Source organism: Atractosteus spatula, chromosome 5 (assembly GCF_055471065.1).
Source record: "Atractosteus spatula isolate fAtrSpa1 chromosome 5, fAtrSpa1.hap1, whole genome shotgun sequence".
NCBI lineage: Eukaryota > Metazoa > Chordata > Actinopteri > Semionotiformes > Lepisosteidae > Atractosteus > Atractosteus spatula.
In genome coordinates, this window is record NC_142710.1 from 19,227,926 (window position 1) to 19,367,841 (window position 139,916).

The 139,916-nt window shown below is 37.0% G+C and overlaps 4 protein-coding genes across 9 annotated transcripts; 2 read left to right on the plus strand and 2 right to left on the minus strand.

Annotated features, from left to right (window-relative positions):
- Nucleotides 1-1,392: 1,392 nt before the first annotated feature.
- On the minus strand, nt 1,393-11,917 carry stambpl1 (STAM binding protein-like 1). The gene is made up of 10 exons (XM_088916386.1): nt 11,814-11,917; nt 10,983-11,200; nt 10,312-10,387; nt 9,041-9,133; nt 7,748-8,063; nt 7,290-7,414; nt 5,444-5,581; nt 4,374-4,486; nt 3,365-3,464; nt 1,393-3,203 (listed from the first exon to the last, which is right to left on the minus strand). The coding sequence occupies exons 1-10, from the start codon at nt 11,892-11,894 to the stop codon at nt 3,147-3,149; spliced, it is 1,317 nt and encodes a 438-aa protein (XP_088772512.1). The 5' UTR covers nt 11,895-11,917; the 3' UTR covers nt 1,393-3,146.
- Nucleotides 11,918-19,136: 7,219 nt separating this feature from the next.
- On the plus strand, nt 19,137-25,582 carry ankrd22 (ankyrin repeat domain 22). Its single transcript, XM_088917104.1, has 6 exons — nt 19,137-19,409; nt 21,129-21,320; nt 22,557-22,664; nt 23,645-23,722; nt 24,225-24,323; nt 25,194-25,582. Exons 1-6 carry the CDS (start codon nt 19,389-19,391, stop codon nt 25,266-25,268), a joined length of 573 nt encoding a protein of 190 aa, XP_088773230.1. The 5' UTR covers nt 19,137-19,388; the 3' UTR covers nt 25,269-25,582.
- A 952-nt stretch (nt 25,583-26,534) lies between these two features.
- Nucleotides 26,535-52,183, minus strand: lipf (lipase F, gastric type). 5 transcript variants are annotated; one of them, XM_088916391.1, is made up of 11 exons: nt 49,737-49,867; nt 49,587-49,618; nt 43,928-44,045; nt 39,734-39,848; nt 34,683-34,881; nt 33,277-33,386; nt 32,785-32,921; nt 32,296-32,442; nt 31,999-32,070; nt 29,717-29,785; nt 26,535-28,051 (listed from the first exon to the last, which is right to left on the minus strand). In XM_088916391.1, exons 3-11 carry the CDS (start codon nt 44,036-44,038, stop codon nt 27,818-27,820), a joined length of 1,194 nt encoding a protein of 397 aa, XP_088772517.1. In that variant the 5' UTR covers nt 44,039-44,045; nt 49,587-49,618; nt 49,737-49,867; the 3' UTR covers nt 26,535-27,817. The 5 variants fall into 5 exon arrangements, with proteins under 5 accessions (XP_088772517.1, XP_088772518.1, XP_088772516.1 ...); XM_088916392.1 differs by lacking the exons at nt 49,587-49,618; nt 49,737-49,867 and adding an exon at nt 51,642-52,183; XM_088916390.1 differs by having other exon boundaries at nt 49,587-49,837.
- On the plus strand, nt 50,691-99,841 carry rnls (renalase, FAD-dependent amine oxidase). Of its 2 annotated transcripts, none has more exons than XM_088916395.1 (7): nt 50,691-50,915; nt 53,533-53,638; nt 56,717-56,862; nt 58,389-58,550; nt 88,362-88,535; nt 91,654-91,829; nt 98,325-99,841. In XM_088916395.1, the coding sequence occupies exons 1-7, from the start codon at nt 50,798-50,800 to the stop codon at nt 98,475-98,477; spliced, it is 1,035 nt and encodes a 344-aa protein (XP_088772521.1). In that variant the 5' UTR covers nt 50,691-50,797; the 3' UTR covers nt 98,478-99,841. The 2 variants fall into 2 exon arrangements, with proteins under 2 accessions (XP_088772521.1, XP_088772522.1); XM_088916396.1 differs by having other exon boundaries at nt 58,392-58,550.
- The last annotated feature ends 40,075 nt before the right edge of the window (nt 99,842-139,916 follow it).

The following is a 139,916-nucleotide window of genomic DNA, read 5'->3' on the forward strand; positions in this document are numbered from 1 at the left end:
TTTTTAGTGCTCTTTTAGAAAAGTAATTTACAGTGTGGTGTTCAAACTGGGGCTCACGAGAATAAAGAAATTTGCACAAACAGTTTCTCAAACTCTTTAACAGCAGAGAACAGAAGGTCCTTTATTAAAGATTTTTCACATGATTATTTATCCAAGTTCACTAGAAAAGAAGCACTCCTGCAGTGTTCTCACACTCGACTTCCTGGCCGCTGTTGCAGTGCAAAATATGCAATATAAGGCCTAATGAAAAATGAATGTCAGGGTCTGTGTGTATACAAATTCTTGACAGTTGCTCTGGTACTTTGAACAGTTCATACGAATAACAGCTTTTAGCACTACTCTTGTTTTTCGTGCTTTTACTACGAAATGAAATACACTACTTTTCTGATTTGTTTTTTTGTGCTTGGATTTTTAGCTCCGGTATTCATAACTGGCTCCTTGCTCATACCAGTCCTCAACTGTGCATGTTACTGGGCACGTTAGTTGTAGCCAACACGGGGGATAACATGGGTAAATTAAGTCACCAACTGGTTTAAATAAGTAACTAGGAACTCACCTGGAGAAATAAAAAAAGAAAAAACAAAACATACTAGTACTAGTAGTACACCTCAAGCATCATGGTGGACAACTACTATCACATACTCCCCTCAAATTCAATACTCCTTATTCCTCTTGAAGATGGTGGTATTTAATAGAAACTGTTTATATTTCTCCTGCTAGACTATGACTTTTGTTCTACCCCCACTGCGTCCCTCCCTGTGAGCATTTTCTAAAAAAAAACATCTTCATAATACATCGGTCTGTTTACAAGAAACTTAAAACCCATGTGCAAAAACCTCGCCCTGCAAATGACCTGAAATACTTTCTTGTGCCTTAGACTTGCCCAAGGCATTGCAGCTTCATTGCAAAATGTACTGTATTGCTGAATTCCAAACTCTCAGTCTGAATGAATATTGAATGAATGAGTAATGCATACACATTTTAGTAAATCAGGTGGGTAGCTGCGTCAGCATGGTTAGGCTGCAAAGGAACAAGTAATAGGTTTATTCCAGGCTGAAAAGAGAAGAAAGAAAACACAACATTTAGGCTATTTCGGCATCTTCACACCCGAAGAATGCTCCACAGACGAAACGTTGTGTTTTCTGTCTTCTCTTTTCAGCATGGAATAAACCTATTACTTGTTCCAGTGTAGTAAATATTTACTGTACTGTATAAGAACTAGAGCCACTGTGGTTTGGTAGTATGTGTCCCAGAATACTTTATTTCTTTTATTCTGTTTAACCACAGATTCTTCTTAGTACACAGTCAGGTACTGTACGTGGCAAACTGCTATGCAATAAAAGAGTATGAAGTCCCATTTTACTACACACATAAAAACGCAATGAGACAAAGTGTAAGTTCTTTTTTTATTATTAAAACGGCAGTAGAAGAGGATACTGTGGTTGGTATGTATGGATACTTGTGTACTTTAATACCATCTCTGTCTTTAACTTTTGCTGTCACACTAATCCACAGCTATGCATTTAGAAACTGTGCCACTGGACAAGATTCACTGTCACTGTACTTGCAGCTTTAGTCCAACAACACATTTTACAATAAAAAGGAATAAAACGGAGAAGCAAGAGCACTTGTGTTAATTGTAAAGAGCTCTGAGCAGCAAAGACAGCACATTTTTCATAATGACAGTAGATCCCAACATCACATTTCTGCAATGCCTCAAAAATTACAGAGGAGGTTAAAAATCAAAGCACTGGGAAGAAAGCTGTAACAAGAGTGTCAAGGAGGAAAGAACCACATTTCTCACAATGTGAAATGATGTTTGTGATACCTGAGTCTTGTGCTGTCATCATCATAGAACTCTGCCCTGACACAATGTCAACAGCAACAACTCCCTCCTAATATAAGGCTTTGCGTGTTCATTGTTTTGCTTGTTACATTCTATACAATTTGGTTTTGAAATAAAAAAGGCAATTTAATACACTATTTGACACCTTGTTTTCCAGTATCTCACTATCAGGAAAATGCCCATGCTTATTATTATCCTCAAGCATTGCTTTCTTAGGCTAGTCTTTCATGCTTTCTTATTACAGTGCATTCAAAACACAAGAATGTAACCTGCTTTTTGGTCAGTTAAAAATTTACTTACACCTTTAAGAAAAAATATATAATTGAAGAAAATATTAAAAGCATCAAGTTCCCAAAATACACAAAAAAATCTTAAAATAAATTTAATATGTTAATAAGCATTTAATATTCTTGATTGTTAGCTCCTAAAGACCACATCTAGATTATTTTAGGGAACAAATAAAATTTCCTAAATGGAATTACAGATAGAACTCTACTTCTGAATTTAAATTCTACTTTGCTATAAGAATGTAGTTGGCTAAAACAGATTCTAATACCTTGTACATGCAGGAAGTATAGTTATCTTTGTAACTGAACAAGAAAGCACTGTATATGCTGTCTGCAAAATAGTATGTCCCTTAATCCTGTCTACAATCTTTGTATTTTACCCTTTGCTCGTAAAATATTTTTTCAAGCATTACAACCTAGTATTGTATCACCATACTAGCAAAACTATAATAGGTCTAATTTTCCCTAAGTACAAACTTACCCCCATGGTAAGTTAATTAGACAGGAAATTAGTTCATGGTTTGCATGTAGGGCAAACTGAGCCCACTGGCAATTAATTAATCTTAAAGAATGCAAAAGTAGCCCAGGTACACAACACACATTCTATGTCCACTGCCTTTTCATTTTGTTTATAACACGTACCTCGGGGTAATTCAAGTTGAAGATTTTAGAGTTTAAAGTTTTGGAAATGAGGCATATGGCTTTATAAGTCTAATAGTCTCAGACAGTTATCATTTCAAACCTGGCTCTGCAGCGATGTGAATTCAGAGTGCAAGCCACTGAAACAATAGCAAAATAAAATAAACTCACCAGCATTTGTCATAGCTTCACAATGAATGTTCACACCAGTCTGCAAAACGATATCAATTCACAGTACCTTTAAAAAAAATAAATAAATACAAAAGCCTTCATGTAAACAAAGATATAAATATAAAACTTTAAACTCCAGCTTTCTGAATTGCCAAAATGGTTGCCACATAGAGAATGGCTCCTGGTGAGGTTCGTCCTCATTGTCACCTCAGGTCCAGCACAGTTGTTTTCATGTCTTTCACAACAACATGGTTACAGACCTGGAAATAATGACAGGAAGTGTCAGTCCTCACAGAAACAGATGACCGGTGCTTCCTGATATCTGATTAACCCCTGTAGATGCCATATAAAATCACAACTAAATTCAGAAGATTCTGCATTCCATTACACCTTCACTGAAGAAGCTATGTTGGACACTTACATTAAACAATGGGGGATCCTTGGAGTGTGGGTGGAATCCTTTCATTTTACATCCTGCTACCTCCCCCATTCCTGTGCTTGTCAGTCTGAACACCCCAGTGCTAAATGCAACAAAAAATAAGACACAAATTCACAAGAAGGTTGAAAGTGAAAATAAAAATTCCTTTTGAATGCATTTATACCTGGTGATTATGCACTTCTATGTGGTTGGCATATAACATAAAATATCCAGACCCTTGCTTTCATAGACACTTGAAATAGCTGCTACAGAATTCAGGCTCACACAGTTCAGCAGCACATTACACCCACTGAGCCAGTTCCTGGCGTTGTGCTAATGCTTTATAAATGTAGCGCAACATTATTTTACATCATAATGCTCCTCTGATTTTTGCAAAATGGTATATTAACAAGAATACAGTAATGGCCATGGAGTAGTATCAAATATTAAAAGTTTTAATGTGTATGAACTCATTTATGCATTTTATGATTGTGTGAGATATTTGTGACTTCCTGCATGTGTCCACCATGAGAATAGATTTGAGAAAAAAAAAGAAAAAAGGAGCAGCAGCTCTTATTTCTAGGCACAAATGAAGTCTGTCCTGTGCTGAGAAAACACAATCAAGTGCCAATGATTACACCATGAAAAGGTGGCAGTGTCACTGTGTTGACAATTCTGCACATATGACCATAACTTAAATGTTGTCTTAAAGTATTTACAGAACATAGACCTGGCATTTTAGAATTATGGGAAGCTTTATCTGTAACTATATATTATACTTAAGTTAATAACTGCAGTAAAAAGTTTTTTTTTGTTAATATTACAGATTTTAATGCACAGTTTAAAAACTTCTGTATTAATTCTGTAGAAAAATAATATTAGATGTTTCCATTTCTGTGATATACTGTATTGTTTTGGTACATCGTCAGAAATTATAGTAAAACCCCCACACCAAAACTGAAAATGGCAAAGAAACCCATATCCAGTATATGGATTTAACATTCCGACTTACTCGTTGTGCTTTGGAGAGCACACTATTGCAATCGCTTCTGGTAGCATTAGCTGATACGAGCAGTGGGTATGAAGATCCACACTGGACAGGAAAGCCGTCTGAGTTGGGTGTGTCTATGACCAGAGAAGAGGTTTTGAAACAGGCAAGCAACATGCAGAGGCATCATTCATCATTTTTGAAAGATTTCCATCTTGGGCCACTGAAGTAAAAATTTCTACAGTACATCCCCTTTATAGAATTGGAAGCCCCTGATAAACTGCTTCAGACACCTAACCTCTTTGTACATTCAATTTATAGTGTGAAACACAGATTTCAATATGAAAGACACAGCTCTTCAGCAGGGGCCGCATACAGAGAGGCAGAAATCCATAAATAGCATTTCAGTGATTGGCCACTACACTCAGCCTCTCAGGGACATGTTCAAGAACAGTGATTAACAGCAGACATCAGCGCTTACAATCCTTCCACAAAGCCCGATGCTCAGAAGGCTCAAGGGCAAATGAAACAAATTCTGCTTCACTGGGGCTCAAATATAAAATCCCATTCAAAATACAGTTAGGTATACAATGCACTGAAATGCTCTTTTCTCACTATACAGCCTGCTTAGCCTGTGCAGGTAAATCATTTTTCTGCTTGAACAGTATATGATCATATTTATCTTCACATCCATAAAAAAAACATTGTTAAGAGGCGTATCACAACAGCAGGATTAAGAGTCATTTATTGTTATTCAGTAGACATTATCCATCACCTGGTATTAGTTTGTTCAAAGAAAAATGTAAAACTCTCAGCTATGAATGATTTTTGCATGTTAGGCTACATGGTCATAGTCTAACATGTCAAACCTCACAGAAGGGCGCAGTAAAATGCAGCATTTTTGGTTATTACTAGGAACTAGGAGCCATTTGTGTAAATCACAATGATTTAAATTGAGCAATTTTTCTTCATGAAGGTTTTTCATATCACTAGTTTAGCTCTTAAAACCTGTGCTTCCAAGCTTTCAGATGATGTAGCAGAAACACAGCAGAGATAACCGTGCTGTTTACGGGCACAAGTGGAAGAGGACTCACGTGAATCCAGCCCAGTGTGAGCAGGTCAAGCTGGTCCTGGAAGCTGAAGAGCTCCTCAACGTTCTCCATGTCACAGTAGTCTGGGCCCGCAGACTGCTTGGGAACTATCACATGAGTTATCATAAACTCATTATGAGTCTGCCAGACCAAAACAACATTTGAGAGGTTACAGGTGCAGAAGTGAGAATAACATGCTAGTAGCTTCTTTAAAGGGCTAGAGTTTATACAATAAACAATTCTGCTTTCTGTGGCTGTGTATTCCAGCACTGGGGGAGGTGTATGTAGTATAAATATGATACAAATGTGATTTGTTATTAAACACATTTTTCATTACATTTTTAATTGGAAAAAAAGGTTGTTGTTTTGGCTGCCAAATCAATAATTATTTTGATAAGAGTGATTAATCTTTATCTTTATTAACTGTTGTATTTTGTTTCTTTTTTCTTTTTTCAACCTGCTTTACAGAGAAAATTAACACACAAATTAACAAGACACATTTGGGGACTGCAGAAGCGTAAAACTACAATGTAAATGTCTTTCTAAGCATTTCAAACCAGCTTATAGCTAGGATACATATTGATTGACCCATTGGTGAACATTAACCATTTCAACCATTAAATACTGTGACCTCTTTGGTATGTCCATCTAGTTGTCCTGGTGGCCTTTGACCTTTAACTTCCCCAGTCACAGTCTAAGAATATGGACTTTCGTCAAGACAATCAGACTAAACTTGGTGGGTATTTGATCAGCCATACCTACTGCCATACAGACCTCTGGCAATTCTGTGTATATATGTAAAAAGCAGTGGGCTGCATACTTACAGTATGCCACAAACCCAAAAGAGTGCTACACATATTTTTGCCTATGACCATGATGAAAATATGTAACATAATTCTGAATTATTCACTATAACAGCATTCATACAAAATACACTTTTTCAACCAGATTTTCAAAAGGGGCAATATAAGAATATGCATATGATGTATCCTAATATTATAGTGAATAATATAATACAATGTAGAATATAATATTTCAACATATTATCAAAATACATTCTAAAAAAATCAAAGTCCATTTGGCTCTGTGGCTGGAAGGTTGCCAGTTCAAATCCTGCGGCTGGCAGAGGAATCCTACTCCATTGGGCCCCTGAGTAAAGCCCTTAACCCAGCTGCTCCGGGGGTGCTGTACAATGGCTGATCCTGTGCTCTGACCCCAAGCTTTCCTCCCTGCCTGTGTGTCTCATGGAGAGCAAGCTGGGGTATGCGAAAAGACAAATTCCTAATACAAGAAATTGTATGTGGCTAATAAAGTGATCTTATAAATAAGAACGCTAGGGTTGAGTCTCTGGCTTCTTTCAACACATGGCTGAATGTGATCCTTAGATCCTTTTGTTACAAACTACTAAACGGGCTGGATGAGCCAAATCACCTCCACTCATTTATAATCTTCTTATGTTCATATTTTTTTGTGATTTTTAAGTTTCCATTAAGTATCTCAAACATTTCTTACTTCATTTAAAAAGATTTGATTATTTTAAAATCTATAAAGGTGAAGACAGTGCTTTTTCTTTCTAAATTCATACTTTTTGCAATACATAAATTCAATTTGAAGTCAAAAACAAGCACATTAAAAATGAACAATTAAAATGTATTAAATAAATAAAAAATGTGTAAGACCATTCTAATTTCAATCTAAGTTACAATTAGAATTCAAAATAATTAACTAAATAATTAACTAAGTTTTTAGATATAACTTCTAGATCCAGTTCTTATTTTGCCCTTTTTGAAAGCCAGGCTGTTTGTGTCTGATTAACCTTCACGAAAAGGGGAATTTTATGTGACCTTACTAGTTTTCCACAAAGAATCCCACAGGTTTCAATCCCTCTGGCTGTATTACTGTCAGCAAGAAGCAGAAACTTGTAAGATAGGTCTCTAGGAACGACAACACTCCTTAGCCCTTCCACCTTCTGATCTGTAATATAAGAGCACAATATGAAATGCATCCTCTTACACAGTTAGAATTCAAAAGATAAACAGTTCTTTGATGACAGCCTGTATCTAAATACACACCAAATTGTGATTTTCACAATTAATTAAAGCTGTGGTGCAACGTTATAACAAGAGACCATACTTATATCACAGTTATTTTCATCCTATATTTAAATGCAGATGCTGCAATTACAATTAGAAATGAATCACAGATAATAGTGTGTTTTATGAACATTATGGATGCAAATACAAAGTCTGTATGGACGTTTCCTCTTACCTTGCCTCTCTGAGCCCTAGTATCTAAGGAGGAACTCACCTTGTACGGCACCTAGCGTGGCACTAGATTTGAGGGCCCTGTTGACAGGGGGAGACTGGCTGTTTTTGTGGCTGGGGTCCAGCCGGGAGCTGTTTTTGGGGGGACGAGCCAGGCAGGACCCGTCGGTTTGCTCAGGCACTTTTTGGACAGCTTCGTCTTTCTTGTTGGCCTGCTCCTGCCTGCGCAGCTGGTCCTCGAAGTAGCGGAACTGCTCTGATTCGATCTGCATCTTGCGCAGCTGGGCCACTCGCTGCTTCTCCTCCTCTAGCAAAGACAGCTTCTGCATCTGCAGGCTGGAGTGCTCCACAGCTTTGCTCTGTTGGGCAAGCAAAACTGAGACTTCAGCTTCATCTTTCATTTACTCATCTTTTTATCCTGGTGATCCAGCTCTGCCATATGCTTTTCCTTTTCTTAAAGATGCTGGCCTACTGTCACATAGGTGACTATCTCCCCGAGGCCATAACAAGAAAAAACACATCAATCCATAAAATTAAGTTGTCTTATCCCGATTCTCTTTACTGAACAATACTGCTGATATACCACAAAAGTTACGGTTTGCAAATAAGAATGACAATGATTAATATGGTGGAAGATTCCCAGTTTTTTATTATTTTTTACAATTTGAAGTCACCAATGATTTAATTCACTTATACTGAATCTTGATTAAGTTGGTTTATTGCTTCACCCATCATACCAGGGTACACAGGAGGACTATGCATGCTTTCCTCTGAAAGACAGTTTATCAGAACCATCTACCATTTTTTACAATGGAAGTCTCACAACGCCTACATGAGAGTGAGCACTGATTGAAGAGGTGAAATGTCTCTCACTAACAAACTTAATTTTAATTTTCAATTAACATCGTGTTTTCGGGTCGGTAATGTTCTATTTTAATTGCCCTGCACAAGAAAATATAAACCTTTATCATTTTTAAAGTAGGTTCAGATACTAAAATGGGTCAAGATCTTTAATTTCAAAACTAATTTGCCTAATCAGAGAAAGAAATGAGGGCAGTAAAATGTACTTCATATTTTTAATAATATTGGAACTCCTTTGAACTACGAAATCTACAGTAACTCAGATAAATACAGAGGTCAAGATTCATTCTTAAAATTACATAAAGGGGATTTTCTGTGTCAAACAATTCAATTAAAAATTAATTTATAATGATGATTTCTGTATTTAGTAAATTATATTGTTTCAGCTCGATCACTGACAATGGGAATATTGCTGCAAACAGCTACAAAACACACTACTTTCACAACAACATTTAATGGCTCATGAAATACTTACTTGATTCTTCACATGCTGCATGTATTCTTTATTATACTTCTCTTGAAGGAGCTTTTTCAATTTTTCTGTTCTTGGAAAAGCTTCTTGTAATTTCTGAAAATATAAAAGATGCAATCCAAGTGTGGTTAATCTGTAAGGTCCATTCTTACTACAACAATGTCATCATGTCATTAGGCTGTACAGGCAGTACAGAGGATTATCCGCTTATTTGTGATGTACTGTAAAAAGAAATGAGCATTGACCAAAAATGAAGATTGCTTTAAAAAATATGAACAGTTATTAGTGTAATTTACTGATAAACACTTCAGCTTTGGTGTTTCTAAGATTGCCTTGATAAGTCTTTTGAATGGAAAAAAAACTTTTAAAATAATCTGAATTTCTTAATTGTCAAACACTCAAAATAGACTGAGAAGCCTTTCAAAGGGTTTTAAAAGAGAACCAGACTAAACTGCCTCAGTATGAACAACTTCAAGGAAACACACGAACACTTGTTTGTTCTGTTCATGATCAAAAATCTAAAAAGCCATTACGATTTTTTTGAAACCTAAAGAAATCCCAAGAAAAGTGCCAGTGTAAACCATCCTTTGCCAACAAAGTGGGAGCATGAGTCATCTCGCACAGGGCATGCACACATTTCCAATGAGCCTGGAGCTCTTCTGTAGTTTGAGGGGGAAATGTATGCAATATCTCACTTTTCTTGAGCTGGGCTTATACGCAAGCATGAACATTGATTTGCATATCTTTTACTAAACATTAAGTGTGCAGACCTGTTGTTTTTAAGCTCAAAATATCTTTTGTCATGCTGTTACTCTTGCGTTCATTCTGCTGCAGTCTCTCAACTGACATTAAGTCTGACTCAGAATTATAAAGTAGCTGCAATTATTAATGTTTTTTCAGCAAAAGGTGTGTGGGGTAGAATGTAGTCAAAACCATACACAGAGCACGATTGCTAGTGTATTCAAATGTTGTACCACATAATATTCCTGATTAACACTATAAAAATATCTCCTTTCTTATTTCAGTTAAGTATTAATAATAATAAAAATAATAATAATAATAATAATAATAATAATATTACACCTTGAAATCGCAACTTGCAATCCAGTATATACAAAGTTTACACTATGTACAGGAAAAACAATCATGCAAGTACGATAATGGAGGTAATGCAAGGACAATAAGGCTAGAACAAGCTGGAAGAGTACTGCAAATGCTTCTGGATAATAACCTATACCAAGGAATTGTGGTGGCATGTCCATGTGTTGGCTTACCTTCATAATGACCTGTTTCTCAGGAACAGTACACTGCTGGTAGTCTCGATGGCTGGGAAGTTTCTCTACAAATAGACTGAAAAATGAAAAGTTTTATGTAACTAAAATGTACATGAGAGCCACTCTCTATTTAGCATCTTAATACCAGTATGTAATTCCTTACCTAACATCTGTGTTGATTTGAATTATTTGTTAAAATAAATTTTACACTGATCTAATGGGAATATACTGTATGTCTTAGGCTCCAATTGACTCGAAACCATAAGCGACCTAAGACTAAAAGTATGCAAACCCCAGACGTTTGTCTGGTCAGGACTGCTTGCCTCTGGAAATCCTAATCCTAATCCTAAATCTCCATCATGTATTGGGTACTTTGGCCGGTGGCTATACTTTTTGATCTAATCCACGCATTCATTTGAAAACAATTTAGAAAACTAAGACTTTCTGTGGGCTTCGGTTAAAAACAGCTTTCTTTTGACGACCTCACAATCACCAATTCCAACACCAGTTGAATCTCAGGAGCAGTGGCAATGGGAGCTAGTGCGTGTTTTACACACAGAAAAAAAAACAACTTCGGTTGCTGACAATGACAAATCACTGGCGAAAATGAAAAATAAGACAGAGTACTGCCTGCAGAAGCAAAAAGGCCGGCAGACACAGCAGCTCCTTACGTGATGAATTTGTTGTAGAGGACAAAGGCGTTCTCCAGGTTGCCCTCCTCATGGTACACAGCTGCCATGCGCTCCATCTCCACCCCGGAGCGGAAGTAGCGCCTGGGGGTGATGTCTTCATTGATCTCAATGTTGCAGCCCATCTTGCTCAGAGCTCGAACGCGCTCCACGGCAGGCAGGCTGACATCAGTGTGGTCTGGCTCTGCTGCCAGCTTCTTCTGCAAGGAAATCGCAGCCAGTGACAACATCTGGCTATCAGATGACGTCCCCGGAACACGATCCTACCCAGCCTTTACAGTGGGGGCTGGCCACTGAGAGACAAGGGAACACTGAACTTGTCGCTGTCTACACAACCCATAGTAATGTATGAAGAAAATGTGACAAATCATGAATCGCCTGTCGATGGGCTCATGTGGGAAACTTGCAATGAAAACATGTGTTAAGTGCTATAGGAAGTAAACAGATTAAGGCTTAAATATAACAAAAGTCAGCTGTATACATAAATGCATTAAAAAGGATTTGTTCGCCTTGAAAAATCTTTTAAAAATGAGGAATCTCGATTCCTCTTAGCTTTACTAGTAGGAATTTTCCTGCAGTTTGGACACTTGACTGATGGTAGGAACATCACACACTCTTTTATATGCGGTCAAGAAAAAAAAGCCCTCTCAAGAGCTGTACAAATGTAACTGCTACCAAGCACCCTCCACAGCATGGATAAAACCTACGTTGCAGACCTGCTTTGCAGCGAGTGCTAATTATTCTGACTCACAAGCAGACACTTTGTTAATTTTACTTTGTTCTATGCCAAAAATGCTAACGAGGAATGCACACCAGTGTGCTGAAGCTAAACGTCTGGTCCATGTTGCCAGTGGGCTGCAGATTGGGAGGATCTGTTCTTCTTAATGCATCCATCTGTCATTTCCAGAGGCCTTGCAATGCTGAAGAGAATGAAGACAAATCAATTTAAACTAATGACACTACACGGTCAGTCGCAGTAAAAGGAGTTGCAATCGCGGTTTACTAAAGAGTGTTACCTATTAGGAACAGCTAGTTTAAGACTTACTGTACATGTCAAAAAAGAAAACTCTGATCCTTGAACTGCAACCATTAAAGGACTTAAAAATAGACTATAAAAAGAATTAATGTTATTATTTATTACATTTAAAAATAAAACTTATGATACACAAGTTTTAAATACACTGTACAGAAATGAGAAAAGACCTTGCTTCAGCATTTAATTTGTAACTATAGAGCCAAACAGAAATTCTACTGTAGTTGCTATGGTAGCCTGTAACTATGGAGTAAAATCTGATGACTAATGTGTTTCTTTTATTTATTTGTTTAGATGGAAGCTCTACTGATGCATCGGTTGTTTTTAAAGTACATCATTGAGTCGGAAGAGACAGGTTCAAATGGTTCTGACACTTTAAAAGCAAAATTTCATTGCAGTTCCTTAATATTACGTGTGAATGACTTCACAGTACATATTCAACACAAATTGCACTATCACTGGCAGGAGTCAGGTAATGTCACCATAGCAACAAAGAGCAAACAATAATGTAGGTATAATACCAAGAAACGTAAGATAAGATACAGTATAAGACAAACTCTCCACCCTTTGTGCCACATTAGAGCAGTATATTTAGCAGCATTTGTTAGACTGTGGCCAGCTCTGGAGCGTTGGACCAGCTCTGGAACCACACTGGGTTCATTTCTCAATACAGAGTGTATCAGAGTATAAGACACGGGTATGTTTTACCCAGGCTTGTTAGAAAGTCATCGGAGAAATGCACTGCACATCATCATAGGCCACAGTCTGTTTATTAAAAAAGGAACTCATATGTGTGCCATGAAAATCTAGCTGATTAAATATAGTATGAGTTTTATTTGTTAGACTCTACATTTGTGTTGTTTTCAGCTCTATGATTAAAGATTTCAGAATTACAACCTTAGGGTGCTATGTCATTTAAAAACAAAACTATGTCCAAGATGTGTGCTAAAACATTTTAAAAAAATCTTTAAAAAAATGTTTCTTTACCTCTAAAGGATCACGGAGCTGTTCATGTATCCAGTGTTAAATTACAAAAAGCGTCTGAAAGAATGGGGTAAGGGTTCCTTCCTCATCTGAAACACAGCACAAGTCTTTTTTAGCGAAACTGGAGGACGGGGGGGAAAGGCCACCCTTCACAGTGCAATTCAATCACCACGCCCATGGCACGCTAGCAGGGGAGAGACGGGGCAATTCTGACACCATCTGTTACTCTGAACTATCTGTCACTGCAGGAGAGTAACAAGCCCGGCATGCGAGACTAAAACAAAGACACTCTGCTTCCTTTTACGCTAAACATAAGAAGGAGTTACAATCTAAACAGAAAAAGATTGGAACTCTCATTAAAAAAATGTAATTTATAAATGACAATCTTTAAAATGCCATGAGAGTGGTTGTCTTTAGCCAGTTTTTTAGTAGCATGCCCGACTTATCCAATCAAAGCAATCATCACAGCCTTCCTTGGTTTGTCATTTCGCTGGGCATAAAAAGCAGTGTGGGTTTGCCAGCTGAAGCCTTCTGCCAGAAGCCACACACTTCTCCGGTACAGCTACTTCCTCTCTGTTTCCAAACTTCAGGGCAGAACTACTGGGCAAGAGCAAAGCTATGCTGCACACATGGACACAAAGAAAGGCTTGTGTGCTAGTACAATGATAAGAGCTGAAATCTGTGGTTTTTGTTTTAGGGATTTTACTATGGATGTTGCTGTTTATAGGTTTCTTGTGTGGCAAAACCAAGAGATTGTCTGGCAGGATTATTCACCAGAATTCAGTCACCTCACAAATCAGGATCATCAGTATGATAACAAACAAATACACATGCATTACATGTACTTGAGGCACTGAATACACTCCATATACAACCTATGGAATAAAACAGTAAACAAAACATGACACCCTAGGTCAAGAGCAGACTCAAGTTGTTACTGACTGCATTTCGCACTATTACTCAACTTAAATCAAGCTTGGACTCACCTGTAAATCACAAACTTTAAACGCTAAACTTGAAGGCAGGTCTCCTTTCTATAGAATGAAAAAGCCTTTGGAGATCAAAAACGTTTTAAAAAGTCCAGGATTTGGGTAGTAATTTGTGATTGACAACTGATTGAAGTTTCGATTCGAGCTAGGACTATGTGCAAGAGGCAAGCCCGAATTATTCAAATGATTTTTTTCTCAATGTTTCAGTTGAGAGGCTTGCCACCTAGAACTCCAAACTCGAAGAGCGACGGAGCTTTTTCTTCACACCTCATCTCCTCTTCTACAGCAGCCAGTTTTGAAAAGCAAGCTATCAGGTTCGCTATCGATTTGTCACAGCACCCTTATTCATGTTAGCTCTCGATCCGAGAGCTGTGTGGGACAGCTGTTCCGGATATTTGACATTGCAATTTGTTACTCACTGTTGCTTTCAAAAAGAGCATTACCGTTTCTTTCAAGCCAGTTCTGCTCAAGGCCCATTGTGTTAAGAAAAATCGCCATGGCCTTTATGGTTAGGGATGTACACATTAATGCTTGCAAATATGTTTTGTACCACAAAAATATCTGGTGAATAGCCTGAATGAAGAGGATTTTAGTGACAAATTTAAAGCATAGTTTACAGGAAACCAAAATCACGTGAATATCAGGCAGCACCGCATATAATTATGGCAATGTTTTATTGATGATGTTCCGTCTGTTTCTTTGATATACGCCACTGTCCTGCACGTACCATCCTTAACCTACCATTAGTCCACTGTAACTCTGCAAATTGCCTTCTAATAAAGCCATTATTTTCTCTGAGTTCTAATTAAATGTGTTTTTTTTCCGCACTGAAGCAATAAATGTTAAGGAATGTGTGAGAAAAAGACAGTGTTATTGTAAAAATACAGTGAAAAAGTCAATGTATGTATAAAAAGCCCAAGCCACTTTTCCTTCAACAAAGAAAATAAGAAAGTTAACAAGGATGGACTTTCAGCCCATCTAAAGTAGCTATTCTCAGTAGTAGCTAATTGATCCAAGAATCTAATCCAGTCATTTCTTGATGGAAGTCAGAGTACTAGCTTCAACATTGTGGCTGGGTAACCTGTTACAAACTTCCACAGTCCTTTATTCTCTGTTATTGTCCCACATTTAGCTATTTTTAAATGCAGACACATTTTATAGTGGCTTGGATTAATACTAAAACAATGTTTCTACTGCTAAGTCTTCAAATTTTCCTCTTGTGCTACAGGTAAGTGTGAGAAGTTCTTTATTACCTCCTGTTTTCAGTTCAATTTCTGCACCTCTCCTTCCTCTATAGACACCTCTATAACACACTGTTTCCAGGTTTCAGATAAAAAATGGCCCAGTTTCCTAGATATGATTAAATTCCTGTCACCAAGATGATTGTACAGGATGTTCAATAGTTTCTCCTTGTGCTGCACTATCACTCCTCTTTTATAAGGTCAACTTAATCATTAATGCAAATATGACTGCAGACACCTCCATTAGACTGGCTCAGGGGACAATTATACTTTCAGACTTAACCAGTAGATAGCTGAGACTCTAATGTGGAAAACACATGAGTAAAAAGAATTGCCAAAATAGTAACACTAGACATTTTGCCTTAGGGGTCGATCCATACCAATCATTAAGAAAGACGAAAGACGACAAGAAAGGGGGAATAAAGACCTGGGATAAGACATGAATTAATACTCCATTTCAGAAAAGGCTCCATCAGCTAATTAAAGGAACATTTGTGTCAAGCTGTTCTGCATTTGTCCGCAAAGCACATCCTATTAAAGTAAGATTCTATTAGACCCTTGTTATCCTAATTTATATAATATAGAATGATCGGCTCACACAGAACAAGCTGAATCTCTATAAACATTTAATTTAGCAGTCCGCTAAAAACAGGATATTACTGTATATTTATTACAGCTACCATTAAGGCATGTGCCTAAATTATTATGTTCAGTTACTGTAGATCATTTACTAATTTAAAAAAAAACACATTCGCCTACACCGTAAAGTCACTGATGACTAGGAATAAAAAATTACACGTAACAAGCAATTGCGATTAAAATATAACTAGTTAATCTATGTACAAAAATTCGATCAATAAATTAAACATGGGAAGAACGTGTCGAAACTCGTAATTGTCCGAAACACAGTGAAATGCGGGAAAAAATATGCACATCTCTACACATACACAGATATACATACGCAGATGTAGTTAAGCATGATTCTCGGGCAGGAAAACATTTGAATTTTGGTGCGTAAAAGTTTCACTTCCCCCTGCCTGACACAGAACAGCACAGCTGCCGCGGACTCATTTAGAATACGCTGCGGTCATGAATAGCACCTGGACAGGGGCACATCCGTCGCCTGTACCTCAGTTAAGATATCAGGATATTTTGACTGGATTTACATTTCTGTTAGTTAATGCACTTCCCAGCAATATTTCAGAATGTGCGCAACTCATGATCAACAGAAAGGGACCTAAATTAAAGTATGTTCATTGAAAACGTTTCGTAGAGCATAGTGTCTGTGTGTGCAATGATGAGAACTAAATGCAAATTAATAGAACCACCATAAAACATATACTAAAATACAGGCGTTGATACATTTCAGTGGTCTCAGGGTTATGATTGGTAGATCGTCCTAAATCTTTCCACAGAAAATGGGAACAAAGTACTATTCTTCAAGTCTCCTCGTATTATTTGTATATAAACATGACTCCCGCAAAAGATTATACATGTTTTTAATCAGAAAAACAACCGCACTGATACAACTTTGACATGGAATCAAAAGCTACACTATGATTTTTAAAAATATATATATGTTTCGTCATAAAAATCCATTAAAACGCTTACCAGTTATTTACCTGCGTCTGTTCGTCCACTCTCCCGCATCCCCTATCGTCACATGTAGAGCATGCTAGAATTCACTGTAAAAAGAGCGACTCGTGTCAATAAAAGCCAATAGCAGTTGCTGTATGGATTTCCGAAGCTCTTGTTTTTGGCTTTTGTGTGTTAAAAAGCATTGTTCCAAATGAAAACAGAACCAGGCACTGAAACTTTACCGGTGCTAAAATGGCTGAAAGCGCTCTCGCAAGCTAAGTATCCTATAAGGAAGGGGACATTGTTACACAAGCCTCCTAATGTAATCCCCTCCGCAGTGTTTTCGATACAAAGATGTCTTTTTTTAGTGGGAGAGAGAACACGGAAAAATAAGTAAAAAAAAGGGGGCTGGTTACTCAAACACAGCGTTAGCAGAACATGTTAGTTGCAATCCGAAGCGCTTCATTCCTTGAATTTTTCAAATCAATAACCTGACAGTATTACGAGCACTGTCACACTGCTGAGTACACCCAGTTTTAAATCTGTGTCCTGAGCATACATGATGCAATGCTGCAACTGAAACACCGTCTACTGACAGCACGAAAAGAAAAAAGGAGAAACACAGCGGTACTATTTATGCATTGGAGGCATATTTTGTAGAACATGAACATTCAAAATTAAAAACTAGAAACCATCAGAGCCGCCTTTAAGAGGAAGTATTTCAATTATTTATGCTAAGAGCGCAGGCGCTGAAGATGTCTGGTCTCACGTACACGAGTTGAAATACTGTTTGCTTCCATGCAAATCAGAGTACATGCAACAGTTGCTAAACAGTTTATGCTTTCTATTCATCATAGTATACAAAACTAATAAAATACTGCTGTACCACAGCAGTCTCCACAGATAAAGCAGATATGCTTAATTCTCTACAGTACCAACAGATTTATGGGACTGATCGTTTTATGTTTTATGTTAACGTTTTATGTTTTATGATCTTCAAAAATATGTGTACACGTAGATTGAAAATGTGTCCTTAATTCAACCTTGCTTTATATGTAGAGTTTTTTTCTCCATTATAAAAAGCGATTTCAACCTTTTTGCCCAGTCAGAGCATCTGGTCAGGATTGTTCTAATCCCAAGTATTACGACCCTGTAAGACAACAACTAATGACTGAACTGTTGTTGATATGATCAGAAAGGAATTGCATTTTACAGCAGCATAAGAGATGGATCACAAAGGGACAGAATTAGGTCTTCTAGTTGGGTAAACCATAGTCTTACAGATATTTTTTATACTATAATTTATTTAGTCTTTTCCACAGCGGTAATACTGAGTACTTACTGCATGGACGCTTATGTTACTTCTTTGGTACTGATTTCGTGTTTTATAAATTAACCCGCCTCAGTACACAGAATGCGGAAGAATTCAAGTGTTGTAGGTTTTCACTAGAGGGCGCTCGATTCGTGTGCTTTGTCCTTGTTTCCTAGCAACCTTATTGCCTGAATATAGGCTACAAAATAAGTGGCATTCAAGTCACATATTACAGTAATTCTTTCACGTAAAAAAAAATAATTATTTCACGTCTCATCACCATCACAGAATCTTTGTGAAAAAATCTTTAGATTTCATGGCATCAAAAATATGGCCCGTTCATTAGTTTATTTTTTTAAAATACGTATTATTATGAAAAACAAAGAGTTTATTGTCTATCCAGGCGAAGCAATAAACTTATGTAGTTTCTATTTAGCCAGTGGTATTAAATTAGAACAGATAGACATTACGTTAGAATATCAATTTATTGACATCCCTTTATAATTTTTACACCGGCTCCAGGGTGAATATCCTCGACTAAATTCAAATCGTTGTTTTGAATGTGCTATTGTGTATCAATCGATCATCCTCCGAAGCTAATATCAGACTATTAACAGCCTAAAAAGTAAAATATCTCCATTCTGTTACAGACGGTAGCTGATTCCCCGATGCATTCAATTAAACCTCAAGCTTCGAGTTTTTTTTCTCAATACGCCAACAGGATGTCCATACGGGTCTGTCACTTTCGTAAGAGCAAATGCTGTGATGTGGGACAGGTTGATACAACTGCACTACCTAGTGACGTCACGTTCCTCCCAAATACCTATGCGGTCTCCACCCCATTCCTTAGGTGTGGCGAAGCGGTTCCCAAAACTTCTCCGTGTTTTCCAGTTTCGTCATTTAATGACGAAAACAACGACAACAGCAGTGCATGTTCTCTTCCCTTTCTACTTTGATATCCCCTTTGTTTCAACATACCTGATGCGACAAGAGGAAGATGTCTCAGTCACCTTTATGACTAGGCGCGTTAAAAAACCTTTAACCACACCCTCTCAAGGCGGACTTTTTTTTTACGATGACACACGCTGAAGCATCAGGTTTTTGAAAGACTTAACACGAGAGAAGTTCAAGAAAGTCCTTCCAGTGGCCAAGTAAAATCACACTGCAAGTCCGACTTTCGTGCGACAGAGGTTGAAAATCACCAGGTGCGACACGCGTGTGATTAAGTCACGCAGGAAGGCTGGAGAGGAGATGGGGTTGATATACTCCGAGGTACTGTTCCAAAGAGCTACCTGAATGTTACAATGGTATCTTTAAAACGGAGTAAAACGTTTTTAATATCGCAGACGGTTTGCGCAGAAATGCAGATTGCTGTGATTGTCTTTTTTACAACGTATTATGTTTCTCAGATATTTTAGCTGTTTGAACTTCGTAACATTCTTAGTATCTTTCAAAACACTTCATTTGACATTTATTAGGCCTACTGTATGTCAAAATCTGTTATACGAAATTGAACCTTTTGTTTTTCAGGCCGGCCCAAAATTTAAAGTTATACCTAGACAGAAACATGAAATACAGAAAGCGTGATTTGGGGTTCTGTTTAAAAGACTGGATAGTTAGTATTAAAGGGTACATGTACAATATTTGATTGCTTTGCAATCTTTTTAATTATCATATTTATTGTTTTTTACATGGTTTAGGGATTATTTAAACTATTAATGTATTAATGGGTTGATTTAAGCTATTAGCTGTTAATGTATAACAGCGGATGGTTTTTAAAAAATAGTATATTGGTAAATTGATTTTTAACGACAGTGCTTATACCACAGTGTACAGCGGTCTGTAGTTTTAGAAATGTCAGTCTAAGTGTAGTGTTGAATAAACTGTCTGTTTATACAATTTTCAGGCAACGTAATAGCTTCGTTTTTTATCCATTTAGACTGCTTTCAGATGTTTCTCAGCACGAAAGTTACTGTAAAAGATATATCATGCTCAATATATGTGTGTTATAAAATACATGGTGTATTCTTTCAAAATGATCAGTTTACAAAATGTTCTTCGTTCGAAAATGCCCATTGTTTAAGGAAGTGACTGGTACCCTTTTGTTTCAGGAATTTGTAGCAACATGTCTTGAAATACTTTCAGGCAATGTCGATTGTAATATGTCATTGGCGATAACGGTAAGGTTTTCTGTCCATTCAGTTACAGGAGTGATGTCATGAAAGCAGCTTCAGTTACCCGTTCTGCCTTAGGTAACTGTTGGGATGTTTGGTCCTAAGTTAGCAGATGGCTGAAGTATGGGGAAATGCAGCCAGTTTCATTCAGTAGACTTCAGCTGTGTTAACTGAAACTGCTACTGAAAAGATTCGAAACGGAGGCCTTTCTGCTGTTGGAACGTTAATGTACTTAAAGAATCGTTTAATAGAGAAAATGAACTATTATTTATCAGGTCGTTAGAAATTAATTTTTAGATTGACTGACGGCGCTTGTTTCCTTGCCCTTGGGGACAAAAGAAATCCTTATTTTTCAAAATATTTTGTGAGCTATTCAGATCTTTCATACAAAACTGTGTCTCTCCATTCTCAGTTGTCAGATAAATTTGTGTTACAGTCTTATGTTTTCAATGTTGGAGGTGTATTTTTTGGATGGTAGGTGCAACATAGCAGGTGTCATGTGCTTTTTGCAGAAAATGATGTCATTGGGCCGAGTAGGGCCTGTCATACTTGGTACCTTTAATTTGGCAAGATAGGTCACTTAACCTGTTTTTTATTTTAGTTCTAATCTCTCTCGCTGCCATGTTTATCAGTAAAAACTCTTTTGGAGGAACACTCCATTATTCAGACTATATCGCAAGGACAATTCATATAAGTCACACTTTAGGGGAGACGGTGTTCCACAAAATTAACTGGACCCAAGTTGACTATAAACATGGAGTATTGTTTGAACAAAGAATATTTTAGTTAGCATTTGAATGTGATTGTCTTTCTGTAGCCCATTTGTCAAGCTGCATATGACAATGACCTACGGGAGGTGGTTAGGCTGCTGAAGAAAGACCCCAAGAATTTAAATGCCCAAGATGTCATCTCTGGAGACACCCCACTGATAGCTGCCTGCCGACAGGGTCACATTAGGATCGTGATGTACCTGCTGGAAAAAAAGGCAGACGTGTCACTCCGAAACAAGGTAAGAGTTAAACGTGATCGATGTGGAGAAACGTGTAAATTCCATTGCCTTCTCAATTAAATCTAATAAATAACTGCTATTGTTTGAGTGAACAAATGACTAGACGGGGCGTGAACTGGCTATCCTTCTCTAATGTTCATTTGTTTGCTGTTTATTTAAATAGCTATTTATGTGGTATAAGTTTCAAAAATAACATTAATAAGAAATCAGTTCACCTGAGAACATTTGGCCTAACAAAAAACAAATGACATAATTTCCTTGTTGCAATATCAGTTTTAAAATTATTCACGATTTTAAATTCAGTGAAAACAAAAAAATGCCTACTTAAAACATAGCATAAACAGAGGAAAACAAAACTTAACTTTGAAGATGGCTAAGGGCTCAATTTCCCTGGGCCCACTTAATTTACTTACTGTAGAGTGTGCAGTTTTCCCATGTAGTTCCCAAGGGAAAATAAAAACCTCAGTATTTGTAGTTCCAAGCTTTCAGGAAATGCAGAACTGCAGTGAGATCAGATCCTGTAGTCTGACCTTGTCAGATCTTGGAAACCGAGCAAAGCCGGGCCTGGGCAGTGCTGGGATGAGTAACTTGTAAGCTAAACTAGGTTGGTGCTGGGGGACCAGTAGGTGGTGGTCCTCCCTCTTGAGCACAATTTCTAAACCAATGCTACTGTTTGGTGACAGGGGACACTGTGCTGCAGGAAGTTCCATCTTTTAAATGAGGTGTTAAACCAAGGTCCTGACTATTTAGTCATTAAAGATCCTTTGACACTATTTATAAGACCAGAGGTCTGCTAGGAGTGTCCCATTCCAGTCTTGACATCCCTAAATTTTCCCTTAATTCAACAGGAGAAGAAGTTTCCTCATTTGTTATGTTATCAGCAGTATAGTGGTGCTACTGGTACATAATAAAAACATCGTTCGGTAACGAATCTTTTCTATACTTTAAAGTACAATTTACGTATAGGACATAATACATGAAAAGTATAGTAATGAGATACTATCAAATCTCAGGAGGATTGTTTCTCCAGAAAGATATTCCATTTTAATTCAGTAACTGCTCTTCTCTTGATCCAATGAACTGGAATTCTGAAGATGTTTGAAAAATAAACGAATTGCTAATTGAATGAAACAGTATGCAATAGATTTACAGTATGCAGAACATGAAAAACTGCAGTGCTTTTAGGATTGAATGGTTATTATTTTGCTCTAACCAACCTTATTTCTTTGCCAACAGAAAAAGAGGACATCCTTGCATTATGCTGCAAAGAGAACATTTACTTTCCTGGATTATCTGATGATTATAATTTTGATGCCTGTTTTATTAATTGGATTGCTTATAATGGTATGTTATTTTACTGTGGAATTATTAAACCACTGTCTGCCATGTCACAGTTTGTGGAGAATAAATCTAATAATCTTAAATGAGACCTTTATTATATAAAAAAATATATTTTAATATATAAAAAAATAAGTTTGAACATATCGATAAAACTAAAGTAAATGTCTTAAATGTAACTGGGTTTAAACCTCAAAGCCTTGATCTAGGTAATAGATGCTTTTAGAGATCCAACAAGGCCATTCCAGTTAGAATGATAAATACACTAGCTAGAAGAACAGTTCTTGGCCGTAGGAAGTCTACAGAAAGCCTAGCCTTAAACAGGAGACTCAAGTGAACTTCAAAACAGAGTCCCAAGAGATTTTCAACTTATCCTACCTTCCCCCATTTGTCCACTGTCCACTGTGCTGCCCTGCTTCTAGTAATACCAGATATCCTCAAGATAGCAGGCAGCGGTCCAGCACAGGAGCTCTCACTGAACCCTGTGAAACCTGCTCTGCTGGTCATAGCTGACGGCAGGTGCAGGAAACATGCCTAATGCCTGTCCAGTCAAAATTCTCCCTCAAAGGCTTGAGCCTGTCCATTCTGTCCTAGAGGGGCAGTGGTTAGAAGGAAGATGCTGTCTCCACTTGTATTACCCAGACAACAGACTTTTGATAAAGAAAATCTGGGTTTCAGGGCTCTGCCATGGCTTGGCCAGTAACTGAAGAGAAATCCCAGGAATGAATGTAGGTCCTTAATAAACCCCTGTCAGAAGCACAAATCGACTGGTGGTCTTGGTCATTTCTGGCTTTCAGGGACTGCAGAACATCAGCCATCCCTCCATCACCGTTCATACAGTATGTTGCTAGCAGTGTGGAGTTTTTATAAACCTGGATATCTGCCTGTGCCAAGTCTGTATACAAACTGTATATAGTATGCACATGTATAGGAAATGGAACAACAGCTGTGCTTTCTTGTTAAACTTAATCTTGTTCTTTAAACAGGAGGAAAAATTGAGGAAGAATGTGACATTAATGCAGCTGCTATTAAGCACCACAGTCGACATTAATGCTACAGATAATGTAAGAAGATGTCTTCTTCATTAAGAAATGCAAATTCAGAATTACTCTTCAGTGCTTTATAAAGTAATTACAAAAGTCATGTACATGTCGGGGTATTGAAATTGCTCCACCCGAAGTGATTCATCATCCTCAAAATGGAATCATTTCCAAGCTAGTTATCTAGCTTCTTGGTAACTATCAGTGCAATTCTATGTGATTAAATACTACAGGTATTATTTATATTAAATTCAATACATGAAGGTTAAGAAAAAAAGGCTTGACAGCCTTTTAACACTGAATATTTTTTAGTGCAGCTAAAACCAATGCAAAGCAGCACTAAGTCTAGAAAAGCTGGTTCAGACTTGGGCTAATTTGTAATTTGGCATTCACCCAAAAGCTGTTTTACTCTATTGGAGAAATTGCATTTACAAAGTGTTGAATATTTTATCTTCTAGTGTGTTAGGTAAGAAAAAAAAGTTCTATAGACAGTGAAAATAACCTGTTATTTTACCCTTTGTTGCAGAAAAGAAATACAGCACTTCATTATGCTTGTCAAGGAAAAAGTTCCAGAGTAATCCCTCTTCTCTTGGAAAAACAGGCAGATCCTTCGATAAAGAATAATGTGAGATTTTTTTCCCTGTATTGTAATACTCTTCCACTTGTAGTTGACATGCATCCTTTGTTTCGCACAGCTTAACGTGGGGTCTGCTTGTTGGCTTATAATACAGTAACTTTAGTATTCCCCACTTTGCTTTTCAAAAAAACAGACAAAGATGTAAAGTCTCAGTAAACATAACCCAGACGCCATGGAACGCAATGGTCAACCCAGATGCCTAATTATATTTCAAGAATTTATGGTTTACATATCAGTGTATCGTGACAAGTGTAACAGTAGTTCAGGTGGGTAGCTGCGTCAGCATGCGTAGGCTGCAAAGGAACAAGTAATAGCTTTATTCCATGCTGAAAAAAAGAAGAGAGAAAACACAACGTTTCGGCTGTGGAGCCTTCTTCAGGTGTGAGCTAAGTGTAACAGTTGTTTGTATCATTGTCTATGCATGGCTCAGCAACACTGTACTTACAGTAAGTGACTGCAACAATTAGGAGGCACGGTTGAAATCTCTTAGCTTTACTAAATATAAACTAAGACTACAGCACATAAATAGAAACACTGCTGTGTTGTTCACAGAATCAACTCAAATAGAATAACAAAGATTTATACTATCATGTCACCAGTCATCATACATGAATCTTACTTAAAACTGAAAGAGTATATTATAGGTGTTATGCGCACATAATGTTTTCTTAAAAAGGCAACATTAGGATTAAGTGAATAGTGGTGAAGTAGAATTAATGTACTGTAAATCAGTTTAATGACTGAAAAATGACTTTAATCCACTCTAAGATTTGTTATTTGTAATAACAAGCAGACCTTTATCAAATTAAGTTTTCTTTCAGCTTGATGACACTAATTGTTAATTATTTTGTCTTTCAGGATGGTGATACCCCATTAGATATTGCAAAGAGGTTAAAATTTAAAAAAATTGTGCAGATGCTGAAGAAGGTCTAAATGCTAGTTGGAATTGTGAGAATCAACAAATTTCAGTGGCTCTTGTCTCATTGTTGTCATAAGTTTGTTATTGCTGTTTTTTTATAGTAGTGTGCACAGGGCTACATGCTTCACTTGGTACATTATTCTTGCATTCGTTCACTCATTATAATGTTGGTGGAAAGTTGCAGTAATTGTGTATGACTGAAAGACTTTCTTTTGAAATTATTCAGTTTTACAGTTAAATAAACTGAAATTAAAAATTAAAAAGCAGAGTCAGCCTAACAGTAAGTTCTATTCAAATACAATTAAAGAAGTAATCCACCTTGACTGTAAATGAGTGTGTTCAATAATAATAAATATGTTTCATAAAAAAACTATGGTAAAATTCAGTATTTAATCCTCTACTATTTATGTTAGTATTTTACAGCTGTATGTTTTCTGGTGAGAAGTTTTGCTCAGGAGCTGGATAAAATCAGAGCTTCATTGGCAGTGATACTGAATAGTCTTAAAACTTTTCATTATATGCAAGCTCACAGTTTTTTATTTTGCAAACAATATTTAAATGTTTGCATGTTTTGTCAAATTTAGATAAAGTACAAATCTATCAAGTCAGACAGAGCTGCCTGTTAATCCAATTTATAGATGATAAAGAGGAGGCAAAACTGCTTCATGACACAGCAAACCTCCTAACTGACCTCCTGTTTCATGGCATGGTTCATCAAATCCAGCTACACACTCAGGTTTTCTCAATTTCCTTTAAAACAAAAAAACACACTGAGGAGCATCTCTGTGTAAAAATGGGATGAGATGTGCTCAGTCCCTGTGTTGACATCGGTACTCTTCTGTTCAGAGAATGCACAGTAGAACATGGCCACACTGGCATTCTACCATCAGAATCCCTGATTTGTATTTTTAGAGGCACGTAACAAGGGTAGTATGCATCTATTTGCATACAAAGCTATGGTTAACTGAAAAGTTTAACTGAGACTATATTGTGAAAAGGACAATGCTATGCTCATTCCCTAAGAATCAGGTACTCGTACACATGCTTTTGTCTCTGAATACTCTCCCAGTGCTTCCTTGCTGCTAGGATTATCATATACTTAATGGGTTGGAGTTACAAAGCTCAACATATGTATGTTTTGCAACTCGGCAATATTAAAGAGATTAGATCAACCCCCTATTCAAATGAGTGAACAGGTGTTACTGTACACAGAACACAACCTGTTATTCAAGTTGCTACGAATGTAGATTTTTTAAGGAAAAAAATAAGTTGAACACCAATTCTTTGAAGGCAATTTTATTTTAACGAACAACTCAGTGCATGTGTTTGACAGAACAGCTCAAAAACACCTTTTTTTACCCCAAAAAAAGTTTAATACATTCTTTGATCAGAGGTATTGTTAAAAAACAGGAGGGGGGGGGGGGCAAAAAGGAGAACATTTTTACATTTGTTAAGTGCAAATTAACCCACTCATTCACTTTACCTGAACAACACTTTTGAATGTAACTGAATCATTAAGTGCTTCATCTCATTTAAATTCGGCAGTGCTAAAAAAAAACAAAATTCAGACACAATCACATTGACTAAAATGCAAGTTTTTCATTTGTTTGGGATTGGAGATGCTTGCATTCAATCTCCCTGATCTCCCTACATCCAAGTGATTCTACTGCATTATGTCAAATTAAAAATTTGTGGTATTCCCTTAAGAGTGCAACTGAGACATAAAATTGTATTGCTCACCTTTAAAGGGTAATATAAAAAATTCTTAAAATGTAACTTTGAGATAAAATTGCCTAATAAGTAAGGTTAGGACTCCCTAGACAGCTGTGGAAAAGTATTGGGGAGGGGGTTACACCAAATAAAATTATTAGTGGTTTGTGATATGGATATGAAAACTATTGATATTTAAACAGTCAAGTATTCAGAATCCCTAAGAGGAAAAGGTGAATTTTAATCATTTAAAAATCAAAAGTGAACTTAATCATTTTAATAATAACCTCAACCTATTTATACACTTATAAAGTTAGAAGGATGTTCTATTCATACAGTTTGAACTGTGGAGCAGATTCATATTCTATATTGTGTTGATGTTTTCTGTAAAAGGAGACCATTCAGATTTATACATATTTTAGGAAATATGAAAAAAAATCAGTTTGCGTGGTTTTCTCCCAGTAAAAAGGGTAGCAGCAAACATTGCAAGGAAAAACCCTCCAATAAAGTCTTTACAATAATCAGTTCTAAAATCTGGAATGCCGGCTAAAATCCTCTAGACTAGGAATTCCACAGCACAAGCTACTAAATAAAGTAATGAGATAAAGCTTTATGATCAAGGTACAATTTAAGTGAAAAGGGGTTCAGTAGTATGATACTGAAGAGACAAGGATTCAAAAACACAATAACAAACACGCGTCAGCAAAGTTCAGGCTGAGGCACCTTTAGTTAATAATTTGTATCACTGTAACACGACCTTTTAATAACAATAGGGTTTTTTTATAGAGGGACATTTTGAGCAAAACTTCTAAAACTGCTTCAGGGCAGTGTGGCCAGTGAGAATGTGAACACCTCAAGCGTTCTGGTTCATGAGCTTCACCATCTCACTGTACATCAGCTGATTGGCATCCAGCCCCCAGATGAAGTCCAGGTGCTCCCAGTGGGAGATTTCTTTGTGGTACACCAGGTTGGAGATCTGGGTGAGGAGCAAAGCCACATCTTTGGGATCTGCCAGCCAGTCATGCCCTCCTGACCACAGGGCAGTGGGCACCTTCATGTCTCTGATGTGGTACTGCGGAGGAGTGGGCTGACAAATGGGAGACAAGTGAGGAGATGGTTCAGTTGCTTTGCAAGCAAGTACTGACATAAGAAAAAAATCTGTGGACCCTGTCTTAACACCTTTAAAACAAATAAAGTTATTTAATTAAGACCATTTCTGAAACTGACATTAATACCAAAGATGCACATTCTGATTCCGCAAGTTTTTTAATCTTCTTTCTCTACCAAAGGTAAGATGTGACAGTTCATTCAGAAGTATAACCATTATAAACATTCCTCATGCTGATAGCTGTTCGGAGCTGTAAATGAAGCACTCTCTGGTGACAGACTTGAGGACAAATCCTGAATGAACACTGTGATTATATACAATTTCCTTAGCTATGTGACTGAGGTACAAACTCTATTGGAACCGGATATTGGAGATCTCATATTTAATATTGTTATTCTAGAATAGAGCATCTCAGCAATAATTGAAGTGATTCTCCTTTAAGAATCAACAGGTTGGGCTTCTCACTGATTAAATTCACTCACAGTCCCAGGCAAAGTTAAATGAGTTACATCTCCAATAATCGTTCTTCTTTCTGGTCGCATTTAACTTTGTTTGGGATTTACACAGATTACAAGGATGTTCTGAGATGATTTGTCTGTATAGAATAACGTGATAAAATAGGAGTGAACTGAACTTGAGCAAGAAACCTTTAGGATTCTTACTCAACCTTCAGGGGATCAACCTTCAGTGTTCAACAGCAACTTGTCAATTATACTGTACCTGGGTAAGACCGTTGCCTCTGGAGATATAGTTTACTGACCTGCAAGGCTCATCTTTATTCCAAAATACTACAGACATACAGTGTGTGTTCTATAGTTTCTTAATTTATGGGAGTGAAATAGCATTTTTGTCAATCATTATAATGGTCACAGGTTAGAGATTAAGCTTCCAGTGACAAGTAACCCTAAGTACTTTGTCAGCGCTGTTTGCACTTTGAAGTGTGATCACTACAATTATAATCCCTTCAAGCGCTTCACATGACATTCTGAAAATACTGATACTGTGACATGTTCAGTGTGGAAATGGAGTCTTGGATTAAGGGCAGCACGTTGCCTTTTTTCAGCCACAGCAGCCCTGGCTGATTTAGAGATGAGCCGCAGCTGTGGGGGCTCTTTAAGACACACTGAGCACCTCCTCGGAGGGAAGAGCAGACCCCCATGGGGAGAACCTTCCAGTGACAGTCCCGGAGGGGACTGTGATGTGTTTTTCTTTCATTTTCTTTTCTTTTCTCCTGTCCCACCATGTACCCTCACCGGGGCAGGCTGAACCTCTTCTCCCCTGTCCTGCTGTCTATCCTCACTAGGACAGGTTGAGTTCTTTTTTTTTTGCCTTGCTCTCCTTTTCTTCAAGTTTGGCCATAAGTAAATAGGAATAGCTGCTAAATAGGATAAGGCTGTTCCAAGTGGTGCATTTTTCTCCCAGACTGGATCCTGTTAAATAGGGACAGTCCAGTCTGGATGCCGCTGTGCAGAGCAGTGTGCTTTTTCTTTTTTCCTTTTAGTTTTTTTCTTTTTGGATTTTGCTAGCCTCCCCTCCCCTTAAACGGGGCGTTGACTTTTACTGGTGTTGTCCGCGGCTCCTTCCATTCCCACACTGTTACAACACCCTCAACTTTCCAGACACTGACCCCATTTAAAGACCTACCTGGTTGTAATGTGCCATGTTTCCAGATGTGCCATAGTCAAAAGCCATCAGTTTCCTTGTCTTTATGAGCTATAAATACAAAAAGAACTGTCAGTTGTCTACATTTGTGTTCAGTTTAAACAGATGTCTCCTACTACAACTCATCACAGTAGCCTATGTGAGTGAAAGGAATAAATGTTTATTTATCATAGCTAAGGTGCAACCAAACTCATTCATAATCACAAAGTAAATTGTACTGTACTTGCAATTTCATCCAAGTCTTTGGACTTTGGACTGTGGACCTTCATACCTGTAACTGTGATTATATTAGGTAATTAAAACAGTTGAAGCTGTATTTATTTGACACGCCAATGATTAAGGAACGTTTACTAAACATGTATGATCTACTGCATATCTGGACAATCCTGCTGATTGGTAAATATAATATCACTTCAGTGCCAAGGTAAGTATCAGGGTTTGAATTACATTTATGTTTAAAGCTGTGTTTAATAATAGGGTTATCAACAAATTTCAGGCAGGTATCTCCCAAGCTCAACAGTCCAGGAGAGTTTGGAGGTCTGTTTAAATCAGAAAAACACAAGACCTGAGGAGAGGGTTAAACTGGCTCAATTATGAGTTAATCACACCATTTAACCCCTCCAGCACTTGCCAGAATCAGCTGATGATTTAAGGAGCCCTGCAAATGTTACTCTGAAGAACAGATGTGTGAGCCCTGGGTATAGCACGTTGCACTCCTGCTGAAGTTTCAGGTTGCTTGTTTCTCTGTTTATAATGATCTGTGGATTTATTTTTTATCTTAGAAAAAAATTGCCAACCACAGTTCATTAGCTCCCTAAAATAAAAAAAGGCATTCACAAATCTGATAATCATCTTAAAATCTGGAACACATTAAAGCAATAAAACATACATATCTAATAACACACTAAATATCTCCATGTGTGTACTGTAGGTTATAAAGACATAAATGCTGCGCTCCATTTAGAGTACACATTATCCTGCTGTATAAACAGTTAAAAAATTAACACTTTACCAACATTTTATGGTCATGTTCATATTACCAACCAAACTTTTGTTGTATGGTAGTTATGTGCTTTATATATATCCTTTCTTGTGAACAGTCTGCTTTGTTTTAGCAGAAAAAAAAAACACTGACCTGATTATAAAAATCTGTGCAACTGTCAAAGGTGAACTGTTCAGGAAGGAGCTCAGAACACAGTCTCGTAATTAGGGTCTTACACATGAAACTATGTTTAGTAAAATGTGCAGTTCAAAGTGTTCATTACTATGTTTCCAGCATCCATTACTTGGGACCACTCAGTCACCCCCAGCTGGGATTTGGTCTCTGTCTTTCTGAATTCAACATTGCTGAAATCCACTAAACTAAAAGATTAACTCACTCAGTAGGAGACTTCAACACCACTGGGAGTCCCAGAGGAGTGATGTCACCATAATAAAGTCATCTTACATTACAAGTCCTTTCTTTTTCAAGAGAACTGAATTCCCTTTGTTTCAATCGTTATATTTATTGTAAAACCTAAGTGACATAAACCATTTACTGCGTCAAGAGCGAAAAAAGTAACCAGTAGGCACAGAGATCTAAGGCAATATCACTGTCTTTTCTTTTCCCAGAGCCCAGGCATTCAGTAGGGGAGGTGAAAGTACAAAGTAAACTCCATCCTGAAGCCTGATTGATAAATATGACAGCGATCGGCATAACAAACATTTTCTTAATGGGTGGACAAAGCTCAAATCTGTGATGACAAACATTTAAAATCACTGAAAAGGTATTTTCATTAGAGAAGCATATTCAGAGGATGGAACAACAGTCTGTTCGGTTAACACTGCTACCTCATAGTTCTTGGGCCCTGGGCTTTATTCCGGAACAGGGTACCCTCTATGTGGAGTTTGCATGCTTTCTCAAAGTGCTGGGGTAGTTTGTGTCTCTAAATTGTCTGTGTGTGTGTCCTGCAAGGAACTAGTATCCCGTCCAGTGCCATGTGCTCCCACGACAGACTCTCGATTTCTGCATCCCTTACCAAGAATAAATGGCTTTCTGATGACAGATGTAAAAGTATGTATGTTTGTCTGTTTAAAATTGCTTTCAATATTTTTTCTTTACAAAACTGAAATATTTCTTCTAGGCAATTTTACTAAATTACCCCAAGGGTGGTTGAATACAAAACATGCCACTCCCATTTTAATTCTTAAAAATGCACAGCCAGTTCTAAAACACAAAGCCTGCAAGCTAGATTTGAGTGACTCATGATGGCAAGGTGCCTTACCTGTCTCCAGTGAAGCATGTTCTGTACGGAGGTCCCAGCAGGGCAGTGCGTGGTGTACACAGGAGTTCGAGACTAGAAACAATAGCAGGGCACTTTCTGACACTGAACTTTTTCAGAAATGTTTACAAAGCAAAAAAACAAGAATTGCTTAAACAAATAGTTTCTGAGTAAATGAAGAATAATGGCTCCATTTTAGATAAAAATGTCCAAAATCAATTAATATCCAGAGGTAGTAAAAACAGTTTACTGAAGAGATTGTTTTTGTACATTACGCCTCTGATGTTAGGCTAAACTTACCATGTTCAGGTTTTTCTCATCAAAACCACAGAGGACGAAGAAAATATTGCCACACAGTTCATCCAGTGGGACCTCGCTACAAAATTCAGTTGCAAACCATTTAATCAGAGAGCTCTGGGGGAAGAAATCCTTCCTTCCGAAGAGTTTCTGTGGATTTGAATTGGAGGTCTTGTTAAAGAGAATTCATAATGGACCGATTCAGGGGAAACTGCATCTTAATCATTTCTTGGCATGAGCCATATGCAGATAAATGCCACGCACGTTATTCAAATTCGCAAAGACTTCAAGCAGCTATCATGAAGCCAAAGAAAATGCCCTGCTTTTTAAATCTTCAAATGCCATTTTGTTTCTTGGGATTTCTTTTTGTATTACACATGCAATAAATTATGCATTTTAACAGCAAAACTTCCAAAAAATTAATTGTCACAAATTAAAATCTAAAATTTAATCTAAACCCATGCAATGCTGCTTCCTGCACGGCTTGCTTACCCAGATAAGGAATTCGGGAAATATGGAGATTTTGGTCAGGGGGCTGGTGGCAAAATCAACTGTACCCACTGGGGCCAGTGCAAAGAACGTCTTGATTTTGCTAGCCAGCTCAGGCATGGTGGAGAAAGCTATAAAACCTAAGACACATACAAAAACACACCAGTCACACTGCTGTTTCCCTCCTTCAGATGACATTTGCATTAAGCAGATACATATAATATACAGTGTATTACCTACATTTGTATACGTACCTAACTATAGAAAATGTACACATATATACATTAAATATTGTTCCTCAACGTGACTTCAGTTTAAATGTTAAGAAATATACAACACACAACTATATATAAAATATGTACTATCTCCTTCACTTTATTGTAAAAGTGACTTTTTAAATGAATGTAGTGATCCTGACTCTGAGATCTCTCTGGGATATTTAAAATAAAATGTGTCCAATGTAGTGTTTTGTTAAGACGTTCCAGTCACTCTTACCTATGGTAGTTCCCTGAGAATGGCCCACGTAGTAAATCTGTTCTTGGCCTGTGCTTTTTGTGATGAAATTAATCACTGCTGGAAGGTCTTTTTTTGCCATTTCATCAAAACTGCATTAAAAAAAGAAAAAAAAATTAAAGAGAAAGATTTGGAATAGCTTTTGCCACAGTGTTTCAAGACAAACACAGCAAAGAAAATGCACAACTTACAAGTATTTGTCATTGTTAGACTAGGGAGTGCAAAAGAGGAAATGATAACGAAAAATGCAAAATCCTTTTTTCATAAAGAGGCGGCCCACACAATGCTTTTTTTAACCACTGAGGGAAAGTATTTCTTCATTGCTTTTCTCAGCAGGCACTACAGTGTTCTGCTACAGGCTATGTTGTTATGGGCACTATCGTTGCTCTTTAGTGCAACACTTTATCCAGAAGCCATGTCACTCTGCAACTCACAACTGGCAACCCACTGAAGCTAAGCCTGGTCAGTACCTGGATGGGAGATCTCCTGGGAAAAACTAAGGTTGCTGCTGGAAAAGGTGTTAGTGGGGCCAGCAGGGGGCGCTCACCCTGCGGCCCATGTGGGTCCTAATGTCCCAGTATAGTGACGGGGACACTATACTGTAAACTGGTGCCGTCCTTCGGATGAGATGTAAAACTGAGGTCCTGACTCTCTGTGGTTATTAAAAATCCCAGGGTGTTTCTTGAAAAGAGTAGGGGTGTAACCCCGGCGTCCTGGCCAAATTTCCCATTGGCCCTTACCAATCATAGCCTCCTAATAATCCCCATCTATGAACTGGCTTCATTACTCTGTTCTCCTCCCCACTGATGGCTGATAAGTGGTGAGTGTTCTGGCGCACTATGGTGGATGCTGCACATTGGTGGTGGTGGAGGGGAGTCCCCTATTACCCGTAAAGCGCTTTGAGTGGAGTGTCCAGAAAAGCGCTATATAAGTGTATTACTACTTTACGGTCTGGACATGACAATGAGATGAACTGTACAGATCTAGACTAACATACTGACTTACATTTTACAGGTTTAATTTTAATAATGGCACGTCTCATTGCAAAGCTAACAAAGATCCTTCTTATATTTAACTAGACAGATATTTATTACACATGACATGTAACATAAGAGACGTTCTGTATTAAATATATACATGAGGTATTATCCGGGTTCACAGGGTACACCCTTACCAACAAGAATTTAATACAGTAAAAAAATCCAGCATTCAGGCCTGAAAGTGCAGATTGCACATATGATACAGAAATTGAATCTGCTGCTGGACCATTGCATTTGCCCATTCATTAGTCAAAGTGACTAAGCCTGAATTCATTCAGAAATGGACTCTGTGTGACAGATGGGCAAGTGTAACAACCACGAACAAGCAATGCCGGTTTGCCTCGATACCTAAATGCCCAAAAGGCATCCTGGTCCGGGCTGAGCGTCACATGTTTCCGGGACCAGGTGTTCCCCCGGCTGTTTCCAAGCCACACGTCATAGCCAGCGTCTGCCAGGATTAAGGCCAGGCTGCTGTTGGGCAGATTGGTGACCCAGTTGCTCCCAGCGGCCAGCAGGCCATGTTGAAGAAAGGCCACTTGCCTTGGTCCTGCAAGGAGACACAGGCTCTGATATGAAACATCACATAGTGGATGCATACCCACAGAACAGCAAATGAGGATTTCTTTTCGGGTGTCTTTACAAAAAATGTGTAGTAACCGTGACATCAACAAAAGGGATCCCACAGTATTTTTCTTGGACTATTTCTTTTAGGAGCTGGTTGTAAGGAGCACAAGAATGTAAGAACATTATAACACAAGAACGGTTACCGTTTAGCCTGTTTATTAGAACTACGGTTTATGAACCACAATATATAAATTAGAACGATGGACCATTAAAGTTCATAAAACATTCTGTTCCTAGATTTCTGTACAGGCACATGATGTTGACCCATTAGATTTAATTTCAGCCCTGGGCAAAGGACAACTGGAACAGAACTTATTAGTGATCTAGAAATGAGCCAAGCATTGACAATACACACATGCAATCTGTTTTTTTTTAGAAGGAAGAGACTTGAAAACATGTTCTCATCGCACTAAACCACATTTCATGCTCTCCTTTCTAGTTTTATGATTAACATACTGTATCACGTTTTAAGCTGAGAAGCCATGATGCTTCTTGTATCTGTTCACAGCTCCATGAAATATTAATCTATGTACTGTGCAAGGTCAGGTTCTTCTGACAGGCAATAATCAATAACAACAGCAGGCTTCAGAACACAGCACAAAATATCAATGAAACAGTTTCTATGGATTTAAACCTGTAAATTTACCCAGTCCTGTAGAAAAATAAGTAAACACAATTTTTCTTGGTACATTACATGTAATCTATATAACAGAACTGTTGCTCACAAGAACTGAAGAGAAGATTGCCTGAGGTTTCGTAGACCACTTCTGAGTGTACACACTACAGTATATTGCTTTCCTGGTATTTGTTCTCCAAGAGTTTAACTATTCACCACCAGAGGGAGTCGGCTGACCATGTAATTTTGACTATAATGTTTTAGGCCCGAGGAGTTCACAAATGTGCATTTCACAAAAGACCTCTCTTTCGTTTTCTTTTTTGGGATCTTTATCGCTGAGATCCGCCAGAAACAGGATATGCTCTCCACTTTTCAGCAACACAAACAGTACTGTAGCTGATATGATTGTTTAACTTCAAATCAACAATTCTCCTTACCAGCTTCCCCCACCTCGGTTTGTATCATTTGATGTAGTAAAATACACGGGTAAGGTTTTTGTGTAATTTACAAAACCCTTTCGTTGTCTATTAAATTAACAGGGTCTGTTATTCTGTTGTCCAGACATTTTGTGCACAGCTGACTTCTCTGGAGTTGCTGGAGACATGGGTGAGGCCACAGCAAGAATCGAATATTTTTTAAACCTTCATCTGCTGAAATCTGAGCCCCTTCTAATTGCAGCTCAAGGGAGTTCTGTAGAATGCATCTCATAAATTGTGACATGACAAAGGAGAAAAGCCCAGTGCTTGTGTACTACTGGAAACGAATACTGGAAGTATTTTCTCAGTGAACTCAAATATCACATCAAGAGATTGAAATGTGTTTAAAAACAGACAACTTGGTTTTTTCCCTACAAATCTCATTCACATGCATGACAACATGGATACAAATCAGGACATAAAAAACGGTGGATGCATGATATGGAAGTTTTTTTCTCACTACCTTGACATCAGGAATAACAAAGCATAACAAATCATAACAAAGCAGAAGTGTTATCTTAATTCTATCTTAACACTGTAAGATGTATTTGTAGTGGTAACGTCTTCAGCAATTTTAGTAAAAATCCGAAATAAACCCCCTGGAAAACATTTTTGATATTTTAAGATCTGAATCAGCGAAGTGTAATGAGAAATTGAAAACACAGTATGTGCTCTGATTAATTATCAGCACAAGCTATAAATTGCTGCCGCTCCTCCCAAAACAATTCGTTTGAACCCTGGGGAGGGGGCTGACACCTCTTGTATCTAATTAATGAATCTGATTAATGTAATTGTTATTTCCAGCTAAATGCATGTAGTGATAGACTTGTTGGTGCACAATTAAAATGAATATTCGTCACACTACCAGCACACTTCTAACCTATACAGTAGAAAGTGAAGCATAGAGAATCACCGGCAGCTCATTTCACACTCATTCAAATGCCCTGATGAAAGACTGGCATAGAGGGAAACAGTCTGATGGTTGTTTAGAATAACATTTTAGAATACATTTATGATCAATCTATCAACTTGTTTTCCAGATTAGAAGAATTAAGAAACTCCATAGATGTAGAGAAAAAAAAGAGAAAAACAAAATCCATCAGCCTTCTCTTGCATTTGTAAGGAAAACACTGACCATTATAATAAATCATGATTTTCTTAGTTAAACCCAAAAGATGATTTATTGCACCCTGTGTAAATAACTCCAGCTTCCCTTAACTTCATGAGAGGACACTTGAAAGAAGGAAAAGAGCTACATAAATACACCTACAGGAGAATTTATGCTAAGGCAACATACTCATACTTATCATTCGAGTTGGTTCTGTATAGTGTCTATACAACAGAGAGAGCTGGATGCAGGCAAGAGGCTTTGGAATATGCTTTTCATCATTTAGTTTCCCCAAATTAGATTAAAACCACTGTTTAATTACCACTTTACTCATTAAAGAAATATCAGAAGCAAAGAACAGGAAATTGGAAAAAACACATTAATGCTGATTTCTAGTAGCCTATGTAGGAGTGGATCCCCGTTTACCATTTGATATCTAAATCCGTGAATCAATGCTCGGGATTACTACCTGCGAGAGTCACAGATTACATTTCCTATTTGCTCTATCTTTTTAAATTCGCCCAGACAATGGGATTCAAAACCACTTGGATGGTTTCATCATAAGAAAAGCAGTTCTCATGCACCCTACAGGCAAGATCAGTCAGGACTGGTTGCTGTCATTGCTTATTTTAGGCGGCTATCCTGCTGCGCATTAGTGCTGCCATGTGGAGTGCTGGCAAGGGGCTTAAACTGGTGACATACATGTGGCAGACATCCAGATCCCCGTCATAATGTGGCTGGGGTGGTTACACTACATGAACAGGATGCTGGTTTACGCACAGTAAATCTGTATGGCTCCACACACGAGTTAAGAATGTGCCTGGCCACAGCTTCTCGCACTCCTACTCCTTGTGTTAGGTCTCCTTGCTTGTAAAATTCATGATAAAGGGAACAAGTCGCAAAGTGACCAAAAATAAATGGGTTATGAAACCGAAGACAAGTGTGCCGTTCATAGTTTTGCAGATAGATTTCTAGGAATGTAACAGGCTTGTGTGTCGTGTCGCATATTTCTCACTGGAGCTCACAACGGCCCTTAAAACTAAATCCAACTGGGTTTGGAGACTTTTTTTGCAGATTTTGATTTTACTCCCTTCGTGTGAGCATTGGTTAACAATTTGAAGAACTTGTGACAGAAAATGGGTTGTTATATTTGTGAGAGACCACATACTGTAAGTACACAACTGCAACTAAATACAGAATCAGTAATGCCGAATATAGTGACCTGTTAAGATTCACCCTACAATTCCAAAGACAAGGCGGAATTTTGATTGTGGTGCTTTATCATTACTGTGCTCTGTCAAGCAAGGCCTTTGTTGTAAGACCATATACAGTAGTTATCATCTCAAAGGACTGACAGTACTTGAATTTCAAGTGTAATTCATCAAGGTTTAAGAGAGGATTGTCTTTTTGCCAGCAGCCATATCACCCTGCAACTCACAACTGGCAACCCACTGAAGCTAAGCAGGTGTGAGCCTGGTCAGTACCTGGATGGGAGACCTCCTGGGAAAAACTAAGGTTGCTGCTGGAAGAGGTGTTAGTGGGGCCAGCAGGGGGCGCTCACCCTGCGGTCCATGTGGGTCCTAATGCCCCAGTATAGTGACGGGGACACTGTACTGTAAACAGGTGCCGTCCTTCGGATGAGACGTAAAACCGAGGTCCTGACTCTCTGTGGTCATTAAAAATCCCAGGGCATTTCTCGAAAAGAGTAGGGGTGTAGCCCCGGCATCCTGGCCAAATTTCCCATTGGCTCTTACCAATCATGGCCTCCTAATAATCCCCATCTATGAGTTGGCTTCATTACTCTGCTCTCCTCCCCACTGAGAGCTGATGTGTGGTGAGCGTTCTGGCGCACTATGGCTGCCGTCGCATCATCCAGGTGGATGCTGCACATTGGTGGTGGTGGAGAGGAGTCCCCATTACCTGTAAAGCGCTTTGAGTGGAGTGTCCAGAAAAGCGCTATATAAGTGTAAGCAATTATTAATTATTATTATTTTTAGTACTAGGGCTACAAGCAACTCACTTAAGAACCTACTTAACATCTCATTGTTTACTGTGTTCATACTTTTTGAACAAGCACGTATCGATACCTCACAGTAACAGAGATACTGTATGGCTTCCTTCCCTCTGTTGAGCTCACTAATGGTAAGAAGTCAGACATATATTTCTACCTCTCATCATCGGGTTTGTAGAGATTTAAATTTAGCTTAGAGTTTTGGTATTTTACAGTGTGAAGCATACTATGAGGAGCTGTAAAGCGCACATTCAGCATCTAATTTTAAAATGTTAGGAGTAATGAATACTCTCAGATGCTCCTACGCCAGAAGATGTTTCTCCAGCTACAGTATGACAGGAAATGCAAGTTTTCATTAAGGACTGAGTTATATTTATTTGGCCATGTTACTGTATGTTATCATTACAAACTGCTAAGGCAAGGCATGGTGCTTTAGAGTGAGTTTTGTCAAATTGAATACACTTCAATACTTCCAATTTTTTTTCAGAACCCAATACAAATTGCCAGTGTCATCACAAATTCAGCAACTTCAATTGCTTCCGATATATCTTAAACGTACAGTACCTGCTGCATTCTTCTTAATCCCATGTGGGATTCTGTTTACACTCAGGATATAGCCATCTTCAGTAATGACTTCGTACTCCTCCGCAGGATAACCCCAGTACGAAATGATCTGGCTCTACAGGAGAGAAAGAAACCAAGATAAATTATCTGTCCATGGCCCCTATCAGACTGTGGTGATGCAAACCGTAATGAAGATAAGCATAGTATTGGATACAGTATTTTTACATTTCTTAGGAAGACATTTTGTTTGATGTTGATGTAGGAAGTGTTCATTTATTTAATAAAAAAAATCAAGAATCTTTTAGCATCACTATAAAAACCAGAGCACATTTTATTAATTAAAATGGTATGTTGTCACACAGGGCTATTTTAAGGGATTTAAAGTCATAGTTTTTCAACAAGTAAGCAATGCAGAATCCATTAGAGAAAAAAAAAGAAGCCTCCCCAAATTCAGCTTGTCATTTCAAGCATCTCAGGGTTTTTTTTTTAAAACACAGAACTTGAAAGTTTTATCCCCCTTCCAGATATGCTATAAATCCTAATCAGAAACTTCAAAGAAAATGCGTGAGTGTGCTGGCTTCAGCCTTGACATGCAATCTGTCCATGAATTATTAAACACACGGTAGTTTCCCACTCCCTCTGGGCCTGCAGTCTGGATATTCTACTTTGGGCCACTTAAGGATAAACCCTGCTGTCGGTTCAACAAACATTAAGGAGAAAGAGAGAGAAAAAAACATCTTATTTCCATCCAGCTCTAATGTGACTCATTTGGTACAAAAATAGATAAAAAGTGTCACATAGAATAAATGTACCTTTGTGTGGCCATTTTACAGAAGGCCCAATTTACATATTTTGTTCACCTTGATGTGTTTTAGTTATTCTTATAACTTATTCTAATAAAATTATATTAATGCTAGTATAGCGCTATTAGAAGTTGCAGGAATAATATTAACAGGAAGCATAGTAGCGGTATTCGGTGGAATTCAAATAGTTTATGTCCGAGATTTTGATCACTGGGCTGAGTATTAATGTGACATGCGATGACTTAGGGTCTGATTTTTAAGACGAAACTTAGGACAAAAGGTTATTTGTGATACTTTGACTACAGTTTCAGCACCAGTGCTAGCAGCAACTGCACCACTCTTTAGGTGGGGACTTATTTATGTTTACATTTTAAAAGGGTAATCTCTGGAAGGCCTTCTCACAACTCAATGCTATATACAGCATATATATATTAATCTACATTGTAGATGAGCTTACTTCTGAGCAGGTACTGGAGCCTGCATTTTATGTAAACAGAAAACACATATAAAACACATTCAAGTCTGGTTAGAAGTCTTAACACTTAAGCTATTATTTAATGATTAGACCAGCAATGCAACTGAGAGCACAGACGGAACAAGAACCAGACGATACCAGGTTCTCCAAGAATTCAATTTTAACGTACCTGCAGCACTCATGGCACTCCATCACTGCTGCAGGCTTCGGAAGGCATTGTGTTGACAGTGTTGCACACAAGTCAATGTGCCCTTAATACTGGCATTTTCCTTCCCTAAACACTTTAGAGTGTCAATATCTCATGGCTGGCCAGTGAATTTCACCACTCACTCTGTAGCGAGATGTTCAACCACTCTTTAAACTGCATTCACACTGGGCTCTACTTTACAATGTGCGTGATGTTTTTGTCGACAGCCTGTTGCACCCAGGTTATCAAAACAAGGCCCCAGCCATCCAGGCACGCACTGTGAATGAACATGAAAACTTTGAAAAAAAAAATTCAGCTTTATTAAAGAAAGAGGAAGGAATTTGATAAACACAGTAGATCAGCGTTACGGCCTCTCCTGTAGACTTCTTCTTAGCTCTCTAGATCATTCATTTCCAACTACCTTCCATTTTTGACTACAAAATATAGAGAAGACTTTTCAAAAGCTCTGTTAATGCTGTCACATAGAACACAAATTAGACATGCATGCAAGAAGTAAGAAATTGAACAACAGGATATTGCTGATTATACACAGTACTCTTTTTAATATTTCACTTATGGACTGAAATGAGTGAAGTGTCAAACCCACATTGTTACAACACGGTAACCCAAGAGAAAATGTTCTTTTTATAATACAATTACTTCCTCTTCTTTTTTCAGCCCCCTCACCACGGGCTGATTTGTCTCATTGGAATGTCACAGCCTGCAAAAGAGCAAGATGTGGGCTAAAAAAGCAGAACTCCCCACGGTGTAGTTCCTGCCTTCAGCTTTCTTTCTAAAAGCTGCTATTTGCAGATGAAGGCCAAGGAAACAATGGCTCTTAAAAGCTGTTGCTAACATCAGAACAAACCGCTTATTTCTGGCCAGAGTGAAGAAACAGTTTATAAAGATATAAATTTATAAAGGAGTAGAAAGACTCCAAGTTTTGTTATGGGACCATACAGTAGGACTGGTACAGTATGACAGGGGTTAAAGCTTTGTGGCAGAACTCTTCCGCCTTGTGCAAAGCAGAAACATGTTTACCCACTGTGTAGGCGAGATCAGGATGACTGGCCTGTGGGACTGTAGCCTGCTCCTGGCACAGAATGACAGAAGCCCCAGATGAGATTTACTTGGAAGCTTTTGCATGGATCTGTAAAGAGGCATCCATACTGATCCATGCGTTAGTGGGCTTGGGGGGTCATAAGTCGCAAGGTCCTAACTTTTTGCACAGACAATATAAGTCTTCCACAGTACATGCAAGAAGTACTGTCTCCCACTCAAAGACAGAGATCCTTCTCTCAGAATCAAGATGCCCGTTACAGTTGATCCTCCCTCATCCAAATCGACCTCCTGGTACAATCCAGCTGTACAAATAATATACCACATTAAAGAGCACCAGGGTATCATAGCAATTCCATGATCTTCTCAGCCTCTCTGAGAAACAGAAACTACAGAGCACACTTACCTTACAGGACACCTATTTCCAGGGACAAACTACAGTCCCTACTTCCTGGATCACTTGCTTAAGCTGGACCTACTAGTAGGGATGTCATCTTCACGAACATAAAATTATGTATAGCATTTAATAAAAATTATCGAAAGTCATTTCCATTTGAATTTAATGCACATGGCTTCCACCTCAATGTGTCCCTTGCAATCTAAAGCACCACGCTATTTCACTTCCTGTAGCATCTGTGCCTCTCAAAATTAGTCTACTATACCACTACCGCCACAATGTTCACCCAGAAAATCAAACTTAAATAGAGATATTTCAACAGCCCTTTTAACCATTAATATGGAAGTCTATTGTCTGAGGTTCACACTGATTAAACCAAAACCAACTGAATATGTTCTTCATGGAGATGCAGATAACAGACAGTATAGTATATACAGTATATAATTACTATATATACACTGTAACTCTTCAAGATGTAATTTCAGAAAAACAAACATTCTTTTCTTTTTACATTGTAACTTTGGGTTCAAATCTGGTCTCAAAACAAACCAATAATAACAGTAATGCAGAATCCATCCTCTCTTATAATGGCACTTATGACACAACAGTAATATCCTTCTCTAAGAGTGAATAAAGTGTATTGACCTAAAGCAAATCTTGTCTTATTCCTACAGTATATTTAGGGCATTTGAATGCTTTACATACTAATAATAAAAAATGTACTCTAACCCATGTGTAATTAATGTAAACATTAATCTATTGTGTGTTTTTTATATAAAAGCTAAAGCTGTCCACTGAACCCTAAATGACACATATGTTGATAAATTACAAAGTTTAAACCGCAAGATTATCTTTTTAATATTTCAACTCTTAGCCAGATAGGACAACATTACATGAGAGACGGATTTATTTAGGCATTAAACCACAGAAATCTTAATCACAGCCTTGGTATTAAGGCAATACAACTTTAATAGTTAGCTACCTATTTGGCCACAATCATACAAAACCCCTCATATAAGACTTACAATAAAACAAGACGATTACTAGAATTACTGGGTAAATGCAAAGGGATCTAAACTGCAAAACTTTTTCAGAACATGCACAGTATGCCACACACAGCGGTTACATGAAATCACCACATCTAATCTTTTGTTCTTTCCCAATGTACATATTTTTAGATTTTACAAGGAAAAAGGCCGCTTTCACAATTCCTTCTCAAGCCCTGATGAGTACTCGAGGATGACAGGGCTCACGGATGTGCGGGGCCACTTACAATGTTCATGTTCACTTCGGGATCCAGTCCCCTTTGGCTCCTGCTGAAGACGTCCTCGCCTTGGACAGCCCCCAGAATGAAGAGGGCCACACTGAACAGCAACCACGCCATCTCCGGTCTGCAAAAGAGAGAGAAAGCCAGTTCATGAGCCAAGGCTTTTTTTTTTACTCTTGTTGTTACGATTGTTACGATTCTACACAGCAACAAAATGGCTCTTTAGAGACAATCCTCTCTCAGAACTTACCAAGTTAGGATAAATCTTGTCTGAAACCAGAATGCCACAAGGCTCCCATCTTAAAATGTTTACTGTTGCCCAAATTCAGGGCTGGTCTGGATTAATATACTGCAATGGGAACAGGTTCTGTGCCAGATTTGGAGACACCTCCTTCAAACAAAACAGAACAATTTCTTGATTTATTGTGCTCTTCTATTATGGCAGCTTAAGAAACAAAAAGGGGTGCCGTTTTCTGTCAACAATCTTATCATATAAGCAAATTAAAAAATACTTTTTTTCAGTATGTCTTGGCCAACATACATAATCACTGTTTAGAAAATGGGTTTTTAATTGAGAAATAAATAACAGCCCATATGAGAAATCCTTATCACAAATTAAATATGTATTGTAGTAAATTTCCATTTCACCCATTTCAAACTTTAATGTCCAACAATATTCCAAGATTTTCTGTATTACCATTAGGAGAAGTTAACTTTTTATTATTTTAACATACATGGACTGCTCCCCCACAATTAACACTGTGTATTTATGAAGGCAATGCATTGTATGTTATCACTACTTTTAAATTTGTAAGTTATATAAAGTTAGTAACCATCACCATGTACAGGCCTTGATACAATAAAAAACGAGACAAATCAAGTACGTTTTCTCATTTATGTTATTATTATGATTCACAATGTTTTATTCTTTTGATCTAATAACAACATACAGCCTAGATGCTCTTTATTAAACACGTTTATACTAAGTGATTTTCTACCTAACATTAAAACGGCTAGTTAAATAAGGCCCTGCGTAAATTTGCAAATGTCTTTAGCCGCAACTATCTATTAAATATTAGATATTAAATAGAAATATCTAAATTAATTCAACTATAGTAGTCGATTTGATCTAGAAAATGAGACCAGTCTATTTAATCCAGGTTTTAGCAAAATTGTAAAAGAGGTTATAACATTTGCAATCAGTGGAATAAACTAGTTACTCCCCAAAATATGTTTTATGTACATTAGCCAGCTAATGTTATATAAAAAAAAATCAACATTAATTTCATGTTAAACATACTTTATGGCTTTTAGAATTTAGGCTATAAAACACAATGAATAAGTTATTTTAAACAAATATTTGAGCTGCTGCAAAACCAGGAATTGGATACATACCTTATAAAAGGTTCAGTGATTAAATACTTTTAAAGCCTATGATCAACAGACTGAATCATCCAAAAAAAAGCTTAGAAATACATTTTCTTCGCCTACATGCTGTGGAAACACATGACCAGTTGCAGCACTGCAAGTCTTTCTTCTAAGGGTTTAGAAAAAATGCCCCTTTGTACATTTTAAAACTACCACCCTTCAGTTCTTTAGTTAATTTTGGCATTCAGACTCTCTCACATCAAAACACTGATGAGAGGAATTCACAAACAGAGGATATAGAAAGTATTGACTCCCATTTTATTTTGCCACATGTTGTTATGTTGTAACTAGAAATCTTGATAGACATATCCTTTCCCTTTGATCCTTACAACATCCAGTACAATTTTGATTTGTTTAAAAGTTTTGAGCTAAAAAAAAATTAGTTGAAAATAAAAACCCTAAAAATCATCATTAGAAAAGTCTTCACTTATTAAGCATTAAGACTCCTTAATAAGCTTGCCCCAACTAGATCCCCTCAGAATTTAAACAATATGTTGATTGGAACCCACCTGCAATTAAAGTACAGTAGTTAACAATTCAGATTGAATACACCTGTTTTGTAAGGTTAAATACACGTGTCTGTGTGATTTCACCCCATTGGATGTTGTATACAAAACAACAGAAGACAAAGGATCTTCCACAACAAATTAAGGAACAGGAATGTGGACAGACAAGTCAGGTGAGGGATATAAAGATGTCAAAGGAGTACTCCACGGTCCACTGTTTCTTCAATTGTCTCGGAGTGAAGGACGGACAAACCTTATCAGGATCTTTAACGGCAAAGCCGTCCTGCAAAATTCAGCAGCTGGGCAAGGGCCTTGATCAGAGAAGCTGTTAAGAGGCTGAAAACAACCCTCAGAGACTTACTGGGTCAATCGCAAACATTTTTCTAATTAGCAAGAACTACAGGGGCCTCTGAATCGGAACATTTCAATTAATCTTATTTGTAAGATAATACGTAATGTTAATATGTACAATTATTCCTTTGTCTCGTGCTTATATATAAACTGAATGTCACCGACAACTTCGTTACTTCTTTAAGAACGGCATACAGTATATGCTAAAACAGACATACGTAATATAATTGCTCACACCTGAAGAAGGCTCCACAGCCGAAACTTTGTGTTTCTTTCTTCTCTTTTCACCATGGAATGAACGTATTACTTGTTCCTTTGCGGCCTACGCATGCTGACGGAGCTCCCCACCCGAACTACGTAATAAAATAGTACGTAATAAAAGTGATAGTAATGCGTACAGTAGGTATGTTAGTTACAGGTATGTTGACTGACAAAGGCATGTACTTTACCACCCTTACATGAAGGAATAGAAATTACTTGGACATACAGTACTTATTCTCTTAACCCACAACTCCTGAATATCCCTACTTAAATTAACCATAAATGTTGAGTTGTATCGCAATAAAAATACAACAACTATTCCACTGACACCCAGATGTGACAGATTACATTTAAAGGCTTACCCCCAGGATATCTGAAGATTCACTAGTGCGTACTAAAGGATCCACATACAGCTACGAAATGATATATACATTAAAGTTCGTTATTAATAAATATGGGTTGACTGGAAACCAACTGTAGTTAAATATTACCATTTTCTACGCAACGGATGCTAAAGTCATTATGTAGTAATGATCTTATTTCCACGGGAAGGTTCTAATGTGATTCAGTGTTCCGCTTAGTGCCGTATTAGTACGGTCCTAAATTGCTGAAACCATGTGCTCTGGTGGTTTAAGCTAATCCCCTACTTCAGTAACCTCTAGGGGGCAGCAGATGTTACTATGGACTTGTTGCAATTGAGAACAGTTTCAGTACGGAGCTGGGGACTGAGACCGAGTTCGTTGCAATTGGTCTTAACCTTGCAAACCACGGGCTGAACACTAGTACGCTCCTTTCAGTTCACTGCAATTCACCCACAATGTCTCATAATGGAAACGGTGAATGAATCAACAATATATAGCTCAGGTACTCCATAAATCTGAGCTGCATGGTAGAGTGTGAGGAGGAAGCCATATTTGAAAAAAGCTCGCATGAAGTCCCGTCTTGAATACGCAAAAAGGTGTGTAGCAGCCTCTGAAACAATGTGGGGGGGGGAACCTTGTGGTCTGATCTGACAAAAATGGAATTATTTGGCCTTAATGCCAAGCATTAAGTCTGGTGAAAGAAGAACACTGCTCATCATTCACAAAACATCACTCCCACATTGAAACAGGGTGGCGGCAGCACTAATGTTGTGGGGCTGCTTTTTATTGGCAGGGACTGTTTACTTGTCACAAGCCAGGGCAGAATGGATGGAGCAGGATATAGGCAAGCGCAGTCTACAAAAGATGTCAGACTGGGACAGAGATTCATATTACAGCAGGACAATGACCCCAAATGCAAAGCAACTCAGTGACCCAGTCCAAGTCCAGACTTGATTCCCCTAGAACACCCGTGGCAGGCACTGAGGAATGCTGTACACCCCTGCTCCCTCAGTAACCCGCACCAGCTGGAGCAATTTTGCAAGGAAGAGTGGGTGAAAACTAAACCGGTAAGATGTGAAGAGCTGGTTTAAAACATACTGTTAAAGACTTGAGGCTGTAATTGCTGCAAAGGGGGAAGCAACTACATGTAAGTATTAAATGTCTAAAGTCTCAGGGGGCTGGCTACTTGCCCAAGCTGGATTTTTCAGTTTTCTATCTTTCAGATTTTTTAAAAATAAAACAATCATGCTCTGTTAAAATGTTAAGTATGTTTTTGTTAATTATAGAAAAAATACTATTCAAATGTGTTGCAATATGAGGTACAGAACCAAGGGGTTTCAACATAATGTACTGTATATATACCCAAAATGGGTGTAGAAATTATGACTTCTGCAATATTATTGTAAATTGTTATGATGCCATTTCTCACAATTACCCCTGATCTGCCATGTATTGGGGCTGCTGGTGCTTGATGGCTGCTGTCCGTCACCCAGCAGTGTGCTGGGCTTCAGTAGTGGATACATCCTGACCACTCCCAGACAAAGGGTTTTCAGGTGCCTTGGGATGAACAGCACTCTACAACTGCAAGAAATTACTTCATATTCTTCAACAGCTGTCTGTTTCTAAACTACTGCAATTTGATTATATACTGTGCTATACCAGGAATTATCAGTGCAGTGTGCAGGATTGTAATAAAATGATATGGTTATGAGTTTCACTGTTATATCATTTGTATTGTAAAGTATAGCTTAGTTCAAGTGCCAGTGTAAATAACATAATACAGATAGAACACACCTGATGTACAGATACATCAGGTGTGTTCTAGAAAAAATGATTTAAAACATGCAAATAAAAAACTAATTTCACATAAGACTAAGTTAACGGGGGGGTTCAGGTCCATAAGGGTTAAAATCCCACATAAAATCAATTACACTGATTAATGTGAGATGTTTATATAGTTGTGCTAAAAGCCTTTTTTACACTAAACGTTTGTTAATGTTGATCAATTTAATGTAAAATGTGGAGGGAAGACTTGTTAGTGGCGGGTGGCGATCAGGGTGGAAAATAAAGCATGAAAATACAGTCCTGCACATAAACACGTCAGGATACAAGCATCTTCATATTCTCATTCTACTAATTTAGGGTTTCAGACAGTTATTAACTGTAGACTGTTTTAAATTATAAAGTTTTGTGATTGTTTTTCAGGAATGACTTAGTTTAACTGACAGATTCTTCTAATCAAATTTTGATTCTACAATGATTTTATACAGTAGCTTACTTGACGCGTTTTATTGACTTTACAGTATAAAACAAGGTACAGACCTCGACAAAGCCATTTTATAAATTCATTTCCTAAGTGTGCGAAGAGATGAATGTTGGCCGGAAACATACTTAGAGATCACACACCTACAGTACCTGTGCGTCATTTAAGGGGCACAATTAATGCCAGTACATAAGATTCAGCTTATCCGTCCGTCAGTTCGTCAAGTTGTCTGTTACTGGCCATTGTCGAAGTGTGTTAAAGTGAGAAGTAATTCGTCTTAAATTAAGAAATGGTACAAAAATACTCAAATTGCGATTAAAGTGAAACCCGTTTTTACTGTAAGTTTCTTCTGTTGGGTTGGTGGTTTTGTCAAATTTTGCGTTCATTAGCTAATGTGGCTTATAAAAACAATGACAAAGCCTGCACTATCTTAAAATTGAGCTTTGACAAGGTTGTTTATAACCAACAATAGTAAAGTTATTTTCTGTACTCACCAAAATTATGCAGCAAGTTTCGGTTATGCAAGCTGGAATGGATACATTTAAATTAAAACAGTAAAACAGGAAGTATTTGAAAAAACTATTAAAAACTTTGTATATACAATAAAAAAGTGTAGTACACGACGGAAATACGTGCCAACCTACTTTATTTAGTAGACGTTATTTAACACAACTTCCACAAAACTCACTACAGCCTTAAATTCTGAAGCAGATGGGCATCAACTGACTGATGCGTAACATCATGTGAGCGAAGTCCTCGCCCACCAATCTTACATGCGCCTGCTTATTTTAAAGAGCTAGGGTAGGGGTTTTGTTTAGCTGTTCAGTTTGCACACTGGCTCCACATTAAAAACAATTTCAACAGCTCCACTGGTGTCACTGCCTCTTTACTCGGATGTTTAAACGAGACACGTGATACTAACAACTACACAATCCATATCTTGTGGTTTAAGTCCTGGCTTAGCCGATTGAGAAATTCACGTAGGTACAGTAGCTACATCAGCATGCGGGACTGCAAAGGAACAGGTAAAGGTGTATTCCATGCTGAAAAGAAAAGAAACAGTGTCTCGGCTGTGGTACCTTGTTCTACACCTGACGAAGGCTCCACCGCATTGTCACATTGTCTGTTGCCTTTTCAGCATGAAATAAACCTTTACCTGCTCCTTAGCTGATTAAGTATAACGTACAAGTGTTTACAGTACTTACATAAGAAGTGATTAAGTTTTGATTCTCGTGTACAAGCCCATACATCATTCATTTATTCAAAGAAAAATATTCTGTATACTATATGCCCAATAGGTATATAAAATATATAACCAGATTGGGTACGCAGTAAATTAAACATAAACAAAATTGACGTAGTGTTTTTTTTTCTTAAATCTAGCAAGTACTGAAACAATCTGCAATGTTAACTTTCTTGCAACACTTGTTTTATATGTTTTGTTTACTTTCACGCACTTCTTTAATTCCCTAGAAAATAATTTAAGACCGAAATCGTGAATTGTGTTCGGGAGTGGTGGGGTAATTGCTGCGATTCCTGCAGCAGACATTTCAATCCTGGGAACGTTTTGGTGGGCCAGCATTTGAATCGTTAGTAAGGTGGGAGTGTAGCTGTGACGCTGTACCCGGTGTTATGCCGAGTAGGCCTGGGAACTGAAAATCAGTTACAATATATCATTGAAATACTTATTTTTTTCTAATATACAATGTCGCGAGTGTTAATAGTCGGAGCAGGGCTGACGGGCAGTTTGTGTGCTTGCCTGTTGCGAAGAGAAATGGCCAATAGAGTTCACATTGTTGTCTGGGACAAAGCGAGAGGTGCAGGTTAGTTTTCTCATCGACTGAATCGATGTGTTCATGTTCAAGAGCAATACGAGGGTTGACCCGTTTTTACAATTTTGTAGTACACATTGTTACAATCAATCCACACTGTCTGCGTTTTCAGTTTTAGCATTTTTTTAAACAAAGGACTTTTGTCGATTACGTGCAGTGGCTTTTAAACATCTGTGTTTAATATATTTTCAGGCGAGTCTACTGCCGTTCCTTTCTATATATACACCACTCTGTTCACTGTATAGTGCCCGTAACAAACATGATTGGAATTTACTTTAACATGGAAAGTTAATGAAAGCTGATATCTGATAACAACGGGTCCACATTAAAATTATGAACAGGCCCCTTCCTAAGAGTACACTTTGCAATTTAATTTTTAATACTGGTTTAGACTAGTGTGGTGCTTAAAAAGACGTCTTCACGCGTGAAGGGATAATTCGTGACAATGTGAACGAGTATTCACACACCTTGCTTTGAGAAATACATGCTTTTAGCTAAAATTGAACTTTTTCGATTTGAAAGGAACTGACCTCTCATGATATATATATATAAAGTTAACACTTTTAACATCCAATACACTTCATGACGGTGGAGGATGCATGGACAAGTAATAAAAAATGCACTAATGAGATTTAAAACTTTAAATTTTCAATGGGAATTATGCAATCCTATGTAATTATGATGAAATCATAATGTAATAGGAGAAATCATACTTACGTCAAATTAGAACTGACACAAGCTGCAGTTGCGAAGCGCCTTGTGTTTATTTAAGGCGCGTCATTAAAATAATTAAGAATATTTTCGAATGAATAGAAAAGATCATTTGCAGAACACCGGTAAGAGCTTTTGGTGGTAATCTTCTGAAAGCATGTCCTCTTGGGCCAGCCTGTCCAGCGGGCTGTGTCGACTAGGAATACACAGGCAGGCCTGTGTGTTTATTTGCAGCCTTCTTGATGGACGGCAAGGTGGCACAGTGAAAAGTAGCTTCACAGCCTCGTAGTCTTGGATTCAATCCTGGCACCGTCTGCTTGGAATTTAGGTCTTCTGCCTGTACTTGACGTGGGTTTTCTCCTGGATCTCTGATTTCCTCTCACAGTACAGACGTGTACTGTGTTGTCCAGATTATTGGTACTGTTTATGTAATTAACCCCATGAGTGCAAGGAGCTGCACTTTGTGCTCTTTGCCTGCTGGATTAAGTTTTTCATCACCGAGACCACTCCTCTCGCATCGCTCTGCTCTGTGGATGCGTTTTAGCCCAAAGCTGAAGTTCAGGACTTCAGCTGGTTCACTTTGTCCTAATGTGTTGAAATGGCTAGAATGTTTACATTAATGATGTGCTGATCATTATTCTTAAAGTGAAGTTGATGCAATTAGAGGTAGATGAGTTTTAACTTAAGAATCTGAAGCATTAGGACATTTTTGTAGGTGTGTGCTAAATATGCTTAAGGTAAAAGTTTAGTGATGGTGAAAGTTTTTCGGTATTTCATTATTTTTGTTGTGTGATTTTAGTTATAGTGTATATTTGCAACCCTTCAACCTAAAAAAAACATGAGAAGTAACTTTTTGCACTAGGCTGGTGTTTAATTATTTGCTTGCAGAACAGATTTATTTATTTAGCTGCATTGTTCTGCTTTGATGTAAGAAGGTTGCTACCCTTGGGAACAGGCTTAAACCTTCAGAACATATTTCAGAACAGCTCTCTTTACTCGGCCTTAAGTGCTAGAAACTTAGTCTCTCAGTGTATGTCTGAATTTGTGTATTGAAGCATTAAGTTACATTCTTGCCTCTAGTTTGTTTGAAGTGTTTTGATCTTTTTAACTATTTCCTAAAACCAAACAGTTGATCTTTGAGAATGAAATGATGTGTTTTTGTAAAGCACAATAATAAATCCTTGTTGCACAATACAATGTGCAAAACAATCTTACAAAACTAAACAATTTTGCTTTACAAATAGTTGTGGTGTTTATTGTTGAATTATAATTCAGAAGCTTTATTCGTGTAGTGTATTTTTTACAAACATGAAGCATTATGTGTTATAGGTGAACTATAACTGGTTGAGATTTAAACATAACAGTGCCAAAATTACTTGTGACAGAAGTAATACGATTTTTATTCAGATTTACATTTTGCTTCAAGTTGAATTGATATTAAAGCTGAAGAAGTTCTGGAGGGGTTAGGGCTGTGGTCCCATAATAAGAGGTTATTTTGTTTTTCAGTACAAGCACTTCTATTGAATCCTTGAGCAAACACTGGTTTCTTCACTGATGACAGTTCTATATAGTTAGGTACAGTACTGGCATTTCCATGGAGTGGTTATCCTGTGAGGAACTAGCATCCCATCAACAGGAAAAGAATCTTACACGCACTGCTCGGTGGAACAGGAGCTGGGATGAGCCTCACTCCAATGAACCATTCCATCTTGAAAAATGCATTTTGCCTTTTCTCACTGCTGCTTAGCTTGTGATGGAACGTGTCTTCTCTTGTAAGGGTCAATTTATCGCTGTAAGGATTTGTTTTAAAGGGTGCTGTTCCCACATCCCACTCATGATCAAAACTGTTGCTTACCTGTTAGGGCAGATGAGAAGAGACTTTGTCACTATGTTTCAGGTGGAAGAATGTCAACGAGTAGAATCACTAATGATGGCACATGCACAGCTGACCTGGGAGCACAGTATATAACTGCAACAACATACTACGCTCAGAAGCATCAAAGGTAATTATTTAACATGAAGGTTTTATGAAACAGTCCAAAAGACTGCTTTTATTTGTGACTTTTAATCTTTTTATTGCATTTAATTTATATGTTATGCTGTCACTTGGTTCAGTCCATCATCTGGCTTATAGCTGTAGAAAATAAATTGCTTTGAATTCCATTTAGCTGACAGTCTGGTGGCTAAAGAGATTCCATTGTTATTCTGGAACTCAAAGACTCACTTGGAGCAAATAATCACAACAGAAAATGAGTTACAGCTATTAAAGTAAACTTTTAAAAATCAAGTCAAAACTTATTTTAAATCGTCTATCTGGTTAAAATCAGGATGCAGTTTCAATGGCATCATCCTGGCATTTAATTAATTCAAATCAGTCACATTTTGCCCTCACTCTTCAAATGCTTCATAACCTTCAGCTGTGATATTAATCCTGCAAAAGCTATATAAACGTTTATTAGTCTGATCAAATCTGAAGACTGATAAACAAGTACTCCAGTTATCAGACATCAGGGGTTTGTATACTTTAGAACCATCTGAAGCAAATTACATTGAAGCATGTTTTTTTTTAAAAAACTAAAAAAAAACCTCTTTACATAAATACGGTTTAGCTCTATATTTATTTATAATTTGTTTTGCCCATGAAGAACCTCTTAGCTATTTTGTTAAACGCTCTTTAATTAATTTCACTCTCTTGTCTACCCAGTCTGTGAAGAATTCAAGTCATATGGATTGTGTTTGAGCAAAAGGGTCTTTCATAAAAACTCCACGAGCTTCTTTAAACAAAAGCTTACTATTTCACTAATGGAATAAAGTTGAAAATGTAAGGGTTGTAATGACAGTCTGTCTTTCTTTTGATTATGTTTTTTAACTAGATTAGCATGTTGTCTATTAAGGAGCAATCCCCATGTTGGAGTTTTTCTCATTTCAGGTTTAGAAAATGTACTCTGTGTGAACACTGCCAAGTACTGCATGATTTCTATTCTGAAAGATTCTGTTATGTGCAATTCATTTCCACAAAAACAGAAATAACTTGGCAAGAATACCTGCTCACAGTGAATTACCAAAGATAGTTTATGCTGATATCTATGGTAATAAAGGATCCAATGAATTACTCATTTTACAAGTACCCATATTGCGCATAAGATTTTAATATCGTTAAGTCACATGCATATGATCTCATTCTTCAAAAAGACTTAAAAAACTATTCTTTTTAATAAAGTGGTCCAAGGTGCACTTTAATGCTTTGTATTTTTCCTGAACACAGGGAATTCAGAAGTTATACTGTTTTTATAACACTCTCCTAAATTGCTTAGCAAATGAGTATATGTCACTTTATATCAAACCATACAAGGTATTCTAATTTAAAATGTATTCAATGTGCCGTCCATGTCACAAGTATGTTGCTGGAAAGTCATGGGCACAGTCAACTGGAAAATCAGTTTTGGAAGTTCTTTCTCTGAACTTGGAGCTTGGTCCAAGTCTGAGTTCATAATCACCTCTGCCAGCCATACAGAGCTAAACACACCCTGAAATGTAGTTAATTTTAACAAGCCTTCAAGCTTCAGGTTTGCAATAGGTTATATTATTCTGTATTTTGGAATTTGCAGATTTGCATTCCATGAGGTAATAGTTTTTCCATACATTTTTAAGTTGAATTTAATAAATTCAGATCTGTTCTTTCTGGATTACTGTTTTTTTTGTTTTGCACAGGTAAATTTGTGGCGATTTAAATTAACAGGATTAAGAACATAGAAGATATGAAAGGTTTTTCCATCTAGCCCAATAGGTTGCTAGTAGGTAAATGATTTGAGGATCTCAGCTGATTTTTGTTTAGGAGCCATACAACCAATTGTCTTAGTCTTAAGGGGACTACCCTTTTGTTTCCACTTTCATCTTCTGGTTCTTGTTTTTCACTATTGATTTTAAAGAGGTCCACCAGGTTGACTTTGTCAGGCCTTTCAGAGTTTTGAACACTTTAATCAACCCTCATCATCATCCTTATTCAAGAGTGAAAAGATTAAGATCTTTTACCCTATCAGAGCAAATATTCCTTTAAGCCCTGGAAAGTCTTGTTGCTCTTTTCAGATTGTGACCACAGAAACAATTTCTTTATATTTACTTTATTTTAAAAGTGCCACATGCCATTTATAAATGTTTTAGGGGTAATCAACCTCAACTCTTTCATTCCCTCTTTCATTTTCATGCAAGCCTGTTGCAGCTAATCCTTAATTATCAAAGTGATCTTTATCACCTATGCCAATTAAGTAATTAGGGATTGATTCAGTAATAATTTTATCTGAAGGTTCAAAGTGATGTAATAGTCTGGAATGGAAGTATCAAGGCCGACTTCACCTTCCCAAAGCTTAGGAGTAGGAGCATCTAATGTTTTATAACTGTTATTTACAGTTTTACACCATCAATAACATTAATAGGTTGTTCATACACAACTAATACATGGTTGAAATCATTGTCACCTTTTTTATTAAATGTGAATGACTCTTTGTTACCAATATTCTAAATGAGAAACTATAGGAGGTACTTTTATCTTTTTTTTAAAGATACTAATGGGAATACAGTAAGTTACCAGAATTACAGTTCTTATAAAAGTAATCCATTATGTTTTAAGCATGATTTTTTTGTTATTGTTTCTCTCATGATGATTTTTTATTCTGCTTTCTATTTCTGATTAAAAATTTATGAAATCTCAAACAGCAGACCATAATTTATGCACTTTTGTGATTATTAGTGATTATCTGCTCATGAGCAAAATCCAAGCCAGCTCACAACGCAGCTGTGTGAACCCGTCTCTTTGTTCACAACTCCAAGAGTGTTTTTTTTCTTTTGCGGACACTTTATGCTTTCTGAAATTCAAAGAGAAAAGAGCACTTTGAAAAATACATTACACTCTGTAAAACAAGAAAAACAGTGATCCAAGGCACACCAAGACTTCAGTAACAGCTCAGTTTTCTTTTAGGAGAGCTGAGTGCTTTTCAAAGTGGCAAGCTTTACAAGTGCTTTATTCTAAAGGTTAAGAAACCATCGACAAGTTTTTTTATATAAAAATTCCCTTTGATTTCCAGCTTCTATGAAGAGCTGCTGGCATGCTGCATTTTAAAGCCTCTCACTGCCCCAGTGGAAGGGATGTCAATTAAGGAGGAAGGAATACGCAATTTCGTGACCCCACAGGGAGTCTCATCCATTGTCAAGCATTACCTCAGAGAGTCAGGTAGCCTGAATGCTGCTCTATTTGATGTGCTTCTGACTGAAATAAGCTGAAGTTCTTCCCGTTTCGTTTTCTCAGCTAATAGCTGTTTGTTGCATTGCAAAGGGACCAGATTGAGATTAATTCATGCATGCTTCCTCTTTCATGTCACTAATAAACACACTTTCCCACTCACATATACTGCATTTTTAAATGGCAGGATGTGTGTGGTGGTCCACTTCGTTGCACAGGCATTTAAAGTGTCATCCACACCAAAGAATTAATCGTATTTTCCATGCTTTTTAAAGGGAGTGGGAGGTGTAATGGAAAACATGGTGTACCAGGCCTCATCAAACTAAAGATTGACTGGTGACCTGTTATGTTCAATTGAAATATCATTTAAATATGTACTATTTTTTCTGTTGGCTACCCAAAACAGTTAAGAGGCACTATACTGAACTCCCTTCTGTTCTTGAACCTATTGGAAAGTGTGATTAACTTCAGATTTTGTTTCAGTGCACCATTGATACTGAATATACTGAAGAAGCAGCAACAGTTGCCATCTTATTTCCTGAAAGTTAAATAACATGTGGCTGCAAAACTGTTAAGTGCAACTCATCTAAAATATATAATTGTATGTTTCCTCATCCAAGATTCCTGTCTTTGGTATTTTACTTCTGATTTCCTCGAGAGAGAGTAATTTGACAGAAGGAGGTCACAGACGGTTTATGTAATGCCAAGAGTTTTTGTAGAGATCACAAAGACGTTATGAAAACCCCAATTTTGAAAGCATAATTAAAACTCAAGATATACTGAGCTAGGCTGTATCATTTAAATAAAAATGAAACCCTGTGGCGTGTCTTATAAATGAAGCAGAATGAGAAAAGAGACTAATTCCCTTACAGCCCCCTCTAGATTTAATCTAACTCGTGATGAAATGGGAGCAAAGAATAGAATTTAACAGAAAGATTTACAAGTTGGTTAATGTGCTTTGCTTAAAAAATATACTCCTAATAGCATGGCACAAGACAAAGTCAGAATTGTCAGAAGTAAAGTCCAGAATTTACAAGGGTCACATATATTCATACCCCTAAGTATTCCTTTAAATAAAATCCAAGAACATATTTTCCTTACCATTCCTCTCTATAGAAGTTCCATGGAAGCCTTTGGGCCTAAGTAATGCTAATTTATAAAGGGGTCCCCTTTATGTTTATGTAAAGATTGACTTGTTTCCGTTTGCAGCTCACATTAAATGGCAATGTAGTATATAAAAAGTAAACTTTAATACGTGTTCGCAGTTTCCTAATTCTATTCAGCCGTTATGTCATGTCTTTATGTTAACAGGCAAACCCAGCTTCCTAAAAATACAATTTTCCCATACCTCCCTTGTTGCATTACTGAAGAAAAGGGTGAAGGGTGTCTGGGTTGCATACACAGTAATCCCACTCTTGACTTGATGCCTGGCAGTGCACAATAAAATTCTGTTGACCCTCCCTTGCCTTCTCTCTTTGTCTTTCTTCCAATGCCAACCGTGCTGTTCTGAACCTAAGCAGGAGCTGAGGTGTTTTTCAACCACCATGTTACCCAGATCCTTCTGAAAGGAGGAAAGTGGGAGGTGTGGAGGAAAGCCGGGGGGGCGGAGCAGTTTGACGCCGTAGTCCTGACCATGCCTGTGCCCCAGATCCTTCAGCTGCAGGGCGACATCGACTCATGTGAGTACCTCTCCGGTACACGATCTGGAGCAAGAGCACGGCCCTTACTGCAGGGCCCAGTAAGAACTGGTGCTTTTTCAGCGCTCTGTTTTCCAGTTCGTAGCCTTTCAGTAAAGTGTCTGTAAACTGTTAGCCCATGCTGTTGTGGATAAGGTCACCTACAGTAGATTTTAGGAATTAGATATGATTTTTGCAAAAAAGCAAAAAGTTATTTTAGGTTATAATTTACATAGTTAATGTAACTTCCCAGGAGTCTTTATTAAAGAATACATTTTTCCTCGTAATTGAATCTCCCCGCTTATCAGGCCGTCAGGAGCATTTAGCCATTTTACTTTACATTACTCTTACATATTTTTCAGAAAAAGATTGATGAGATGCCGGTAAATCCTTTCTTATGTGGATTTCATTTCACTCTGTGTGTCCATGCAGCACGGTATGGTACATTGCTGAGTTTTTATGCTATAGCCAAAGGGAATGCTATGATGTCCGGAGAGGGAATGAGCTAGAAGTTCAATTGGTCCCCGGCCGTCTAGTTAATTCCAGCATCCTGTTCTGAGCACCCTGTTGGTATTCTCTTAGTGAAATATGAGACTTCACTTTTTTCATGGTAAAATGCTAGTACTAAAGATCAAGTCTAGAAATCTAAGTGTAATGACCGAAACCCCTAGGGTGTACAGAATTTGTGTAGAAATTAGCATATTGAAAATTCTGTCTCTGTAATACTTCACTTTTTAAACCTGGTACTGATGGACAGGGAATTAAGCTTTTTGTGGACTTTTTGTTCTGTGAATGATGCTCAGAACTTAGAACAGGACTGCTTAGAAATATGCCATTGTAATGTGGGCTTCAACATTTACAGCGTAAGAATATTTAAGCAGCAGCCCAGGATGTGTTTCTCAATTTGCAACAGCACACATTTGCCGTGTGTCAGAAATCCTTAATAATGTAGCTCACTACACCTAGGGCTCCTAGAGGCACAGGTTTATGAATAAATCAGAGATGAACTGATGTGCCACTGTTGTACATGATGGACTGCATTTTAAAAGTAACACAAAAAGAGTTTTTTAAAACATTTGACCATCAATAAGATTAAACTATTTTGATGCTAAACTGGCATCTTTATTGTGACCACAAATGTGGGCGGCTGTTTTATTATTTTCTTATTTCTTTCTGAATATACCTTTGCTTTTGTGAGTAATACTACTGTACAAATCACTTACTAAGGACTGGTAATGTTTTTCCAATTAAAAATAGTATATATGTTGTAATATAAGATCTAAGAAGATCTTAATACCAAAAATGCTACCTTTGGCAATGCTTTGTTATATGAAGGCAGATTTTTTTGTTTTTTAATTTGTCTTTTATGTTGCCACCCTCATGTCCTTTGTCAATTTTCAACCTGCATGGTCATTTTGCGATTGATCTATTTTTTAACCTAACTGATTTTATTATGGTTCATTTAAGCTGTGCCAATACTTACCAGTTCCATGCTAAAATTATTTTTTATTTTACAGTATAACGTATTTGCTGATGTAGTGTTCAAGGTGTGTTGCCTTTGCTGTGCGCTGTGTAAACCTGCTGGAGACTGCCAGTTGGACTGGTTTTCAGTTTTTTATTACACAATGTCAGGTGTCAGCCAGAGGGCAGACACACGCCTTGCAGGTGACCAGTAAGTCACTTTCATGGTGAGTCAGGGACCTTATGACCTGCTGCACCACAGCCTGGCCACTAGAAACTCCTGACCAAAGTGGATGTGTGCCACAGACTTGGACACCGTCCAGTGACCTCCAGTTATCCAGCATTTATGCTTTTTTCCAAAAAAGTTAGAATTCCATAATAGGCAAGGGTTATTTTCCAGTAGTTTTTCTTCAACCTTTATGGCAGTGGTCTCAGATCTGCAGTTTCTGAAAGGCCTAGTGTCTTAGTGTCTTCTAGTTTAACTTACATTGTAGACCTGATTATTGACCTAAATATGCCTCTACTTCTAACCAAACTCTGGGGTGTTTATAGATAACTCTATCTGCCATTAGATTAATGTTTTGAGAAATTATCATAAATCCTATATATGTCTAAATAAGAAACTTTCCATGTTAATTGATTGACTACTCAGGATCCAACAAAAGAGAGAAGAAATTTGCCCCTCAGGCAACTGAGATTAAAACCCCCGCCTTAGAGCTTTCTTTATTGTTTCTGTGTTGGATTATGGGACACAGTCTGAAGCCTGTACTTCATTACTTTGGCTACATCGTAAGATGTGTTAATCACATGATGCGCCTGAAGAATAAAGGATATGCTTACTCGTTTTTAATTGAAACTTGCTTAAAGCCACAGGAGTGGTGGTAAGCAAGCTCAGCAATGTCCTGTAGCTACACATGCAGCACTTGACAAACAATAAAGCATATAGCGTTAATGTTTGTCTGCAGATTAGGGTCATGTTATCTGTAGAAACAGGTGAAATATACATTTTCAGTGTTTCAAAGTCGCCCTTTAAAGTATTGGGGAGGGCTGTGCAAGCAAAGGTTTTAGTTTAGGCATGGCTCCATATTTGTGTTGGCTCAAACTAGGGTTCCAGTGTATACCTGAGGCCAACTATACTGTGCTCTTCTACTGAATATACACTAAATTGTATTCATCTCAGGAATACAGAACAAACAGCTGAGATGGTGACAAAATAAGACACATGGTTGGATTATTTTAGGATCAGTTCTGAATTTTAACCAACTTGATGTAGACTTAATCCTTAAAAAACATGAAACATGGGCTTTGTTTCGTATAGCTCCAGTTTCCTGATTTTGTTGTTTTCACAAGACACTTGGAGTGGCCAAAACAAACGGAGGAGTGCTTAATGTTTTCATTTCCTTTAATTTTAGAAAAATCAATTTAGAAATATTCAGTTGTTCTGATGAATGTGAGTTTTCTAGTGTTCATTTAAAAAGTGTTGTCTAAAAGCAATGTGGCTTAGAAAGAGTTATGCAGCCTGTGGCTCTGGAAGTGTCAGAGATCAAAGGAAGTGTTCTTGGGCCAAGAAGGAAGCGCTGACATAGGTGTGCAGTACAGTTGTACCAGCAGTAGGTGGCAGCAGTCAGGCATTACATTGTGCAAAGTGTACATGCAAGAGGCTGCAATCTGGAAATAATTTCAGAATCAAGCTGCACAAAAATTGCATGCTTCACACTTCCTCTTTTATCAGAGTTCTTCAAAATTCAGGAAAGGGCACAATGAACCTTGTCTGTACATTTTTTTTCCACACTGATTTATAAGATAAGCTGTATATAGTATTCATGACATGCCAAGACAAGACTAGTACACAGATGGGTGATTACACAATGAAAGTGTGATCTTTTATTTTTTTTCTTAGGTTGTATTATTTTAATATATTTTATGTTTTTTCAGCCAAATTAGGAGTTCAGCTGTTAATATAAGGGTACATTAGTCATTTCCAGCAGTTCTTAAAAATAACATTACACTGGTGATCAACTCTATCTACACAAAACTTAAAGAATATAGGGAATAGTGTAAGTACGCATATCATGTTTCTAAGTCATTTTTTAATTAAAAAAAAAAGTTTGGTACCTTATGTTATGGCAGTTATGGTTGGACTCCTGCAATGTGTTTATATATTTTGTTGAAGGATTAACTCTTTTCTAAAAACACAGGAGGGAGTAATTCCAATTGCAGACTTTTCTATTGGTTTAAAATAACATTCAACAGGTTCTAGTTTTGTTATTAAATAGTCATCACATGCAAATGCTTATTGAAAAGTAAATTCTATTCTTTGAAACAAAACATTTGCTGGCTAATATCTGTATTTGCTCTTCAAAATAAGTTTTTCTGCAACTTCATGCAATTTCTATTATAATTTTCTACACTATGATCGGTTTTGGTTTTTTTCTGTTCTTTCTGCTTGCCTTGATTGTGATTAAAAAACACTTCAGCATTTCTTTGGAGAGTGCATTTGCAGTGCTCTTTTCCAGAATAGAATTATTGGATTTGTGGTGCTTTAATATTGTTGGGCCTCTGTAATAAGGAAAAGGTTTTCCAGCTTGATTGTTGGCTAATGTTTCAAGACTAGAGATGACTTAGCTTCTTGCTCCACCATGTTCCAACCTCATGTCATGTCTTTTTAATACTTTATGCCCAGTATTGTTGAGTGTGGAGACTAATCAACTTTTCTGGATCCGGAAATCCTTAATTTCTTTGACAGTGGGATTGGTGATGACAGGCCTTGGGGAATTGGACCTCTTTAGAATGGACCTTTGAAATGCAGACTTACTATTGGAAAAGAAAATGTGGATTTCAAGAGAGAGGTCTTTTACAATTACTGGTTGTTTGTTTCAAAATAAAATTACCCTCCTTTTTATCCAGTGACATTTTGTTTTAAGCCATATCGATAATGTGTCAGTGTGGGTGTAGCTAAATTCAGCTGACAGCATTCCTGCAACTTCTGGATCTGTCAGCTACCGAGGATTCTGTGTCCTTTCACAGTTATGCATTTGTGTATTACTTTGTAGGGAAAAGCTCAGATGATGCCAGGAAAAATGCAATAATATCAATATTGCTTGAGAATAGATATGAATGATGTTCTTTTTGTTTTACTTTATGGAAAGTGATGTGTATTTCTATACAGTAACTACTTATTTATTGTAATGCATTTAATTAGGTAAAAACCATAGTTTTATATGTGTTGTTCTATCAGACAGTGTACGAATTGTTTTAACCTTTCTTATATCTCTTTGTTTGCCTAATCATGCCAAATGGAATGAATGTGGATTTTATCAGCCCTCTGAAGATTTTTTATAATATGTTTTTGGCCAAACTTTCAGAACTTCCTTGAAAGAATCTCCATGGGGATTAGAATGTTTTTCCAAGCATCTTAAATTTCCCATTCTTTGTAGTACAGTGATTCTTAGAAGAGTAGGCTATGTCTGTTCTCATAACTTCCACAGGAGGATAACTCAGATATACTTATATACAGCAGTGTTAGATTTTGCTTAAAGATAGTCCTGGTTGTGTGATTAATTAGTAGGGTTAACTTATTTCAACCTTAATGTACTTATTTAACACTTGATTGCATGGCAGTTTATGGTTTCTGATGTATTGTAGTAAAAAAGCAAACCAGAAGAAACTCAATTAACTACTAACTACCAAACAGGCTGGATGAGCCGAATGGTCACCTCTCATTTGTAATCTTTGTCATGATGAAAAATATTGCTGGTTTTAAAGGAAAACTAGACGTGAATACTAGAATGAGAGGAAGCTATCTAAGGCATTTTTCTCTTGAGAAAATGAAATGATAATACTGTGTGCAGAACAGATATCCCCTCATTTGAAAAATAAGGAATTAGATGGTTGTTGCGTACATACTGGAAGCTCCCTGCGCTATAGAAGCATCTTTTAAAAACCTGTGCAGTATCTTCTTAGTTATGGGAGTATGGAACAAACTACCCAGTCATGTTGATGAAGCTGAAACCCTGGCGTCTTTAAAGAAATGGCTGGATGAGGTACTTGGATTAATTCACCTCTTAGTACAGTACATCGTCACTTACTCTTGGTGCGCCGAATCGTCTCTTCTTATGGGTAACCCTTCTCAGGTTATTAAGCTTGTTGACGGCTCTACCTCCATTTTAACTTCCTTAGCTGTGTCATGACTGGGTGGCGTGGTGGCCCAGCACGTAGCATTGCAATCTTGGAGCTCTGGGGCCCTGGATTCAATCCCGTGATCTGGATCTGGGGCACTATCTGTGTGGTGTTTGAATGTACCTGCGTGTTTGTGTGGGTTTCCTCTTGGTGCTCTGCTTTCCTTCTGTAGTACAAATTCCTACTTTTAGGTTGTTATTATTATTGGCTTCTGGGAAAATTGTCCCTGGTATGATTGTGTGCATGGTTGTGTCTGTGTGCGCCCAGCGATGGGCTGGCATCACGACCAGTGCCTGTCCTGCTTTGCACCCATTGCTTGTCGGGACCGGCCCTGGCTCCCACACAACCTTGTATTTGATAAAGCAGTTAGAAGCTGGATGGATGTTTCATGAGTGACTGAATGCTCTAAAATGAGGCTCCAGCAGCTTTGTAGCATCAGTCTTCAGTGATATTTATTTTAAACATTAATAGTTATCACTGCAGGAATTAATCAGTACATAATTGACTGTATTAGCAGTCACCCGTTGGCTTGTAGACTTATGAAAAAGAAAAGGCAGATAAGGATATTGTCATAGCTGCCAAAGGCAAATGCAAAATATTTTAATTTCATTACAATCTGGGAGATATTCTCTATAAAATTAACTTGCTATGATGTTTTCATTTTACCTGTAGTAAGGTTTGAAATTAAATTTAATATTTTAATAATCTTAAGTAAAAGAAAAAACATCAAAATGTGTTTGAAATTCCCACAGTTGTATCATGTGTCTAAGGTAACTTTAAGATTTGTGTTGTTTTGTGTAACTTTTCTTTAAAGTTATGGAATAATGCCTTTTGATTGTGTAAGATTTAAATTCAAACTAGGTTTTGTCAAATTTTGAGTGTCTGAAGTTGTAAAGTTAAACATACTCCTCCCAGACCTAGGAGTTTCAGCATTTTTTATGGAATATGTGTTTCTGGTTGATGTAATTATGAATTCTCAGAAGTGTGCAGCAGGTGCTGTAACTGTTTCATAATGCAGAATGAAAAAGCAGTTTTTCCTAGTTTTCAATGACTTCGTTAAATTGTAATATTACCAAAATTCATATTCTGTTTTTAGTCTATATCCGTGATTAGACCCAGCTAGAGCTGAAGAAATGGAGTGTAGTCACAGAGGCTGCTAACTTTCCTATTTCAAATCTAATTATAGAGTTATTTAATTGTATTGGATAAGTTCAGGATTATTCAGTCCAAGATTGTGGATCCAGTGAGCATTAAAAAAATTAACTTGAAAGCGGATCTGTTTTCTTGATATATCATTAGTTAAATTTAAGTTTGCTTCTGCCAAAATCAACACAAAAAGAAGATGGAGCTTCTTAATTTATATGGATACCACATGTTTAGAAAAATGAACATTTTGCTAAGAGCACTGTACCTCTTTCTGATTTTTCTGAGATAATTGAAGCATATGGCATGTAAGTGTCATATCTGTGCATTGTTAAGCTTATCTGTTTTTTATGAACTTACTGTTGCTTTAGGAATATGACCAAAATCTCCAAAGTACTATAACCAAGCATATCTAAACTAATGGTTTTCTGTAAATGCCTTCTCATTCCTTATAGGATACCTGTGGAAAAAGAATTGCTAACGCGTTCTGGTTAACATCATATCAGTACATTATCATGGGAAAGAAAATGTGTCTGGTCATTGCAGATGTCATTGCAGAAGGTACTGTTGACCTGCAACCGTTGTAAGTTTAGAGATCATCTCCTGTTATTTCGTACACATTTATGATCTTTAAAGTATTGCTTGGAGAATCAAATACGCTCAATTTAATTTCAGTGAACTATTCCATTTGGTCTCTCATTGAACAGTGGTAATATAATTGAAAGTGTGTGTTTTTGAAGTTCTGACCAAACCTAACTATTTTGTTGCAAAACACAGAAATCATAAAATTAATTTGTGTAAAAATTCAATGTAAATGACAGAAAATAGGACAAGTTCCTACTTTTTAGACCAGTTTTTGCATATTTGGGTAAATCGGGAAAACCCATAATAAGATATTCAAATGCTTTATTTTTCTCAAGAAATCAAGTTTTTGTGAATGTTTTTCGTTTTCTGTCTCGTAGTTCAGCATGTAAAATATGACTGGGATTATAATCCTGATCAAGTGAGTAATAAAAAGATATACTGCATAATGACTCATCATAAGAATGCTGTTGTGCTTTTATTCATGCAGGGAAAATCGGAACAAAATGTGAGCTGGTAATATTTGAAAAAGACGAATGGCCTCAATGCAAAAGTTTATCAGCTGTGATATCTGTGCTGTAAATCGCTAGCGCTTCCTTAATTCCTGTTGTTTGTTTGAACGGTTTAGGCCTGCAGTTTCATTAGGGTCTTGGAGCAGCATTTCAGAGGAGTGGTATCCTTTCTCGTGAAGCAGCTGCCAGCCACAATGCCAAAAAGTTAACACATTCTTAATAGCCAATAGCCTGACAGATCTTTTTCATTTCTTGGAAAGCGACATCCCTTTAATTTTTGGATGTTTTTCATCATATTGCAAAATTTCATTTTTTAACTCTGGCCAAACGTCTGTTTTCATTGACAACTGCAGCTGGCTGCCAAAATCAACAGGAGAACCATGAATGTTATAGTTTTGTGAGAACTGGCTAATTCCTTCAAACCCCATATACAAAATCACATAAGAGGTTAGGAGCTCTTTTCAGTGGTCAAGTGGTCCATAGCATCAACTGTTGGTAGGAGTCCTTTCCTGCAACCATGTTATTCACTGTAATTTGTCCTGCACTAAATATACAGTAGGTGGTAATCCATATTAATTTAATATTAAGCCAAAGAAACATTATTCAAATTAATGCTTGTCACATTTTTTTCAATAATTTAGCCTTATATGTTTCATTTTAAGCATTCTGAAACTTGCGAAAAGAAATTGCACTATCTTTATTCCCACATGACAGCACATAATTGCAAACAGGTGGCTAGCCTGGTCTTCTAACAATGTAGAAGAGCTGAATAAGTGCATTTTAAAATTAGAATCTGATACAAATTCACTTCCATTTTGGCAGGCAATGCAAAAGCTTAAAAGGAGTCATTTCTGCTTTTGGAAAAAAAAAATAAAAGAGGAAGCTGACCTTTTGCGTTAAATAACCTTCTTCAAAACTCTTTTCTACAGAAATGTCTTTGTATGGTTCAGGATGTTCATGAACCTAAAATGAAATGTGTACCGTTTACAGATGGTTTTCAAAATGTATACATTTTACTACCGTTTTTTAAAAAAAGCCAATCATTATTATGAGTTCCCTTTGACTTCTTTGAGTAGCAGAGTAGTATAAACTATGTAGAGCTTCAAAACATTCATTAGTTTGTTTCAAGATTCATAAAATCTGCACATGATATGAACTGAATGTGTTTTTTTTACTGTATGCAGAGTCCCATTGAATATTTGTTTTATTTGCTAAAGTACCTGAATTTCTATTTAGAGTAAAGGTATCGGTAGGAATGATTTAGTATTAGTGAAGCTATGAGTTAGAAATTTAAGTCATATGAATCAATGAAACCATTAAATATGTACTATTTTTCTTTTTTTTTTAGATTTCAAAATAATATATTAGAAATCATCCAGTCATCATTGTGACTGGTAGTACTGTAAGTTCTAATTCAGTGAGCACAGTTTTTACAGTATAATCCAGTAAGCAAATTAATCATATATCTTTGATTCCTTCAGTTCCTCAGCCTGAACTATTTCTTTCAAGGAATTATAACTTCCATCACAGTATGAATCATTAACTGAGGTTCTCTTGTCTGCCATTCATGAGATGTTTAACAAATTCTTGCCATTATACTTTTCTCAAAAAAGTAGGAAAATTCACCCACAGCTGACATCTGGGCTAAATGATCTCTAAATTCTATGATTTTCCTCCAGTAATTTACTTTACAAAACCAAATCACCTCAGTTACTTGAGAGGTTTATTTTAGGATCTTCAAAATCATAAAATGCAACTCTTTTTAGGTTGACTTTTATCTTTGAGATGTATTATATATATCAGATTACTTCTACAAATATGTGTTAAAATCCATTTTGACTAATTCATGCTAACATCATATGTTAAATTTTGTTTCCATTTTGAAATATTATAGTGTGCGGGAATGAAACTGTGAAAGCATTGCATATTGCCTTTTGGGTCTTTTTTGCTCTCCTCAACTTCCTTTACATAATTACAGTGCCAAATGTGTAAATGTGGCCTTTGAAAGGAGTGGAGTTCCCAGTTGAACATTGCACCAATGCTGAACTCAAACCTCAGTTAGAGGGCTTCCTCTCACTACAGTGACTTAGATATGCCCAGCAGTTCTGCACACAATTATTTTTTCCATTCCATCATTATTAGCTAGTATTTTTTTCTGGCAAGGCCTGCAAAAGCACGCTGAGCCTGTGAGGCATCATTCCCCTTTTCTAATTAAATTACTAACTTACATTTTGGTGGGCACTTTGCCTTGTTGGGTGTTGATCCTTTTTTGCAGTGATCTAGTTTTACATGTTCAAGTTGAGTCTCAAACTGGAAAACCTAAAGCAGCACTTCTTTTATGATTTATATCTACAGTAATATAACAGTGCTGAATGATATATTAAAATTAAACCAATAAAATGCTTTTTCCATATACTCCTTTCTGTGGTATAGACTTGCTGAACCATGAAAACGTATGTTGCTGTATGTAACACGCAGTGTACGCTATAAATATATATAATTATGCATGTCCGTATTTGTGTTTGTAGAGATCTCCTGACAGTTTTAGTTTGCACTACTGTATACAGTAGGTTATCTGTTTCTTCTTAGAGAATTGTATTTTCCTGTTCTCACTTCAAAAGTCATAGCATGGGCTGATGCTTTTGAGTTTGAGTCATGCATGATGTAATTACTAATTCTGTGCTGACCATCTGATTCATTTTTCAAGCTTTTCTTTTCATTTCTCTATATCGGAGGGTGCTGCTCTTTAAATGGGCATCCACTCAGGAGTTCTGTGTGTCTAGACAGGGTCTGCTGAAAATATGTCTTTTTTTTCTAATGAGGTAATGAAAACAGACAAGCTGAACTTTCATAAGACAGTGTTCAACTATTTTTTTTGCCAGAGGAGAGACCTTTAATATTGCGTTATGCGAGATCTTCTTGGTCTCAAAGAAGGTTAATCATGCTCTGGGGCTGTTTCTATTTGGTATCTCCTTTCACTACCCATGCATTCATTTTTGTAATGTAGATGGAGGGGGGGATCCACCGACATTATTTTAAAATGAACAGCATGTGGTTTTATTTCAGAATGTGTAAGTTAAGCATTTATGTTAGAAACATTTGCAAAAATTCTGTGTAATCCAGGGTTCAATTTAAATAAATGACTCCCTCCAGATGATGACAGCACACCCGCTGTGATTGCTCAGTACCCTGATACAGATGATAAACCTCTTTGCTGTCACTGGTCTGCACAACTGTATTGAAAGCTTGGTAATGTGGCAACACAGAGAATAGCAGAGTCCTGTATAAACCATGAAATCCGCACTGTAACAGGGAAGAAATGACTTTTCCACAGGACTTTAGTTTTGAAGGACTTCTTCTTTTGCTGTCATTGGGGAAGAAATGACATAAAACAATCTTCTCTGGAAATTCTTAACACGAATTCCTAATTTCGGTATTCAAGTTAAACATATGTATTGCGACGTGTCGTTCAATGTACTATCTTGTGATTCCCAAACAATTTGCCTCTTCTGAATGATACTGTACAAACATCTAAAAGGTTACAAACAAGAGGAGGTTATTCAGCCCATCATTTTTATTTGGCAGTTAGAAGTTAATTGATTGTGCTATTTAATGGTTCAAAGTGTTTGACATGTCATGTCATCCATCAGTAACGTCTATGTAGTATTGTAGACAAGAAGTGACATGATGTGGGTTCTAAAGCAATAATGGTGTGTTTTCGAGAGATGTCACTGTAGAAGTATACTTTAAAAGATTTGATTGTGGTTTTACGGGCCCTGTAATTACTGTAGCATAGCATTCAATATTTTATAGTTCTGTAGGTAAAGTGGGCAGTAAGTCTGTTAACACTGCAATATTTCATTAAACAATATGAGGCAAAAATCCGACATGCAGTGGTATTAAGCTACTGTACCTTTGAAAATTACTTGGACCCCGTTTCTGGCACATTCCCCATAATTATGATTGAAGTCTAGTTTAATGATGTGTTTCAGACATACCAGGACATTCGTAAAAGAATCTAAATATGAGCTGTGCGAAATTTCCAGTGTTATAGTATTGGCTCATAAACTATGGACTTGCAGTGCAGGCAGTGTTTACAACTTGTTGTCACACCGGAATGAAAATGGGAATTACAGTGATGCAGTTTATGCTGTGCATATACAGTATATATGTACAGTGTACATCATCATGCATATGCATGAATACACCATGTCCCAAAGAATCACTGTAAACCAGACATATCTGTTAACCCCTGCTCTGTCTGATGCTGAAATATGTGTGCATTTGTTTCATCGTGGTTTGACTATGCAATGATTAACTTGCTGGGGAACTAAATAGGCTTCAGCATATCCTGTGGCTCATGTGTTTACAAAAATACTCTGCATCAGTACTGTATATAACATAACTCCAATTCCTATCTGCTAAAAAAGGTTCTCCTCCTCATGTATAAGAGATAGAATGGTCAAGTACCAGTTTAGCTCTGGGAATTATTGCTCGAGTATAGTCCTAGCTCTTAATTTAAGATCTACAGTACTTGAGGACTTTTTACTCTGCAGAAGGCCTGGCCCCACAAAATTGCGGCATGTGTATATCTGTAGAATTTGCTACCCACATCTGTTAGAGTCTTTGATACTGTCAACACTTCCATCTCTTTTAATTACCTGTATTTTCACTGTTGATTTTAACATGTAATCTTGGTTACTTTCCTTTTTATTACTGTTATGTATATTGCCTTTAAGTGCATGGCCTTTTGTGTTTCTTTAAAATTTCTCATATCTGTATGATTTACTCAACGTTTATAGTAGTGAGCTTGATGCTGCTGACCTGAAATTATCCATTTTTCTCTCAGCTGTTTTTCTCAATTTTCAGACTTAACAATTTATATGTCTGAACTCCATCCTTCATGGGAAAACTCAGTTTGTGCCGTAGTGGTCAGGATATGGTTTCTTCAGTTCTTCAGCTGTCTTTTTCTTTTGTACTTTCTGTACAGGTTGTAAAATCTAACTTGCCAGAATTAACTTTTCTTAATTACCATGTGCTGTGGTTAGTCATCAGAACTTCAAAGTATACAGTACAGGTTTAAAGGTAAATTTTCTAATAAAAGAAAATATGCTCAAAATATACTAGAGCTGATGTTCTAAGCAAAAATAAGTCATCTGTTCTTTCACAGAGGTCAAATGGCTGAAATGTAAGCATTCCCCTGTGCTTTCAAAGTCCTATTTTTTTAAATTCATATTTATATATTAGATAAACAGACTAAGCATAAAAGCTACATTCACAAATAAAAAGCACATTTATTTTGAATCATCAGAATTAATTGTGTATAGTTTTGAACCTCTCTCCATGTTATATCGTCTAAGACTTTTTAATTGCATGTTGTTAAAAGCCAGCGTGCTTCATAGTTTGATTTATACTGGAATAAAATGGAAACATTGGTAAACTGCCACATACCTTACCCTATACAGAGTAACTCCAAAGTGGGAACATGAGCAGATGGAACTGTGCAAAGTTTAGTTGTGGTGTATGAATCTCCAACTGAAAGAAGCACCTTGCAGATGAGTGATACACAACAATACTTTCATACAAATGAAGATAATTGAAGGGAATAGAATATAAATGACATACACAAATAATAAAAAACCCATCTCATTTCACAGATGAAGGATTAATTTTTCCGAAGTATAATTTGTACAGGATTATTTGTAGTGCATCACTACATTACATTGATACTCTATATTACATGCTCATTTAAAATACATAATCGTGGATATTATATTACAATAGGTATGCCATCATTTTGCTGAACTGATACCCTAGTGTGATTTTTTTTTTGTAAATTTAACAAATGTCTTTCTATAAGTAATATGGGAAGATTATCTTAGTGGTTTTAAAACACTGAATACAGCCTTGCATATTAAGTCTGCTCTTAGCAAGAGACGTTACGTGAAAAGTATATCGTGTATGCTTGGCACTTGCAGTAATCCTTGCAAATTCATTCAGGACTTGAAATTACTTTTTAACATCGAATGATGTGCTACCCTTGAGCAATTTTTTTGCATAATTCAGCCAATATATTCTAACTTCTAGCTGATAACATAAAGTATAGATTTATTTGCAGCATATGCTGTGCTTTTAGGAGACGTTTTGCATAACCCTTTGCTCCATCAAGATTTAGGAGCTTTTTTTGGCTTTCCCGAAAATATGGGAAGGGACTGAGGGTCTCACATTGCCTCATAGCTTGTAGCAGTAATGGTAATGGCAATTATTTCAACTACAAGTGTTATTCCAGCTGGCTAATGTCTTAGCGAGGGCACTGCTTTATACAAACATACCTCTTAGCTTATGTGCCCTGAATGCCAGAATAACATCCTGAAGTTTGTGATTTCATTGACTTGGTTTGATTTCTCCTCCATAGGGGGAGTTTGCTGCTACCTCTTCTCTTTGATTTTCTGAAGTAGAGCCTGTAGCAGTGCCATAAACCTTTAAACCTAACGTGTTCAAGCTTAGTATTTAGCCTAGCGCAATGGCTCAGTTCAAGCAGAGAGTTAAGAAGTGCTAACATGAGTTCTCAAAGTGCCATTGTAAATGTCAAAAAGATCTAAAATTTTGAGGCACCGGCTGTTCCTGCTGGTTTTCACATTAACCTTTTCATCATGCTATTTTCCATTAGTCCTTCTCTTAAAAATAGCTCTCTGTAAGGAGCTATAAAATATTTCAACGAAGCTTTGGACAATGTGCTAACATTCTCCACACACACGCGTTTCCCCTGCAGGCAGAACGGATTGCTGAGAAGGCTATTCTTACTTACGCTTGCAACCTCAAGTCCTCAAGCCATAAAAAAACAAAAAGTCAGGGAGTCAGAGTTACTGTATATGCGTTAAATGCATTATCATACAACCCACAGCTAGAGATGTTCCATTTACAACATTTAAATATTGATTGCACAATATAAAGTCTGCTGGCTTGGGAGATCAGCTCTTCAAGCTGGAGGTAAACAAAAGCTTATAGTAACAGGTAAAGGTTTTTTCAATGCTGAAAGGATATAAAAAGGAAGAAATAGGAAAAGAAAAGGGACACAACGTTTCAGCTGTGGAACCTTCTTCAGGTGTCTTCTGCACAATCTTCTTCAGTTTTCTTCTCCACAGCCGAAACTTTGTCTCTCTCTTTTTTTTCCTTTCAGCATGGAATAAAAGCTTTACCCATTTTGCAGCCTAGGCATCCTGATGCAACTATCTACTTAAACAGCGTTTAGTGCTTGGTCTCTTTGAACCTTGGCTCAATATGATGTTCTACTTCACCAGGGGCATGACTTGTGCAGTACTGCCTGTAACACTGCAATGTAAACAAAAATCACAGTCTTTGTATTCGTCTCAAATAGTAATAAATAGTACCAAATAAAAAATATTTAAAGAAAAGTATTGCCAAAAGGAGTATATCAGTTTTATTGTAATGCCCGTTACCAATGTAAAACAAATTACGAAAATATAAGTTATAATCTAGTTTTGGTGATTATTTTTCCTTGCACTTTCGCCCTTTCAGCAATAATAGCATTATTGGTTTGCTATAAGTTTTATGCATTGAGAGTTTATATAGGAAGCACTTAATTAAATTCCATTCTAGAACAGTGTAAAGTCAAACTGTTCAAGGTCATTCTAGTACTGTTTTTTCCTGTAGTCAGGCCTGTGCATTGGTGAGATATAGGAGTGAAAAGAAAGGCTGTTTTTATAAAATTAATGGTTCGTGCAGTGTATTAAGAAAGAATATAAGAATGATATTATAAAATCAAATATTTAGAGACAATTATACATTAACTGCACTGAAAGTACTTCTCTAGATTTTTTTCTTCCATTACTTAAAATGCAAAACCTTTTTCTGAGCTGTCGTAATACCGAAAGATGTAATTGGATTTTAATATAGCCAAATGAGAAGTTGCTGTCAGGCCTCTTAGTTTTGTGCTTGAGACCTAATGGATGCATTGTTTAATAATGCAGACAACATGAAAAACAGAAGTACACCAAAAACTGAGAAAGAAATAATGTATGAACCTTGTCCTGATTTTGCTATTTAAAAATGTTAATCCCTCCTTTATTTAAACGGTTTTGAACAGTGTTACATCAGATGTTTAGGGGAAAATGGCCTTGTTTTTTAGATACAGTATGTTCAGGTGAAGGAATGTGTTTCCTGACATTGGCTCCCACATCTATGAATGAAGATAATGTTTTTGTTCCTCAGTACAAATAAAAGTAAAGTCACTATTCAGTTGTGATCCCAATATGCCTCTTACCTTCATCTTTTGTGGTTTCCACAATTTCAGATTTAAAGGTGCATGTTTGAAGTGGCCCCCAAATGTGAATGGTTTGTGCCAGCAAGAGTCTAATGATTAACGTATGAGAAAACCTTACCTGGCACACAGGTTTTGTTCCTCTGAAAGAGACCTTTGACTTCTGTAGCCCTCATTTCTCAGACGCTGCAAGGCATTATTGTTTCCAATAAATATTTTACTTATTGTTGGACACAGCTCATGTAGAAGTGCATTAAAGGTTATGAAAACAACCAAGATTTTGGGATGCTTTCCAACTCTACTGAGTCAAATATTAAATCAGCCTTTAAAGAGGGCTGAGAGATCATAAATTGGGAAATGGTGGAGCTCTTGCACTTTGAATAACTGGTTCAGTTCTCTGAAAGACACTAGAGAGATTCTTGAGAGGTCTAGTCCTGCCAGGGTGCAGCACAGATACTGGCAGAGCAAGACTAGCTCTTATAGCAGTTAAGATCTCCGTTTAAACAAAAATCAAAATCACTTTTAAATGAAACCTCAGATAATTTACATATTTTTTTAATTAAAACTAAAAAAGTTTTGTTTTAGATACTGCAATTCTGTATGACTAGTTTTAGCAACTAGCACTTGTGGTTTGTTTTAAATCTTTCTCTTTATACACACAAAATTGGACATGACTGTATATTGTTCTTTCAAGGAAATAGAAAAAATAGGTATTCTGTATTTTATATAAGGATCATACCTGCCACTTTAATGATATTTTGTATTAAAGATCCCATGGCACCTATTTATAAAAGCAGGTAAGTTAGTGTGTCTTGGCTCTGTTCTTGCACAATCTGGCCTGCCTAAGTTTCTCCCTTAATTAAATAGGTGAAGCAGTTTCCTACTTCTGTGCCTCATCTGTTATGTGGTAAGACTGCTGTTGCGGAACGGCTGCTATGCATCACCGTGGTGGGCCAGCCGTGCATTTTAATGGTGGATAGATTGAATGCTCTTTAAATGATATGAGATGGCACTGATTCATACATCTCCTTATTCTTACAGAATTTTCAAATTGAATCGAATTATATGCACATTATATGCATATGAAAATACAGTAATACTATATGCAAGCTATATTATAAACAGTCACTTTTTGTTTTAGATGTTTTAGATTGAAATGTTTTGGTCAGATGTGAAATGATATACATACATAGAATTATTATACTGTTTATGTTGGTGAGAATAATTTTTTTCATCATTAATCAAGCCATCTGTCTCAAAAACTTCTTGTGTTTTGAATTACTTACATAGATAACTGGCACAAAGACAGGTGTTACTGAAGATACAGATGAACAGAAGCTTTAAATGTTAACTATGAAACATGAATTTTGGACACACAGTAGAACTCCTTTTATCTTATATCCAGTCAGATTCAGAGAAGGGACAGGTGAGATTTGTAAACAGGAAAAAATATGTTTAGACTGCTGTGCTGTGCCCTTCCTAATCTGGGTCATTATGAACTGTGGAAAGCCCTTCTGTCTGAATGAGTCAGTGAATTCACAGACAGCATGTTCCATTAGCAAGTGCTTGAAGAATTTGATATTTAGAAATAATACAAATTAAAGGTGAGTTAGAATTTAATTGGATTAGTTAAGGAGGAATACATGTTTTACATTGGTCTTTATATTTACATCTTTTTATTATTACAAAACATGATCTTGCTGGTGTGTTGATTATTTTTGTTGAATTGTTATTATTAGGCTGAAGCCTTTATCGAAAGTGACAGAATTAACAAGAATATCAGAATTAATAGTCTTTGTCAACCACGTTCAGGCAACATGTAGATACATTCCTTTTGGGTTTCGGTTCAGAGCAATTTAAGGGGTACCAAAAAAGTAGTCTTAATCTTCAACAAACTTCATGTTTTGTACTTTCCTTTTTCTCCAGTAAAGGTTAATATCCCCAGAATTTATTTTTATGATTTTATGATTTATCCAGCTTTAAAGTAAGTAATAGGTACTGACCACAATTGTAACAGTTATCCACTGCTTCTTTGAAAAGCAGGAGGGAAAGTTGTTTTAAATAATTAGTGCAGTGATGAGTGAAGATGTCTGAACTTCCTAATGTGGTTACAATAAAGAATGAATCATTTGCAGTCATGCTCTGGTGTACTACTTCCAAGAACATGGACCCAGCGTGCAAGTCATTGTTAGAAGTCATGGCTGGAGAGATGGACTGTTGAAAAGTGCTAATGTGCTTGTTCGTTCACGTTCCAGGGTAATATTGGTGATTAATGTCATATTAAGGTAGGTTTTGATGTGTCCCTCTACAAATTCTGGTGTGCTTATAAATACATTTCTCTATCAGTTTTACAGAATCACTTGAGAAACTTGAATTTGGTGCAGTCATGTGATGGAAGTTATGGTATACTGCATTTTGTAGCTTTTACAATTAATCATTTAAAACGAAAATGAATGTATCATTGTGATGTGTACCCTAAGATATTGGACTGTACAGCAGATATCAGCATATGCAGCATGCAGTATGTGTTCCCACATCACAACGAGTGATGTATTTTTTTACATTTCTAAGCTAGGAAGTATGATTTTCCTTTCCCAAAATGAAATGTAAATACTACTTGCTCTGGTACACTGTACAACTTCTTAGGACTAATTTTTCATTGGAGATTAAGCAAGAGCTACAAATATGAAATATTTAATAACTTTCCAGAATGGCAGCTGCGCTGGTTCTTTTTAGTCTCTCATTCACCCAGGCCGTGCAGGGATTCAAATACAGAAGCTGGTTGCATACAGAGGTGCCGTATAATAGGTGAGGAAGAACCATGTGCACTGTAATGGTATCTTCTTGATGTACTCAAACGTTTGACATCTACTGGCTTCCTAGTTAGCATAGGTGCCTTTAAAATCGACTATAGACCAAGCTGACTTGGCTTATAAAGTAGGTTATAATGAGTTCTCTGGGGCAGGCTGAAAATTAGGAAGGGGAAGAGTCTCAACTAGCAATTCAGAGTTCATGGCTAATTAAAGATTTTAAATCAGCCACTCTTGGTTTCCTGGGTACAGCCTTTTTCACTAGGTGAGACTTAAATCCATGGGAAGAGTGTTTCAACATTGCAGGCAGTTAATGTACTTTTTAGCTCCTTCTCCCATCATAGCTGAGTCTCTTTATTCAGAAGGATATTTGTGATATCATTATAAACCAGATATTGAAATGCTGAACAATAGTCTCTATACCTTAACATTCTGTGATAGCCATCCAAATAAACAGTCTTTATAAACAGTAGTCTTTGCACAGCTCCAAAGGTCTATCCCTTGCTAACCCACCTATCACACTTAATAAAAATGAAATTGAAAGTTGCATTTATAAGTGCTTCTCATGCCAATGTCTACCACTGAAGTGAAGCGACCTTGGTGACAGGCAAAATCCAGCAATCCCACTGCACAGGATTTCCGGTAAAGAGGCGAGAGATTTCTTCATCGGTTCATCCATGTTGTACAGGCTAGAATTTACGCAGCACACCAGGGCTAACACCCCTACACTTATGAATAACGACATGAGATTGTTAGTCACCAAATATTCAAAGCTTTGTCACAACCAAAGGATGGCACCCCCAGCACAAGCACTGCATACAGCAGCAGAGTGTCAAGGTCTCCCAGCCCAGCATTGCTTCACTACTGAATCCTGATCCTACATAGTGGTAGTGCTGCTGTCATAGAACACATAGTAATGAAATGATAATGAAGTTGGTGCAAAAACCCTAAACTGAAAGGAACAGAAATGATCTGTAATATACTGTAGTTGCACCTAACAAATACAGAACAGAACATATACTCTACATTTCAGATCTAATGTCTGACCATGCTGTTGTGGGAGAGCCAGAGAGGTTGTGCTGAAATTGCCTCCCAGCATCTATAAATCTAATAAGTGTAGGACTTGATGGAACCCTAAAATGCAAAACAACAGTGATACATTTTCAAGACCTAAGAGCCAACTGTATGTTGTTCCTGGCAGCATAAGTGCATCATTGATGTTTTAATGAAACCTGCTTTAAAACTGCAGAAAATCAGATCCTAATGAAGTCTGGATCCCTTTCAGCACATACATGAGACTTCAAAAGCAAATTCCAGACTCATACTCTACCTCCTCAGCTTTTGCCACGTATAGCAAATCATTATTCCTGGCAATGGCATTACTGTGTGTGCTTTGTCAATAATATAACAAAGCATCATTGAAAATGTGCATTTTAGAAGTTGACTTTGTGGGAAGATGTACGTAGTTTGATAAATTGTCAACACTGAATGTCTTTTATAGGATTGTGTGACATATATATTTTTTCCTGATTGAGGAGCAGGACAGGTCTTTATCTTAAACTAAGTCAAATAGTTTGAGCATTCAGCTAAACAAGGCTTTTTTAGTACTTGATTAGACAGCTATGGTTCAATAATGTTTTGGCACAATGACTTCCAAGTTTGGGGTACTCCACCCAGTGTAAAAAAACATGTGCTATTTAACTGGACTCTGCTATTGCCAGCCACTGACTGTGGGAACCTTTTAGCTATTGTCATATGTCAGAGCCTTGTAATAAGTAGTTTAGCTCAACAGTTGCATAACATATAGCCAAAATTCCTCTGCTGCTGCAGACTTTTTCTAGAGATGCACCAAGCTAGCAGACTGCAGTTGAGTACAGCTTAATTTTTATTTTACCTAAAACAGAGCAGCAACTGTATGGACAGCCGTTATCCATACTGTGAAAAAGAATACACATTAACATTAACACAAATTGAAATATAATGAGAGATCTGGATTTAGCATTGGCATGATGAATAACTGCAAATCAATTTGTTACATTTCCTGGTATTATGTAATGGCTCTGAAGTGTCCATTAAGGGCTGAAATGAGCAATTAAAAAGCAAATCTGTCTTTGTGTGCTTATTTAACTTAAGTGCCATGGAATTAAACTAAAATCTCAAAATAGGAACCTTTGACTGTAGATTTAATGCAGATGTGAACCCAGAGATGGTCAATCTGAAGGCACACTCTTTCTCTCTCTTGCTTCTAGCAGTAGACCCTCCTGCCTTCTTTCCTCTAAGAGTTTGGGAAGGGTCTCAGTTCAGAAGAGTAGACAAGAGGCTCTGAGGAATACACACAGCACCACTGAAGTTGCTCTCACACCACTCAGAGCAGGAAGGACTGGGAGCTATTAATTTGTGACAGGAAGTGACCTCAGTATCAAAGACTGCAGGCAAGCAAAATGTAGGGTTTTTTTTCCCACGTTGTGACCCAAGCAGGGACCCCACAGCAAATGAAACCAACAAAATAGCTGTTGTACATATAGCTCTTTCCAGTGGATCTGAATGGCACACTATCAACGGAAGCAAAACTTACAATAGAAAGGTGTTGCGAGGTTTTACACGCACTAACCATTGATACTTTCTAGGTAATAAGTGATGCAATAAACATAACTTTTTATAACTTAGCTTCATTGAAAATAAAATGCACGATATGCTGAAATGGATAGCTGTTTTTATCCAAGGTGGCTATTTCAGCAAACCTAACTTCAAGCATTTTATATGAGTTCACCCTTCATTACAATAAAGACGAACATTAAAAAGGTAAAAAATCAGCATTATTAACTATACATAAGAAGTCTGAAAAAGAACTTTCAGATCTGGGTTACAGGATTCAGAATTAAAACATTTTAGCAGGACATATAGAAATAAATCTCTTTACTTTCTGAAAAATGATTTTAATAGTTTATGATTTGATTCACAAACTAGTTCATAGTTTGTGATGTAATTGTAATGTCATTTATTTTGGGTTAAGTACTCTCTTGGAGTAAAATTTAGTTCTTACAGCCTGCAGAAGTGTCATTGTCACATTAGGTGGAAAAACAGCTTTTGAAATCAAAACCTTGAAGGTGATCCACTTCTATTATAATTTAACAGGCTATTACTGCCTGTATAATGACTCCATCTGCTATGTTTTGCACAGGCTGCATGCTGTCAATGAAATTTAATATTTTTTTGCTCTGTATTCTTGTGCAGTACTAAACAAGGGAGCAATCACAGATTTCATATTGAAAAACATTCCATTAACATTTAAAATGTTAATCCATTTTTTTTGGCAACAAGCCTACTTTTTGTTTGGTACGTACTGTATAATAATATCAGTTTTGAGTTCTCTGTTCTGGTGCCATAGAAATAGAGCATTTTGTCAAAACAATGTTAAGTCCCTGCAAAGTGAGCTCATACTACATCTTTGCTCTGTTAACTTGTCATTTCTCATGTATCCCAGTATATTCACTATTATCAGAAACTGTATTCCTGGTAAAGGTCACAACAACTTGGAGTCTGTCCCAGAAACAACTCAGGGGTTAACACGCATGCAAAAAAGGGTCAATACAGAGACACCAGATTAGATAGCTACCATATCTTTAGAAGGTGTTTTTCTTTATGTATTGTGTTGAGATGTTTAGCTTAATAGGTTAGGTTATTTTTAAATACACTACTATTTGTATATACCTTCATTACTTTATTTTAATAAATTAAATTTCTGTTAACTGAGCCATACTAGTGTCTCTTGCATTTGCATACAATATTGAGCTGTGTGTTGGACTTTCAGAAATAATCCCCTTGAATGTCCTGTAGTGTCCATTTGAATGGAATGAGCTCCATTTGACTGCTATGGTGAGTTGTCAATAGTAAATCAGTCAAGCTGTTGTTCTAATATAAAAAATACAGTGTGTTAAAATCATTATTCAAAACATTGCATCTGTAATTTGTCTTATGTTCCACTGTTACATCCTGACTGGAGACCTCAGCCATCTCTCCATATTTAGACAAAGCAGGTATTTATTATCAGATGCATTGTTAGTTTTAGGATCTTGTCTGTTTTATATAATTTTGTTCCTGAAATTCCTGCTTAGGTTTTGAAATCACTAAGTTTTTAGAGACTTCCTTGAGTGTACACAATAACAGAACTGTTTGCTTGCTAATGTTCAGTTTGCTAACTTTGCTGTTGGAGGATTGAAAACTCTGGGGACCAGTGGTGTGTGATAAAGAATGCAGGTTTGTCTAGTAGCAGGTTTCAGGTATGCTTTACTCATGTGGCTTCATGCAGGTGCTGCTTGTGTATAGTGCTTGGACTGGTGTTTAAAAAGTGAGAAGAGAACACTTTAAACGCAGTTTGGCAATAAATGCCAGTTTGATAAAATGGGTTGTGGCTTACGATGATTAAAGACTGCTCTGTCAGCACTAGCAGCGTTTCAGAAAACACTGTGCTGCCTTCAACATCAAAGGCTATGGACTCTGTGTGCACCCTGTGCTGACGGCTGCTGCAAAGCTCCAGAAACCAGACTGGAAAATGTTAACCTTCTCATTTCTCATGCTGATGAGCTCCAGCACAGACAGCCTTTTTGTACTGTAGGTGTCAAACCTTTTAAATTTAGAATGTGGTATTTTGCAGGCTGGCCCAAATGTTACAAGATTAAAAATCTAATTTGCTTACCACTGTCTCTGCATTTGAGGAGATAGAAATGTGATAAAAGCATGTTTGCAGCAGTCTGTAATGGACACCACCTGCTATAGAAGAAAACTATGCCGTTGTGTACAGACCTTCTCAGATAGCATCAGTGCCTGACAGACATTAATCCTTTCAGGGTAGTTACAAATTTGCAAGTGAACAAATTTGTAAGGTAAATCAGTGGTTACATTTGCTTTAATTATACTTTAGTATGATGAATTTGAAAAGTTTTTTATTTATTTTTTCTTGTTTTATATCTTATTCCATCACAGAATGGTTTGTTATATAAATAATTTTTCCAGAGTCTGCTAAAAGCACCAGTGATCTTTCTTCAAACCCTTTTTTTTCTGTCAAAAGGTACCTTTTGGGCTGCAATATGAGCATTAAAGCATTATGATTTGCACCTTAATAGTCTTTTCTATTAGCTGAAATGTCATAGAGTGTTTGACAACTTAAATTTACACAGGACATGTATGTACAAGTAAATCAAAACTAGCCTTGAATGTTTTTTATTTGGCTTTTTCAGACAATTTCACAAATTGTGAAGACTTGTAGTTACTGAGTAATATTTACATGTATATTTTAATAGTATGCATGAAAGTACATATACAGTATATATACACTCTATGAAGACATTTACAATAGCAAAGTTCCTATGACTTCAAAATCAAGAAAATGTATCCTTAATTAAAGACAACAATATCACTCTTTCTCATCTAAATTATTTTTTATATTTGCGTAATTTGGTACATTTTGGAGTATGATCAATTTTTTGCTATGTTTCACATTAATGTTCTAACTGGTAGATATAAAAGTTAATCTATTAAAACATTTTGTTTCTTTAGTGAACCATGACACAAGCTTTCATTACAGCTCACCTCGCAGCTCTATTCTGGATTTGACCGAGCTGCATATTATTAAATTTATTTTTTTCAAACTGTTTTATTATCTTTTGTTATGCAAATTACCAGTGTACAATCTCATCAAATAAGTTATTGTCAAGAAAAATGCAGTGGTTACAGCAGCAAAAGTGATGCAGATGTATTTGTGTATCTGTATGTATATATCTACATGTATGCCTGCATAGTAGGCACTTCCTCTGTTGAACTGTGTGTTTTATAGGTGCAATAAAGCATTTCTTTAAAGTTGAAAGGGCTGAGGTGATGTCCCAGATCTCTTTATGCTCCTGTTAACACCACCATATAAAGAACAGCTGCTATTAACAAAAGTGTTTGAGAAATTTTAAATGCACAGAGAAAAGAAAACATGTATTTGCCCTCTATCCCACAATAATTACTTGCGTGTTGAGAATATAAGTGCACAAAAGTTGACAGGTTGATGAGACAGGAATAAGTATACCAAGTAAAACCAAACATTCTTTTCCAAAACTGTCAGGAAGGCTCTTTCTCCTGATGGAGTCAGCATGTAAGTTTACTAGGGACAAAACATTTTGAATTATTTTAGTCAGCAGTTTTAGAAGCTAATGTCACACTTGGTGATATAGAAGATGTTCAAGCAGATGTCATTGTTGGATCCTAATCATCTTCATATTGTCTTTTTTCATGCAGAATACACTATTTTTAATGTTTTCTAACGTTTTGGTTGAGGCAAGAAGAGCCCCACAGTGCGCTTTGGAAGGGACAGGAGGAATACAAGTTTTTAAAAATACACTATGAAGACTATGAAGTCTAGCTCTCATTGTGATTCATGGATTTGTTGTTACCAACTCAAAGTCAATCTTAACATATATATTCTTCCTCTATTTACGGGTTTTCAGTTACAGTGTGCATATCTTTGAATCTCATTGCACATTGTACGTAATCAGAAATTCAACCCTCTGTAATTGTGCTTTGAGTAAATCACTGAAAGGCTGCTCACAGTGCTTCAGAGAATACTTTTATACAAATATCCATATATTCTGAAATCCTCATCGTCAATGAAAAAAAAAATGGTTGCTTTTTTAAAAATTCATCAAGTTGCATGAAAAAGTTCCACTTTTCTTTTTGCATACAGTAAATGCAGCTTGTACAACAGTGTGGCCTGTGGTTTGACAAATATACAGGTATATAACACTGCCAGTCTTTCATTCGTTACCAGTAAACTGCAGGGCCCAGCAGGACAGTCACTTGCTCAAGCTCCGATTCTGGGACTGTACTGACACAGCAGAAAGAATGTCTGTTCACTGCAGTATTCTGAAGTGAGGCATTTGGCATTCTTTCAGAGCCTGATGGAATCAGACCAGGTTCTGTTGGTAACAGTGTGAACTGTGTTTGCCAGTAGACAGTATGTATACATTTCTGGTCCGAGATCATAAAACTCAAGACAGAGAAAACAGGAAGTGCATGAAGCTGACTGCATAAGACTTTCCGATATCAAACTGACAGGACCTATTGATTAATGTAGTAATGTAAAATGTGCAGGGGTGACTGAACAATGGGGCTATAAACCTGATACTGATAGATGGGTTACAAGGCATTTCTCTGTATGTTTTCATTTAATTCTCCATTTAATATTTCTCCAATACCATCAACAGCTGTCAATGTTTGGACTGTATAGCTGACCCTCATCAGAACTTGAATTGCCTTTGTTGAAAGATTTCTCAAGCACCATACCCAGTCTAAACAAAAAATTATATATTCATTTTAAATATATATAATATATATATATGTAATGTGCAAATTAAAAAATAATTACAATTCTTTCATTGTTTTTTATTTTATACATTGGAGAATTAGGAATAACACCAAAAATCAAATAGTGTAAATCTTATCATTATACCAACCTATTAGATAAATATTAAATATCTTTATGGGTTAAATGGGAAAAGTACAGTTTGCATTTTTTTAATGTACTGGGGGCACATTTAGATTCTCATATTCAGCCTATTAAGCTGCTGCTGCACAGAAATGATAAATGGGGCATCTTGTGAAGGCATTTAATCTATTAGCTATGCTCATATAGTTGGCATTTTTAGCAGTTTTGTTTCATTAAATATTTGGTATTCACCAAAACGTGGGAAGAATAATGGCACTAACAGGTACCAGGTTTGACTCTGGGTGACTAGAAGATTATAACCAGGACTTTCTGTGCAATTGCACACAATATTGGCTGAGTATCCATTTTACCCATGATAAAGGTAGAAATTAGTCAGCCAGGTTTCTTTTGCTCGCAGTGAAACAGTGACAGTGTAGTTGGGTGGTTTCTGATATGAATAGGATCACATGGGGGAAAATGATCTTTTTAAGAATATTTAAGTCAAATTCATTTGAGGATCAAAGTCCAGATTTTACTTTGTATGGAAATGTTCTCTTTTGGAAATAAAATGCACCTTGTAAAGGAAGTACAAAGGCAGCAGCACTCTGTTTTCAGAAGAAACGTTTTGGAAGACCTCACTGCCAAAACAATAAGTATTACATGTACTGTAGATCTCTTGACAATTGACAATCGTAAAAAATAATTATTTGTGATACAGGTAGGTAGAGAGACTGCAGTACATAGATAAATGCAGCTTTGCAAAAGATGGACATAAGAATGTTGAAATCAAATAAAGAGGTTACAAATAAGAGGCCATTTGCCTCATCTAGTCCATTTGATAATAGCTAATTGACGTGAGGATTTCAAAAACACTAGAGTTCATTAGACTAGCGATACATACTGTATACACACTTATTTTTGTTATAGGTGTGAATTACTCCCACTAATACAAGCTCCAAATGTGTTGAACCTTTTATTTTTCACTCCCCTCAGCTGTTGTTGTCTTAATCTTAACATAAATTGTAAAGAATATTGTACTAGAAATGTGTAGAATAATATTTAGAAAGTATCATTTGAAAAAAATATTCACAAATGTTAACATTTTATACTATTAAGTGTATTATTATTTAAAGCAAAGTATCAATATCACCAGCTAGCTCGATACTCCATCTTACTTTACAGAAATGGGTTTATTCTGTCAATGACTGCACAAGATTTATTAACTTACATAATAAAGAGTTTTTGTTTAGTATGACATTTTGTTAGATTTTCACCTACAAGCAGAAATTTTGGAACCAGTTGTGCTCAGATAGCTACAGTTTATATAGATATCATATCCATATCTATAGATATTTTATTAGCCCTCATTTTAGTATTCCTTTCTTACCCATTCTTGGACTTTCTAATATCCCTTTTTACCTATGCTTGCAGTTCATTGTATTCATTTTCTTTAACTGGGTCCTGTTAATTTTTTACTCTTTTTAGAAAGTGCATTTGATTCTCTTATATTTTCCTAATATATTTGTCAAATGATTCGAGAAATTGTTTTGCTGGTTTTTAGCTTTTTATTTACTCCCACTTGGAAAAAAATCAATTTTCAACCGATTTCATGTCTATCCTTTCCCATTCCACTTCTTTGAAGCTCTCTCATTCCTTCAAGGTGTGCTTTCCTGAGATTGTAAATTTGTTTTACAATTTGGACTCAACTAATATAGTAAAATACATCTAAAAGATATATTTTATATATATAATATATTTTAAATTAATATGATATGTGTAAATTACATATGGAAAATTACTACTGTTTTCTTTTTTCCCTGAGGGCTCAAGTTTGTAGACTCTCACATGGGTTTATCCAGTTTGCATAGTGTGCCTGGAGGTGGCAAGTTGAGACTAGGCTCTCCAAGCTGTCAAAACTGCAAAGATGCCCTCAGCCTAGAAAGCACATTTGCATTGGATTATGCCTTTGTGTTTTTTCTGGTTTATTCAGTGCAGTTTGGGTAAAGCACTGTAAGGTTTCGTACAGCCCACCAACATTGGTGTAAATTGGAAAAAAAATAGTTAAAAAATGTTTTGCCAAAACAAGAAAGGGCAACGCGAACTTTGGACAAAGACTGTGAAATATTTCTCATTTCGTAGGACAATAGCTTTCAAAAGAGCTTTATCAGTCATCTAAAACTCAGTTCTGCGTCAGTAGAAGTTTTTTCCATTGCTCGTTCGGCAGACACACCCACTAAAATTATCTTGTATTTGGAATTAATTCCTCATAGACCACAACACACTAACATATTTGTAGGAAATCAAAACAAATTTGTAAATGGTTGACTCCCAAAAGATGAGATTTAAGGTCCGTTTGTTAGGTCAGTCTTGTGGATTTCCGATGTGTACTGTTTGAAGTAGGAACTTTTGTCTTTTGGCTGTAATGTGCATTTTAATTCACAGAAATGAACTCCAACCTTTATATACTCAGTGTTCAGGGACCTAAAACCAACTAAACCAAGGCCAGCTTGGAATAGCAGAGACCAATAAACAACAGATGTTACAGACAGGAAACAAGGAGAGCTATGCTTTTTTTAAGAACACCAAAACCTAATACATAAAGCCAATGAGCACCCCCTCCCCTCATGCCTGCCATGTGTGGAAGATTTTCAGTCACACTGACGTTACTGGTAAAAAGATTTTGCTTGAAGATTGTCTTCACAGACTGCATGCTTGCAATCTAATAAAATGGTAGTCTTGACCTGTAGTTAATTTTTTTTCCACTTCAGTTTGTAGTATGGCTTTCTTAGAAAATTTGAATTAAAGGAACATCTATAGTTTATGTATTGTTTTTGCTGTGCTCAGACCTTCATAATGTGTTTAATTGTTACATTTCGTGATTTAATTTAAATATATATATTTCTCATTGAATGGCTCAGAAATTTTATTTTTATGTAGAAGTTAATTTAAAGCATTAGTACGATTAGGTTAATCAATGGAAAGATCTGTGATATGTTTTTAGTAAATCCCCAAAAAATCATTACCCTTACAGATGTATTTCGTATGATTATTATTGTGAATCATATGGAAAGCAGTGAATTTTGAAAACTAGAGCAAAATGTTACAAGAGCACGGGTGAAATCATTTGAGGTTTTTCTCTAACCAGGGTTACACTCCCATGACATTTTCAAAGTCACATTTGTCTTATTTTATTTAAAGTGCTGTATTCAGTGTCAGGTCCTTTCTGACAGTTTCCCTGGTCTAACCAGAGCTGAAAATGAGGAAGCTGAGCCAGCATTTGCACGCTTAGTCTATGTGAGTTTGCTCTGCTAGTGGTGCTCATTACTTTACAGGCAAGGCTGGTCCAGATAAAATACTGATCCTTTAATGCTGTTTCCACAGTAATTGACAGATCTCAGAGGCAGAAGCTGGAAGCTGTGAGTTATTCCTCTCGCTACGCTCTGGGACTCTTCTACAAAGCTGACAAGCAGATTGGTGTCCCCTGGGCAGCAAAGTACATCACCAATAATCCCTGCATACGCTTCATCTCCATCGATAATAAAAAGCGCAATTTAGGTCAGTGCTCCCATTATTTCTCTTCAACAGTGTAACAATAGAGGGTGTGCATCCCCAAAAATGCTGTTTAATTGAGTGTTGCTGTTTTGAAAGTAACAAGCATTTAACTTCAAATCACAAGGGATCAAAATTAGAATGTGAAGATTTGGCATCTAAAAAATCTACACAATGGAACTGTTAAACTTAACTGTCATTTACACCTTGATGCATTTTTAAGGGAAGGCTGTATGAGGGTGCTGAGTATAAACAAGAGGCTGTGTTCATTTTGTTGCACTGACAGATGAAGCACTCACATTTAAAATAGGCCTATTATGCATATGACACATTAGGTAAAGACATGCTAAATGCCCTTAAAATGAGACTACAGTCATATGGATGAAAACTTGCTTCTGCTTCGTGTTAGGTAGAAGGCTTCAGCCTTAACTGGGCATATTTTCTTCTGCTATTAATTAAAATATCATGGTTGATCCCTTAAAAGAGATGCTCTGACTGTTAATCTTACATTTACTACATTTTGAATGGAATTAATACAGCTCTTTTAATGTCAGGGAGATTCTCACGCATGAAACTATGATACTCTTTATGTCCAAATAATGTAATTAAAAAGGAGTTGAAATAAGAAATATTCTTTAGGGGTAATATCCTCAAAATTTTGTAATGTTGGAATTGGTTAACTTCAGACTACATATGATTTTGTTTACAAAGAGGCAGAACATTTAAAGCACTGTAAAGATTATATGAAAATTATTTTAAATTAAAAAAGAATCATTAATTTTGTCTGCTTCTATATCCTGATAAGATATGCACCCAACTTTAAATCAGCATGAATTAACTCTTTAGTTCTGATGTAGTTATGAGAAAGCTGAAGAGAAACACACACATCCCTCTGTGCTGTGAACTATTTTGGACACAGTATAATTAAAACACAGAAATGGCAACAGAAAACAGTCCCAGTGCCACTGCCCAGTCTCAGAGAGAGTTAGTCACCTACAAGAGTCACTTTTGTGTACTGAATCAAATACTGCTAGAAAATATCGGTCACTGCCAAAATGACAGCATTAACAGTGAAGGGAGGATTTTTTATGTTTAGTTGCACGATTAGAATTTCTATTTAACTCTTCTAAGCATCCAAATCTTTATCTGTGTATAAACCATGTTTTCTGTGGTAGAAAAAAAATCTGGTATTATTCAATACCAGTCAGTGCTATTATGTGTAGGAATGGATGAAAAATGTAAAGCAAGTCTTTTTTCAGTGTTGTTTGAGCTCTGTATGCTCCTTGTTAAAACAACGTTTTAACCACAGTCATTTTAAATTTTTTTGTAACATTTTTTTTTGCTTTTCTGGCATCTCCAAATGGAAGAGAGAGTAGGCAGAAAGCCAAATTGTGACCCGTGTGAAGTCGCCCACTCGTTTCTGGGTACATGCCAAAGCGCGGTGGCATCTTGACCCTGGTCTGCAAACAGTGGAATTGTGCTTATTTTGTTCATGAAGGGATTGACCACTTCTAACCGATGAACATAAATCTCAAAGCTGAAGAGACTTTTTTTTATCTTATCAAAAAGCTAAAACTCTCATACCTACTCATTCTACTGCTCCAAAACAGGATGTATTTTTACCTTTAGCATAGGGATTGATCTTCCGTCATGTGTGCATGAAATAAGTTTAACTTTAAATGTTTTCTGTTCTTTCAAAATGCATTTCTTCAAGTGAATTTGAATAATAACATTATAAGTATCTTAATAAATATAAACTCTATCAGATCACAGATCACTTCATCATAAATGTTCTGCTTTTGCACATTAATGATACATAATGAAGGCTGTAGTTTTCAATTTTGACCTGCAAGTATTATCTGAAATAACATCGTACATTATTTCAGATAATACTTGCAGGTCAAAATTGAAAATGGAGGCCAGTTAGCTCCAGAACAGGATGTGGTTGAACCTTAAAAATAAGGAATGTACTTAATCCTTACTTCTACTGACACTCAATGCACAATAAAGGGCAGGAATGTTTAAGGTATACTTTTTAACAGATGAAAACAAAACTAAGATACTCAAACATTTTATTAACAATAAACTGCTTATGTTACAGATATAAAAATGTTACTATTCTCACTCTTTATCGATGCATTGTAAAGGAAAATAAATTACCTTAATATTCATAATGTGTGTCCTGTGAAATAGCTTTGTCGGGAGCATTCATGGTTTTCCAATTAATTGACCTGCCTACATTTTAAATTACTGTTGAATAGAGCACAGGTTCTCAGTCCTGGTCCTGGGCACCAACACACCTGCTGGGGCTTGCATCAAAGTGCTTTACTTAACTATACCCTTAATTGAACAAACAAGTTGCATGATTGGAAAGTTTGGCATTTTAATTTTTTATATCAAATGCTGTATTTTAACTATATTTAGTTCAGGTTACCTACAATATGTTTTCTAACTGGAAGCAGTTCAGATTTATCCAATTATCAGGTCAGCTGCAGGTTCCATTTATGTACAGTAACTGAGAGTTCAGGTGGAATGAAACTCAACAAGGACCAGAACTCAAAAACTAAGTGTCCCTAGCTCTGCCTATACTGATATTTTCATAGTATCAAAAAGATTACATGTGAGAATTAAATCATTTTTGGGAAAATGTTTATTGTTTACATTTTTTTACACACAAAAAAGTTGGTGTATTCATTCCTGGTTTGTACTTTGCATGGTTTATAATGAGAGCATTCTGATTAAGTGATGTTTTTAAGTATGGCGTGCCTCTTTCGTAGTGTGTAAGTGTGAGATTATTTTGTTATTTTTTATTTGTCCCTTTTGTTTATCGATCCCTCTCTTCCGGTGCTTTGGTTTAATTTCTGAGTAAGACGTTGGATGTTTTTATAAGTTTGTGGAACAAAGAATTTTTCTCAGAAGTAAAAATTTTACATTTAAATGTTGTTTACCAGAAGAGGAATGGTGTTTTTTTCTTCACTTTTTTTTTACGCAGTCTGGATTTCATCTGCACATTATTATAAATCCCTTAAACTTGCATTATTATTGTATAATAATATCTAATACTCCCTGTGATTCTGAGGGACATCTGTGTCTTGATATAATGTTCTGTTTGCTTCCCCTACAGAGTTGCCAGGCTGTGGGGCTTCTATGGTTGTCCACACCAGTGTGCCCTTTGGAATGCAGCATTTGGAGAAGACAGTGGAAGAGGTGGAGCCTCTTATTCTTAAAGAGTTGCAAGAGGTTTTGCCAGGACTGCCTGAGCCTCTAACCACTAAATGCCAGAAATGGAGATATTCACAGGTAAATAACAGTCCAGTCATGGAATATTGTGTTTGGAAAGTTCCTGCTGGAGTCAAACACCAAAGCTCAATACAACCCTTAAACTTCTTCAAGCAGATCTTTGATAACGATGAGCAATGTTACCTGTTTTGTTTGTTTTTTGGCATGGAAAATATAAATTTTAGGTAGGTTTAAACTCAGCCACAAATATTAATTTTATCATCTTAAAGCAATTTATTTTACATCTTTCACGGTTAAGACTTACAACCTGAGAAGTCCAGACTATGTTTCAGACTTCCTGTTTGATTTGTTATTGATAAGACAACTCTTTACCTCTATTAACAAGCAGTACAACATTTCTATACAGAGTGGCAGTAACATCCTAAGAGAATTTTGCTCTAAATGCAGCAGTAAATTACTGAACATTTCAGCTATACTACTCTGTAATCAGATGCTGTATTACAGTATATTTTCCATAATCTAAAACACAGTAATATTAAAATATGTATAAATATATTTGAAATTTAGACTCGTTGTTATGATGACTAATGCGGGGCAAAAAAAGTAAATGTACTCAACTGATTGGTGAGAAAAGATTTGGCTACTGTGTGTAGCACATAAGATGTCTAAGAAATCTGAAATAGAAGTTCCATGTGCTGTGGCATTAGTTTTTGTCCCTCATTCCACTGAACTCCTAGTGACTTCAAGTCCCTGCTGACTCCTTGACGAGAGAGCACTGATACAAGTTTCCGGTCTAAGAACAGCCTTTCTCAGGAGCCCTCTTTCTTGGGAGTGCTGGGACTCAAATTAAAATTCTGACAAGCAGGGCAAAGTTCCCACCTCTCTCTCTCTGTCCCTCAGTCCCAAACAGCTGGAACAGTCATACACAGACAACAGCAGACCTGGCAATTCTCTTAGGCTGTTACTACCTCTCTGTATTGAAATGTGTACTGGTCTTTAACAGAGTCATATAGCATGTCGTACATCTGTATATGACAGAATTGATCCACATCGAGAAGAGACTGGCTTATGTTACGAGTGATCATGGAGCAGTAATGAGTATTCATGGAACATATACAGTGACTGTTTTTTTCCTTTTAAGCATCACAGGTGACAGCTGAAAGAAATAACTCATCATAATGTAATCTATTTTTTATAAGTTCTGATCAAAGAAGTTCTTTCTATAGTGACATGTTATATGTATAATAAGTATAATGAAAATAATTTTAGAAACGTAAGGCATGTATCAATAATTCAGCATCAGATTGATAAGGCAAAGGCCTTAACTGAGCAATGTTGTGCAGGTGGGAGAAAGACACCCTAGAGAAGTTGCTAATGTAACTTCAAATGGCACCAAACAATGAGACAATACACAGTGTTTCTAATTTCTATCAAGGATTTTACATCCGTACTGTTGGCAAAAACACTAAAGTCACCACTTTAACAAAGCTGATGTTGCAATACTCTAGCTCAAGGAAGTTCTTTTTTTATTAAAAAATAAGTGCACAGACCACAACAGTATCTTATTTGGTCTGCAGGTAAACTTCAATGTCATCAATATAGCCACAAAACCCAAACACTCTTCTAAACTCACCAAGAGGCAATATGTAAATATCATAGTAACAGTAAAGATCCCAGCACAGACTCTCGACGAACACCCTGACAAAGAAGAGCAAAATCAGATTTAAAACAGATGAGATTTACTGTATATGTTAGCCGCTGTTAACTAAGTGGGAGCCAAACCAACAGAAAATGCCCCATGATTCCTAGATTATTTTTAAAAAATAAGTAGACAGATTGTGAATGACAGTTTTATGAAGAGGGCTCCAGAGCTTAAACGTGCCCTTTTAGTACACAAAAAATATAGTAAAACAGCTTAATTTAAGAAACCCTTTCCTAGCTCACAACAGTGCAGAAATGCTCTTATAGAAGATTTCTAAGTAACAGCAGCTTGTTTTTCAACAGTGTTATGACATTACTGCATGATAAAAGACCAGTCATATTCTTTTGGCCATAAATATCTTGTTTTTCAGTGCTTGATAGAAACAGGCAGAAATCAATGTTAGTAAATTCTCATGCTTGATAATGGAACTACAAAGTTTCAGCTTGCATAAATGTGTTCACTCTTGTAATCTGCTGAAATCCACACAAGGCTATGTCATTAGAAACAGCAACATAAGAGGAAGCCGTCTGCAGATCCTTCTTGCATACTGTATTTAGCAGCTGTTGAGGGAAAAAAAACTCAACTTTTGTTCATAGCAGAGGCTGTTATTTCTGTGATATTTTGCCTACAAGTAAGTTACTACTTTTCCTGTCAAGGGTCCTTCCATTATTACCTCATACCTTTTAAAGGCACTGTTTCAAAGCATCAGAGACCAAAGTAACCTACTAATTTAAGTGCAAATAAGCCCTCATCAATTAAAACATCTAATAAACAGCTGAGATTCTAAGAGAGGTAAAATGGTTGGTAAAAGACCTGTGATGTCAAAGATTGTCATGGAACACTCTGCAGTTATCGCTCTTTCACAATGACATGAGGCTATAGTTATATAATAGAATTGGAAAAAAAGTCTGAATTCCCAGTGAGTATCATCTGATATGCTTGCACCAGTTTTGTCATATTTCTGAAAATCCAGAAAACTAGATTTATTGTACATTTTACTGTTATAGTACACATTAATCATTTTATTGTATGCTTTAGTTATTTTTTCTTTGGGTTTAGTACTTTTCCTAAGATTATATTCATGTTATTATTTGACAGGCCTCTTTAAACCATGCATATTTTTCAATAACAAGAGGATGCTTAGAACCACAAATGTATTGGGGACAGAATTTAGAATTATGTCCCTTTAATATCAACAAACCACTGCTGCAATCCAAACAATTTGTACTTGGCCTGATTTCAGTAAGTAGGTTTATCAATTGATTTACATGGAGCTTGCCATTTAAAGATAAAAAAAGAAGTTCAGGGAAATAATGATAACAGATAGTCTTTAACTATGCCTATTAAAAGCCCCAGGAAATGGATACTATTTCCTTACACTACTGAAATGTACCTTGATGTTTATCTTAAACCTCTTAAGCCAGCTAACACTGTTGAAATGGAGCATGCACATACATGGAATGTGTTTACTTAAAGAACTCATTACAGCCTTAAACTTGCTGCTTCAGGATTTAAACATCACTGTAAACTGTTGGCTGCAAGTCTTATTTAATATCAGAATGGCAAGGGCCCAAGTCATGCATTTGGCCTGATTTGCACATTTTATATTGGACATTGAATGTGCAATAGGCTAGCCAAATCGCTCTAGTCCAATTAAAGATCTTAGAACTACCACAAACGTATGGATTTCACAATTGTGAATATAAGTACTGGTGATATATAAATACCTTATATATACCATACACAATGTGGTGACAAACGAGTCACAAAAAACAGCATACATTGTAGCATTTGGTGCCAAACATAATCAGTTAAAACAGTATGTACTCAAAGGGCAATATAACATCTAAGTTGAAATCACTAAAGTTAGTACAGCAGAATCTATGTGTAACTTTAGCACTCATAATTCTAATTTATATTGAAGGTTATTAACAGCTAAGTATTTCTTTCCTTAATACATTCAAAATGCCTCTTGCTTTAATGCACTCAGTAGCACAACTGAGTTTAGCTGCACATGAAAATCTTACATTTTTTTTGTGTGAAAAACACACATCTCAATCATATCGGGCCTAAACATCAAGGATCTTAGTGTTTTTTATCCTGCATTTAAAACAAGAGTGATCATTGATGCTTATGAATGTGACAGCCTCCTTTAATAAGTGTCCTAAATACCTTTAAAATGCTGAGCAAAATAGGTGCCATTGTTATCTTAGAGAATGTAATGGAAGAGAAGCCAAAAAAATCTAAAAGGAAGTTACACGGGGAGCAAAGACAAAAGGAGAACCAAAGAGGAAAACAAAGGACCAGGTAATTAAGTACTTTTAGCTAAATGCCAGGAGTATTAGAAACAAAACACATGATACAGAAACTACCACATTACCAGGCAATAATGAAGTTCTTACAATTACAGAAACTTAGCTAACCAAAATTGATGGAGATTACATAACATTAGTGAATCAATGTTGTTCCAGATAGACAATAAAGATGAAAGATGGGAAGGTGTAGCACTATATATCAAAAACAATGTGCAAGGTTAAGAACTCAAGCTGGAGGAAACAAGAATCCCTGGCTACATATCGAGACTTGCCCAAAAAAATTCTAAATACGTACTAGTAAGACTGTGCTATAGATCACTGCGCTGATTGTAATTCAACATTGTATATTGAAATCAATCATTTACGTCCAAAAGAAGTAGTTTTCATGGGAGACTTCAACTTTCCCCATACAGACTGGGAAAAACCTATAGGAATGCCAGAATCAAAAACCAGAAAGGGTAGAAATGGTCAGTAACAGATTTCTTACACAGTATGTCAGAGCACCAACAAGAAAAAAATGCTTCCTGTCTTTTCAAACAATCAAGACAGAGTGGGGCAAACAGATAAGAGAACTGTTAAGGAACCATGACCATAATGGTGTGCTTTGTGTTATATTTTAAAACTGTAAAGAATGAATCTAAATAAAAAATACAATTTCAACACAAGGACTAAAATAATTAAAATTGGATAACATCGATATGCAATCACTGAACAATGAATGGCAACAATTTAACTAGGTACTGCCTGGAGCAAAAACAGATTTACCTAAAGGGTTAAAGAAACAAATTGTGGAACAAGCTAACTTACTATGTTGTGGAAGCTGATACATTGGCATCTTTCAAGAAATGGTTATATGAGATCTGTGGTTCAATTAACTACCAAAATGAGAGAGAGAGAGGTCAAATTGTCTCCTCATATTTGTAACTGTTCATGTGAGAGATATGTGTTTTTGCAGCATTCGGTTAGCTGCAGACAGCCTACTGTTCATGCTGGCATCCATCTGTCACCTCTGTGGACTCGTAGTACTGGACAGAGGCCATACATACAGTACAAACAAGTAAACAGCCTTGGCTTTTGAGCAACATGCACTGTGGTCACTAGATGTCTTATTTAGACGACTGAGACTTTGTCTAAACAGTGAAGTAGGTAAAGCTGTTTTCATTATGGACTGAACTGATTACTGTAGGAAAAAGTTTATTAAAGCAAACTCTTATTTATAAAACAAAAGTTATTAACAGTAATCTATCTGTAAAATGCAGATTAGATAAATGAAGCACAGTAAGTGCAAAAGATACAACAAAAGTATTTGAAGGTACTTTTTTTTCTGCTGTAGGGTCTGTGTATATGTGTTATTAGATGTATATACAGTATAGTGCGAAAGGAAGTACTGCAAGTCTAAGAGGATTACAGGAAATAGTTTCTTCAGACTTCAGACTTTCCCAATTTAAGTCTGGTTGTTCAGAGGGTTCAGTATAATACAACTAAATATTTAAAACATGAATCTAATGATGAACTTGAAAAGAGAAAGCAGTATTGAATAAAGAGTGCTACAATAAAAATATAAAGGTTTCAGGGGATTAAGAATTCTGTAAATTTTAAAGTGTTTTAAATTTTCGGTGTTTTAATGTAAATTGCAGTTCTTTTTTCCTTAGCTCCGTTTGATGGGTAAATAACATCTTACCAATTCAGATAAAACCAACCTTTCCAAGTATTGAGAATCTAATATTCTAACCTTTTTCACATTTCATTTAAGTTCTGTAACATTTTTATGTAAGAAATTAAAAGGGTTACAAATGTGAAAAGGTCATTCTTGCTCATATTGTTCTTAGTAGTTTATTGATCCAAACTCTGTTCCACATCTTTTCCAACAGTCCGTGACAATCAACTTTAAAATGGTGATTGGGCAGTTTATCCTATGATCCTCTGGGGAAGGAGCGCTTCTTGTTTTTGTTAATTCTCAGTGTACTTTCTTTTAATTTCCTTTTTATTTACATGGGTGTTTCTCTCTTGAACCTGAAGTATTCCCTTGGATTATCTGTCAGTACCTTTCAGGATTTCTACATCCCTACATGAGTTACTCTCTGCAGGTTTGGTTTGGTTATGTTGATTATTAACTATTCCAGGTTCAAGTATGTCTCCTTAATAATTTATCCATTAAGGATTGTCATGCACGCGTGAGTGTGGTGCAGTCCATTATCTAGTTCTGCTGCTTTGGAAATACGAGTCCCAGATGTCATTCAATGAAATTCAAACCCCTGTTCATTTTATAAATTAATTTTATTAAGGTTAATTGTTCTTATTGTAGCATTCAGGCCCAGGCAAATTCTGCATCCATGTACTTTCAGTGATGATGACCTGTATCAGATTCCACAGATTTTTCATTCAATTAGCTTCTAGGGCATCACGGTAACCCAAAAAATGATAAATATAAGTGTAATAATGAGCCAGTACTACAGAAGCCTAAAACCATAAGCTGAAATCTTGTCTCATCCTGAAGAGATGACACCTTTCAATTTCCTTTTTTGTATTTTTTCTTAGGTGACACAGCCAGTGACCGGTAGCCCAGGACAGATGACGCTGATTTCTAGACCTTTGCTGGTTTGTGGGGGTGATGGATTCACACACTCCAACTTTGATGGCTGCATAGAATCTGCTCTGAAAGTCCTGGAGGTCTTGAAATGCAGTCTATGATGAACTACTTTTAATATTCATTTCCCAGGCCATGGGGTTCAACAATGCTTTGTGCAACAAACAGTAGTAATATAACAAATTCCTTATAACTTCCATCTACCTCTATCCTGGGTCCAGCTATTCAAGAGTAGCAGAGACTTGGATATACAGTACTTGCAGTCGGTCGTTTTTTGTCTGTCAGTGATGCTTGATGGTCACTAAAGTCATTTGGATGTAAACTGCAATAATCCCATACAACTCCCTACACTACACTCTGATCTGAGGAAGTGGCATAAAAATGGAGAAAACTGCTTAGAATGTAGGAAAACGTTACAAATCCAATTAATGTTTTTCACTGAGTAGATAATAAAAGCCCTTTGATTTAATGCTATTGGAACATTTCACACAAATTAAATATTAAATACTAATTTAAGTTATTGTTTAGTTCTTGACAAACAACAGTTGAAATGGCCCAACATTTAAATATATTAATAATGTTAACTCCTGGTTTTTAATTACTGTGGGCCTGCCAGAAAACAAGGGATGTTTATTATACAGGTTTTCAGAATGTTTTATCAAATATTAAATGTTTCAAAAGAAGTTTTACTTTCTTTCTTACTTACATTTTTGATTTAGCACTAAAGATAAAACCAAAAACAATGAAAAACAGAAAGGAAGTAATACAATTGGTTACAGTGTGCTTTCAAGCTGTGTTTTTTGTTCCCCACAAAGACTTTCCATAAGTAAATATAAATCTTGAACAAATAAACCACTGTTTATCCCACAGGCGCTAGTACATTTGCATGTGACAAATATAACTTAATATTTCCATAACAGAAACTCCACAACTATCTCTACAATCAGTGTGGAATACATCACTATGCAGTTCAAACACATGTCCTCAGCTACTGACATACTGCCTCAGGCTTTAAGATATTAAAACATTGATCTGTATTGGAACCTTCTTCTGATCTTGAAAAAGCGAATACTGATAAATCCCATATGATTTACAAGATTTCATGTCTACTCCTACATTTCAGCAGCTAGGTAATTCTGTGCTTGAGAAGCTTTATTCAGATGATTGATATATACAGTACATATAAATGTAACAAACGTTTATCTGGATTTTAATCTGTGACAAAATGTTTGGCCATTATTATGAAGGAAACCCTTCCAGTTCGGTTATAATGACACCAGTATAAAGGATCATGTCTTGATTGCAAGGCCATTATATTATGTATTCCGCATATACTGTACATAGTTGGCTTTTCTGTAAACGTACAAAATAAATGAAGACATGTTTGAATTCATACATATGTTTAAAACACTATGTAAGATTTCAAGAAGTTTTTAAAGACAAAATATTAAATGGTATTACTATTAAATGTGTATTCAAGTCTAATAATTTTTTTATTGTCTTCAGAAACCATCTGTTCATAATTAGGTATACCCTCTTCTTGCGTGTCAGTATTATCAACATTGTGTGCCTCTAAACCCAGGGAATGCTGAGTTCTGGGTTTTAAGAAATGGCTGATTAAATAGCAAACAGATTTCATAGAAGAATTTTTCACACATGTTCTCAAAAATAGTAAATCTTTGTTTTTTTAAAGAGAAAAGATAACACAGAAATATTTAAAGGGATTATATGTCCCACTGGGAAGCGTTACGGTTCAGTGTGCCGGTTTGAAATCTAGAATGCCATTGACCACAAAATGTGTCCTCAAAGTGAGAAAAATTGAATACTGAAGACGGAAAGACCGAAGAGGCAATATTGAGTGAGACATAGTAGAGTATTATAGTTCACAGAGGTATACAAACAAAAATCTCCTTGACACAAGTTGTATAAAGAGTGATTGTATTACTAACGGTCAGTGAACAACAACATGTAAGTGAAAATAACTTAAAAGTATCTGTCTGGTTTTTTCACAGATATAATGCCGTGTATAATCTGTATCAGTGCTTTCTAAGGTCTTAATACTGTTTATTGGGTGTTTGAATGCTCACCATGATTTTCTCCATTTGCTTTCTTTGCTGTTTTTCCCAGTTTTTCAGCTATAATATTTAGTGCCCCCTAGACTTTGATGTGGAATTTTTAGCATCAGCTGACTTCAGCAGTCAATCAACGGTGCTTTTACATACCAATTAAAAATAGACTAGTGCAGAAAACATGAAAGAAATACATAATGAACTCTTGCATGTAGAAAGTAGTGAAAGTCAGAAAGGAAAAACTAAAAATGAGTCTAACAAATGAGTGAAGTTTTGAAAACATTACTTTTTTTAACACTTGATGAAGCCAAGGGTATATTTTATAATTCCTATTTTTGGCATCTGTCATTCACTTTGTGCAAGGTCACATACTCTCCACCCACCATATGGATGAAAGCAGGTGTACAGTATTTCACCATGGATATGAGCCAGTTGCTGGTGTCAGAATCTTAACCTATGCAGGACTGATGAAAAATATTCAAGATGTGCTTTAAATGTGCTTTATACCTTTTAATATGCAGTTATAGACTGTTTAAAGACAATGCATGTGGCCAAAATATTTGTAAGTTAATAATAATTGTAATAGTAATTTGTAACTGTTTTCCTTCTGAAAACATTGGAACACAATCCATTGCAAATGAGTCATGCTTAATCAAATCAACCAAAATCCAGGAAAATCCCAGCCCACAGGAATTTGATACCGATTTATTAGCATTTTCTGTAGTGGGAGACGGAGGATAGATACAGTATGAATCCAGGTGATGTATTCAAGCTCAGTGATAAAGATGTGCTGAGATACACTATTTTATGTGTGAGTTTGTGGGGAGGGGGCTAGTTATGCTTGAAATCTGTCTTACTTCAGAGCAATGTTGAGGCTCTGAACATAACATTTTGAATGTATATAACTCCATTTTACAAAGGCTGTGGTAAAGATGACCCTTCTACACAAAGTCCCAGATTGCCAAAAGTTTACTTTATCTGGACAGTAATTCTGGCCTTTTTATTATAATTTTGAAATGTTTCATATACAGTTTACAAATGCAAAATACTACATACATACTATATATACAGTCTGGAACAGAGGAGAGTTTTAGAGATTTAATTCTAGTATTCTTATACTGTCCATCTTTTCCTTATTACAATTATTTAAAATATGTTAAAACAATAGTAAGGTTTTCCAATAGTAAGGTACTGAACCTTAAGTAAAAAGTTATCCTGTCTGGACTGTAGTCTGCCTGACAGAAATCTGAAACTTGTTTTGGAAGATTGCTTTGTTCATACATGAACATTTTAACAGTTGTCTCTGGCAATGTAATTCTGCCTTGATTTCTGAATGCTCTTTCTTTTTTTATTAAATGCATGTCAGCAACATTTATTGTTAACATGAAATAGCAATAGTAAATGCAAGGACCACTTCAGTGTTAAAAATAGAAAGCAATAGGTTGCATTATTAGAATAGGAGTGAGAAACACATCACTCTGTGAGATGCATAATTCATACCAATAACATTTCTATAGCAATAAATAGAATTCAGATGTCTGTGTTTTGCAATAGGCTTGCTCCGATGTTGCGTCAGCTGGCTGAATTCCATTATTACACTAATTATCAGCTGGTTCTCTTTGATCTTTTTTTAGTAGCTGATAAGAAAGAAATGGTTATGAGGGAACAGCCTACCCCATAATTTTTTTTAAATTATTTTTTTAACCCACTTCCACTGTCATGCAATAACGCATGGATCAATAGTAAATAAGGCAATTCCTTTTTTTTTATTTGATGGTATGTGAGCAATGTAAAATGGGACTCCATTTTTTATTCTGATTTTCACTACTTAGTGTGCATAAGAGTACTTCGGCATGTTTCTTTCATGTTTTCCACGCATACCTATTGTATGTGCTGCACAAGCAAGTGTTGCTCTGCATCTGACCTATTTTTGTAGGCTATTCTGATGGAACAAGCTGTTGCCATGCATTGTGGGTAACTGATTTGCGTTTTTGCAGAGTCACTGGCAGATGGCACTAGAGGCTGAGATAGCAGCCCCCCTTCAAACCCGGGCTGCTCCATCAGACTGGCGAGGCAGGAATCAGTTAGCACTCGTGTGGTTACTTGCAAGGTGGACACCTGTCAACTGGAACTTGAACAGCACTAACCACACAAACTTTATACACGCTGCACTTCTGCAAAGCCAAGACAAGGAAGTGATGAATCATGCACATTTATATAACTGTGGTTGAAATAAATGTGCAGCTCTAAAAGCATTTTTCTTTATTTGGCGCATCTTCTAAAAAAATCTACAAAGGTAGATTCTGAGTTAAAATTAAAGTCTCAATGTTTTCTAAATGAAACCTGCAGTAATGCATTTGCAATGATGGACGCAGGTCCAGCAGGGAAATGACTCTGAAGGAAACTCTGATCTCCAGAAAGCTGACCGTCCCTGGAGACAGACGACACAGTTTGTACGGCACATCTTGTAAACGACAGGCCGCTATGGACGGAGCTGTGGGTTGGTGCCAGAGAGGGAACAGTAGCATTTGCAGATTTCCCGTCTCCAGCAGATGAACAGAACCTTCAACAGCATGCAGCTTGCACAACACAGTCAATACTAGGAGAGCCAAGCAAAACCAATATTGATTTGAAACTGGAAATTATATATCCACAGACGGCAGTGGTTTTCTCTTTGCTAAAGAGATGCTCTTTATTTTACTGTTTATCTTGCCATGTATTTGTGTTGGAAATGGATAGAAGGCAGTCAGGACCTGTACTTTTTAGCCTCATGGTTGTCTGATAATGACAAGTCTGGTTTTCTGAAGCTGTTTTTTCCACAGTTGTTATGAATGTGCTATTGTTCTGCACGTAGCATTTCATGACAAGCATTATTAATTTTTGGAAACGAAGCTAAGAATTTTTGAGAATGTTTTTTTTTTAAGTTGCTAAGGGGAGTTTAACTTGAAGATGTTTTAAAGAAATTACTGCATTGATGATAAATTGTAAAATGCAATAATGCTATTACGAATTTGTTACTGTTACTTTATCACCTATCAACTGTAAAGCAAAATTACATCTTTGCCACTGTCCAGCACATACAGTATGACATAAGATTTCAAATCTGCTAAATCTGTATCCTTGTTGTGTCTTCATCCCAGCTTGTTCTTAAATCCAACCAGAAGCTTTTATTTCAGGAGATAGCATGTTGTACATGAAGGCGAGTTGAATTGTTTTGTTCTGAGTGCCCACGAGAGGCAAATGACAAGTTTGTGTTTCAACGCTTTATGAGTTGCACAACATTAGCAATGTTGCGTGCCTTCTGCAGCTGATGAAATAGTGCCATGCCACAAAGTGGTCCTTGTAAAATAAACTTATGTTTCTACTTTTGACAGCCACATTGCTTTGCCAGTAATAGAGCCATGCTGGTTTTCGCTTTGTGTTTTCAAAACACAAGATGGTAAAAATCCACCTTACAAATAGTGACGGTGCAGCGATGTGCATTGGAACTGATCGAGCACCACAACCTAAGGAACACCCTCTGGGCTTTGTTTGTAAGATGTGCCTAATACATTTTGCTTTGGTATTGAAGTCCCATGGAGCAGTACTGACTGGCCAAATGCAGAACATGTGGAAGACTGTAAAAGAGAGGAGGCCATACAGCCTATCTAGCTTGCTTGGTTGCTAGTAACTAATTGATGTAAGGATCTCATCCAGCTGCTTCTGGTAAGAAGGCAGGTTTAGCTACAACAACATTCTTATATGGTGTGTTCCAAAGTCACCATAATCCTTCGTCCAAAGAAAGAATTACTACAAAATATGAGGCGCTGCTGGCTTTGTGCCAACTCTCAATAGTGTTTTGTGTTGATTTTTATACCAATACACTTGCCCGGAAATGACTGATTACCTGCCAAGCCATGTAACAAATAGACCTGGTGATCACCTTGTCCACATTCCTTATAAACCACAGGTATATATACTTTATAACCTCAGAGCGTGAACAGAACAGGTAGTTTTCTGTTAAAAGCTGCATTGTTAAAATAATCTAATATTCATGCACACTGTAAAAGATTATTTTAATGCATTTTTGTAGAGTTTTTTTCAAGCAGTTTTGATACTAATGTCAAATCTAGTGTTTCCACAAGACAATGTAGAAATTCACACAAAACTGTCATCTTCTCAAGCTATGAAACCACCTGTGAACTCGGCCTCTTTGGGGTTTAAGATTTTTTAAGGCTCTTCTTCACCCATCAAGCCCTTTCTACCTGCCCTCCAGAGATAAACACAGATTATTCCAGCTCTGTAGTAAGACTCCGAAGACTAATAAAGCTCTTGAGGCTGGAGACGATCACTGTCACTATGCTTGTTGCCAGGCTTAGGGGTCAAGCCCTGGAGCAAACTGCTGTTTGAGGTAAATGAAGATGAGAACTGGCATGAATTATTCTCTTGAAAGGGTTTTGGCCAGTGTTTACTCTGGAGGCCTACAGATTTCTTGATTTTTTCTAAGCAGGACAGTGGGAGAATGGGACCATTTAGCCACTTTTTTTTCCTTCCAGCATAAAGGGAAGCTTAGACTGCTCTCTCTGCGCTGGCTGTTAAGAGAGGAAGTACTTTGAGATGCTCCTCCCCCCACCCCCCTTCTCCCCGAGGGAAGGGAACTGTCAAACAGAGAAGTGAGCCTTCATCTTAGCATCCAATAATGCACATCATTTCCCTATCAGCTCAGCCATTTCACTGAGGCCATGCAATTTAGAACAACTAAAAGCTGTCTGATATCAAACAGAGCTTTTTTTTCTGCATGTTTGACTGGTAAGTATCGGTTTTGGTATAATACGTGTGTTAAGGCAAGAGCTGTCAAGTGAGCTAGGAGCTTGTACTATGAGACAAGGCATCCTTTATTTCTACAGTCTCTGTAATAGAATTACCAATCACTTACCTGACCCAATACCACCTTAAAAAAAATACATGCCAAAACCCCTTCAGTCACACAATGCAAAGGTAACGGTTAAGGATCTATTTAAAGCTATATGCCTCATATTCAAATGATTGAAATGGAGGACTTCACAGACAGCATGAACGACTAAAGGGGAATGCTGATTCATCCATTCAGACTCAGTCTTTTGAGTTTTCAATTTGACCTTTATTGTTCTTTGGGCAGTTGACTGGTTTGTTACACATGTGAGTTTTTCTAAGAAATATAGCATACAGTATACTGTATATTATTCTCATTTCATGTTTGTGCATTTCAGACCATGGAACTCTTCTATATACAAAGAGCACATGGACACTTGTGTTCTACATTGATAAGAACCTTCAAAGCACTGGCCCTTAGGAATGAAACACTGTTAGTGGATGGTTTTCTTTCCCATAACATGCTTCATAATCCTTAAGGAAATTTCACTAAAGGTGGCTTATGCTGCTTTAGCTTGTGTTTGCCGACTCATCCAAATATAATGTGTCATCTCTTGTAATCACAGTTTCTTGAAATCACGTTTTTTACATATGTATTCAAGCATATTATTCAGTTCTACACAGTGTACTGTATATGAAGTGCATTCAATAAGATGATGTCAGACATAACAAAATTGATGGAATTAGCTACATACATTTGACAGATTGTGATCCTGCTGGGAAAAGTTAAGCATGTGGTACAGGTGGAGTGTGGTCTTGGTAAAGTGATGAAACAGTGAGGACAATGGCTGAGGGAGGTTGATGAAAGTTAGTGATTATATTGACTATACAGCTTAAACAGCTTACTGACAGTTTGAACATCACCGAGCTTCCAGTGTAGCTTAACCTCCGTCATTTTCTAATACATGAGTACGATTCAGTGTTGGAAATCTATAGCAACTTTGGACTTCATGCAAGGAGGGCAAAATCTGTCAGTTAAAGCTGCTTGCAGCTGACATTTTTCACTTTATTTCTTTTCTCTATATCTATCCGTGTTTTTGCTGGAGTATTCCTGTTAAACCGATGGTGTTAACTTACAGAGGTTCTGTTTCTTACTGAATAATCAATGCAGTTGTGGTTCTGGGACTCTTTGGAGGCATCATTATCTATGCTGTGCAGTATGTTGGGCCTGAGCCCGGTCAAAATTATGGCATTATAATTTAATTTATTAATTAGATGCCCTAGTGTACATTTCTGCTGCCTTTGAGAATTAAAAAGGCAAACAGGTTTTAAATATGCTGCTCAGTCACAGATCCTAGCCTAGGATTCCTGAACATTTATTCTTTGGCTAAGTTCCTTGTGTAAAATGGATTGCTTTCTGAAAAGGCTTAGATATAGTTTGTTTAATTGAAACATGGCATTTTACTGATGACTCAAACAGCTGCTCCTGGTTAGGGTTTTCATGAAACTTGTTGAACTTGGCAGCGCTTTATCATTCTTTAACATGCTCATCTTGTTTAGTAAAAGGACTTATTCAGCACCCCAATCTATTAGTCTGTTTATCTCACAGTTTGCTGATTTTTAATTCATTTTCACAATCTGGTTTTTATCTTAACAATCGATAAACTCAGAGCCCTGTTTGATAGGCAGAGAATTCTTGAATAATTTAGACTGCTTGGGCTGTTTTAGTTTAATTATTACATCTCAGTTGACTGTGTCATCTTTGGCAACCTTTGTGATCATTGGATCGTTACTCAATGTTAATTTCACGTTATACTTGGTTAAACCCAGACATTAGATCACCTTTAGAAATATGAAATCCATTAATGTAGAAGGTCTTTCTAAAGCAAGTTTAGGAAGGAACATCTTTGTAACCATGAATCAGTATTATTGGATGTATGAATGGACTGAGGTGTACAAATCTGTGCTGTAAGAAATGTCAAATAGTGTGGTGCCCATGGGAACATGCTGTTTCCCAAGGTATAATGAGAATCTTCATCATCAGCTTGAATACACATGGAAATCAACTAATTTATGTGTGTTCTATGAGGCCTAGCAACAAACTCATTCATGATGTAGGATGAAGCAGAGATGAATTCAATTCCGATAAAATGCCCATTTCAGCTGCAGAGCCTTCTTCAGGTGCGAGGGAGCTTGAGGCTGCTGGCAATGAGGCCGAGGAGAATAAAAGAAGAGTCAGTGAGAATGGGCATGACAGATAGAGCATTCAAATGCATAGAAGATTTATTCCAACACAAGGTTGAAAAACAGAAATTGGCATATAACTGAACACGAAAAAATGATTTTTGATTAAAAAATTACAATGCCAGAAATAAATAAGTGAATTATCTGCAATAATAAAATACAGTTATTGATAATACCTTTGAAATACTTCACATAAGGAAAGAGTGCATGCAATTTTATAAACCTGGGATTCACACCTTGTACTGCACATTATTCACTGGAGAACTGGTGTCAAAGCAAAGCCTACAAGCTTGATGTGTGATCAGTTCCTTGCACATAGTGTAATCTCAGTTTACTCATTGGAGTTTGTGCAAGCACTATTCAGATTTTAAAAGGCCATGTCAAGGAAATATTAATTCCTAAAAAGGATGTCTCTGTCCCAAACCCAACAACGCACAATTATCTACTCAGTGGTATACTTAATTTTACTGTATATTATATAACATTTCTGAGACATTATATTGACAATCACAATAATATTCTCTGTCAATAAACAGGCATGTACAGGATGTGTATGTATAATAATACCGCCACAGGAGAGATGGATCAGGGTTTTGTGTCTCCATAATCACCTTTAGACAGCATGTGCAATGCCTAACACCCAAAGAATCTATCTGCAACCTGCGATCATTAGGCTGCATTGGCAGTGCCTTCATGACTGGCTGACTTTGTGACTTGCATTCACATCCCCATGTGTTGTGTTATGAGAACCAGCTCAAGGAATTAGGTGACTGAGGTATGTGTAGTACATTTTATACATTTGTTTAAGTGTGAAGTATGCATTTTCCATTATATACCTCCTGGCTTTTTACATATACATTTTCTTTTCTGGAGCAATATATGTCCTCCATATGAAGTGAACTCCACCCCTAAAAACCTTATCAGTTTCTTCTTGTTTTTAAAGGTCTTGTGATACATATGAAGTGAAAGATACCAAAGGAAATTGTGTTCTTTGTTTGCTGAAGCACACAAACTAGGCTCACCAGTTAGTATGTGGCCACACTGGAACTTAAGTCCTTTGCCTTTTAATCTTTAGTTATTTGTGTGAATTCAGGCATTCAAATGTAAAAATACTGACTGGGTGTTTGCTTGTTAAATAACCACCTGGGAAGTGAGCCTATGGGCAGCCTTATTCCACCCTGCAGTGGCTGCTCTTTAGCTTTTAATAAATGTGACTCATCATTTATAAATATCCAATCTGGTCTGGCAAAGGGTTTTTCAGTTTTAATTCAACTATTCATAGAGTAACAAATTTAGGAAATGGTGTTATTTAAAAAAAGAAGAGTGAGACAGGTTTTCTTGCCCCTACAGTATATTGGATGGAAGGTGGGACCGTGTCTGAGATGAACAGTGGTTTTCCACAGAAAGAGATCAGGGGCAGAGCAGTGTGTAGAGAGAGGTGTGCTGAAGGCCATTCCCAGTGGGTTTGGGTTATCAAGCTTGCAGAGATCTAGTGTGTACACACCCTTTTCAGATACAGGTTTACGAGGCTGTTCTGAGAAACAGGAAGTAGCAGGGTGTGCTCTCTTACCTGTTAGTCATTTTAAACACCAGGTTTGCAATTTGGAGGTGTCTAATGGTGCATGGTTTCTGTACGTGTAGCTGCTTTCTGCTGTAGTAGCATCTAACGCCACAGATTAGGAAAAACAATCAGGTGAAAGGTTCTGACTGAGGTTTCATGAGGTGTGAAGTATGCAATTTCTTTATTTAACTGCTTTAAAAATGCTAACACTTACAGCCTGACCCATGTACACTATAGGGGCTTTGCCTCACCACACTTCCTCAGTGCCGCTCCCAGTCAAGAGTAGCCACTGCTTCTTCGGATTGCTGTGATCTCACACTGGCTGCCAAGGAGAGAGGCAGGCTGGGAATTCATCAGTCTGAGTCAAACAGAGAGCAATTTCTCTAAAAGTAATGAAACAAAGATAATAATGAGAAGTGGATTGATCCCACCATGATTTTATTAAAAAAACATTATACAATCCTATATACTATTATATTATTTGAAAGTGATCTTTGGTTCCTTGCTAAAACTGTTCTTAACAGCTAATATGGCTTAAGACTTAACTGGCTGTTAAATAATAAATGGATTTTGTTAGGTGGTTTTTGTTTTCTATTATGATTATATATAATGATTATTCCATTCAGTGAAAATCAGAACAATCAGAGCAACACAGATTTTGAATTGATATTTTATTAAAAATGATTCAACTGAATTTCAAATTAACTGAGAATGGTCATAAAGTAGACCTAGAGTTATACGATTTAAAATTAAATCAATTGTATTTTCTTAATGTAAGTATAACTAAATATACTGTATACTTGTAATCTCTTAAATATTTTTTTTTGTTTTTAATGTAACTTCCTCACTGTAATCCTAATAAATAATTATATATATTTAGCTAGAAAATCAGTTTTGAGTTAACTGTAACCTTTGCCAACATTTAAAACCAACATTTAAATTAAACCTTGCTGGAACACGGATGTATCTCTCTCTCTCTTTGTTTCTCTTTTTAAAGATTGTGAGAACAAGAACTTCTTTTTTTTTTAAGTGACCCGTAGCATCTGACATATTCTTTGCTGATCACGAGTGTTTTGTGGTAAACCGCCGTTCAGCAAGGACTCTCAGCTTTCTGTTTCCCTCGAAGCCTCCCGCGCGAGTTCACGGGGCGGGCTTCTTGCTACTCAGGTGCGCGGAGAAAAAGATTTTTTTATTTCCTGTTTGTCCTCTGCATTCTTTCATGGGCATTACCACAAGAGCTATACGCTGTGGTGCATACAGTATGTTCGAGACAGTCTATTCTTATGAGCACATATCTGCTTTGGCCATAACAGTTCTCGACCCAGTTCCACATTCTGAACTTTTGTCCATCCATTTGCTCTTCGAATTGTAGCCATTGTGATTAATTTGTTCTTAAGGTTATTTAATAGCACGGTTGTATTCTCTTCTCCTATAATGCTTTGCTTTTACTTCAAACATGTCTATCAACTATTTCATCACCCTACCTTGTGCTCGCTTGAGGCCAGCAATGCCATGTAATTACTGGGTTGTAATCAAGTAGTTACATGGGAAGTCAGACTCTCTAAAGCAAAATTCTTCTAAGTATTTTTTCACCATATAAGGCTGAAGCCCAGCTGCTCTTGGCTGGTTCTTTGGTGTCTCTATATCTGAATCTTTCAGCTGAAAAAAAACTGCCAGTATTACCTCCCTCTAAAACATTTGGCATTCTTTTACATTTCGCACAATGCAACCTTAAACTCTGGATCCATCATTAACTAACAAAGTTTAGAAACATACATATTCTTCATTTATTATATCTGTATCAATCACGTCTTTTTCTTTCATTGTGGCACCCTGAACTAAACAAAAACAAACGACATTGCATCAAAGATAATATTTCTTTTTGTGTGAAGGAAGGTATGTTCTGTTATTTTAACTGGCTATATCAAGCCCCTGAGTGCAAGTCTTCTCTACCCACTGTGCTCCAGTGATGTACTCAGCGGCTTCTGCCTGGACTCCAGATTTTTTTATGGATGTGGGAAAGGTTAGAAGGTCACCACAATTTCGTCATAGCCTGAACACAACTTTTTTTTTTAAGTGAGCTTTGCGAACTTTTGTATACTAAAAGTAAACTAGCTTGATTAGAGATATCATCCCTCAATGCTTGTCTCCAAAAAATGAATGGTGCACCACGCTAACAGAAATTAATTCCCATGCTACTGTACTACTCCAGAGATCTTTTCAGTGGTTGTTTGGATACAGTCATGAATTGGATTCAGTCGATTTAGCAATATCCAATGTATTCTGCCAAACCAAAGGCTCAAAACTTTAACAATTATTTAATGGAGATGCTGTGTTTCTGATCAGTTTTTTTAATAGATGAGATATTATCATTTTAAGGGATATAAACCAGAGATTGCCGGTTTGCATTGTGATTGCTATAAAAGGTGACATGCAAATGACAATATGGCTTTTCACTGGCAGATTGGAGAATACCAAACAAATTTTAGGTTCCATACCAAAGAACTAAAAGAAAGCAATACCCCCACTTGTTGTAACTGGAAAACTCTTCAATTATGGGACAAAGAAGACAAAAGAAAATGTGGTAAGCAGACTTGTGGGAAGTGGGATGGAGAGTCTAAGAATATTGTCTCCTTTTCCATGGCCAGTCATTACAAGAAGCATTGCTGGTTTGATTTATTGTCCCCAGAAGATTAGACTTTAAAATCCTATTTCATTCTTCTACTGTTTTCCTCTACCCACCCTGAGAAATCCTAATATTCTGTGCGTTGTTATCCTCACCATAGATGGCTGTAGTGTGTTAATGCAGCCAGATATCAAAGTACACTAAAATAGTACGTCTTCCACATCAGCAAGAAAGCAGATCTTATAAGAGAACAGGTTCTACAGTGCTAAATACAGAAGCTAGGAATTCTTCATGGTGGTTGACTATTTTATTCTCTCTTTTTAATCTTTCCATTTTGTGCTGGTAAGGCTTCACAGGACCAGGTACTATGTACACTGGCTTAGAAAATAAACTCTGCAAATGCATCAAGGTAATCTGCTAAATCATTCCTTCATCTGTGGCAGACCAATTGGCAGGGGTAAAGTAAAACCTTCTGAGGCCTTAGACAAATACAAGTCATCAAGGAGGCTGAGATGAGAGACGACCTGTTTGACCTCGATATGGAAAATGCTCAAGGGAGCAGAGAGCTGAGTCTTCCTATCTGTTATACAGATGTTCTCTCAACTAAGTTGTCTGTGACTTCTACCATGATTCTACCCTTGGAGTTGACCTGCCATGAAGTCTTTCTTTCATGCGGTAGAATTTGTTCATGTTTGTCGAAAGGAAGCGCTTCTCGTGGATCTGTTCAGTGAGACGTGCAGAAACGGACGAGAGCGCGCTCTGCAATGACGGTGCAGTTTGCTGAGGGGGCTGGGACACACGCCCGAGAGTGAGTGTTAACCCCTGAGCGGCCCCTTTCCTGCAGCTGGAGGGGAACAGCAGTCGCAGGCGGGGAGTGGGAGGCATGTGGAGCATGTTCAGCCCAGAGAAGAGTGGGTTTTCATCTTGGAGTTGCTATGTGCTAAAAAATGTTCAGTCTTATGAATAATAGTTAGATAACTGGGACAGCAGGAAATCTTTCCTTGTGCATGTCTCTCCTCTCTGCTGTCCCTTACTGCTTCTGCCATACTAGAATATTTGCACACTGAAAGGATGTATATGAATTGAGCACATTGAAGTCCACTACAATTGTCAATGGCTACTGTATTTACAGAAATAATATATATCATAATATAGGATTTCTTAAAAGAGAAAATTGGGGGGCTTCAAGGAAGAGATGAATGTATTTGGAGGAGTTAAAAAATGAAAAGCATTATAAAAACATCACAATAGCAGATCTCACTTTCATCAAAGCCCTGCTTTCAGTGTGATATTAGAGCAGTAGCTGTGTGTTGGCCAAACTGGCAACAGTGTATTATTTCTTGGAGTGTCCATACTGGAGTTGTAAATATGAGAAGATTCCATCAAAGGAGAAAAATAAAAGGTGAGTTATAAATGGCGCAAGTAAAAGCAAGGACCTCAGGCAGAAAGAGCGAATAAAAATATCGTGTTACACTCTGAAATAGCTTTGAATTAGTCATCCCGTTGGCCATTAATCTTTTCCTGCAGAATTATTTGGATCACATTTTATTACACTTCCAAGGGTTCAACAAACTTTGAAATAATGACCTTGTCCAGTTTAATTTTCCAATTTTTTCTTCACCATTTAGAAGTCTTGGCCCAGTATTTGACCTCATCCTTGGCTTCCTGTACATAAGTGAGGAGAACTGATGACGACGGGGCGCCTTGCACTGAACCGAATCAGCAGATGTGGCCCAGATTATTGAACCCAGGGGGGCAGTGCCCAGCTCTAGCGATCTCAGCCTGGCCTAAGCACCTGCTCAGCAGGAGTTACTGGATGCCATGGAGGTGTATCTGCCTTCCTCTCCCAGAAGACTACAGAGGGACTGGTGTGGGTGTTGTAGCCAACAAAAACACGGACCAGGCACTCTGCAGTACCAGACCTGTAAGGTAAAGTCCTTGCACATGAGCAAAACAGCAGGAATAAAGCTGCAATTGTGAAAGGAATCAGGAAGTACAGAGCTAAATGCAAATTTGCCTCCACTGTGAAGGAGCTTCTTGTTCTGTCTCTAGTGTAATTGAGTGTAGTGTTGCTGACTGGAGGACTTCAGTTTGTAACCATATAAAGACATCCTTTCCCAGAGTGACTGGATTATCTTTGGTATGCTGTAACATAACAGAGAGAGAAAAAACTGCAATAAATGGCAATTAGGAACGTGAACCATACATACGTAGCATGTACTGTTATTTCAATATAATTATCATCTTAAATGTGTTCCATATGAACTCTGGTTCTTTTGCTGGTTTTAAAGTATATGTTACCTACAGCTTGGAGCCCATTCAGAAGCTCTTCAGCACAGAACCAAGGACATTTAAGAAGTCAGCTGTAAACATCTTTTTGTTGTTTTATGTGTTGCTTATTACCTGCTTTATTTACATATTATCTGATGCATCACATGCACATTATCTAAGAATCACTAGGACTCCCCTTCATTGGTTTGGCTCCTTTGTGGGTAACATAAACGCTCAGGGTGTTCCTCAGGAGTGCATTTACAGCTTGCTTCTTGGTTAGATTATTCTCCTTCCTGGACTTAGGCTTCCCTGCTGTGCTGATGGATCTCAGGTTTACTAGCCGAACAAATCGGTTCCTGCATTTTCTGCACTTTCCAAGGCCCTGTCTCAATCAGTATCAATAAGAGTGGATACGGCAAACTGTGTTTCTTAAGTTAATCTGTGACACAACAATGGCTATGCTCCTAGGCTCCCAACATCAGTGTCTCAGAACTGGCAACTTCATTGCTGTTGACAATTCTGAAAATAAAGCCACGATGAAAGAAATTATAGGTATTATTTTTTTGTGTTGTCTTTCTTCCCCTATTGCAAGCTTTCTTGCTTAAGGCCATTGCTCTATCTGTGATGCTTAAATATTGATACAATCCTATATTTCCCCCCAGCATAGACTTCTGCAATGATTCATGTGTTCAGGTATCTTCTGGAGCACTCATTAGGCTATAGCACATCTAGAATTCTCCAACCTGAGTGCTCACCGAAACTACTGAGCATCAGCACCTAACTACTGTCTCTGTACAATACATTGGATGCCTGTGGAATTTAAGGTTCTCCTGCTTATATATAAGGCATTTATCTTCAGGTTTTCTTCAGGATTTACTGCGGGGATATAGTTAAGATCTTAATCTGAGATCTGCTGATTCAGGCTTTCTTACTCTGCCAATGACAAGGCTCCCCCAATGGGAGACAGCAGTGACTGTGGAGCTCCCTGTCCTTATCCATTAGCTTGACCCTCTGTGACCCTTGACATTTTTAAAACTTGCCGAAAGGCCTATCTTTTCATTAAATCTTTTAATGTGTAACATAGTTTTACTTTTGGTTTTACAAGGTCAGTTTACAGTGCCCTTTTCTCTCTTTTTACTTCCGTGTACTACATGTGAGTTTCTTGAAAAGCGCTCATAAATAAAATTGTATTATTATTGTCTTAAAAATGTTCCACCACAGCAGGCACATCTAAACATTATCCATTGTGTTGCGCTAGGAAGAGTTTAATCCAGGGTTTTGCTTTCCTGTTAATCCCTTTACTCATTTAGCCAGTGATTGTTTTTCTCACTTTGCCATTTTCTCAGTCCATATAACCACAGTCCACTTACTGTCAGTCACTTTTTCATGGTTTCTCAAATAAACTAGGGGAGGATATTTTTTTAAAAGTTTTTTTTACAGAGATTTTGCCTATATTTAGGTTTGTGGTAAAAGAATGAACTTTCATATGATTTGCTCTAAATGTGTGTGCGTCTTGTCATGTCAGAGCGCTTTGAGCATCCAGATTTGCACGCTTCACGATAATACACCAAGGATCTGCCTTGGGAGTTTCACAGTTGTGCTTTGCAGATGTCCTGGCTCAGAAGCAAAGGTCATTCAGAACAGTCTGCAAACTCAAGCCATTGAAATCAAGCAGCTTTTTGCAGGTGTGCTCAGAACTCACCATAAAAACAACAACAGAACTGCCTTTATGATGTTTTCTGTGAGACAGAGTTGCCTAGATATACAATTCATTTAAAAATGTACAATTATTTTTAGATATTCGATTACACAACTTCAGTCTACTAGATTTTTCCCTCTGCATTCTGTAGTTTTAGTTACTAATATAACTGAATTCCCCCAGCTCCTAGGCACAGAAACAGAAGAAATAATGTTTCCATAACTGCTTGGAGCCTCAAAATTTCTGGACACCCTTTAACAGTACTGGGGCCCAGATATGGTTGATAACATTAGCAAAGAAAAAGTAATTAATTTTGTGACAAGCCTGCTTATTGACATTAAATACAAGCCCATACTGTTAAATATGATCTAATTGAATTATTTTTTTACATCAGTTCATTTAGTAATGTAATTTGAGTCAACATGCATCAGAACCTAATAATGATAAGTAGCTGCCAAAAATATTGTTTTGTTTTACTCAAAACAAAAAAGCAAACATAAAATTTGAGAACACAATATGTATAATATGTATATTACTACAGTAAATAAATAACATTATTTACTGTAGTAAGTATAGATAGGCTGTGTAGTGATGCATTTTTTAATTTGAGACATTCATATATTTGGCTTTGGTGTGCCTGTACTCTAATACAACCTTGACCTTTTTCTTATTTCTGCAATCAAATAGTTTTTCATTCATACAGGCAAAATATGTGTGAAAAATAAACTGTCTGGAGATAAATACAAAGAGGTTGAGAGACAGTGAAGCATAGAAGCCTGTCTTTTTTAAAAGTTTTTTTACTGTCTTAAAGGCTGACAAATGTTTCTTTACAGCACCTTCTAGTGCAGTAAACTTTCCAGACCACTAAAACCCCATTATGAAATTCTTTCTATAAAAACGGTAATGCCTGTCCCATCCATCCAACTGTTTAAACCTATTAAACCAACAGCTCTTCATGCATGACTTTCAATTTAAGCTATGATAAGGTGAAAACAAACATGAACTCCCTGAAAACGGTTTTTCAGTTCTATCAGAGCTGGCCCTGTGCCAGAGCAGGGGAGATGGTATAAATAGGACATTGTGCTGGGGTCAGGACCTTGTGGCTGGTAGCGTCACTCGAGTTATGAGGGGTCGGTCACGCAAGGACATTGTTGGAATTGCGACTCAAAGGATATCGGACTGTTGACATTGACCCACATACTGAGCTGAACTCAGTATCCCATTTCACACACAGGGCTGTGGTTACCAGCCCAATGGATTGCCTTGCTCACAGTAGCTATTAGACAAGAATTACATATTGGTTAGTGGCTAAACTTCGGAGCACTGCAGATTCAATCTGTTACCATAATGTGGAACTAGGTTCTATAAAAAGGTCCAAACGCATCTTTATCCCGCTGATGGAGAATAGAAAAGCTCAACTCAAATCTAGCCTCAATTTTCAAAGAGCAGCAACATAACAGAAAAGATGTGCCAGAACACTTAGAATGTGTGCGAATCCTAAACAGTTGTTAAAAGATTTCACAGCATGAAAGAAAACTGCTTTGAAGCAAGCGGGGAATGGAATATCATAATTGAGTTGTGTGAAAGTGGAGGGTGGATTGTGACCTGAGGAAAACATACAGCATGGGACTGCAGGAACTGATCCACCTTTCACCAGACATGTAACGCGAAGGGACGGATTCAGTGGCTGATCCTCATGCGTGTTGTCTGCTTCTGGCATGTATCAACGCACAGATTAACAGACTTTAACATACAGTTAACTGGTGTCTGTCGAGTCATCTATTTAGTAAAACAAAATAAGAACAGCATTCTCCCAGCACGTAACATGGCTGCATTGTGTCATATTCCTTATAAGGTTCCTTCTGTCTTCTGAATCCCTAGTTTTAATCACCACAAGACTCTAACAGGCTTCCAGTACACTGAAGCAGAAGCCATTCCTGTCTTTCACAGTTTGTGTACTAGAGGTTTAAACTGTTAATGTGTTCTGGTAAGGAAAGAAAATTAAACTTTCATTTAAAGGACATTCAAACTCTAAAACAAAGCACTCACAAAATATGGTCTGCACAACCTGGACCATGCTGATTTTCTTTGTTAATGCCAGAGCTGTTTCAGAAAATGGACAGCCTAATCGAAATGCCTACCTGTTTGTTTTTTAGTTACATAGCTAGAATCCGGAACAAACGACGGGTATCTATAGCACACACTTTAAGCACGTGAAGGTCTTAAATGTGATTCTTAGCACGAATTTCACATTTCCTTTTAACTGTAACATAAAACAATCAAAGACAGAACTGTTCTACTTGGGAACATTCAGCATTGAAAGCTTGGTGCTCCTCAGGAGAATTCTTGTCATTAATAATTTCTTTAGCCTATTATAAAAAAATGAAGGATACTTTACAGCATCTTCCAATAGGTATTATCTTTCAGATTCTTTCTGATTGATGTGTCTACTTAACTGTTCGTATTAGAAGACAAAAAAAGAGTGGAATAGAATATTTACAATGAATATACATTCTCTCAGTCTTGTGCTTTGTTACATGTTTCAATGCAAGTTACGCCGCTCTCTCTCTCTCTTTGTTTCACTGCACTTGTGGTGAACTTTGAGCTACACATCTGGTAAAGGGAAATAGTTGGTATTCCCAGTTGTATGCTACAAGTTCACTTGGTTTGGCAGGGTTCTGAGGGCATCTTGCCTCAGTGTTCCCTGGGCCCAAGCACTGAACACAATCTTTCTGTGTGTCTGAATATCCCATTCTCTGCTATTTGACTCTAACGCATGTCTCAGTTTGTACACAGTGCAAAGATTGCCACCTGGCACCTGAGCAAACAAAAAGGCTTTTATTTCCCTCTGTTGTCATAAAATACAATGTACAGTTTCATTTGTAAGCCCTTAATTAAAATGGCCTCCCTCTTTGCCCCTCCATATGTAATATATTATGAAAGAGGAGATCTTTTCTCTTGTGTTATCTACTCAGGGATTCAAAGGTTTGAGTGAATCTGGAGATTAATCTGAAGAAGGGTGAACAATGTTATTCTTTTTCCTAGCTCCTCTGCCTGTGCTGATTCCAAACTACAGTATATATTTGTACAGAGACTGGATTCTCTTCCTGTCTCCTGGTGTCTTGATTCACTAATATTCTTCCCTCTGTATCTTCACTGAACTGCAAGGTCCATATTGCTCTTGAAACTGTTCTAGTGCTGCTTTATTTATTTCCAATGCCACTGCTTTGACCTTTTTTCCTAATCAGGTTACATTATATACAAAATTGACCTGACCAGGTTTTAATTATACATCTGTTGCATATTCTTGGGGATGGTACAGTGGTGTGACAGTTGACACTTCTTCCTCACTCTTCTTGGGTCCTGGGTTTGATTTCACCTGGCACATCTGTTTGGGTGGAGTCTGCACGGTCTTCATGTGGGTTTTCTCAAAGCTCTTCAAATTTCTCAGTCCTCTCAGTTTCATATCATTAAGATTAGTTAGTTTTTCTAAATTGTCCCACGCTCCAGGTATGCGAAAGAATAAGGAGCCTCCATTTTTAAACTTAACACTGCCTGCTACCCACTTACAACGATAATAATAATAATTGCTTACACTTATACAGTGCTTCTCTGGACTCTCCACTCAAAGTGCTTTACAGGTAATGGGGACTCTCCTCCACCACCACCAATGTGCAGCATCCACCTGGATGATGGGATGGCAGCCATAGTGCGCCAGAACGCTCACCACACATCAGCTTTCAGTGGGGAGGAGAGCAGAGTAATGAAGCCAGTTTATAGATGGGGGTTATTAGGAGGCTATGATTGGTAAGGGCCAATGGGAAATTTGGCCAGGACACCAGGATAACACCCCTACTCTTTTCAAGAAACACCCTGGGATTTTTAATGACCACAGAGAGTCAGGACCTCGGTTTTAAGTCTCATCAGAAGGGCAGCGCCAGTTTACAGTATAGTGTCCCCGTCACTATACAGGTGTCACGGGTGCCGGTTCAGGTGTGTAGTTTAGGAACCTATGCCGATGGTATAATCTTGAAGTAACTGGAAAAGGACAACTGGGAAAACAGTGGGCTGCCAGTTGTGAGTTGCAGGGTGATATGGCTGCTGGCCATTTCGCTGATTTTGCAAACCTTCAGAAACACATCTATTATCCATCTGTCCCTTTCGACAAAAGAAAGGCCATGCACTATATTTCTGGGTATTTATATTCCAGATACATTTAAAATGCATTCAGTGTTTTACCCCATAGATGTGAGAGAACCCACATCTATAGTGTTACGCTATTATTAAACAGTGGGTGGGTATGAAAATCTCAGCCCAGTGTGGGAAAGGCCAAACCAAACAACGGAAGTTCCTGTCCTGTGTCCTCGCAAGTATTGAATGTGCATGCTTTCCATTATCTGCTGCAGACGTAACACTCTGACACACAAGCCCTGTTCCTGACTGTATTCATGTGCATCGTCTCAGTAGAGGAGGTCACTTGTGATAGTTCTTCAGTAATTGCTTCCACATGTTCTTGACCCAGTCCCACAATATAACACAGAGATGTAGAACAAAAGCGCACTGTTGATGCGCGCTTTGGCCCTCACCACACAGGGGCAGCTGGATCCGAAAGTAAAGAGCACTTCCAGTAATGGAAAAAATAAATCCCTCTCATTGCTTTCGCTCATTGATGCACGTCCAACACAAATGGAAAAAAAATTGTACAGTAAACAAAGAAACTGTAGTGGTATGAAACACTCTCGGTTTACCTATGAACTGAGGAATTTTCGGGAAGAGATAGCTGAACTTCTGTCTTACAATTGCTGTATCTGGAGGCTTCCATCATTTTGTACGTCATGTGCAGGGAGTGTCTTTCTTGTCTAAGAAGTGTCTACTTATGCAGCTTAAGTTGCAGGACTGTTGAAGGAAGCTGAACACTCCATTTTCTTTTTTATGTCTGTTTCTGTCATTTGTTTGTATACAGTATACGTTTTTTCCTACTTTTTGACATTTTTTGCAAATCGAGCAATACTTGTCATTAAGATGTCTGTCATGAAAGGCACTTCATAAATAATTCTGACTGGTTTGTAGTATTTTAGTAACATTTCATTAATCCACAATGATTTCTGCACAAGATAAAAGTTTTTACACAAGATATGGTTAGCTGTTTCCACAGATATTGGCCTTCAGCTGCTTCTTTTCGTTTATGTGTTTTATAGCTATGGAAATTGTCCCTTTTAGTTTAAGGTTTCATTTCTATATATGAGAAAGATCAGATGCAGTTAATTTTGTTTTGCAGCAAATTCTTAAAATACTTTGTGCATTACATTAAAAAAAAACTTTTCCTTCTGCAAATATTCCAAAATAAAATTTTGTATTGATAAAAAAGCCTAATGTGTAATCATATATTACACTTAGCGCTAAACTTGTTTAGTGGAACAAAACGTTCTCACTCCCTCATTTGTCAAGCAAGTATCAGGATGAGAACATGTCAGCCTCTAGCCATAATATCTCATTTGGCTTCTAAGCTTTTATGTCTGAGTGTAACCTGAAAGCCTTTAACTTTTTAATGACTGTTAGCATAAGAGTTTTTCTGGCATTGTGGGACAGCACAATATGTTATGGACATATCATTGAAGGGAGTAGTAGTTGTGTCTGGCTAGCAATAGTAGTATTGATTGCGCTTTTGTGTTTTTATTGATTTTTTTGTGTTTGGTCTGTATATATTTTTCATGTGCATTCAGTATGTTCAGAAGACTTTCAATCCTTGTTTGTATTATACAGTCAGTGAAGGCTCTGAGCTCTAACACTCCAATATCTGCTGATTCTCTCTTCCAAAATGAAAATGTGGAATAATGGGGGACCTGCCTACACACTGCAGAAAAACACATTATTGTTTTTTTGTGGTCTACTTGTGTTGAATCCACAGTGACTACTCACCTACAGTGTGTTTTCTAACTGGTCTTTCAAACTGTGCATAACAGAGAGCTGATACATCTCAGAATGAGTTTCAGCTTAGGCAACATCTTTGACAGTACCTTTGAAATTCAACAATGATTAAAAAATGAAATAGGTCTAAAAGCCCAAAGATAAATCAATTCAGCCCATATTTCTACATCTAATTTGATTTAAGTAACCTTTTTTTTTTCACTTGAGCAGTAAAAGATAAATTGCAAAAAGGTAATACTTATGTACTTTAAAGACTACTAGCATTGTAAATCTGGAAGGTATCTGTCACTGTAGTGAAAGGAGCTTGCAGTTATGCTAAAGTGTTTAAGCTTTACATTATTATAAATTTATATCTCTTCTAGCCATTGCTGTTTTAAATTCATTTACTAATCGTTCTTTATATTGTTTATTTTAGATTCTTCCCTTTTTTATCTGTGCTGTCTTCATCAGCCAGGGCATTCCAAAAGTTTGCCTGTCCTGTCACTCTCACACGCTGAGAATTGCTAACTAACTCTCTCAGATCTGGAGAACATCTCCTGTGAGTAGACTGCTCATTATAGTCAATAGACTCACTCATTCCACAGAGCACTCATACTCAAAACACTGCCCACCTCTCATCCCCTTAACAACTGAAATTCTCTTTTCTGAAAATTCTTTACCAATCAAAAATAAATTCAGAACGTTTCAATTACCCATTATGATATTATTATTTGTGCTTCCTACTGTTTTCTTTTTCAAAAGAAATATATGATTTTCTACTTATATTTACTTCATGTTTACAGAACCTTAAAATACCTACACCCCTCCACAAAAATATTAATGCTTATTACTTTAGTATTCTGTGAAAATATCCACAAAACTGTCACAAGTACTCTTAGACTGCCTCTAATTACTAGCACCAGGGATGAACAGTAGATTTGCATGTCCACTGCTCTGGGACTCTGGGACTCTGGGCATTAGAGAAGACCGCCTGATTTTTCCAGGCCACGGACAGATTCCTGCAGCTCCCTGGTTGTCTCGAGGCAGCTTGGGAATACAGCGGATGTCGAGGTCTAAGCCTTGCTGCTGACCTAGGAAACAGAATTAAATCCTGCTAAATGCAGCACTTTGAGCTGTTCAGGGACCCAATTGAATTCAACAGCTGTAAGCCAAATATAGTCAAATTGACAATGACTGATCAATGTTAGTATTGAGCAGCTGTTGCTGCCGTTTGTAAGGTTTTATGTTTTATAGGATTTGCTTGGCTTTTCTGATCAGCTGTCATGACATGAGTTGATTACACAATAAAAAGCAGTCCATTAGAAATAGTCTGGTGTCACAGCTTCAACAATGCATAAAACACAATTAAACCCATAAATAAAATGAATTAATTCATTTCAGGTTTCATTGTGACCAGCCCCTCTGGAGCAACATGATCCACTGGATATCCAGGCCTTAATATTAAAAGATTCCACAAGACAGGTTCATCCTCCACTGGTATCTTACAGGGCAAGGATTTTTTATGTCTTGTTAAATTTCAGCTTCCACTTTTTTCCTTGTCTCTACCCAGATAAAATGCAGCTGTGCACAATACAGAGGAAAGGATGCCCAAGAGAGGCCAACACTTACAGCACACAGTCCGACTGCCTTAACAGACCGGAGGGGCCAGGGACAGGCCCAGCCACACTGCTCTGCACTAGCATGTGTGCAGCACGTCAAGGCTGGATAAATGAAACGTAAAACAAGTTAATGATGTGAAAATGTTATGCGCGTTTCTTCAATCAGCAATTAAAATGTACATATACACAGCTGGAGGAAGTATGACTTCACTTACCATGTGTGTACTACCATGTTGCAAACTTCTACTACTTGAAATTTAATAGCGAAAACAGTCGTTTTTAAAACTGAATGTGAGACATAAGAAAAAGCCATGAGGACCAAGCCACCTCATGGAGGTTTTCAGTTTAGGCACAACTGCTTTTACCAGTAAAACGTTTGAATGAGATTTAGTCTGTAAACATATATCTGAAAGAGAGAACACCAACCACATAACATATAGCAGAGACGTGACTATGCAATAATGAGAAAAAAGTATTTCTGCGATGATGCATGTACAGTGTTCTGAGCGCACAGTTTTATCACGTGACAGTGGTAAAAAATCACGTTTGCTGTAAAAGTGGCAAAACTAAATTAAAGTGTATTATGTAAATCATGGAAATAGAATTAGCCCCCTTTCCTATTTTCATGAGCACCGACTAGGATAATGGAAGTGTTTCTGCACAAGTCTGAATGAAAGAACAATATTTAACTTTGTGCTGCTGCATTACTATTAAGCAAAAAAAATGTAATAACATGAAACAACACATACAGTATGGTTTAAAATGAAGAGTGAAGTGAGGGGATTCAAATTTAAACAATAAATGGCAGCAAATTACAATGTCAGTAAAGCATAAGTATACAGTAAATACACAAAACCTCAAAATCACAACATTTTGTCATTGTGAATGACAGGCAAACTGGACAATGGAGACTGTGCATCTATAAACTGTTAAACTGAGCTAGCTTAAAGACTGTATCAGGTGGTTTCTGACTCTTAGGTCTGGCAGATTTAAATTTAATTACAGTAAAAGTTCAATGCCCTTGCAAGCTGATCTATTTTTTTTTCTCTCCATGTCTCTTTGTGAAGAAAAAAACATCCCACTTTTACTGGGAACATAAAAGACTGCGGTTTGGATCCCAGGAGAAGAGGTACTGTAAAATGTCTTCGATACTCTGCTGAGTTTCTCCAGCCAGCCGCTGGCAGGAGATGAGAGACAGTAGGAGAACGGCGACAAAAACCCAGAAGAACCTTTCTCCTGCCTGGGAGGTCAGTGGGTGCAGAGCCTGTGGCAGTTCCTGTGGTCTGATGGTTGTTTAAAAGCAAGACTGGCTTGGCATGGAGGCACTAGCTGGAACGGTGCATCTACTTCTTCCTGCGCTGCTCAAAAGCTGGAGGATATGCCAAACCTATCATCTTGATAGATGGTGTTTAGAAAAATTCAGCCGATCTCTTTTTTTAAAATATGTAATTATTCTGGAAGGGCCCCTGAACCAACAGCCCGACGGCCTCATCTAACAGCCCAAAAAATAAAGGCCTTTTGCGAAAAAAAAAAAAACTTGAGGGCCCAGTGTAGATCTGACATTTCCCTAGGAAGATGGAACCCAGACAACCGGGGAATGAGCCATGATAGTTAAGAAACACTGGTCCCTCACAACTCCGTTGGATAAGTCTGGCATCTAGTCCTTTAGCACAGATCTTTATAATATAACCTGTCTAGTTGGAGAAGCAGCTGTAACAGCACAAAAGTAAAAATCTGAAGAAACTTTTTATATTTTAATTTTAATAACTTAATTACTGCTATTGTGAGTATCTGAAAAGAGACAGTCCAAAATCTTCCTGAAAGGGCCTGACTTGCCTTTTTTCGGCAGTGCCAAGGAAAAAAAAAAGGAATAATAAAAGTTTCCTGGATTACAAAAGGCTTCCTGCAAAAACTTTAGTTTCATTTCAATTGTTTATAACATTGTGAAAGATTATGTTTGTTCAGAAATAACAAATTATTACTCTATTACATAATTCAATTAGCCTTTAAATATTTTTGTATTCTCTTACACAGATATCTAGTGACAAGATGATAGTTAAGGATTCAAAAGAAAAGAACAAAAAACACTATTCCACTTGCAAATACTACACTAGCAGAACATGTAGGTCAGAGATAGCTTAAGCTTCAAAAAGCATTCTAACTTAATTTACTGAAATTTAATTACATTTAATTTCATTAGAATAGAATGCAAATCTACAGCATTGTAGAACAGTCAGATCACTGTGTAAATCTACATAATGGATGAACAACATCTATATCTGCATATGAACACATAAATAAGCACACAGAAAGCATATCTGAAAATGATGTGCCATTAAAATAATTTATGCAAGAGTAAAATTGTTAACAGCCATGTTCCAAAACTAAAAAATGATATTCACATTCACGTCATTAGTGCATCAGCTCTGTAAATTCTGCAAAAGCTAATCAAGTAAAATTAGCTAATTAATTATCACAATCTAATTATCAATAGGAACATTCCTCAGACATCAATCCATCAACTGATGCTCCTAATGTACTCAGATTTTATATCTGTAGCATCTGGGCCTGTAAACTGGGGGATGGGGTGTAATTTGTCACCGCGAGTCTGCTCGATGTGGCTTTGTAAGCCTTGTCAACAAAATTTTACAATCAATATCTAGTTAAATTTGCAGCTGAAGTAGAGTGCTCAGTTCTCTTACAAATCTCAAACTGTAATAGCTCCGTTTAAAACAGCTTAACGGAGCAAAAAAGCAGGAACATTTTTAAAGGATTTTTGTATTAATACCAGACAGTTTTCTATCACATGTTCTTTCTTTGTTGCTGTTTTCGTAAGAAACACATTTCTTTTTTTTTTGCTTTTTAAGATGTCTGTTTCTACAAGACTGCTGTGACTGGCTAATAACCCTTAAGATTTGTTTAGTGTGGCACCGTGTCAAATAATGCACATCTCACTTTCTGCATTGTTATTAAGAATTTAGCACAAAACTACCCTGTGTGTGTTATTTGTTTGAAAAGCCAACAAATGGAAATTAATTTCCTGTGAGATGCTGCTAAGTGCACATTGCCTTGACATATTTTCCAAAAAGAAAATGTGTACCTACTGTGATTCAGTTTCTGGATATCAGATTGTATTTCTGGAGTTTGCTGTACTGTGCTAAATATATAGTCATAATAATTTCTTGTATTTATAAAGAACTTCTCATTTTGAAGGATCTTAAATTATTCATTGGAAGGGACCCTCTGTCCCACCAGCAGCCCCCCTGCTCAGCGGATCAGGTAGAGATGTGAGAATGTTTCAACACTTCTATCTATATAATAATAAAAGCACAAAACTTTTATAAGTTCGTTTTCTGGAAACTTAATCTAGTAAAATTCAAGAGGTTGGTTTTAAAAGTGCTTGGGATATTTCACCGATGCATTAACTCTGTCTTTATTGCTCATTACAGCTTCCAAATATACTCAACTGTAAAGGAATGTCACAGGTCCATAAACCAAATAAAAATGTTAGTTTTTTCAGGATAGGTTTCAGCTTTTCAATCATTAATTAATCATCCAAATCATCCAATTTTACTTGTACTCACAGGATTTTGCCACAGTATTCTTCGCACATGGAGTGGGAGAGGGCAATATTTATGTATATATTATGCTAATAAGATAATCTTCGGAAATTGCTCCATCACTATCTAGAACGAAACACTGAAATAAGCATAGTTAAAAAAGTTAGATATAATTTTCCAATAAAGAACAAAAAATGACTTTAGGTGTTGCAAAAGTTTTCAGTAAAGCAAAAACAAAACATTACCACTGAAGATGTCAGCTTCGTCTAGCTGTGTCTGTGTGGTAAACTCAGAGAAAGCAGGTAGTTGTGTCTGTGTGGTCAACTCAGAGAGGACAGGTAGGTGTATCTGTGTGTATGGCCTGGACAAGGAGGAAATGCATGAATTCAGTAATCAGTATGAGCTTGTGCCATCTGCTCATCAGCTCACTTACAGATAATTCCCATAAAGCTGATGTCATTATCGCTTAAGCAAATGTCTTGGATTGAAACATGCTTATCCTTAATCTAACATATCAGTAACTCCTCTTTGATCCAAAAAATTACAATTTTGCTTGACAACACTTGTCTCTTTTAGTACATGTCAGGCATGTCTTTGATGTCTTATAACTGTGACTTCCTAGCAAAGGAGCTGAATTCTGTATTAACTTAGCCAAATCCTGCTTTTTGAATATGTTGCACTGTCTGTGCCAAGCAGGATGTTGTAAATGATCCCAATATGCTTTCCTGCAAGTCACACTCCAGATTGCTTTGATGAGACTGAAGTTCATCCTTTTTTACTATTTATATTCCGGCTTTAATACTTTTACATAATCTGTAGGTAATTTTCTTCCTTCTTCAAGCAGTCAGTGGACAATGTGGCAAGATTTCTCTGTGTGGGAGTTTGTTATGACATAGCCCTCTCAAAGTCTCCCTAGCACAAAGCTAGGCTATATCACATTCAAAACCCATGACACAGAACTTAATTGTGGGAATAAAGATATAGAATATAAATTGAATAACCATTAAAAGGAATCATGTCGATCTTTTGGCAGGTTTCCATACTGCCATTCACGTGGTAAGAATTCTCTTCCAGTAATTGCAATAACCTATAGGAAATGAAATAGACTAAACTGAATAAAAAAAATTATCAGTGCCGTTCATGAGCTAAGGGACTGCCTTATTACTTAATACATAAGGCCATAAGGAACCTGATTTTACAAGCTAATCACCAAAAATAACTAATTCATATTATTCATGGAAATGTAATCATTATTAACTTGACTACTACTTTTCCCATTACTGCGCCAGTTTAAATTCTTTTCTCCAGCATGAAGAAATCTCAGAACTGCAACCATCAAAGAATAATGAAGATATATTGTCTCTATGTCTTCATTATCCCCTTCAATATGTATTGACTGTAATACATTGTCCTCCTGATACAAAAGATGGCTGTCATGGTGCCATAACAGGGTCAATGCAGGAATCACCAGGAATATACAGGAATACCACACAGCAAATAACACAACAAGAATGAATCTCTCAAAACTGATATGTAAGTTATGTTTCACAAAACATAAGTCGGTAGAGGTATTCAGGTTGTTTGGGCTTCTACGCCACCCCAGAGCACAAGATTCAAGAAGCCAGCAGGATCAGTTATCTGGGAAATTTAGTCTGTAACAAAACCTGCACATTCACCTAGGCTTCAAAGTGCTCTGCCATGAAAATGAAACTGAAAGGATCGAAAGCGCCATATCCACGTGTCTCTGAGATCATGCAGGCACATTTGAAGCTGGTCTGGTTTCTTTCTCTGAGCACTCGAACAATATCACAAGCAGTTTACAAGAAGACTCTGCAGGCTGTTCTCCTCCCCTCTGAATGAAGCTGCTGTGGTGTGAATGCACAATGGGGCAAGGAGCAGTACCGTCCAATAGGACAGTGGGGCAGTTTTTCACAGACATGCACAGTATATGGCATCTGCAATTAATAAAATGGTTTCTAATAACCTTTATTCCCCCCCAAATTTATTGCAAATAAAAACGTATGGGTATGAAGATGGACTGAAGCAGAAGTGAAGAATGAAGAATGAAGAAGTTTCAGTCTGTAGGGAAACTCATGCGGGTGATAACACAGCACTCGGTGTCTGCCGGAGAGCTCGTGTCACATGACACAGTAGATGTGCTTGGATTGTATAATTATATTCTTGTCAGTAGACCACCCTAATCTAAATCAAGTGATTTAGAGACTTTCTCTTACAAAGGAAAGGTGCTGGTGGAGACGTTGTCTGTTCCATTTTTAAAATTTGTTCCATTTACCAGATGTTCACCAAAAAATAAAAGCACTCTAAAGATACATAAAAATTCTAAATTTGACACATAGACATTCATTCCAATGTTTGAAAAAGACCTGGTATTGTACATGCAAAACTTTACAAATCCAATGAGAAACAATAACATAAAAACTTAATTAATTTCAAAACATGACAAGAAGAAAAACTTGAAAGACACTAATCAGAGAGCGTGCTGAGGGGATATTGTCCCAGATGTAGAGTGGTGCTTCAAATTTAAGGTAGTTGAACTCACAGAGCAAGGTCTTCCAGTCTGAATACAGCTCCACATTCGTTAACGCTCAGGAGACCACAGTCTTCATTTTCAGTTCTCTTTTCTGCCTGCTCAAAATATCATGTCCCAGAAGGCATTGATATTTCATGAAGGTAAAATAACTTTAATCAAAACAACCAACCAGGCCAGTCTCTCATGGTCAGCCCCAGCTAGGAAGGCGTGGTGGGGGTGTGGGGTGTCAGGCAGCCAGCTGGTCAGCTTCTCGGGCCAAGCAAAAGCACCCAGACGAAAACAACATTAATATGAAACATTATATTTGTGACTTTTTCTGTTTTCATGTTCGGGTCTCTGTACCTTTACGAAAAAAATGTGGACGGTGAAAAGCAATCATTTGTGCTGATGTTTTCTGTTGTTACTCAATTATTCTGTGTCTTTAGGGGTAAACATTCTTTCAGCAGCTGTGTAGCTATAAGGAGTGTTATCTCCCAGCACCAGGTCTGTGACAGTCTGTCCAATGAGTCACTGCTTCTCACCTCCTCTTCCCTGTTAAGCTGTCCTGCAGTACCTTAAACCACAGATTGCGCGGAAATCTCTTATTTATATATTGAAACACATGATTGCTCCCAAGCTTATTTTAACTGGTTCAATTAGTGACAAATACAGAACGTTCCATTTCTGCAACAAGAATCAAATGCAAAATCATAAAGCAATTTGAACTGAAATAAAATCATACCGTAATTTGTCTGATGTTCTCAAATACCATTGCTCTGGAAGAGATGAATCATGAACCTTACCTGAGTAATAAGAAATTGAGAAATGATACAGAGAAGGGATGCAAGAGATCTAGTTTGTTTGTCAGTAGCTGATTGATCCAAGGATCTTTTCCCAATTGTTTCTTGAAGAATTAAGCATGGTTTAGTAGGTTATGCCAGGCTCTCTTTACACTTTGTGTAAAAAAGCACCTTCTGTTCTCAGTCTCGTATGCATTTTCCCTTAGTTGGCCCAAGTGTCCTCTATTTTACAGTATATTTAACTGTTGATTCTGAATGCCACTGGTCTGAATTTGTTGATGCCTTGGAGGATTTTGACTACTTATATCGGTTCCCTCATAGTCCTCTCTGGGTAAGAATAAAAATAGAGTTCTTTTAACCTCAATCGCCATAGGACATTCCTTTATGTCCTGGAATGTACCAGGTCACTTGTCTTTCCTGATTCTAGAACTGTGATGTCTTTTTGGTAACATGCCAACTAAAATTGTACAGAGTATTCTTAATTGAAATATTATTTGAGCAACCCTATGTTTTTTGTTGTATATCATAGATTTTCATAGCCATTTTTATCACATCCCTCATTGTTTTAGAGGAGGAAAATAATGTCAACATACACTCCTCAGTCTTTTTCATAGGAATCATTTTCCAGCTCAGTTTTCCCATCTTAATTTGTCATTTCCAATTCTGCCTGTAACACTTCACACATTTAAAAGAAATAATCAAGGAAAGAAGAAATGCTACAAAAAATCACTGAAATCAGTACTGAACACTAAAATGCACAGGGATCTTAACAATTTTAAAAATGTTTCCAAATGAGAGGAGAACATTTTGCACATCTAGCCTGTTTGGGTTTAAGACTGCTCAAGAGAAATTTTCAAATATTACCAAATAATATAGATAGTCTTTACACAATATTATTTTTTTTGCAATCCCCCATTTAATCTCCTCTCATCCATGTATCCCTGTGTTCTATGTTTTTGCAGAGGCCATTCTGTTTTTTTATAAGATGATAACAGACGTGCTGTTGAACAACACAAGCATGAAACATTACTGGGTGAGACATATCAAATGAATAATCGACATCACAAGGTGACATTCTTTTTAGATTTTGTGCTGGGAATGCACATTGTTAGAAACTTCATGTGAAGATCAAATAACCTCCAATTCATTAAAAACAGAAGACCTTTTCTCCCTTCTTGAATTCGTTTAAGGTGTTTCAGTTTCTAAGGCACATACGGGGTTATACACTCTTAACAAGCCTTCAGGAGCTGCTCTGATTTCTCTGTTCTCACACCAAAGTAAAATAAAACTAATAAAAAGATTGTTTTCAAAATAGGGAACTGTCACATTCTATGAGGAACTGCACAAATCTCCGTTACAGCAAACAACTGACTGTTTGTGTTATGCCAGTGAGGTGATGTAGCCATAGTTATTAACCCTGAAATCATTCCCTTTATAATAATAATCTTTGATAGCATGAATACTGTTCCAAGCTTTTTAAGGCAATGGTTACAAATACTTCTTTTAATCACATGACATGAATATCTGCAAGAAGTAAGAATCAGAAGTCACTGTTTTAATGAAGGTAAAAGATTTTTACATTTTAATTGGGGCTTTGGACATCCAATAGGCCCCAGGTGATTTTATTATTTCATGTTGCTTCTTGAGATTTTGGATAAATATCTATAAGAAAAAAAACTTTATTATGACATGAAGATAACTATTGAGGAATTAGTAGCTTAAAGCATTTTCAATAAAAGTACTAGAGGTGTCTGATGCCTCCGTATTTCCAATGAATAAACAGGAAATGTGAATCAGGTATGCAACATGCCACACATTATAATATATAGAAATATATTTGCTTGAGTTCTGTATACCTGTTGCTCTTCAGTATCTTAAGTTCCATTAAAATGTGACAACTCAAAAATAGTGTTTATACATGAATATAAACATGATCAGCAATATTTAAGAGTGCATAATTAATTGTGTGGTACTAAAAGTCCACTAAAGTGCTTAAAAATGTTTGAATGCAGGCAAGTATTTTGGTACATCAGTAGGAAAACTGACATTTATGCCCACAACACTGACCCGAGGACTATAAAAATTATTTTTTCGCTATATAATTAATATCCATACCCTTCATCAACAATCAGTCTGGCACAGTCAATGCCAGACAGAGAAACAAACCAAAAGCTGCTATTGATGAGAAATAAACTCGGATCTCAGAAACATACCCTCTTGAGGTCAAAGTTTTCCATTAAATTCAGACCTTCAACCTATTTCAAGGACTTTATGTTTCTGTAAAAGTGTGTGTTGGGTGGAGTGTATTTCAATAGAGGAATATTTGTATAAAACAGTAAATATTTAACATTTTTGGTATATAATGTAAACACTGTAGGAAAATATTTATCAGGAAATGTCTTTCATGTCTTTCTCCATTTTGTAAATGTGTCTGCAGCAAGTTCAATTTACTAGAACTAGTATGTGTCAGTTCATCATTCACAGGAGCAGGGAAACCAGTTTACTAAGGAGAGGTTTCAGTAGTGCTTTCTGTACCTGGTGATACAAGTTTTTTGTTTTGGAATTTTGTATCTGACAGCAAGAATTTTAACCTTCAGCCTGAGCTTGAACACACAAAATTAAAAAAATCCTTACAAAAGAAACGAAACAAAACGTTCTCCAAAATGAATTTAACTAATCCGCGTTATGTATTTTAAACGCCAAGTGGCATATTCAGTGCTGGCGGTAAAAGCAAACATTGCCACAAAGCATTTCACCTGTCTGTGAATATTACAGAAAAAGGCAATAACTCCAATCTGTGGAGCTAACACATTTCATTATCAAGTTATATAAGCAGACAACATAGCCTCTGGATTCAATGGAGTAAGTTGGGACAGTTTATCTCTGGCGGTCAAGGGTGAACTACCATGACCCTGAAGATGACTGATAAAGCCGACCCAGGATCTACACACTCTGGCAAGTTAAACAGGTGTTGTCCCTGGACAGGTCTGGTCAAGTATTGCACAATCCAGTTATGGTGAGATCTCTTAGACACTTTTACCTTTCTTTCTTGTCCTGACATTATCGTGCCTCGAACTACTGGAGCCCTTCCCACATAATTCTTCTCCCATCTGGTTTGGTCAAGGGTCATAATCTCCTAGGAGCTGATATTGATGTTGCACATCTTCATATTTGCTTTACCATTTCTTTGAAACTTCTTCTGTCCTCCTGTGGGGTGATTGCCTTAGCTAAGCAGGGAGAAGAAAACCTTCTTTTGGAGACTCACATCCAGTCAACATTACCAGCATTGAGTTGATGGAGGATGATCATAGCTTCAATGCTTGTATTGACTGCTTTGGGCAAAACACTGATTTTGGAGCATCTGCCTTTACAATTAATACGTAAAATCTTCCACGAGCACCGTTGGTGAGAACAAAGCAGCCTTTTCAAGTGTCTGCTGTATGGTACAGCCAACTACAGAAAGGAATGAATGATAATTGTATAATACACCATCTATTTGGTTTCATTTTTAATGGCTGTGATCTTTATACATCCACTTCAGACAAGAGAATGCTTCACATCCATGTTTCAGGAGGCTCTTTCAGAGCTCTTTCACCTTTTTCTAGTCAAATACAGTAACTGCAAACACTCCATGATACAAAGGTGAGTAACATGTTCCAACTTTGTCTTGAGTAAAAATCCAGTGATTGTTAATAAAGGGGCACTTTCAAGTATTTTTATTAAATAACAAATATTTAGCTGTATCAGAATTAAGCAGAGGACGTTTATTTTCATAAAGTCTGTTAAATTGTATTGAAACTAAGCTGCAGTCCTTACGTGACCTTACTTATGATAAAATGGGACCAGTTAAATGTTATTCCAGTTAATATAGATAATATAGACAGAGACACAAATAGGGCCCAAGGATAGAACCTTGTAGGACTCCACGGGTTTGTGGAACAAATTTATCAGATATTACACATACATAGTTTTGTAATCCTGAAACCATGTGAGTTCATACCAAGGGCAATACTAGACATTTTTTTCTGAAACACTGAAAGACTGCAAAAATAGCAAAAATATTAGATAAATCTACAAAGACAGTCACAGGGGTATAATTTTTGTTGAGAGAACTTTTAAGGCGGCTGTAATATCCAAGCCGAGATCAAGCAGACTGCAAGTCAGATAAAATGGAATTCCTGTTATATCATTGTTGCTGCAGAGCATCTTCAGAGTTTTTTCCAGAATTTAAGATAGAAGGGTTAGAAGGTAAAATGGATGTACGTTTATAGTATAACAAGTGGGTCAGTGAGCAGGTACTGTAGATGAGTAGTATTTTTTTTAATGCAATTGTAACCGTTACATTCATGCAATTATTACTGTAAGTTTTACAAAGGTGAGCAAGCAGTACTGGTTCTGTAACTGGCTGCATCATAACGCTAAACGGACTTTGGAACTTGACTGCTTCAAACTCAGCATACCAGCCTATAAACAAGACAATAGCTATCTGAATTAATGAAACATGCAATTAATTAATTAATCTTTTCTTTATTTTTCATAGCAGTAGTTTGCAATTGAAACTGGTAAATGAGAGTGTGATCATTTGTTTTCCATATATTTTAACCATCCAATATTTGTCCAAATATTTTTAGGATTGTTTGAAAGGTTAAACTGATGTCTCCAATAGCTCATTTAGGAGCATCTAATATCATGTGTGCATTTCTTTCTTTCAGTGGGATTCTTAGAGGACCTAGCAGTTTGCCAGGATAGATTCTTCCATTGATGCAGTTTGACAGCTCAGAGCTAAACCAAGAACTGCAGCAATTTTTTAACTCTAAACCTCATAAATGCTGCATGCGTGTTGACAATATTACTATAACAATCAATAAACCAGATCCAAACATCTTCAACTGGTGGAATGAATGAAGGTTTGTTGCAAATGATCAGAGCCAGATGATGTACAACAACCTTTTCATTAAAAATTTGAGAATGTCTTTTAGATAAAAATAGAGGGAGGTGGGGATTCTCTTTCAAGCTGCTTCTAACACATGCTGTAAAACAATGATCACCGAGATTCCAACGAAATACTGTCAACTGTCAGGAGTGTGTGTGAGTGTGCTGTCAATGAAGGTTGACTTCATTGGTGGCTCAGAGTCAATTCTAGTAGGTTTGGTTAAAATATAAAACAGGTTTAAAGAATCAAACTTTTTTTTAAGCAACGTAGGTTTCAGTGATGTTCTCTTTCCACGTCTCCTTTCAGACCTTCCAGGTCTCTAGATTCCGCCAACCTGCCCACAAGACATGCTGGCTAGGTTCATCGGTGTGTCTTGTGCCTCATACATCTAGAACAGGCTTCAGGCTGCAGAAATCATCTCAAGAAATAAGCAGCTTTCATGATGGTGGATGGATACATAAGTCTATTTCAGGACTGAAGAGACTTTATCTTTCTATAGTAGTTCAGGTGGGTAGCTGCGTCAGCATGCGTAGGCTGCAAAGGAACAAGTAATAGGTTTATTACATGCTGAAAAAAAGAAGAAAGAGAACACAACGTTTCAGCCGTGGAGCCTTCTTCAGGTGTGAAGAAGGCTCCACGGCCGAAACGTTGTGTTCTCTTTCTTCTTTTTTTCAGCATGGAATAAACCTATTACTTTATCTTTCTATAGTTCAGTTTATGCACTTCAACTAAACACACAGTCTTTAATCGTCCTTTTTTCCTAGGCTCATTTGTGCACAAACTAGGTAGTTATGACAAACTGTGTCAACATTTATTAATTTCTGGTAATCAAAACATGGCTTTCAAGTGATCTTCGTTTTTTTTCATGGCCTTTGAGTCCCTGTATAAAAACATCACCCTGCAAGCTTCATTGCAGGAGCCAGATTAAACCAGCAGGTGAGTGAAACACTGGCACATCTTCATGAAGGCCATTCCATTGTTAGAGGGCTTCTTGTGAAAATTCTTAACCTCCTGTTTCCAATTTAGGAGCTTTATGCTAGTAGAAATCACTTTGTTGAGCAGCCTGAACACTGTTTCCACTGACAGAGGCAACACAAGTGATGCAGGGGCTCAAATTCCCTGGTATCAGTAGGCCAGGCAGTAACCCATCCCTGCTCTCAGGTTCTCTGTCTCAGCCTCCAGCTCCCCAATCTGCTGCTGTGAAGAATAATACAGATTTTGATGTTTTGTTTGGAGTGTTTTGCATGCTCTACTTACAAGGCCATGGTTTTCCACGTTAACATCAAAGAACTACACTTTCCTTCCTAAAAACACATTTTTTCCACTTTTTTAATTCAAAGCTCCTCAGGGTATAACCTATATTTTTCCATGCCCCACATTTTCTGTGTGTGAGAAGCAGACTTGCCACCTACAGCAGCCACAGGATTCTTCATCTGTCTTTACCTTGCTTATAATAGCACTACTGAGCTGAGTCATTTTATGCACAATATTAGAGTAAGAAGCTTCAGTGGCAGTAAGGAGAACTATGGCATTGAGAGTGAGGAGATGACATTGTGAGATCAGAGAGCATTGAACTAGTTGGTTATGTTGTGTCAAACCGGTAAGGCCTCTGTATGCAATGAAGACATTTCACAACTGTGAGAATCTACTCACCATTGATTCCTACACCACCACAGTGGCTAAATCCGGCTTTAGCGTCAAACACTTCTTCTGCCGGTTGTTTCACATAGGCACAACTTCCTCTTCCGGTGAATGACGGGCCAAGGTAAAAAAACTGATTGAATATTTTGGTTTAATAAAGTTGCCCTATGGTACAGTATAGAAGTTAATATTACTGAAGTTTTTGCTTATAATTTTAATTTTTGAACTTTTAAACGTTTTTATCTTTATGGTTTATCACCCTAAAAATAAAGTCAGCAAAACCCATCATCTCTTCAGCTTTCCCGCCACTGGTTGCAGTTCAATTGTGAAAGCAAGAGCTGCTTAGAATGATGTTATTACAGATATCATCAGAAATAATCAACAGAAAAAAGAATAATCTTAAAGTTGTTTACAATATTAAAAGAAACGTATTCTCACAGTGCCTTGTGGTAAAACAAAATCAATTCAACACTATCTTTGCATTGCATGCATGCATATAGGAGTGCATTTTCAAATTTAGTTTAGAACTTAAATTAATACTTTTAATAGTTACAAAAACATTGATTATTTGCATGATAAAAATGAATGCTTGGTTCTAATTAATTAGAAAAACAAGTCAAGTAAAGGGTTGACAGTATTTTTCCTTATTTAGCGTTGAAGGTATCCTGACGTTGCTACACAGATATTAAATAATCTACATGTGCTCTAGCTGTGCTTATTTATCTTCACTGTTACCTGGGTTTAGGACAGGAATTCTCTTCCCTTTTCACCTCACAGCCCACTGTATGCGTAACGATAATAGGGCCCCACAGTACTTCCACTCATCCACTCCTAGTCCATCTCCATCTTCCTGTAGAGGGTAATGCATCAGTGCCAGCAGGTGTTAGTGGACTAATAGCGGGGCTGGTCACAGTGTGATCCCTTACTGGCGTTGTCCCAGATGAGACCATAGCTCCATTCTAAATGTGACCACAGAAGCAGCTGCTTCGATAGCCCAGTCGCTGTAGTGATATTCGTGATTGCAAACCTTCCTTACATGTTTATCCCAGAATATAACATAAGAACAGTAACAAACTAGAGGAGGTCCATGTTGTTAATTTAGTAGTAGCAAATAAATCCCAAAATCTCACCCAGCTGTTTCTTGAAAGAAGCCATGGTCTCAAGTTTGAGACGGCTAGCCAGCTACAGTTACTACATGAGAGAAACCCAGTAAGGTTTCTGAACCGATCAATTTCCTGTTTCAACTAATGCACATTATCATTGCATTGAGTTAATTTTATTTTCTTAATTTTGTGGCCTGTCCTTAACGTTTGCAGTGGAAAGGCTACTTTTCTCTTTTTCAGATATTTTTAGGTAGCTTTTGAACTTAGACTTAGCCCGGTGATAAGGTTCATCCTTAATTCAGTCCTTTCCATCACACCCAGGGACCATTTAACGATGAATTATGGTGCCTGTTACTATGCCAGAAAGACCTTACTGTATTTCTTCCTCAACCTCAAACCTGGATGTGATTAAGTTACAGAACCAAATTGTGCACTACTGCTATACAAGCAGTTTAAATTATGTTAGCAAGTAATGGCATGAAGGTCTTATTCACCCAGTTGCATAAAATCACTATGTCAAGAGCAGTAAATTCTTCAGTCTTAACCATTAAATTGGTACTTTTCCTTCCTTACTTCACTACTTAGAATTACCGCTCCAATATGTGGACATCATGAATTCTTATGATCCAGCTGCTTGATGATGTGAATTTCAGTATATTGGAATACTACTACTTTTACCATAATCCTTGATCTATGGCCGGTCACAAATAATTCCCATTTCCCATATGGATGCTATACAGAGATTTCCCTTGCTTCCGATCTGTTCCCTACAGTTCAAACATGGTCTTTGGTTGCTGTGTCTTCGTGCTTAATGCCATCTGCTATCCCAAATAGAGTTTCAAAAGGAAAGTTATGATGCGATGGATACTCTTCGGGGAATTCTGTCCCTTTGTGGTCGCTACATGAGTAAGAAAAAAAAGAATAACTCCAATTTGCAAAACAAGCACAATTCTTCATTAGCTTTCACATTGAGAGCAGAGGACACAGCCTCTGGTTTCAGTGGAGTAGGTCAGCAAGAGGGGGCAGATGAACAAGATCCTTTCACAGGATTGGTCTTTTGCTTTCAATGTGATGTGTCCATCTGTGATGTGTACAAACTCTAACCAAAGTAGGACCCTTTGTTTGAGGTGTGTAGCTAACTGTCCATGACACCTGTCCCATTAGGCTATCAGTCCCATTGCTCTAGGAAGTCAAGTAGCCCAAAGTATTGGAGCCATAAATTTCCATTTAATGGTTATTGATCTACCTTTAACACATCAATAGCTCACTCAAATATTGTGCGTAAATTCTTATTTAAGGAAACAGCCCAGAAAGTGTTCTTCCAAACATTAAGAGCAAATATGAAGAGCTACCATAATGTAAAATGTTATAATTATATTTGGTTAAATTACAGCAATAAAACATCACAAAGCCTTTCAGGCAGCAGTGCAGCACTTACCGTTTTTTATCCCCATTTTGTGAAACTTTAAAGACTTTATCGGATGCCTAAGGAACCTCACATTACCATTTAAAGTACTAAAATAAAAGTATAATGTATACTCTTGTGGGTTTAACAACTGACAAATAGTAGATAACATGAAATAATAGTTTGTTCCACCTCACCCTAGCAACTTCTCATTTAGTGGTTTATAGCCAGGTACCTGGAAGCACAATTTCATTTACTTCCCTTAACAGAAAAACTATCAAATTAAAATCTGAGCTATTAACATACCTTTGGGGGTAATTCTAAAATAAAAATTAAAAAACCTTCTCAAACAAAAGTAAAATATACAGTGCTTTACAGTACATTTTAAAAATACAAGAATATTCTAAAGGAGACAACATTAGTTTCCAATTTTGCACTTAAAGTGGAAGTTACAATGAAGTGGTTAGCACTGAATTCAGGTCCTTGGGCTTTACCTGCAAGAAGCTTGCATGTGTGTGTGGGCTTGCTCAGGGTGATCCAGTTTCCTCCCACAGTTCAAAGACATGTTGGTAGATTAATTGGATTCTGGGAAAACTGGCCAGGTGTGAGTGTGCACAGAGTTGTGTACAATGTATACGTGTGCCCTCTAATGAGCTGGCATCCTGGGTGTATCTTGCCTTGCGCCCATTTTGTACTGTGATAGGCTCTAGCTCCCCTGCAATCCTATCCTGGATAACGTTGGACA

Coding starts and splice junctions, on each gene's coding strand:
- lipf (XM_088916392.1), bottom strand. CDS start 44,038: ATGGCGTGGTTGCTGTTCAGTGTGGCCCTCTTCATTCTGGGGGCTGTC. Junction 39,849..43,927: donor CCGAAGTGAACATGAACATT/GTAAGTGGCCCC, acceptor TCTCTCCTGTAG/AGCCAGATCATTTCGTACTG. Junction 32,071..32,295: donor ATGAGAAAAACCTGAACATG/GTAAGTTTAGCC, acceptor TATTGTTTCTAG/TCTCGAACTCCTGTGTACAC.
- stambpl1 (XM_088916386.1), bottom strand. CDS start 11,894: ATGGATGCATTAAGAAGAACAGATCCTCCCAATCTGCAGCCCACTGGC. Junction 10,388..10,982: donor CTCTACAACAAATTCATCAC/GTAAGGAGCTGC, acceptor TTCATTTTTCAG/TCTATTTGTAGAGAAACTTC. Junction 9,134..10,311: donor AGAAACAGGTCATTATGAAG/GTAAGCCAACAC, acceptor TTATATTTTCAG/AAATTACAAGAAGCTTTTCC.
- rnls (XM_088916395.1), top strand. CDS start 50,798: ATGTCGCGAGTGTTAATAGTCGGAGCAGGGCTGACGGGCAGTTTGTGT. Junction 53,639..56,716: donor TACGCTCAGAAGCATCAAAG/GTAATTATTTAA, acceptor TTTGATTTCCAG/CTTCTATGAAGAGCTGCTGG. Junction 56,863..58,388: donor GCATTACCTCAGAGAGTCAG/GTAGCCTGAATG, acceptor TCTGAACCTAAG/CAGGAGCTGAGGTGTTTTTC.
- ankrd22 (XM_088917104.1), top strand. CDS start 19,389: ATGGGGTTGATATACTCCGAG. Junction 21,321..22,556: donor ACGTGTCACTCCGAAACAAG/GTAAGAGTTAAA, acceptor CTTTGCCAACAG/AAAAAGAGGACATCCTTGCA. Junction 22,665..23,644: donor TAATTGGATTGCTTATAATG/GTATGTTATTTT, acceptor TTCTTTAAACAG/GAGGAAAAATTGAGGAAGAA.